At 40.1% G+C, this 144,179-nt stretch overlaps 1 protein-coding gene, 1 non-coding gene and 1 pseudogene across 2 annotated transcripts; all 3 read left to right on the forward strand.

Moving 5' to 3' along the window:
- The first annotated feature begins 19,381 nt into the window (after window positions 1–19,381).
- Window positions 19,382–76,969, forward strand: AKR1D1 (aldo-keto reductase family 1 member D1). Its single transcript, XM_032753551.2, has 10 exons — window positions 19,382–19,443; window positions 30,413–30,575; window positions 42,855–43,022; window positions 46,010–46,126; window positions 51,984–52,061; window positions 65,535–65,657; window positions 66,838–66,947; window positions 67,641–67,806; window positions 73,921–74,003; window positions 76,838–76,969. The coding sequence occupies exons 2-10, from the start codon at window positions 30,483–30,485 to the stop codon at window positions 76,878–76,880; spliced, it is 981 nt and encodes a 326-aa protein (XP_032609442.1). The 5' UTR covers window positions 19,382–19,443; window positions 30,413–30,482; the 3' UTR covers window positions 76,881–76,969.
- Window positions 76,970–81,624: 4,655 nt separating this feature from the next.
- Window positions 81,625–81,728, forward strand: LOC116809940 (small nucleolar RNA U13). Its single transcript, XR_004370100.1, has one exon. It is a non-coding gene; the product is annotated as a small nucleolar RNA U13 (small nucleolar RNA).
- Window positions 81,729–133,958: 52,230 nt separating this feature from the next.
- Window positions 133,959–134,087, forward strand: LOC116809988 (small nucleolar RNA U13; annotated as a pseudogene).
- The last annotated feature ends 10,092 nt before the right edge of the window (window positions 134,088–144,179 follow it).

Here is a 144,179-nt window from a genome sequence, read left to right on the forward strand (position 1 = left end):
TCTCTTGTTTTTCAGTTAAGAGAACTTTTTCTTCTTTTAAGCTATTTACAGCTCTTAACAATTGAGTAAAGTATACTCTTATGAGCAAAATTTAAAACATAATTCCTTTCTCTCACTGAATTTCTACAAATTTTGGAACTATTAAGTGAATATTCTTAATATGTGATAATATAGTTATTTGCATAATTTTAATAACAGTCTGTTTTCTTTTATAACAGGGCATAATTTGAGTCACTGATTATTTTACCAAGGCTTTGACTGGGATGACATTTTCAGATTGCCTTGAGAAAATGAGGCTGATCTATAGAGCCAATAAAACACCCTCGGAAAAATTGGCCTGATATTTTGTCCTTTACAGGGTCCTGACCTGTGGATATGCAAAGAATGTCACTTTCTTCCTTTTCTGAAGCCGATTAAAGAAAAAAAAGAATGACACTTTCTGACAGGCCCAGGAACCCTAAGTTTTCTTGGGACCTTAAAAAGAGGAATTCACCCAATTCACACGGCATTTGCAGGCACAGGTAAATCCTTGGCTAGGCTCCAGGCTTTTAAAAAGGTCTAATCTTAGATTCCTCATGAAAAAGGTTCTAGCAAAGCAAATTGTTTAAAAAGGATTAGGGACAAAAGTCTTTAAGGTTAAAAAAAGAAATGTAAAAAAGAAAGACAGAGGGCCTATATGGCAAATGATTATTCTTGCTGCACTTTATGCAAATAATTTGTTGTTGTTGTTGTTGTTGTTGTTTTGTTTTTTTGTTTTTTTTGAAACGGAGTCTCGCTCTTTCGCCCAGCCCGCGGAGTGCAGTGGCGTGATCTCGGCTCACTGCAAGCTCCGCCTCCCGGGTTCACGCCATTCTCCTGCCTCAGCCCCCCGAGTAGCTGGGACTACAGGCACCCGCCACTGCGCCTGGCTAATTTTTTGTATTTTTAGTAGAGACGGGGTTTCCCTGTGTTAACCAGGATGGTCTCGATCTCCTGACCTCGTGATCTGCCCGCCTCGGCCTCCCAAAGTGCAGAGATTACAGGCGTGAGCCACTGCGCCCGACCTACTTTATGCAAATAATTAAGCCAAATTTAACAGGACTAAAACTTACTTTACAAATAAGTTGGTCCTACTGAACTAATGCTTGGACTTCCGCTTCTGGCCAAGATATAATAACGGACTATTGTTAACCTTCTCCCTGTAACAATCTAACAAACCAGACAAAATATATAAAAACATTTTTTTAAGATGCTGAATATTAGACAATGAAAGACAGTGATCCCAGAGAGAATAGCATGAAATCCTGTATTTCTCTTTTGAATAAAAACTGATTTTTAAAAAATTAGAATTATATCAGTTTTCTTGTTGTTGACCTGAATTTATTTTTTTTTTAAGTAGATAGTTTCATTTCCAGGTGTGTTTTTCTCGTTTCAGTGATATTCTAGCAGAGTGCAAATCTTATTGCCCAATATACTTGAAAATAGACGTTTTCACAACGACTATGATATTTACCTTAATTTATCTATTGGTAATTGCAAAATGGTGATATCATAATTCTTACATTTATCAGTTGCATTCTTCAGAAAATAAGAGTCTTTCCTCACCAAGTGTAAATAAACTGTGTTACAAAACTCAGGATGAAGATGTAATCATTCGTACTTAACTATCAGTTTTTGGAATGGGAGTAGACGTAATAATCGCCTGCAGTGGTAGTCTGTGAAGGGTTTTTTTTTCTTTTTTCTTTCAGTTCTTAATTTTTAAAAAATAATTGTATTAGCTGGGCGTGGTGGGCATGCACCTACAGACCTAGCTACTCAAGAGGCTGAGGCAGGAGGATCACTTGAGCCTAGGAGTTCGAAGCTACAGTGAACTATGATCACACCACTGAACTCCAGCCTGGGCAACAGAATGAGAACCTGTCTATAAATAAATAAACAATAATTCTAGACTCATGAATTTTATTTACTCAAAGTTTTATAATCACTAGTTTTAAAATAATTAAATTGTCCCAAATTGGACTAGCAAGAGCTCCAGCAAACTGACCTCTGTGTCCTTTTGATGTCATTTCAGTAGTCTTTGAGCACTTTCTTCCCTTTGGTACATCCAGAAAGGCAAGTTCACCCTACCCTTTCTCTGCCCCAGTCCATATCCAGTGATATATCTAAAGAGCCTTAATTTCCTGGAATAGAGAAAAGAATTTAGACACTGAGATCTGAGCTCTAGGAGGGCTCACTACTAAGCTATCATTATTTTTAGGTGGCTTCAGTGTGAAGAATATATGAATATATTCTTAACTTGATTTTATATTGATATATCCAACTCAAATTTGATATGACATGGCATGATTTTATGTTTATAGCTCTTTGACACTTTAAATCTTGATTCCTAATAACTTTAAGGTATTTATTTATTTATTTATTTACTTGCTTTATCTTACAACAAAGATAAAACATTTTCAAAATTCTGCCCTGATGATCTTAGGTTGAGAAAAAAAAAAACTTTCAAAATTACAGTACCAATATCACTATAGGCACTCACCACCACACCAGGCTAATTGTTTTACTTTTTGTAAAGATGAGATCTTGCTATGTTACCCAGCCTGGCTGCAAGCAATCGTCCCAACTCAGCCTCTCAAACCTTTCAGTTCTAATGGCTTTGAACTTCAGAGAAAGGATATCTTACTATTTGTTCTTTTCTGGACTCCATTTTTTAAACTCTATATTGCATTCCTGTGATTTGTGCATGTTGTTCTGTGAAACTGTTGTTTACTCATTTTCACTGAGGTGTACTATTCCATTGTGTAAAATATACTATAAGTCACTTATCTTCCTCTGTCACCCAGGCTGGAGTGCAGTGTCATGATCATAGCCCACTGTAAACTCAAACTCCTGGTCTCAAGCAATCCTCCTACCTCAGTCTCCCAAGTAGCTGGGTTACAGGTATGCACTACCACACCCAGCTAATTACTTTACTTTTTGTACTGGCTGGTCTTGAACTCCTGAGTGGCCTCCCAAAAGTGCTGGGATTACAGGCGTGAGCCACCGTGCTTGGCCCTGTGCTAATTTTCTAAATTTTTTTCTAATGTGACTTTTGCATATGTTGTATGTGATTCACTTCCTTTTCATCTTGCCTTGTTTTCCTTTCAGCATCTTTATATGGGGCTTGATGTAATTCTTTTCTGTTGTTCATCTTTAAATGAGATGTGTCAAGTAGTTATTAATTTCAGACAAAGCCAACCTCAGAACAAGGAAAATGACCCAGAATAAAGAAGGACATTACAGAGTAATAGAGGAGTCAGTTCTTCAAGAAGACATAGTTTCTAACTTGTGTGCACCTAGCAACAAAGCGTCAAAATATACAAGGCAAAAACTGATAAACTGCAAAGAGAAACAGATGAATCCACTATTATATGTAAATACTTCCATGCCCCTCTGGAGTAACTAATGGATCCTGTGGGCTGAAAATCAGTAAGGACATAGTTGAGCTGAACAGCACCACCAAACAACGGGATCTAATTGACATCTATAGAATACGTCATCTAGCAACAGAGGAATCCATATTCTTCTCAAGTTCACACACAATATTCACTATGATTAAGACCACATTTTGGGCCACAAAACACACCTTAGCAATCAGAAATTATACAATCCTCTCAGATTACAATGGAATTAAACCAGAAATCAAATCAGAAAGATAGCTGGAAAACCCCCAAAACCCTCAAAATACTTGAGTTTAAACAATCCAATTTTAAATAAACATAGGTTAAAGAAATCTCTAGATAAATTTTAAAGTATTTTGAAATAAATTAAAATGAAAATACAACATCAAAATGCGTAGGATACAGTGAAAGCAATACTTTTACGGGAATGTATGGCATTGATAGCATTGAATGTGTACACCAGAAAAGAAGCAAGACTTCTGATTTTAAAATGGCAGTGTAGAAGCAAGCTGGCTTCACTGCCCTCCTACAGAAAACCAAAACATATATAGAGAGCATTGAGATTTTTACCAGCAACAATTCAGAACTCAAACATGAAGATGAGAGAGATACCAGATCCACAAAAAAGTAAAAAATTCCAAACTGATAGTAGGAGAATCAGACTTTCATATACCTGATGCAGCATCTCCTCATTCTGCCCAGCAACCTACATGTGAAAAATCTTTCCTCAACCGACAGTTTCTACACTAGAAAAAGTGAGATTGAGGTGGTCAACCAGCTTTCTCACAACAGTTACCAATATCAGAAATTAAAGAGGGGCCATCACTACTAATTCCACGGACATTAAAAAAAATTCAATGAATAATCTATGTCCACCTATTTGAAAACCTAGATAAAATAGACCAGTTCCTTGAATGGCACAACCTAGATCCTGCCAGTCAGCCATGCCTACACAACCGCCCAAGTTCTCACCACCACTGCTGTGGTGAGCAGCTGCAGTGCCACCTTCTCATTATCCTGGCTGGATATAACTGAGTCTTCAGGAAACTGGGGATTGAGCGTCGGGGATGCCCAGAGGCCCTGGTCACAGGGTTGGTGGGGGCATACGAAGATTACTCTGGGGTGGCCGGGTGCAGTGGCTCACGCCTGTAATCCCAGCACTTTGGGAGGCCAAGGTGGGTGGATCACCTGAGGTTGAGAGTTCGAGACCAGCCTGACCAACGTGGAGAAAACTCGTCTCTACTAAAAATACAAAATTAGCCGGGCACAGTGGTGCATACCTGTAATCCCAGCTACTCGGGAGGCTGAGGCAGGAGAATTGCTTGAACCTGGGAGGCAGAGGTTGCGGTGAGCCAAGATCATGCCATTGCACCCCGGCCTGAGCAACAAGAGTGAAACTCCATCTCAAAAATAAATAAAATAAATAAATAAATAAATTACTCTAGGGTTCGAGTTGGCATCAAGAATGCTTCTCCAGTGACCCGAGAAGGGAGTGCTGTTTCATGAGGGGTCAGCAGTTGGAAGTGATCACACCTTTTCAGTTATACTTCAATTCCTTAATTAATCTTTAAACACTTTCGAATATGGAGATTAATAACAAAGTTCTTATTTTGAGGGGCAGTTGGATTCCGTTTTTTATTTAACATAATTTTTCTATCGTTACTGTCAAATGCTAGAAGGCTGTTTCCAAGGTTGGACAGCAGACTGTCCTTTCTGGTGGATTCTTAATGACGGTATCCTTCAACAAATAGAACACATACAGGAAAATGTTAAAGAACACCCTGTCTCTTCCTAAAGCTGTTCATCTGTCTCCCACGATTCGCTAGATAGTCCGAACAGATAAAAGTAGACCTCCAGATTTTCACTTCAGGGCATTGTCATTTATTTTACAGCACATTTTCTGTGACAACTTTCCAAGCCTAGAGGTCAAACAGCATGAGCATGTCAGAGGAACTTTTAACCAGGCATTGCAATTGGATACATATATTTTTTCTTGGAAGATCTGTTTCCTGGTCAGTCTGGTGGATAAGAATTCTGAAAACACCATCTATTTTGAAAGTGATTTTTGATACACCAGATGAGGATCCAAATTACAATCCACACCTGAAGAACGGCCAGAAGGTTTCACCTGGGGTGAGGGCCCGCGCCTCAAAGGTTAAAGCAGCAGTGCCAATAATGAGACCCAGCTGAGAAGGACCCAGTGCTACCTATTGGGATTCTTTTATCCTTTGTTGCAAAAGTGTGGACACTTTTGACAGCCTGGCAGATTTTAATTCCAGGAGCACTTTATGAAATGATACACTGACAAATCCAAAAGACATTTCTAGCAGTTTGCCAGTGGTTTCTCACTACACTGGTACCGAAAGTGTAATGTCTTGAAGCCAAAAAACTGGAGCAACAAACATCCTGCCACCTCTAACAAGTATATGAGTACCTGCATTCTATGGTATAAGGCAGGGCTTTTTCTTCCTCTTCTTTGATAGATGAGGACATGGTATAAATGGAAGTTTCAGAGAGGACAAAATAAAACTGAATTCCACTTTTCTCTCACTGCAAAAAAAAAAAAAGAAAGAAAAAAAAGGACACAACCCAAACTAACATACATAAAGTAGATAATCTGAAAAGGCCTATATTTATTTTAAAAATTGAATCAGTAATTAACCTTCCAAAACAGGAAATACAGACCAAGATGATTTCACTGGTGGATTCTACCAAATATTAAAAAAAAAATTTATTGGTTATCTACAATTTCTTGCAGTAAATAGAACCAGAGAGAAAACTTCCTGATTCATTCTATGAGGTCACATTACCCTAATACCAGAGAGTGACACTACAAGTAAGAACTACAGACCAATATGTCTCATGAACATAAATGCAAATATCCTCAGTAAAACATTAGCAAATCAAATCCAACAATGTATTAAAAAAATACACCACAATTAAGAGAGATTTATTCCAGGTATGCAAGGCTGATTCAATATTTGAAAATCATTTAATGTAATCCATCACATCAACAGGCTAAAGAAGAAAAGGCATATGGTCAGTCACATGAATAGATGCAGAAAAAGCATTTGACAAACAAACTATGACACCTACTCATGGTAAGAACAACAAAAACAACTCTGCAAACTAGGAATAGGGAAAACTGTTACCGAAATGACCTGGAGGTTCGGTGTACTCCTGCTGCTTGCTGCACAGAAAGTCAATCACTGAAACAACAAGTATTGCCAGAGATGAAGCCTTTATTTGGGCTCTGCAGCCAAGGAGATGGAGGATCAGTCTCAAATCTATCTTCCTGACCAACGAAAATTAGGGGTTTATATAGTAGAAATATAACTACATGCAAGAAAACAAGAATTACGGAGGGGTGAGGAAGAGAAGTTAGTCATTGGGAAGCTGGTGGTTGGTTGGACAATCATGATGGATTAGGGGTCTGACAATTCATTGTCCAAATGCAGTGACCTGGTGAGTTTCAGTTCCTTGATATTATATGGGAGGCCTGATGATTAATTTCCTGAGAAGGGAGCTCAGATAAGACAAATGTAACTTTCTCAAGTTTCAAAACTGAGAGGTACAGTTTCTGCATTTATTCAAAAGAAAGCATGAACATCAGTTCTGTGGGACAATTGGGTCAGTTTCAAAATTTCCTAAACTCGATAAAGAAAAATTGAAGGAGATTTAAATAAATGGAGATATATTCCATGCACATGAATAGGAACTCAATAATGTCAAGATGTAAGTTCTTCCCAACTTTATATATTCAACACAATCTCAGTCAAAATCTCAACACATTTTGTGAAAATCGACAAACTAATCCTAAAGTTTATATAAAAAGCTGAAGACTTAGAATAGCCAACTGACATTACCTAACTTCAGGATTTACTATAAAGCTATTGTAATGAAGACGGTGTGGTATTGGTGAAAAAACAAATAGATCAATAGAACAGAATCAACAAACCAGGAACAGATCTATATAAATATAGTCAACTGATCTTTGATAAGGGAGCAAAGGTATTTCAATGGGGAAAAGATAGTCTTTTCGATTATTGGTGCTAGAACAACCAGACATCCAAAAACAAACAAACAAACCAAAAGTACTAATCCAAAAACAAACAAACAAAAAGTACTATAGCCCTAGTTACTCAAGAGCCTGAGGTGGAAGGATCACTTGAGCCCAGGAGTTGGAAGCTGCAGCGAACTATGTTCATGCCACTGAACTCTAGCCTGGGTAACAGGGTGAAACCTTATCTCTTAAAACAAAACAAACAAAACAAAACAAAACTGGATCTGCACATGGACTTTACACCTTTCATAAAAATTAACTCAAAATGGATCATAGAACTGTAAATGTAAAACACAAAATTATAAAACTTCTAGATTATAAAATAAGAGAAAATCTAGGTGACCTTGGGTTTGGCAGTGAATTTTTTGATACAACACCAAAAGCATGGCCCATGAAATGAAAAAATTAATAAGTAGAACTTCAGTAAAATTTAAAACTTCTGCTTCAAGAAAGATACTGTTAAGAGACTGAAAAAACACAAACTGGCATAAAATATTTGCAAAACATATCTGATAAAGGACTGGTATCTAAAATATATGAAGAACTCTTAAACTAAACAATGAGAAAACAACCCAATTTTAAAATGGGCAAAAGATCTGAACAGACACCTCACCAAAAAAGATACACAGATGGTAAATAAGCATATGAAAAGATGCTCAACATCGTATATCATTAAAGAATTTCAAATTAAAACATTGAGATACCAGTACATACCTACCAAAATCACTAATTCATGTGATATATGATATAAAATCTAACAATTTTTGTCTGATCTCTAAACTAACTGTACCTTAGAAAAATCAAAGGCAGAGGGTTAATTCAATCCTCTTTCATAAGGATTGTAGCAATCCTTTGGTAAGCCAAAACTGAAGAGATTGCTACATATCAAAAGTCCATGGAGGCTGGGCTTGGTGGCTCACGCCTGTACTCCCAGCACTTTGGGAGGCTGAGGTGGGTGGATCACTTGAGGTCAGGAGTCTGAGATCAGCCTGGCCAACATGGTGAAACCCCATCTCTACTAAAAAAATACAAAAATTAGGTGGGTGTGGTGGCACATGCTTGTAATCCCAGCTACTTGTGAGGCTGAGGCATGAGAATCACTTGAACCTCGGAGGTGGAGGTTGCAGTGAGCTGAGATTGCACCACTGCACTGCAGCCAGGGCAATAGAGCGAGACTCTGTCTCAAAAAAAAAAAAAAAAAAAAGTCCATAGGTAATCAGTACAGTGACAATGTGATATTGGTGAAAATAACAGGCAAATAGTTCAATAAAACAAAATGCATAGCCCAGAAATAGACCCAAAAATATAGTGATCTTTGTTGAAGGAGCAAGGCAGCCTGGGCAACAAAGTGAGACCTCGACTTTAAATAAATAAATAAATGGAATTTCAATTTATGTATGTTTTGTGCCTGTCTTTCTCACTCAGCCTAATGATTTTGAAATTCCTCCATGTTGTTGCACATACAAGTAGTTTATATTCCTTCTTACTCCCTGGTAGCATTTGCTTGTTTGTATATGCCACGGTTTGTTTCTCCATTGACCTGCTGATGGACTTTTGTGTTGCTTCCAGTTTGGGACTCACAAAGAAATCTGTTACAAACATCAGTGTACAAGTCTTTGTGTGGACATACTGTGTCTGGAATTGGTTCCTTCTGGTGGGTTCTTGGTCTCACTGACTTCAAGAATGAAGCCGCGGACCCTCGCGGTGAGTGTTACAGTTCTTAAAGATGATGTGTCCAGAGTTTGTTCCTTCAGATGTTCAGATGTGTCCAGAGTTTCTTCCTTCCAGTGGGTTCATGGTCTTGCTGACTTCAGGAATGAAGCCACAGACCGTCATGGTGAGTGTTACAGCTCATAAAGGTAGTGCAGACCCAAAGAGTAAGCAGCAGCAAGATTTATTGTGAGGAGCAAAAGAACAAAGCTTCCACAGCGTGGAAGGGGACCCAAGTAGATTGCTGCTGCTGGCTCGGGTGGCCAGCTTTTATTCCCTTATTTGGCCTTGCCCACGTCCTGCTGATTGGTCCATTTTAGAATGCCGATTGGTCCATTTTACAGAGTGCTGATTGGTGCATTTACAAGCCTTTAGCTAGACAAAGAGTGCTGACTGGTGCATTTTTTATAGAGTACTGATTGGTGTGTTTACAATCCTTTAGCTAGACACAGAGTGCTGATTGGTGCATTTTTACAGAGTACTGATTGGTGCATTTACAATCCTTCAGCTAGACACAGAGCACTGATTGGTGTGTTTTTACAGAGTGCTGATTGGTGCATTTACAACCCTCTAGCTAGACAGAAAAGTTCTCCAAGTCCCCACTTGACCCAAGAAGTCCAGCTGGCTTCACCTCTCAATACGTTTTGGTGAGCAGGTGGTTCACAGAGAAAAACTACAAATAATCAAACACAAGTTTTAAAAGACACAAAATTTGAAACACAATCTTTTAGTTCATTTATTCATTTATTTACTTAGAGACAGTTTCTCACTCTGTTGCCTAGGATGAGGGCAGTGTCACAATCACAGCTCACTGCAACCTCGACCTACTGGGCTCAAGAAATTCTCCCACCTCAGCCTCCCAAATAGCTGGAACTACAGGTGCCCATCACCACACCTGGCTAATTTCTATATCTTTTGTAGAGACCAAGTTTCACCATGTTGCCCAGGCTGGTCTTGAACCCCTGGGTCACCTCGCAAAAGTGCTGAGATTACAGGCGTGAGCCACCATGCTTGGCTCTGTGCTAATTTTCTAAATTTTTTTCTAGTGAGACTTTTCCATATGTTGTATGTGATTCACTTCCTTTTCATCTTGCCTTGTTTTCCTTTCAGCATATTTATATGGGACTTGAATGTAATTCTTTTCTGTTGTTCATCTTTAAATGAGATGTGTCTTCCTGTATTGTTAATCAGAGAAGTATTTTTGTATTTAGTATTTCTGCAAGGGATGGAAAAAAGCCAGAATAGCTGCCTTAACTCCGATGCTGGAGGCTCCTCCTCTGTTGTTACCACCAAGAATCCAAAAATGTGGGCTCCCCATAAAGCCATTTCCACAATTTTGAGATCTGCTTCCTCTGGACTCATTCCACCAGCAAATGAATGGTACTGCCTAGGTTTTCTTGTAGGATTTTAATGGTTTTAGGTCTAACATTTAAGTCTTTAATCCATCTTGAATTAATTTTTGTATAAGGTGTAAGGAAGGGATCCAGTTGCAGCTTTCTACATATGGCTAGCCAGTTTTCCCAGCACCATTTATTAAATAGGGAATCCTTTCCCCATTTCTTGTTTTTGTCAGGTTTGTCAAAGATCAAATAGTTGTAGATATGCGGCATCATTTCTGAGGGCTCTGTTCTGTTCCATTGATCTATATCTCTGTTGTGGTACCAGTACCATGCTGTTTTGGTTACTGTAGCCTTGTAGTATAGTTTGAAGTCAGGTAGCATGGTGCCTCCAGCTTTGTTCTTTTGGCTTAGGATTGACTTGGTGATGCGGGCTCTTTTTTGGTTCCATATGAACTTTAGAGTAGTTTTTTCCAATTCTGTGAAGAAAGTCATTGGTAGCTTGATGGGGATGGCATTGAATCTATAAATTACCATGGGCAGTATGGCCATTTTCACGATATTGATTCTTCCTATCCATGAGCACAGAATATTCTTCCATTTGTTTGTGTCCTCTTTTATTTTGTTGAGCAGTGGTTTGTACTTCTCCTTGAAGAGGTCCTTCACATCCCTTGTAAGTTGGGTTCCTAGGTATTTTATTCTCTTTGTAGCAATTGTGAATGGGAGTTCACTCATGATTTGGCTCTCTGTTTGTCTGTTATTGGTGTATAGGAATGCTTGTGATTTTTGCACGTTGATTTTGCTCACTGATACTTTCATTCACATCTGCTGTCCGAGGATTCCACTCAGACATATTTCTTCTCTTTGATGACTCAAGAGTTTGGGGTGGGGGGTAGGGGCAGGTACAATGGCACACACATGTAATCCCAGCTCACAGAGGCAGGCAAATCACATGAGGCCAGGAGTTCCAGACCAGCCTGGCCAGCATGGCCAAACCCCATCTCTCTCTCTCTCTCTCTTTCTCTCTCTCTCTCTCTCTCTCTATATATATATATGTATATATATATATATATATATATAAAACAACAACAACACAAAAATTATCTGGGCATCATGGCATGTACCTGTAATCCCAGCTACTTGGGAGGCTGAATCAGGAGAATCACTTGAACCCAGGAGGTGGAGGTTGCAGTGAGCGAAGATTGCGCCACTACACTCCAGCCTGGTCAACAGAGCTGGACTCTGTCTCAAAAGAGGAAGGAAGGAAGGAAGGAAGGAAGGAAGGAAGGAAGGAAGGAAGGAAGGAAGGAAGGAAGGAGGGAGGGAGGGAGGGAGGGAAGGAAGGAAGGAAGGAAGGAAGGAAGGAAGGAAGGAAGGAAGGTAGGTAGGTAAGTAAGTAAGTTTGGGGGGAATGTCTGTGTTCCAGGTTTCTCTGGAGATCAGAATTCCTCTGTCCCTTCCATCCACTACTTCTGCATAGATTTACATAGACTTTAAATCTAAATGAGTTCTATAGGATCCTGCTTTTTCTGAGGCCATTTAGCCCTACCTGTTGGTGTTTAGGGTTTCATGAAGGTTTCTTTGTTCCCAGTTGTATTGAAGATGTCTGCCGTCTTTTTTCTTCTGCCCTCCTAGTTCCCCTCTCTCTTATATAAAGACATTTGGGGAAATTCAGAAACTCTTCTGCCACCATAATCTTGGTGTTTCTAGAGATCTCTTATAAAATCTTAAGCAAAGTGGCTAAGGGAGTCCTTCCAATGTTCAGAGACCTGAGTTACATAATGAGTCATCACCTGGGCTGCATTGCTGACAATGAATTTATCCTCACTCTGAAAGTTTGGTACCTTATTTAAGGACAAGGCTACTCTCCACAATTGTCCTGTTGTTGGGGCTCACAAACCAGTAACCCAAGATATGGTTCTTTGACATGCTGAACTGGAGAAGCCTCAAGATCTCTCTGACCTGCCCCCCTACCCACTACGGCCCCTGCCGTCTCTCCCAAAGCCTTCATCTGTCTGACATCCACCACTTTTTCCTCTTCTCTGCATAAAACCAATAGGGTAACCCCACCTGAGCAGACACTTTCACAAGATAATGTACAAGTTAATCTCTGCTCCCTGATCCATTCATTCTCCCTAGTAATTTTATCAACAGAATTCCTCTTCTCTGCCCTCCCATAATTTGTTTTGCCAGGATGGTGTATAAGCTTCTGCACCCCATTGGGGGATGGGTAATCACTCTGATTCTGCCCATGTATGTGCATTAAATAAATTTGTGTGCCTTTTCTCCTATGAATATGCATATTGCCAGTGATTTTTTTCAGCAAACCTTCAGAGGACCAAGGGGAACTTACGCCTTGGCACCCCTCCTCTGTCAAACTATAATTTTCAAAGGATTGAAAATATGAATGGTCAAAGAGGCCAGGCCCAGTGGCTCACACCTTCAATCTAAGTACTTTGGGAAGCCAAGGCAGGAGGATCTCTTCAGCCCAGGAATTTGAGACCTGGGCAACATGATAAAACCTCATCTCTACCAGAAAAAAGAAAAAAAAAAAACAAAAATTAGCCAGATATAGTGGTGCACACCTATAGTCTCAGCTACTCAGAAGGTTGAGGTGGGACGATCACTTGAGCCCAGAAGGTCAAGGCTGCAGTGAGCCATGCTTGTGCCACTGCACACCAGCCTGGGCAACAGAGCAAGACCCTGTCTCCAAAAGTATATATATAATATGAAAAGATGCCAAAGGTCTATTTAACTTATTAATAAGGAGAGAAAAGAAGAGAGGGTAAAGCTAGTTCCAAGAGGATTCTAGTAACAAGGGTTTAAGTAATCCATCAGGAATGGCCTTTCAAAAATTTAGAGAAAAAATTGCTGGGTTGGATATAAAACTGATTATTGCCCCATAGGGTAATACAATATAATTTTGGGGTTATCTTTGCTACCAGACAAAATCTACAAGTTTACACGTAAATTCAAAAAGAAGATTTTTATCAACTAGTAAAGGATATTAAAGAATTAAATAATCCTGGGTCAGACACAGCAGCTTGTTCCTATAATCCTAGCAATTTGGGAGACTGAGGCAGGAGGATTGCTCAAGCCCAGGAGTTCAAGACCACCCTGGGCAACAAAGCAAGACCCTTTAAAATTTTATCCAGCATGGTGGTGTGCACCTGTGGTCCCAGCTACTCAGCAGGCTGAGGCAGGAGGATCACTTGAGCCCAGGAGTCCAAGGCTGTAGTGGGCTATGATTGCACCACTGCACTCTAGCCTGGGTGACACGGCGACACCCTATCTCTAAAAAAAAAAAAAAGAAAGAAAGAAACTATAGGCTGGGCACAGTGGCTCATGCCTGTAATCCCAGCACTTTGGGAGGCTGAGGTGGGTGGATCACAAGGTCAGGAGTTCAAGACCAGCCTGGCCAATATGGTGAAACCCCATCTCTACTAAAAATACAAAAATTAGCCAGATGTGGTGGTGGGGCCTGTAGTCCCAGCTACTTGGGAGGCTGAGGCAGGAGAATCGCTTGAACCTGGGAGGCAGAGGTTACAGTGAGCTGAGATGGTTCCACTGCATTCCAGCCTGGGCGACAAAGTGAGATTCCATTTCAAGACAAAAAAAAAAAAAAAAAAAAAAGTACATGAAATTAATCAAAGGCAAACTTGAACAGAGGCCAGATAAAGTAAAACTTTTATGGCAGGGGCTGCAGAACAAATCAAACATATCCTTGCTAATTTCAAAAACTACCAGTTCTTTATTGGTGACACATGATTCCAGATGACATGGTTGCTCTACTGGATTACCCTGAGGGTGGTATGACCCCTATATATGATTTTCTTTAGGGATGGTTTAGAAATGGAAAAATGTTAACTAATTTGGCAATTATTTTGGATCTATCACCTGTCATCATAATTGGTTGGTGCTTGTCATCCACACAACACCAGGACTTAAGACAAACGGAACTGAAGTCATCTTGAGCTTTTCATTTATTTTCATGTATTTGAAGTACAGGTATTGTTTTTAAGGAAATTACACGTTATGTAGGTTGTCTAAAAATAGAATGCATTTAAACTCATTTGAGAGAATACCTCTTAGTTTAACACATGTTAATATTTAAACTAAATCCATCCTGTAGCTGCTTCTTCCTGAAGACACCTGGCTGTAGGCCACTACAAGAAAGCATAATACTGTCATCAGATAACTTCTACAGTGGAAACTACTTCTGGGGCTAGAATATAAAAAACAAGAATCTTTTTTTATTTATTGTAGAGACAGGGGTCTCCCTATGTTGCCAAGGCTGGTCTTGAACTCTTGGACTCAAGTGATCCTCCTGCTTTGGCTTCCCAAAGTGTTGGGATTACAGGCATGAGCCACCATGCCTGGTCTAAAAAACAAGAATCAAAAGTTTTAATTCCTAGTTGCAGTAAAGAGAAAGACCATGCTCATAGCAGTGACAGCATTGGAAGTGGAGCCTTATCCATTTTATCGCCTAAAACAAAAGTAGTAACTCTGGAAGAGATTGCCAAGAAAATAAAAAGAGACTAATTCAGTTGGAAAAAAGAAAAAAAGAAACTAAGGCACTATGCAACTACACACACACACACACACATACACACACACACACACACACACACAATCAAAACATACCCCACACCTCGTATAAATGAGTTGCTGCTGCATCTCCACTGACAGTTTAAACCCCTTTCCATTCCTCTTGTTTCATCGATAAAAATTATGATACTAAATCATTGGATTGTCCCTACTTTCTGACAGTGCTCAATCCTGATCAAACCTCTGATTCCTGAACTCTCTCAAAAATAACCTTAGGCCAGGCCTGGTGGCTCATGCCTGTAATCCAGCACTTTGGGAAGCCGAGGCAGGAAGATCGCTTGAGCCCAGGAGTTTGAGACTAGCCCAGGCAACGTAGTGTGATCTCATCTCTACAAAAAAGACCTCAAATATTAGCCAGGCATGGCGGCATGTGCCTGTAGTACCGGCTACTTAGGAGGCTGAGGTGGGAGGATCACCAGAACCCAGAGAAGTCAAGGCTGCAGTGAGTACTCCAGCCTGGGTGACAGAGTGAGACCCTGTCTTAAGTTTTTAAAAAATATAAAATAAAAATAACATTAACGTAAAGACTAAATTTTACAAGGAGCATCTTTTCACTCCCTCTTGCCAAGACACTCCCTATGTCCTCAGAGTACGGTCTCCCTTGCTGCACCAAGCTCAACAAACGTAACCTTAACTACAAGATGTATTCATGGTAGTCTTTGATGGTGTGTGAGTATTAATAGATGTGGAAGACCTTATCAAGATAAACCTGAGACTCTCTCTGCTATAAACAAATCTTTAACCCAGTAAGAATGTACATGCATTATCTGAGATCCTTTTCGTCTTTATCTGCTAGTACCCCCCACCACCATCACCCGCCTGACACTGCAATGTGTGTGTTGAGTTGAATCTGAATCTGAACTCAGATTATTTGATTGAAGCCATTCAATGTAAGATTTTTCTTGTGTTCCTAGAAATAATATCTCCAGAACATTTTGGGTTGTCTGGTCATAAGTTTATTGTTCTTTGATATAAAGATGTCCAGTCTTCTAAAACTCGCTTCTGTTTTTCTGGGTGATTATCCAGTATCTTGAGTCTCATTTTTCTGTAACAAGAAAAGTCTATGGAGAGAGGATGAGCATAGGCCCAGTGAGTCCATCCTCCAGGTGGCCCAGGGCTGAAGAGTTCCAAGGGTCTCATTAGACTAGTGCCCTTTACATAAACTTTGCCTCAGATCTCTTTTCCAAAACTCTTCAAGGATTGTTTCCTCAATCTTGTCTTTGTATCTCTGAAAATGTCTTTATTTTGTTTCATTTCCCCAGAGGCTTCACTGGTGATGACTTGTCTTTGGCCAGGTTTGGGAGACATGTAGTTTCACCACCACCACTCTAATCAGTCTCAGAAGTCTCCTGACTCTAAAATTCTGCCTCCTCTAGGCCAACTACCTACCTTTCTTAACGCTGTCTTGCTTCAGAGTCAATTCATACAACTATCATTCCTTCTTTTTCTTTTCTTTCTTTTTTTTAGGGCAAGGGTAAAATGGATCTTTATTTATCGATTTTAAGTGACAAATAAAAATGGTATTATTTATAGTATACAGCATGATGTTCACACACCTATTCTTCCAACTGGCACAATTTACAAAGACAACCCGGGATTATAGTGGCCACTTTTAGAAATCTTTGGTATAAATAAGATTGTTCATTTGAGATGCCCTTTAGGAAAGCAAAACACAATTTTAACTGTCCAATGGTCTGCTTTCTTTTTTTCTTCTTTTTTGCTCCCAGCCCCAACTGGTCTGCTTTCTTTAATTAAGATGAGGAGGCTTCCAAGTGCAATTTGCCCTTTAAAACTACCTCTCTAAAACACGCTTTAAGTCCACTGAAAACTTTGAGAACTTAAAGCAGGTTCACGTGTGTCTCCATCTGAATCCTATTCCCCTCGTTCTTGTTTGTATCTTTCCTTTTTCTCTCCAGATTTTGTCCAGTGTGTGCATTTTAAACCTTGATCGTACTCATATCCCTATGCCATATATGAATATCAATAGAAGACTTCTCAAACCCCAGAATGGACAGGAAAAGGTATATTGAAGAATTCAGACCTGTTCATGACCACTGGCAATTATATTTTGATAAGATCAGAAGATACAAAAACTTGGTGAAAAAAATAATTAGCTTAATCATGAGAAGGATTTACAAATTAATGAATTTTTAAGGGAAATTTAATAATTTTTTTCAACAAAGAGACCTGTCAATATTTTAAACAAAGACGTTATGGGAAAATTAACAGTCCTATCCTAACTAAAAGGAAAAGCAAAAACATTAAACTTGTAAAATGTGTTGTCTTTTACAATTTCATCTTGCTAAAAGCTCGGAGTTTAAAGGAAATAATAAGAGATTTAATTGTGATTTAAGCTAATGTCATTGGTTAGGGTTACGAGATTTAACAAGTTGACTATACAGAACTTTTGGCATAATTTAAAGAGTCTTTCAACTTCAGTTATTAATGCAGATGTTTATAAATTATATTTTAAAGGTTTATGTAATATTCTTGGTTAAAAAGGTAAATCTCAGACTGAGTCAATATTAACTCCAACAAACTAGAGTTAATATTGGTTTAGAGACAAATAATATTGATTGGGAGATAACACTGTCTTTCCCCAAGTTTTGTCATATGAGAATTTCGTTAGCACAATATTTTAGTTTGCGCAAGACTGAAGTTTCTCAGGATTAAAATTTTTGAAGTTCCTTTCGTTGGTCAAGTAAATATAAGATGACAAAAATATAAAATTGTATTCAATTAATTGAAATGGTAATAGCAGATGTCTTTTTAAAGGGTTTAATATTGTGAAATTTTTATACTGCTTCAAATCATAAAGGCTTAATGTGCTGGCTAAAATTGTAATTTCCAGATCCTTAATTAGCTTTGATACCTTAGATAAAAGTTAAATTTAGCTCATTAATAAGTTATCATTGAATGCCCAAAAAGTATATTAGTAAGAAAAAGATACAGAAATTTAATCACTAAACATAGTTTTAATTTGCCATTACTTCTTAAAATGGCTAAATTAAAAGTTTGTGTAAATGCTTTTAGAATAATGTCATATATTTATTTTTGCCACTTTATATTTGAGTTAATAATCTAACATGTGTATTCACTGAAAAAAAAAGATAAGACAATTCTTGGCTTCATGTTCTTTAATTTTCTTTTCTATCTGAAGGCAATAGAATTATTTTTGTTAAATATGGCAATTAATGTAAATGGCATAATAGATACAAAAATATGTAAAATATATAAATACATAGATGATATAAAAATGATTTCTCTATTCAGGAAATTGTTGTAGAAGATTAAAATGGTAAATTCAATATCATAAGCATTATTTTATTTAATATATTTATAAAATTATATATTAAGACTAAAGTTAAGACCTTTATGTTTATCATCTATTTGTATATTTATGTATCTCTCTATGTCTAAATTCTTACACATAGAGCAATATTAGTAAATTATTTACTACAATTTGTTACGTGAATAGTGAACCAAAAGGAGAAAATTATAATTTGTGTTTTTCTGTAAAATTACTCAGTTTTTTTTGTCACAGATGTACCTTTTTTAGCACTATAATATTCTATTAGCCCTCATTCCTTTGGACATGCTTTTAAATTATTTTAACAAAACAAAACAAAAAAAACCTCACAGCTTAAAAGAATTAAAAGTTTCTACTAATTATTGTTTCTTGTTATGGTGTGTTTTCAAATATTGCCTGGAGAGAACAAACATTTGGGTAACTATTACCTGCCTCCAGAGACTGTCTTATGTTTTATATCTCTTCTCTGAAAACTCTTCATTTTGCATTCCCCAAATTTAGGCCCCAAATTCAGAAAAATAAGAGGATATGGACAATGGAGTTAATTTACAGCTGGACTTTCCACCTGTAAACTCTTTGTCTCTAGGTCTCCTGGATGACATTTTGACACTCAGACAAGATAAGGGCAGTTTTATGATATGCTGGTTAAAGGGTAAAGCTCCCCCTGGTGATCCCGCACCCCCAAGGTCAGTTTCTTTACTGATGATGTGCAACAGGTCAAACCAGCTGAGTTAGCTAGGCTTGATTATGTGGTTCAAGAGAGAAAAATTCCTGCTGGGAAGCTTGGTTTTGAGTTCTAGCCTAAGCTAATGTATTCCTCACACAGATCTTGGCGGTTCAACCTGGAAACTCGGTGTGCTGCATGTGAATACAGATGCTGGGAAGCTTAGCCTGGGATGCCATCTCTCTGACCCCTAATGCTTGGCTGAACTCTTCTGCTGTACTCTGTCTTTCCTCTGTAAATCACAGCATTGCATCACCATACGCTGGAGACTGGTGAGTACTCACAGATGTCTCAGCTTGGAAAATCTTTTCAGTCAAGATGTCTTTTTATGACCAAGCTATCATTAAATTTCTTGAAGGGTTCACTAGGTACCACAAAGATTTATTTTAAAAATAAGTAAAAATAATCAGATTTGTCATCCTCCAAATTTTCACCAATTTGAAACTATGGTGCAAAATTTAAGATGAAAGAGGGGTAGCTTGATAAATCACAGCAACAGTTTATCTTTCCAGATTAATTATGTATAAGTAAAATACATTAATACAAATATGTACCCATCAGTTTTGTACTTTTCAGGTTAAAAGAAATATACCTATGTTTAAATAGGTATATAATGGTTATATAATAATAGTTATTAATAATAGTTATATAATAATAACTGCCAAAATAACTATTAAAAGACTTTTTTCCCAGTATTTTAGATGTAAATATTCTTGTCACTTGTAAACAATTACAATGCACTTTATGGGATAAATTAAATGCCTTGGAGATAGATTATGGCATCATTGTTTGTCTCTCCTTCATATATAACTATCCACAGCTTTAATACCTTGGACCCAACAACTCTCCTTCCCTACTCAAGCAAGAAAAATGCCTTGATTATTTAACCTGTATTAGGAAATTATCAGTGTCCTATACAGACCTTTGTATATTCCCTTTGTATGGCATGAGTTAACCTCTATTGACCTTCTTATTTGGAGATAAGGACAAATGCTTATCTCCAGAACTGCCTAGAGAATGACTTCGACTCTTGTCAATACTAGGGAATGTATTAACTAAATATGTATTAATTAAAGGTAAATGATGTTATATAACCATGGATCTGTGAGTTGTTTTCAGGGTAGCATGTACCAGCCTGTCAGCAATATTTAGTATTAATAATTGCATTTATAATTTCCACTGGTTTTGGTGGAGCTTGAAGGACTAAGTCTGGTCACATATTGGAATATGTCTATGCAACTAGCTCACTGTAAGAGACACCCTCCTTGAGCAGGCTCTGGGCTTTCTGGTGCCAAGGTGCTCACACAGGTCACTGGTGTTTTAATACCTGAAGACAAAGCATAATCAGAACAACCATGTGGTGTGAAAGTAAGGAAGTCTTCACCTGAGATCTCTAGACACTCCCAATGCATTTTCTTCTCCTGCTATTGCTGTATTTGTTGCCTGTAATAAAGTACAAACTGGGTCCTATGGATCCCTTCAGGAATCAAACACTTGATCAAAATAATTAATGCACCTTTTGATAACCCTAATTGAATGATGTTCACTAGTAGTTCATACTTAAACATAAAAGCTGGAGATTGTCAAGCAAGCTATGCTATTACTGATTCGAATTCACTCTTGGCATATGAGCCTTTCTCAAAAGTCAGTTGATTCAGATAACTGAGTTAACTAACCTCAACTGGATCTGCCAGTTAGCATAAAATGAAGGAGCAATTATTGGTCCAATCAATATTTCCCAGTAAGCTTTGGTCATTCTTTACTTATTTTTAGGATGGATTGAGACTTTTTCTTGCCAGACCATCATTAAAGACTTTGAATGCTTTTCCTTTTACTCAAAAACTTTATTGTTCTTATACCCAGTCTTCAGGAAAATGTAGAGAAAATAAAGGATTACTAAAACTAAAAATTGTCAAAGTTCTAAGAGTCACTGGAACTTACATGTAAGTTCCTACAGTATTCCATTTACCTTCATGACATAGGCTCTCCCCTTAAGAGTTAATAACAGACCATGCCATGCATTTCAGAATTCTGCTCTGATCCTAGTCTTTGCCCCACTGCAAGTTGACATAACTAAATACTACATCTTATCATTAAACGGATACAAGCTGCCTTTTCAAAGTAACCATTTACACAATCTTTGAGCCTGAAACCTGGAGATTTTGTCTTCTGGAAGAGAAAGCAAAGGAAGATTTGCCTTGAGCTTCGACTAACAGGACTGTATCAGGTACTGTTACTAATTAACACTGTGGTGAAACTCTGAGATAGTAATCCCTGCATTCATATTTTCAGTTCAAAAGACATACGTCCTTTTTCCTAGATCTGGGGACTTCCATTTCACTGGTAGACCTCAAGCTGAGAATTCTTTGAACTCTACCAGAAGCAGACAATCCCTTAAAGTAACAGTTGATTCAAAACCCTCCACTGAAGCTAATGATTATGTAAACTAGATAGCTTTTACTAAAATCTCTGGAACAAGATTAATTTTAAGATAATTTAATGCACTTTTCCTTTTGATTTTTTTTTTACTATGGATCTTGCCTAATAGCTTATGTTGAAGCTCTCCAGTGACTGGGTCAAGAGTTCTCAGTCTGTTCTCCTATACATTTTTTTTAAAATTTCTAAGCCTCTATGGTCTTTTTTTTTGTGGCATTTCAAGAGAAAGAAAACATTCTTATACATTTTTCTCAGACCTTAGTTACTGCTGTAAATCTGATTGGTGGATCAATATCCATTTGACCCCACTGGGGGAAACATATGTCATAGATGTTTCTTTAAATATTGTCAAGATAGATGTTCTTATACAAATTTCTTCTAGTACTGAAATGTCTCTCACATTATGAGTCCCAACCTTCAACCTTGTAAAAATTGGACTTTACCTCCACATTACAAAATATGTCTTATTAGATCATTAACTAAACCCAGGAACTCCGCTCCGCTCTCTGCAATGGTCAGTTGCTCTCTTCAGAGTCACTGTATCCTGCAGGAATTATTTAACTTCACTCAGAAAATATGTCCAGCATTAGGGACCAATGATTAGTTCTGTTTTGAAGATATGTAATGTTTATACTGTCCTTTGAGTCCATGCCGTACCAAAATACCATTTCTTATGTGTACACTACCACTGGAAACCCATCAAACAGTTTAAATTCATTACGCAGGGTCTGAATGGATAATAACATATTTCATCTTGATTTCCTCTTCACTAACGAAGAGGAGGTTTATGCCAGAACAAACATACATATGTATATATGTATTTGCATATCTTGGTGCAAATACACATGTACAAGAATAGACTCTGCTGGATTTTTTAGCGCATTTTTCAGATCTGGGTTTGGTTATCTAGTCCACTGGATGAACAGTCTTTTACCAAAGTCATAATAATTTGTTTTTCTGGCAAGTGCCTGTATCACAGTTGTTCAACGCATCCTGTCTAGATTCTTAAGTGTTACTGTGTAACCACTTTTACATTACATGATGCAAACACTCATTCTATAATATTTGGTTGGTGCAAAAGTAGTTGTGGTTTTCCCCATATAAAAGTAATGGCAAAAACCACAGTTACTTTTGCACCAACCTTAGAAGGCTCAGAAGGAACTGACACTTGTCCAGTCTAGAGGCAACCTTTCCCAGATAATCTAATCAGCAGGATCCTGACAATGCGAAGGTCTTGAACATCAAAGATTATTGTCCCACAGTCTGACTTCGTCTTTCCTGATATCTGTCAGTGGACAGTGGCCTAATTTCTACCACTAGGCTACGATGTTCCTTCCCTGCTAAACATAAATAATTTCATAGAATATCAATATTACATGAGGACTCTTCATGACCATGATGGAATGAGAAAAAATTAAGTCCATTCTGTAATTATACCTGAGCAGAGATACTATGCAACCACAAGAATAACCAAATATCCCATCTTCAGCCAACATGGGTGACTGCTACTTTTTCTCCAATGGCAATGCTAGCTATGCTCTATTTATTCAACCTTCTAGAAATAAATTATTAAGATATCCAATCACTGTCATTGGCCCAGTGGTAAGAGGGCACACGTACACACACAAAATATACCTGTGTCCTGGAATCTTTCCCCAAATCACCTAAGATAAGCCCAGTTTCTACAATGAGCTCTTCCCATCTCCCTCTTAGTAAGACTCCATGCTTCTACGTAGAGTGCAGTCTTCCTTGCTGCAGGGAGTTTATAAAACTAACTTCACTGGTTACATGTATTTTTCTAATGGTCCTGGACTGATGGCTTCAACACGTGATTGACTAAATGGCGCTAAAATGTCATCTAAAGTATCTGACTTAAGATATACTCTAGACATTTTTATTATCCTTTTTATTAATGGTAATAATTAATTATGCTAATAGTAATAATAAATAATACTAATAATTTAGTAAAATTTATTATTGATAATAGCTCTCCAGTAAACATGTCAAATCAATTTTCCTCTCTGATACAGTAACGCAAACATTTTTCTACCATCAGATCTACAGAGATAAGAGTATTTAATACTGTGAGCATATTATATACGAAGGTTTCAATTTATTTTCATTTAATTATGACTAGTTTGGATTAGTCATTTTTGCAGTCCCTTTAAATATGTTGTCATTGATCAATGTATCTGCTCTGTTATCACTTTATTGGAGGGAGTAGAGTGTAGTGACTAAAAGCATGGGCTCTGGAGTCAGACAGCCTGGCAGTTGTTCCAGTTACTAAGCAATTTTTGACAAAAAATTTTGGATCTCAAGACTCTTCCTATAAAACAGGAATAATAATATTACCCACTGCATTCCTTTCTAAGGGCTGCCATAACAAATTACCACAAACTAGGTGGCTTAAAACAAACAAAAAATTATTCTAGCACATTTCTGGACGCTAGGAGTTTGAAATGAAGACATCAGCAAGGCCATGCTCCCTCTGAAGTTTCTAAGGAAGAATGCTTCTTTGCCTCTTCCTTTCTTCTAGTGGTTGCCAGTGATCATTGGCATTCTTCGGCTTGTACATGCATTACTTCAATTTCTGTCTCCATCATCACATGTCATTCTTCCCTAAGCCTCTATGTCTCTGTTTTCTCATCTTATGAGAACACCAGTCATTGGATTTGGGCTTACCGAAATCCAATAGTAACTTATCTAATTATATCTGCAAAGATCCTATTTCTAAATAAGGTCACATTCTGAGGTTTCAGGTAGACCTGAGTTTGGGGAGACACTAAATGACCCAGTATATTCACCGCATAAGATTGTTGTGAAAATTAAAGAAGCCATGTAAAGCACATAGTAAATACCAAACTTAATCTTATTATTTCTATCAATATAATTTTTATGGATTTATGGCCACAAAGAAAGTATAATTCACAAGCAATTTTTTTGTGAATGAAAATAGGAGTTGTTTTCGGTCAATTTATTTAGAAAATATTAATATATAAAGAGTAACTTGAAACATTTCTGATGAGAAAAGCAAATGTAATATTTAGATTCCCATCAATTTAGTAAGGATGTATAATACATTAAAAATAAAGAAACATGTGAGGATTCTAGTTCCAAATAAGATGGAGTCTCCCACTGAATACAACTCTAAACCTGCTTTCCACAATGAGAACATTAACATTCTATGCCATTTAAACAGCACCCAGGGAGATAGAGGCTGCAGTGAGCTGTGACTGCACTACTGCACTCCATCCTGGAAAACAGAGCAAGATCCTGTCTCAAAAGCAAACAAACAATAACAAGAAACAAACAAACAAAATCAGGACCCAGGATCTCATAACCTAACATTCAAAAAGTTCTCAAAAACCAAAAGACTCCAAAGCCAAGATGTCATAGATGTTGTACATACTTACATGGTGAAAACTTTAAGGCAGCTATTACAGAAGTTCCCCAGGAAACAATCAAGAACACTCTTGAAGCCAGTGCAAATGTAGAGAGTCTAAGGAAAGAAATAAAGCATACTTGAAATAACTAAATGGACATTTCACAAATGAAAAACATAATATGTGACATTTAAAACTCACCAGAGTGGAAAGATGACTAAGTCTAAGAGACCTGTAGGACACCATCAGTCATACAAACATATACATAATAGCAGTACAAGAAAGAGAGGAGAGAAAAAAAACAACACTATTTTTTGAAGAAATAATGGCCAAGAAACTTTCCAAATTAGGTGCAAATCATGACACTACACATCCAAGAAGCTCAGTGAACTTCAAGAAGGACACAGCCAGAGATCCACCGAAAGACACATTACTGTCAAATTGTCAAAACCTGAAGACAAAATCTATGTAACAATAATAACATAAAGGAGTAGGTTGATGGAGTTTTTAAAGGATCAAAATGTTTGAATACTATTAAAACTGGGTTAGTATTAATTCAAACTTGATTGTTACAAAGTTAAGATGCTAATCGTAATCCCCAGGGTAACTCCAGTGCTATGGACTGAATAGTGTCCCCCTAGATTTCATAGGCTGAAACTTGAATTCCCAGTGTGATGGTATCTTGAGATGGGGACTTTGAGAGGTAATTAGGTTTAGATCAGGTCATGAGGGTGGGTTCCTCATGATGGGCTTGGTGTCCTTTTAAAAAGAGACCACAGAGCTCGCTTCCTCTCTGTTTCTCCTCTTCCCCACCTCCCCAGCCCCCAACACACTGTGAGAACACAGCAAGACAGCCATCAACAAGCCAGGAAGAGAGCTCTTAACAGAAACTGAATTGGCTGGCACCTTGATCTTGGACTTCACAGCTTCCAGAACTGTGCGAAATAAATGGCTGTTGTTTAAACCACCCGGTCTATCATATTTTATTATGGCAGCCCAAACTAAGACACCCAGAAAACAATTTAAATATACAAAGTAATCCTGCAGGAATTTTAAACACACAAACTGATTCTAAAACATATATCGAAAGTAAAAGAAAAAGAATAGCTAAAATACTTTTGTCCAAGAAAAATAAAGTCTGAAAATTATACTATATGGTTTTAAGGTTTATTATAAAGCTACAAAAATCAAGACAGTGTGGTATCAAAGAAAGAAGAGACAAATAGATCAGTGAAACCTATTTCTATGCGGAGTTCACAGAAATAAAGCAAAAAAAAAAAAATCAATGAAACAAAGTAGAAAGTCATAGACCCACCAATATATGGCCTTTTATTTTTAACAATGGTGCAAAAGAAATTCAGTGAAGAAAGCATAGATATTTCAACAGATGTAATTGAAACAATAAGCCATCCTTACTCAAAACAAAACAACTAAATCTCTTCAATTATACAAAAATTTATTCACAATGAACCATAGGTCTAAACAGAAAATATTAAACTACATTCAGAAAAAAACACAGAATTAAATTTTTGTGACCTGGGGTTGGATACTTAAAGCACAATACAGAGAAAATGACAAATGAACATTACCAAAATTAAAATATTCTGTTCTATGAAAGATACAGTTAAGAGAATGAAAAGACAAGCTACAGACTGAAAAAAAAATATTTGCAAACCACATATCCAGTAAAAAAACACACGTCAGGAATTTACCAAGAAATCTAAAATTTCAACACTAAGAAGACAATTCAATTTTAAAAATGAGCAGGAGATTTAAATAGGCACTTCACCAAGAGGATACACAGATGGCAAATAAGCATAAGAAAAGGTGGGCCAGGTGTGGTGACTCATGCTTGTAATCCCAGCAATTTGGGAGGCTGAGATGGGAAGAGGATTGCTTGAGCCCAGGAGTTCAAGACCAGCCTGAGCAATATAGTAAGACCCCTGTCTCTACAAAAAAATTTTTAAAAACCAGCCATGAATGGTGGCACACACTGATAGTCCCAGCTGCTCAAGTGGGTAAAGCAGGAGGAATCACTTGAGCCTAGGAGGTAGAGGCTACAGTGAGCTAGCTATAATCATGTCACTGTACCCCAGCCTGGGGGATGGAGCGAAACCCTTTCTCTCTAAAAACCAAAAAAAAGGAAAAAAGAAAAATGTGTTCAACATCATCAGCCACATGGGAAATGCAAATTAAAATAACAATGAAATAACACAACAAATTTACTAGAAGGCTAAAATAAAAAATACTAAGTGCTGTCAGGATACAGAACAACTGCAACTCATGTGCATTGCTACTGGGGAGGCAAAATGGTAGTCATTCTGAATGGCCATTTGGTGGTTTCTTACAAAGCAAAACATACATTTGCCACATTACCCGATAATCTCACTCCTGGGTATTTACCGTACAGAAATGAACATTTAATGTTCATACAAAACCCTGTACATAAGTGTTTAGAGCAGCCCTATTCAAAATCACCAAAAACTGAAAATAAACTAAACATCCTTCAGTTGGAGAATAGAGAAACAAACTACAGTGCACATATGTAATAGATTACTACTCAGCACTAAAAAAAATAATAAACTGTTGACACCAGCAACAATCTGGATGAATTTCAAAGGCATTATGCTGAGTGAAAGAAGCCAATCTCAAAAAAGTTTATATTGTGTAATTCAATTTTTATGATAATTTCAAAAAATAAAACTATGGTGGTTGAAAACAGTAATTTCTATGGATTAAGGGTTAGGGGGTATGATAGGATAGAGTTCTTTGGGTTATAGCACTTTTCAGTATCCCAATTGTGGTGGTGGTTACAAAAATCTATATATGTGTTAAAATACATAGAACTAAATAGCAAAAAATCAGTAACAATAAAAATAACAAACACATGCTAATCAACATTTTAGCACACAAAGGTGCACAGTAAGCATTTGTTGTATCAATTTAAAAATGATATTGAAGACCATTATTGCCGTGTTCCACATTGCCACAGCCTAGTTTAAATTACTGTGTCTAGTTGAATACTGAACATGTTATATATATGTTATGTGTTAATGTGTACATAAGCAAGAATGACTGTTTGAGGGAGGGCAGGTCAATTATAGACAAACTTTATTGCTGAAATACCTGGAGTTCAGTCAAGATTGTGATGCTCCCTGCACACAATGCCAATCACTAAGTCAACAAGGATTGCCAGAGAAGAAGGCTTTAATCTAGTCCTGCAGCCAAGGAAAGTGGGAGTTCAGTCTCAAATCTGTCTCCCTGACTGACCAAAATTGGTCTGTTTACATAGCAGGAAAGGTGTGAAAAGAAATTAGGGAGAGATAAAGAAGCAATCCTGATGAATCAGGTATTTGGTATCTCAATATCTGGATGTGGTGATCTAGTGAGTTTCAGTCCCTTGCCTGAGGGTCAGTTTCCTGAGGAAAAAACTCAGTTAAGACATAAGTTTCAAGTTTTAAAACAGAGGGCCCATTTCTATGTTTATTCAAAAATCCATAAATATGGGACAATTTGGCCAGTTTCAACTTCAGGACATTTTAACCATTGTGGACTCAGTGACCTGTGAAGTGTACAGGCTGGGGAAACTTCCTCTTTGCCTTCTGTAGTTTCACTGAAAAATCAACTCACAAAAGGCAGATTAATTGGAGAAAAGGTATTCAATTTTATTTAACTATATGTTTACACAGGGAGAACCACAGAGTGATTACCCACCCACAACGGGGTTTAGAAGCTTATTTACTGGCAAATCAGGTTATGGGAGAGGGGAAAAGAGGAATTCTGTTGGGGGGATCACTAGGGAGAATGAATGGATCAGGGAGTAGACATTACCTTGTACATTACCTTGTGAAAGGGTTTGTTCAGGAGGGGTTACATTCTTAGTCTTACAGGGAGAGGAAGAAAAAAGAATTGTTCCTTTTGGTGGGTCTGGATCTTAGGCAGATAAAGGAACTTCACTTTGGGAGAGGTGGTAGGGAGTAGAGGTCAGAGAGACCTTGAGGCTTTTCCAGTTCAGTATGTCAAAGTGCCATATTTTGGGGTATCAGTTTCTGACTCCCAACACATTCTTGGTCTTCTTTTTTTGTAAAGGATCATGAGATAACAGGGAGGGGAAAAAGAACAATTGTCCTCCTTGGTGGGTCCATCCTATCCTTATGTAGACAGGGGAAAGTCTTTTCCAGAGCCTGTTGATCTCTAAGGGTCTTTATTCAAAATCTTCATTATACCAGGGAGCCATATGTTGGGGTGGAATTTCCTGCCTCCTTCAACCCCCAGCTCCAAATTTAGAAATGTCTTCTAATTTTTTTAAGGAAATGTCTTTTATTTCCTTTGGCCACTGTGATTGATTTCATGATGGATCCATGAACCAAGAAAGGCAATCAAGGCCAACAAGTTTCAATTTCAGGACTACTGTTTGAGCTATTGAAAAAGTAAAATCTCTTTTTTGTTGTTTGAGCTTGAAACCTTGTCACTCCAAGGACAGACAGTAAATACTTTTCAATGTTAAGGGAACTGAGAGAGAGAGAGTTTCCTGAGAGAACAAGAAGGCAGAGAGATGAATGAGAAGTGAGAAATTGGTCCTGGCCATGTTATTGTTCCTCTAGTCCAGTGTAACTGGTGATAAGCTTAACTTGTGATAAAGATCCTAGATCCCTTTCCAGTCCTGCTACATCCATATCTCCCGGGAAGTCCTAGAAAATGTCTAGTCTCCCCTGAAGCTAGCCCTACTGCCAGAATTTGAGGAATATGAACCAATAAATTTCCATTATAGTTTAAGAGAATTTAAGATAGATCTGTGTATTAGTTCATTCTCACACTGCTAATAAAGACAACCGAGACTGGGTAATTAATAAAGAAAAAGAGATTTAATGGACTCACAGTTCCACATGGCTGGGGAGGCCTCACAATCATGGCAGAAGGTGAAAGAGGAGCAAAGGCATGTCTTACATGGCAGGAGGTAAGAGAGCATGTGCAGGGGAACTATCCTTCATAAAACCATCAGATCTTGTGAGACTTATTCACTATCACAAGAGCAGCATGGGAAAAAAAAACACCCCCATGATTCAATTACCTCACACTAAGTCCCTCCCATGATGTTGGGGATTATGGGAGCTACAATTCAATATAAGATTTGGTTGGGGACGCAGCCAAACTGTGTCAGTCTCTTATTTGCCAACAAAAGCATCCTAACTGATAGAGGTCAGATAAATTTGTTTCTTTTTGTTTTTTCAATCTTTTGTTGCGAAGAAGTAAGCATAAAGCTCTCAATAGGTTATGTTTTACAAGCCTCTGATGAAGTTCAAAGGACAACCATGCTTAGGATTTCCAGGACAACCTGGAAAAAAAACAGGTTGAGAAATAGGTGTGTTAATCTCCCTTCCCTCTGCTCCTCCCTCTGGCCTTCCTTTCTTTGATTGAATAGGCCCTAGGACACCTTTTTGAAAAGACTCCCTGTGGTGTTCAGAATCATTCCTACAATCAGATTCTCCACAATGGATCTCAGTGCTGCAAGTCACCGCATACCTCTAAGTGATGGAAACAGCATTCCCATCATCGGACTTGGTACCTACTCAGAACCTAAATTGGTAAGCTTATCTTTTCTCTCTTTGCTTGCTTGTTTCTTTTAACATTTGCCTATAGCATAATCTGCAATTTATTTTAAGCAGATCTCATTGACTTACTTTTTGTAGTAATGGAAGCAACCTCAATTTGTAATAATGAAAGGACTACTATTTACTGAATAGGTATTGAGTCAAAGGTTAAACTAAATCAATTCATGATTAAAAATTAGTTTGGATTAGAGAAGGAGAGCTTTCTGCTGCCTTTACTGAAATTTAGCTAAATGTTGATTCCTAGAGTGAACTGAGCCACATGAAATTCATATGTTTATGACTTGTTTTTTTTATATTAGATAATTTTTAGTTCAGTCTAAAAAACACATAGTGAATACTTGCCATGCACTAAGCACTAGGCGATAGAAGTGTCATATATGAGGAAAACAATGTCTCTGTTATCTAGGGATTAAAAATCAAATAGAGGGGGCAGATTCTTGACAACTAATTGTAGAATGACAAAGATAAGGATCAATGCTATTCTAGAACTCTCTGTAAATAGTCTCTGAAAACATATGTATTGGTCCATTCTCATGCTGCTATTAAAGACATACCCTAGAGACTGGTTAATTTATAAAGGAAAGAGGTTTGACTCAGAGTTCACATGGCTGGGGATGCCTCAAGAAACTTACAATCATGGCAGAAGGGAAAGAAAACACGTCCTTCTTCATAAGATGGCAGCAAGGAGAAATGCTGAGCCAAAGGGGAAAAGCCCCTTATAAAACCATCAAATGTCATGAGAACTCACTCACTATCCTGAGAACAGCATGGAAGTAACCTCTCCCATGATTCAATTACCTCTCCCTGGGTCCCTCCCACAACATGTGGGGATAATGGGAACTACAATTCAAGATGAGATTTGGGAGGCGACACAGCCAAACCATATCAGCATAGAAATGGAAATAATTAAATTTGACCATGAAGATTGAAATGGGCTTCCTTTAAAACATAGTAAAGTTTCAGCTTATGAGAATATCTGTTCCTTGTTGCAGTTCAACATTTAATGCTGATTACGAGAACAAACAGTGACATGTGTAGAAATGCTACTGAAATTTGAGTGGTCATGTATGAATGAACTATTTGAAGCTGAGCATGAATGTACCAGACAGAGAAGCACAGCTAAAGCAGGACATTTTGGCAATAAGAAGTATAGAGACATTTTAGTTAGACAGAGAAAGATATATGATATATCCAGTGAATGCCAAGCCCATAGTGCCTGGCACAGGGAGTTAATGGTGATGGCAGCTGAATCTGAAAATGCAGATTAAGACAGGGATTACCAAGGACCTTGAACACCATGCTAAGGAGTTGGAACTTTGCTTGTTTGTTTGAGGCAGGGTCTTACTCTGTCACCCAGGCTGGAGTGCAATGATGCAATCTTGGCTCACTGCAACCTCTGCTCCCAGACTCAAGCAATCATCCTGACTCAACCTCCTGAGTAGCTGGGACCACAGGCAGGCGCCACCATGCCCAGCTAATTTTTGTATTTTTTGTAGAGAAGGGGTTTCATCATATTGCCCAGGCTGGTCTTGAACTCCTGGGTTCAAGCGATCCGCCCGCCTCAGCCTCCCAAAGTGCTGAAACTATAGGCATGAGCCACTATGCTCAGCCAGGAGTTGGAACTTCATTCTATAGTAATGAGACATCATCTAAAGTTTAGAAGCAAAGAAAGAGCATCACTGGATCTGTATTTTTGAAAGATAAAACTCAGGTTGTAGCATGGAGAATGGAAGGCGGATGAGGAGAAATAAACTACCCATAGCAAGAGTAGTTAAGACTTGGATCACAATCCCACATTCCACTTCAATTGCCCACCTCCCTTGTTTTTGGTAATGCAATTGAAAATTACTCTTGGACCAATTATATGAGTTTGATCCTTGGCCCTTTTCTCTTCTTTCTTTGCACAATGTTTCTTTATGATCTCATTCATAATCTTGGCTCCAACCACATATATGAAGAGATTCTCGAAGCTATATTCTCTATTGTTTGTTATATCTCCCCCATGTAAGTCCCTTACAGGAGATAACTATTGTTCAAAGATAAAAGAAATGATGAGCAAGTCTAATTATGGGGTACAAGCTATGGAGAAGGCATGGCCTAGAAAGTTAGATGGGGGAATATTCCTTCCTGAGTGGCTCTGGTTGAGACTGCTGTAGTTGCAGCAAGTTTTCAGAATCTGAATGACCCATGGGGCAAAGGAGAAGTGCAGTCCAAGCTCTTAGTGAGTACCCAGGAGGAGCCTAAAACACCCACTACATTTTGCTCCTGAGCAGAGGGAGGTGGGGGTGCAGGGCTCAGAACCCATTTCTCAGGAATGTGCCATCCTTTAAACATTCCTTTTATTTTATTTATTTTATTTTTATTAGAGGCAGGTTTTTGCCGTGTTGCCCAGGCTGGTCTCGAACTCCTGGGCTCAAGAGATCCACCTGCTCCAGCCTCCCAAAATGCTCAGATTACACGCATGAGCCATGACACCCGGCCCTAAACATTCCTTACTTTCTCTCCAATGCCCATTTAATTCCCCTTTTCTGATCACCCAGGGAACTTTCTCTCACCTGGGGAAAGCAAAGCCTTGCTCTTATACCAAGTAATTTTTTCAGATCTGGTTTTAAGCTGAGGACAGGGTGAAGGTCTCATAAGCTCTACCTAAGGGGACCAGGGGCTAGGCAGAAAACATAAATGAGTGGTTTCAGAGAGTTAAGTCTATTTCTTCATTTTGTCCTACTTCCCCATTCTGATACTAGACATGAGTGCAAGCAATGCCTTATTTTCCTCTTTATTTCCACAAGAAAAAAGAAAAAACACAAGCAACTAACACTTGGGGGACTATTATTGAGGATATAATAGACATCACACTACAAGAGGGTGGCAGCTTGTCCTCCAGTACAGCCAATCATCATGAATAATAATCCAGTTGTTGGCCAGTCTTCTAACACTTTTTGGAGAATGCTGTAATTATTAATTTGTAAGCAACAGCAACTCATTCAGATTTTGGATGACATCTGGATAGCATGCTGTCTTGTCCAACTTGTGTCCAATCACAAATGTGCCAATTACATCTTACAATGGATTTCCACTGACCCACCCAAACTTATGTTGTAGTGGATTTTATATAAGCCAGCTCATAATGGGCAGCTCTGGCCACACAGTCACATCATGTCCCATGGTCAGAGATACTATCTCTACAGGACTCAGCAGCAATGTCAACAATGTAGATGGCGTGACTTGCTCCAGAACCCTACAGGCTTACCTTGTAATTCTCCAACTGGGGCTTGCCATAAACTCCATGCCACATGTAAACAATAGGGCCTGCTGGGTCATATGGCCCAAGTGGCAGGGATGCTTGTGGTAAAGTCTGGAGTTCTGCTGAGCCCCTCCCCATTCTGGGCCTACTGAAACCTGGTGTACTCATGTCACACAGTAAATGGGTAGGAATAGTACTGCAAGTATGGAATATGCTGCCTCTGGAGCCTCAGGGTGCCTTTTGGGTAGTGTGCTTTCTTCTTAATGCTTTTCCTAGTATACAGCCATACCTATGACTTTATCTTGAAAGAACTTCCATCAGCCTTCCAATAATCCATTTTTTTTTATTCTTAATAGAGACGAGGTATCTCTATGTTGTCCAGGATGGTCTGAAACTCCTGGACTCAAGCAACTCTACCACCTTGGCCTTCAAAATTGCTGGGATTATAAGCATGAGCCACCATGCCCAGCCCAATAATCCATGCTGACTGCTTTGGTTTCTTTAAATTACGCAATGCACTTGTTGGCTGCCTATCTAACTTGCCTTTAGGGTAGGGTTGCCAGATTTAGCAAGTAAAAATACAAGATGTCCAGGTAAATTTGAACTTCAGATGAACAATGAATAATTTTTAAATATAAGTATGTTCTATCCCATTTAATATTTGGAATATGCATATACAAAAAGTCTTGCCCATTTGAAGTTCAAATGTAACCGAGCATCCTGTATGTTGCCTGAAAACTCCAGGGATTTCATGTCTAATTAACCATCTCTGCAAAGCATCTCTGCGGGTCATGCTCTTTGGATACCACTCATTTTGATAACGGTGCTCACTTCACTTCTGAAGTTAGTACTACCATGTAGCCTCTATTATTTTAAAATTCCATCATTCCTAGTTTTTAAAATAAGGACAGGATCTCACTATGTTGCCCAGGCTGGTCTTGAACTCCTAGGCTCAAGCAATCCTCCTGTCTTGGTCTCCTGAAATGCTGATGTTAGAGGTCTGAGCCACCACACCTGGCCCGTGATTTTTTAGTAAACCTAGTTTTTCAACATCTCCCACAGTCTACAGAGGACAGCTGTAATTGAGCTCACCAACTCTGGCGTTTTTGTTGCTAAAGCATTGCTGTCTCTTTGATAAAAGGAGTGTTCTCTGGGCCCTGCTGTAAAACATAGATCATTCGTGGGTTTCCGGCCTTACGTAGTGTATCTACTATAGTGGGCTCCCTTCTCTGAGCTTCCTGAGCCCTCTTTTGACCGTCTGCCATGGTATTTCTGGAATGTCTACTTCATGTATGTGGATCTCACTTTTTCCAAGATTTCAAGAGTTATGCTGGCAGTGTGTTAGCACTGTTTCCTGAGGTGTTAAGTCACGTATCAGAAGATGGTGTTTCCATACCAATAAACTCTCCTTTATCCAACTTGAAATTCCACCTTCCTCTTGATGCTGCACCCCAAGATCCACTCTCACACACGCTCTGCACCTCCATTGCATGGTGTCGCAGTGTGCAGCTCGCTCAGTGTATCAGTCTCTTTCTTCTTTTATCCAGCCAGGAGATCTCATAAGGGATAATATCCAAAATATAAAAGGAACTCCTACCTTTTTTTTTTGAGACAGACTTTCGCTCTTGTTGCCCAGGCTGGAGTGCAATGGCATGATCGATCTCCGCTCACCAGAACCTCCACCTCCCGGGTTCAAGCAATTCTCCTGCCTTAGCCTCCTGAGTAGCTGGGACTACAGGTGTACACCACAACACCCAGCTAATTTTTGTATTTTTAGTAGAGATGGGGTTTCACCAAGATGGCCATGCGCAGCTAATTCTGTATTTTTAGTAGAGACGGGGTTTCTCCCTGTTGATCAGGCTGGTCTCGAACTGCCAACGTCAGGTAATTCACCTGCCTCAGCCTCCCAAAGTGCTGGGATTACAGGCATGAGCCAACAAGCCCAGCCAAGAACTCCTACCTTTTATATTTAGAAGCATATATTCTAACGTGACTCCATGGCTGTGAAATTAGTCTCCCTACCAAGTGATATTCACTGGAAGCCCCCTCTTGGAACAACTAATTATTGGTCTGGTGACTAGGAGGCAATATGCAGGTAGATCCTGCCTGGAGCACGTGTTTCAAGGCAGCAGCTTCTGAGTCGTTTTCAAAGGACACAGGGAATGCTGGACATTAACATGGAGGAGCAGTGCTGGATCATTTCTGCTGATTTACCTTCTTCCTTCTACCTAATTCCTTCTTGCTATGTCCAATATGCTACTGATGCGTCCATTTAATTTCAGATGTCTTATCAGATTTTTGTTTGTTTGTTTGTTTTGTTTACAGAATTGCTGTGTTTGGTTCTTTCCTAAATCTTCTAGGGCATTTTTCATAGTTTCCTGTCCTCTATAGAGATTTTCAAGTTTATTTCTTTGTTTTTAAATTTAATTTTCTTTTCTTTTTTTTTTTAATAAAGATGGGAGTCTTCTTCTGTCACCCAGGCTGGACTGCAGTGGTGCAATCGTAGCTCACTGAAGATCTCAACTCCTGGGCTCAAGCAATCCTCCTGCCTCTGCCTCTCAAGTAGCCAGGACTACAGACAGGTGTACATCACCATGCCTGGATAATTTTTTAATTTTTGTTTTTATTTTATTTTATGATTTTATTGTAAGACAGGGTCTTACTGTGTTGCCCAGGCCAGTCTCAAACCCCTAGCATCAAGCAATTCTGCATCAGCCTTCCAAAGTGCTGAGATTATAGGCATGAGCCACCATGCCCAGCCTCCAGCTTATTTCTTTAATCAAAACAATCATAGTTATTTTAAATTTTGACTAATAATTCCAATTTTTTATTGTGGTATTACTCTGTGACTGAATTATTTCACTTAGTATAATGTCCTCCAGGTTCATCCATATCGTTGTGTACTGCAGAATTTCCTTCTTTTTTGAGGCTGAATAATATTACATTGTTTATGTACCACATTTTCTTTACCTGCTCATCTGTCAGTGAATATTTAGGTTGTTTTCATATGTTAGCTATTGTGAATAATGCTACAGTGAACATGGAAGTGCAAATATTTCCTCAAGATAGTGATTTTATTTCCTTTGGATATATACCCTGAAGTAGGATTTCTGGATCATATGGTAGTTCTATTTTTAATTGTTTTTCTTGACCAACATGTTCTAATATATCTTTAATTATTTTAGGAACCTCCATACTGTTTTCCACAGTAGTTGCACCATTTTACATTTTCACCAGCAGTGTACAAGAGTTCTAATTTCTCTACATCCTCACCAATAATTGTTACCTTTCAGTTTTTTGATAATAGTCATCCTAATGGGTGTGAGGTGTTATTTCATTGTAGTTTTGATCTGCATTTCCCAGATGGATAGCGATACTGATATTTATATACCTATTGGCCATTTGTATGTCTTCTTTGGAGAAATGTCTACTCAAGTCCTTTGCCACTTTTTAATCAGGTTAGGTTTTTCTTTGGGGTTTTTTGTTTTGTTTTGTTTTTTGTTTTTGTTTCTTTGCTATTGAGTTGTAGAAGTTCTTTTTAATTATATCTTGGATATTAACCCCTTGTGAGATATACGGTTTGCAAATATTTTCTCCTATTCCATAGGTTGCCTTTTAACTCTGTTGAGTGTTTCCTTTTCTGTGCAGAGGCTTTTTACCTTGATGTAGTACCAACAACCTATTTTTGCTTTTGTTTCTTGTGCTTTTGGTGTCACATACAAGAAATCATCGCCTACCCCAATGTCGTGATGCTTTTTCCCTTATGTTTTCTTCTAGGAGCTTTACAGTTTCTGGTCTTAAAAATCTTTGATCCATTTTGAGTTGACTTTTTGTGTATGGTGTAAGATACAGGTCCAATTTCACTCTGATGATAGTTCCAATATTAGGATCTATGGTTCTGTTTAGGCTGTCGGTTGTTTCTGCCAGTCTTCCTTTATGGAACTTTGTTTTCTGGGGTACCTGAATTCTTCAACTGTGTGCAGGCTAATACTACTTTTAAAAAAGTATTTGTGAGCGAGCATCAAGGGTGAGAAACAAGTATTTTTTTTCAGACAGCATTTGTGTGTGTTTGCTCCAGGTTCCCTGGAGGCACTGCTACCCAGTGACCACATTAAACTGGTCAGCAGACTCCGGCTACAGAGGTTATGAATTCTCCCAGGGACTGGAGGTGGCCACAGCCTTTTAGGGAGTGTTTTTACTTTCCTTTTTCATCTCCTACACCTCTCATTTCTGCATTCAGACTTTCCCATAAAATTTAGTTTGAATTAATAAATGCCTACTGTCTTTTCAGCACTTTTATGGTAATCTTTTTAAAAGTTTTAATCTAGCTTCGTTTTGTTTTTTTTTTGAGACTGGGTCTTGCTCCATCACCCCGGCTGAGGCTCAGTGGCGTGATCACAGCTCCCTGCAAATTCTGCCTCCCAGGGTCAAGCGAGTCACAAGACCCAGCTAATTTCTGTATTTTTTATAGAGATGGTGTTTTTCCATGTTGACCAGGCTGTTCTCAAACTCCTGGGCTCAAGCGATCCTCCCACCTCAGCCTCCCAAAGCACTGGGATTACAGACATGTGCCACCATGCCAGCATAATCCAGCATTTTTAATTTTCTTAAGTAGAAGGAGATGCTGTCAGCCACTTTAGGAAACCAGATTTTTTGTTTTACTGTTCAGTGAGATTGTCCTTAATTGTGGAATCAAATTTTTATATTTTAGATTCTCCTATCATATCATTTATGTGGTATCCTATTTGATCTTTCTGATTTTTTTCAAAACTGGTTTTCCTAAAAAATGTGTCAGAATTTATGTAGAATTTCTTTGTGCCACATTTAAGAATTACAAAGTGTGGGCCGGGTGCAGTGGCTCATGCCTGTAATCCCAGCACTTTGGGAGGCCGAGGCGGGCAGATCACAAGGTCAAGAGATTGAGACCATCCTGCCCAACATGGTGAAACCCCGTCTCTACTGAAAATACAAAAATTAGCTGGGCGTGGTGGCGCACACCTGTAGTCCCAGCTGCTCAGGAGGCTGAGGCAGGAGAATCGCTTGAACCCGGGAGGCAGAGGTTGCAGCGAGCCAAGATCACACCACTGCACTCCAGCCTGGCGACAAAGTGAGACTTCGTCTCAAAAGAAAAAAAAAAAAAAAAAAAGAATTTCAAAGTGTGGTCCTCATGTCCACAGTCCCAACTAGTTCTTCCATATTGATGAGAATTAAGTACAAAACAGTAAGACATCTCACTGCTGCTTCTGCCTTCTGAGGGACAATATTTTTCAGCAAGTATATAAATATAAACATATAAATAAATAAGTAAATAGTAAAATATCCAGTAAGTAAATACCCAGCTTTTAGAAGACACTCCCTGGTGATAGCTGAATAATTGAAGATTTTCACTACTATAACTTGCTTCTGTGCCATAATCCTTGTTAAATGAGTCATCATCCAAATATGCAGCAGTGGACTACACTCCTACCTTAGCCCTTGCCTTTACCACTTTCTTTTTCTTTTCTTTTCTTTCTTTTTTTTTTTTTTGAGACAGAGTCTCACTCTGTCAGTCACCCAGGCTGGAGTGCAGTGGCATGCTCTCAGCTCACTGCAACCTCTGCCTCCCAGGTTCAAGAGATTCCCCTGCCTTAGCCTCCCAAGTAGCTGGGATTACAGGTGCCTGCCACCACGCCTGGCTACATTTTGTATTTTTTAGTAGAAACAGGGTTTCACCATGTTGGCCAGGCTGGTCTTGAACTCCTGACCTCAGGTGATCTGCCCGCCTGGGCCTCTCAAAGTGCTGGGATTATAGGCGTGAGCCACCATCCCTGGCCGTACTTTCTTTATCCTAAATGCTCTCCTCTGTACTTCATTTTTTGGGTTAATCTTTGAAAATACAAGCACCTACTTCAATATGCATTTGTCTGGGGCTCCCTTCATTGTGTACTTTAGCTCTTCATTTAAATGATCAGTTCCAGCCCATAAAATCTCAGTAATGTTTCTGAGATTCTATTTACCATCTAGTATTAAGCTTCATATATTAATAATATGTAGAGGGAGGTCAAGGCAGGAGGATCACTTGAGCCCAAGAGTTTGAGACCAGCAAGGGCAACATGGCAAAACCCCATCTCTACAAAAATGTTTGCCAGGCATGGTGTGGCACACGCCTGTAGTCCCACTTACTCGGGATGCTGAGGTGGAAGAATCGCTTGAACCTAGGAGGCCGAGGCTACAGTGAGCCATAATCGTGCCATTGCACTCCAGCCTGGGTGACGGAGACCCTGTCTCTAATAATAATAATAATAATAATAATAATAATGATCATAATGTAGATACTTGAGAATGAAAGTAGATGTTTATTTTCTTCCCTGTAAATTTCTGGACACCACGCCTCACCTCCCCTTCCCATTGTACTTTGGTTGTCACACTTGTCATTCATAACATCTCATTTTACAGGCTTTTTCTGGCCTTTTGACTCAATTACTGTCCAAGTCCTATTAATCATGTTGTTAATTAATTAACCAAACAAATATTTCTAATGTTGCTGAAATGTGTGTCTCCTTTTCCCAGCTATTTGATATTTGTGACTATGAATCTTATAATATCATCTATGTAGCCAGTTTGTTCATTTTTTGTATCCTCTTATCTTCTCTATAGTGATGACTTTCAACTGTAGCAGGGGGAAAAAAATACAATATATGTCCCCAAGGCTTTCTATTTCCTGCCCAGGACTATAAAATCACTAGAAATACATTTCAGATTTATTCTCTCGCTCAGCCTACAAAAATCAATAGGTGTGGACCAGAGTTCACATGTCTGATGTGATTTGTCCAGCATTTGGTTAGAACACTAAAGAAAGCAAAAGTAGTTAACCAACATTTGTTGAGCAAGATCAGAACAATCACCCTTCGATATGAAGTCAGCACAAATCAGAAAATAGAATTAACCCTCTCACACACACACTCTCTAAAAGATGCTTTGAAAATTATATTTGATGAGACTAGATGTTTGTCTTCAGGGAAATCTCATTGCTGTTTCTCATTAAGAAAAAATGTAACTAAAATGAAACACATTCGTATATTTAAATGCCATCATAATTGAGGCATAGAGATTTATGTGGAATCTGAAAAATGGTGTCTTACTCTATTTTGTGCTGCTGTAACAGAATGCCTGAGACTGGGTAACTGATAAAGAACAGAAGTTTATTCTCTTACAGTTCTGGAGGCTGGAAAGTCCAAGATCAAGATACCAGCAGGTTAGGGCCCAGTCTCTCGCTTCCAAGGGTGTACCTTGAATGCTGCATTCTCTGGAGAGGAGAAACACTATTACTCACATGACAGAAGTGGGAGAACCCACTCTCACAGCCCTTTTTATGGTGGCATTAATCCTAAACACCTCCCATTAGGCCCTACCTCCCAACACTGTTTGTTACATTGGAGATTAAGTTTCAACATGAGTTTTGGAGGGGACAAAAATAATCAAACCATAGCAAATGAAAAATCAGGTTCAGGGGACAGGATATGCTCATTCTTCTGTTTAATGTGAGTTAATAAAATGAACAAAGATGTAGCTACCAAATTTTTTAAAAATATATCCTAAAACATAAAATGTTCCTCAACAATATTTTTTCCTCAGTTGTATTGAGATATAACTGACATATAATAAACTGCCCAGGCCGGGCACGGTGGCTCACGCCTGTAATCCCAGCACTTTGGGAGGCCGACAAGGGCGGATCACGAGGTCAGGAGATGGAGACCATCCTGGCTAACACGGTGAAACCCCGTCTCTACTAAAAATACAAAAAAAATTAGCCAGGCGAGGTGGCGGGCGTCTGTAGTCCCAGCTACTCGGGAGGCTGAGGCAGGAGAATGGTGTGAACCCCGGGGTGTGGAGCCTGCAGTGAGCCGAGATTGCACCACTGCACTCCAGCCTGGGCGACAGCAAGACTCCGTCTCAAAACAAAAAATAAATAAATAAATAAATAAACTGCCCATATTTAAAGTATACAATCTGAAGAGTTTGACATACATACATCTGTGAGGCCATCACTACAATCAAAATAATGAACATATCTATCAACTCTATAAGCTTCCTCATACCACTTTGTAATCCCTCCTTCCACCCATACTTCCTTCCACTCCCGACCCCAGGCAATCACTCATCTATGTCTGTCACACCAGACTATGATTCCATTTATATAAAATGCTAGAAGAGAAAAACTAAAGTATTTATTCTTTTTGGTCTGTCTTCTTTCACTCAGTATAATTATTTTGAGATTCATCCATACTATGTGTTGTCATCAATGCTACATATCTTTTTCTTTTTTTTTTTTTTTTTTGAGACAGGGTCTGTCTCTGTTGCCCAGGCTGGAGTGCAGTGGCATGATTATGGCTCACTGCAGCCTTGAACTCCCAGGCTCAAGCAATCCCCCTACCTTACCCTCCTGAGTAACTGGGACCACAGGTGCATGCCACCACACCCAGCTAATTACTTTACTTTTTGTATAGATGGGGTCTCCCTATGTTGCCCAGGCTGGTCTCAAACTCCTGGCCTCAAGCAATCCTCCTGCCTCAGCCTCCCAAAGTCCTGGGATTACAGGTGTGAGACACCGCACCAGGCCCACTTCATTCCTTTTTATTACTGAGTATTCCATTCTGTGGATACATCTCAATTTGCTTACCCAACCTTTTGATTTATACTTTAGCCTTCTTCAATCAGCTTGTGCCCTACTATAAAAAGGCTTCCATGAATTCTCTTGTCACAGGAAATATTGATCAAATCACATTTTTGATGCCACAAAGCTGAGGGCAGACCTGGGACAGATGGTGTCTCCCACTGAGGGAGGGGAGAGGCCCCTGGGAGGTCAGTGTCTTCTGCTGCTGAACACCATTTTCCAATCACAATAGCGAGGAATTGGGAATGTGTCATTTTATCTGTAAAGGAATGTACATGCAAAATGTCCTGATTAATGATGATGAAAGGAAAGACCATTTCTCTTTTCCCCAAACCCAACCTCTTTGTCACTTCAGACCCCTAAGGGAGCCTGTGCAACATCAGTGAAGGTTGCTATTGACACAGGGTACCGACATATTGATGGGGCCTACATCTACCAGAACGAACACGAAGTTGGGGAGGCCATCAGGGAGAAGATAGCAGAAGGAAAGGTGCGGAGGGAAGATATCTTCTACTGTGGAAAGGTGAGATCTTGCCTTCAGCCTCCATTGGGGGCAGTGAGAAGGTTTCAGGTGTTCATTTTATTATTCATCTTTCGTGTGTGTGTGTGTAATTGCACTCATGAGTATGCAGTACTTAATAACAGTTTGGGTTCGTTTGTTTAAAAGATAAGTGTTCAAATGAGACCAAAATCATGCAAAATAGGATTTTCAACATTCTTGTATCATATTAACGAATTATTTATTAGTTTGGGAGAAGTAAGCAGAGTAGCATTTGGGGGAGAGAAAGAAGGTTTTAAAAAAGTATTTGGCTGGGTGTGGTGTCATGTCTCTAATCCGCACTCTGGGAGGCTGAGGCAGGTGTTTTGCTTGAGCTTAGGTGTTCAAGACCAACCTGGGTAACATGGCAAAACCTTGTCTCTACAAAAAAAAATACAAAAATTAGCCAGGCATGGTAGCTTGCATCTGTAGTCCCAGCTACTTGGGAGGCTGAGGCAGGAGGATGGCTTGAGCCAAGGAGGTTGAAGCTGCAATGAGTCATGTTCACATCACTGCACTCCAACCTGAGTGACAGAGCGAGACCCTCTCTCAAAAAAAAAAAAAAAGCATTTGAGCAAATGTAATTAACTCAGCAATGGTATTCAGATTTTGTTTAATAAAAGCAAACAAACGTAAATTAAAAAAAAAAAAAAAACAAGCTCATAAGGTCACCAGTCCAAAAGCCAGCTATGTGAGCTTCCTGGGCAGGCACATTATGCAAGCCTTTTGCTTAATGACTCATATTATAGGAGTCATTTCTTACTATGATAGGGGCTAAAGTTAGCATACAAGGAAAAGGTGGTCAAAACATGCTTTAAATTGTCCTTTAACTTTAATCCTTTAAATTGTCCAAAAAGTACAGTTGTGAATAGAAAGCAATATTCATACATATACAATGTCAATACAGGCTGTATGTAATAAAGCATACTTGGGCAAAATATTGGTGTTTACTTAAGTAAACAGAAACAGTGTGTGCAGCTGAGTTCATGTAATGTGCCATTGCTATTGCCTCATCAGGACTGCCTTCACTGCAGCTCAGCAGCACCTGAGAGGCAATGTGGGGGTGATTAAGTGCCTAGACTGGGGCAAGGTTGCCCAGGTCAGAGGCCCAGATCTGTCACTATTGGCTGAGTTGCCTACCATTTCTGGACCTCAGTTTTTTTTCTCTGTAAAATGGGGATAATAATGTCAACTATTTCATAAAGTTGTTATGAGTTCACATTTACAAAGCACTCACACCGAACCTGGCACAAAGCTAATACTATGTATGTTTGTTGAATAAAAGTAAATTAAAATATCATCAGCCTATGCCCAGGAATGAAAAAGAAAATAAAATAAATATCGAACAGAATTTCCACTTAGATGGGATTGCAATAGTAACACCAAAGGGACCCAGAGTAGCAATCAAAACACACGTAACACATTTTTCCACTACTCTCTTCATGTTAAATTTTCTCTGTGTTTTTAAGGCAAGAAAAAAAATCATTGTCCAACAGAGGAAAAAATCAGATTTTACCAATTTTGCTTGCCCTTTCTTGTAACCAAAAAAAGTATGATTCAGGCTGGGTGCAGTGGCTCAAGCCTGTAATCCCAGCACTTTGGCAGGCAGAGGAGGAAGGATCACTTGAGGTCAGAAGTTTGAGATCAGACTGGCCAACATGGTGAAACCCCGTCTCTACTAAAAATACAAAAATTAGCCAGGCCTGGTAGCAGGTGCCTGTAATCCCAGCTACTTGGGAGGCTGAGGCAGGAGACATGCTTGAACCCAGGAGGCAGAGGTTGCAGTAAGCCAAGATCAAGCCACTGCACTCCAGCCTCAGCAACACATCAAGACCCCGTCTCAAAAAAAAAAAGAAAGAAAAAAGGAAAGTATGATTATAAACTTATATCCCCCCAAAAAATCTGTGAGCAAAACTGATATTCCAAAAGATATACTAATTTGTTCTGTGGATATAGCAACCTTGGCACTGTATGTCTCAGACACCTAAGGGTACATATGCTCCAGTAGGATCAACCAAACCTTGATCCTTCATTATGAAATGCCTTAGTGAAAGAGTAATTTAATTGCTCTGGGGTCTAAGTAGGGCCAAACAAGAACAAAACATCAGTGAAAGCAAATCTAAATCTATGCACTAATTTAAAATTTCACCAGGCTTTCACACCACCTGTCACAATGTGAAGGACCCAGTGAAGCCACACACATAACCATATTCCTTGCTCATTTTATCAGAGTGGCATGACAATAAAGTATCAGGCTAGGTCGGGACATCTAGAACATTGTGTAACCCTAGTTATACAATGAGGAAAAATGCAAGAACTAAGCATCAGGAAATTGGCCCGGAAATGGGGAAGACTGCCATCAAATTAGATACTCTGTGGTCAAGGAGGGTCTGTAAGTCTCTTGTGGTAGATTCACATAAAATGATGTCTGGAGATGTGAGGGTGATCTGGCTGCAACATATGTCACCCCATTGGTCACCAGGGCTAATTCAGCTGATCTGGCTGTCTAGGCAATTGTACCTCTTGAAGCTGCACTTTCAGTGGAAGAGGACGGCTTTCCCTGATGAAGGAGGAGGGTTTTTAGGTCAAGGGTATATGAGTAGCTGCACTCCCCTACTAGAACCTCCAAACAAGCTCTCAAGCTAGGCTCTGAGTGTCAAGAGTTTTATCAGCTCATCCTATACTCAGATGACACTGCATCATAAACATATTTTTGTGAAATGAAATGTGTGAATAAAATGTGTACAAGGGGCCAGGCACAGTGGCTGATGCTTATAATCCCAGCACTTTGGGAGGCTGAAGTGGGCAGATCGTTTGAGCCCAGGAGTTAAAGACCAGCCTGGGCAACATAGTGAGACCCCCATCTCAAAAAAAAAAAAAAGTGTGTATGAGTGCTTTACAAAGAAAAGGGGGGTGCATTATCGTAAATAGTGTGTGGACGTTAATTAATTATCCCTCTTTGATTCTTTCAGCTGTGGGCTACAAATCATGTCCCAGATATGGTCCGCCCAACCCTGGAGAGGACACTCAGGGTCCTCCAGCTAGATTACGTGGATCTTTACATCATTGAAGTACCCATGGCCTTTAAGGTGAGTTCAGATGCCTAAAGGTCAGGTCTCTGCACCCTGGCAACCATGAGCCAATAGCTATGTGCATGAAGCTAGCTTATTACTTAGCACCACAGAATATTGTGGTGTTTTGTTACCACAGATCAGAGAGTACTGACCTAGTCTGACAAATACCCAAGAAGATTATGTTAGCAGACTCAGGCTTGGTTTCCAAGTTTCTTGATTTTTTAATTCAATGCAATTTCTATTATACCATGTTTTTACAACTATAGTTTAAGCTCTCTGCATCAAACCAACACGTAGTCCCCTAACTGTAGCCCAGCATTGAGACGCACACCCTTCTTCCTACTCACACAGTCACAATCTCCGCCCTCATCCTCACTTTGTTAATGTTGACTCTTGTCAGATTTCTAACCTAAGTCTTAAAAATTTGGAAAGACCCAGTGTACAATTATGTGTTGCTTAGCAATGGGGTACATTCTGAGAAATGTGTCAGGAGGCGACTTTGTTGTTCTGCAAACATCATATAGAGTGTACTTACACAAACCGAGGTGGTAAGGTTTTACTTACCATGGTAGACGGCATTACTTTTGTAATAACATGAATAAAACACAAACACGTTGTGCCTAGATGGTATAGCCTATTACAGACTTAGGCTAGATAGCCCAGCTGATTGCTCCTAGGCTATAAACCTGCACAGCATGTTACTATTCTGAATACTGTAGACAATGGTAACACAATGGTAAATATTTGTGTATATAAACATAACATAGAAAAGGTACAGTAAAAGTATGGCATAAAAGATAAGATACACCTATACCTGGCACTTACCGTGAATGGAGCTTGCAGGATAAAAATTGGGTGAGTCAGGGGGTGAGTAGTGAGTGAATGTGAAGGCCTAGGTCATTACTGCACATGACTGGAGACTTTATAAACATTGCACACTTAGGGTACACCATGAATCAAATAATATTTTTCTTCAATAATAAATTAACATTAGCTTATTGTAACTGTTTTTAATCTTATAAATGTTTTAATTTTTAAGCTTTTTGATTCTTTGTAATAATACTTAGTAATAACACTAGTACTAACTACTTTTTTTTTTTTTTTTTTTTTTTTTGAGACAGAGTCTCGCTCTGTTGCCAGGCTGGAGTGCAGTGGTGTGATCTCGGCTCACTGCAACCTCCGCCTCCTGGGTTCAAGCAATTCTCCTGCCTCAGCCTCCCGAGTAGCTGGGACTACAGGCACGTGCCACCACGCCCAGCCAAGTTTTGTATTTTTAGTAGAGACAGGGTTTCACCATGTTGGCCAGGATGGTCTCCATCTCCTGACCTCGTGATCCACCCACCTTGGCCTCCCAAAGTATTGGGATTAATTACTTTTTTAATAACATGAATAAAACACAAACATGCTGTACAGCTGTATAAAAATATTCTTTCTTTGTATTCTTATTGTATAAGCTCTTGTCTATTAAATATTTTTTTAACTTTTTTGTTAAAAACTAAGACACAAGCACACACATTAGTCTAGGCCTACACAGGGTCAGCATCATCAATATCAGTGTCTTCCACGTCCACATCTTGTCCCACTGGAGGTTCTTCCGGAGCAATAACGCGCATGGAGCTGCCATCTCCTGTGACAACAGTGTCTTCTTCTGGAACCCCTCCTGAAAGAACTGCCTGGGGCTTTTTTACAGTTAACATTTTTTAAAAGTAGAAGGAGAACATTTTAAATTATGATAAAGTATAGTAGAGCAAATACGGAAGTTGTAGCCATAGTAAAAACAGAAATTGTTTACTATCATTATCAAGCATGATTATGTGTGTTCTGCTTTTATATACCTGGCAGTACAGTTGGTTTGTTTACACCAGCAACACCACAAACATGATGTCACTAGGTGATAGGAATTTTAAACTCTATTATAATCTTATGGGCCACCATCATACATGCAGTCCACCATTGACCAAAATGTGATTATGCAGCACATGACTCTATTTAAAAGTGAGAAAATAAAATGTACTTCTCTGTGACTAACTAATGACATTTACATCTTTTTGGAGATGATAGATAATTTCTATTCTTACTTTTGATGGGTTCAAGGGCACAAAAGGTAAAATTTTAACAGTGAGAAATGACACAATATAGTGACATTACCTCCCAACTGAACCTATAATTGGGAAATCAATATTTAAAGCTTAAGTATGACATGCTTTTTGGTGTTTGTTTGTTTATTTGCTTAAGGTAGGGTCAGCCGGGCACAGTGGCTCACACCCGTAGTCCCAGTAATTTGGGAGGCTAAGGCTGGCAGATCACTTGAGTCCGGGAGTTTGAGACAAGCCTGGGCAACATGACAAAACCCCATCTCTACAAAAAAATACAAAAATTAGCCAGGCTTGGTGGCATGTGCCTGTGGTCTCAGCTACTTGGGAGACTAAGGTGGGAGGATCACTTGAGCTGGGGAGGTGGAGGGTGCAGTGAGCCGAGATTGCACCACTGCACTCCAGCCTGGGTGACAGAGCAAGACCCTGTCTTGGAAAAAAAAGAAAAAAGAGACAGAGAAAGAGAGAGAGGGTCTTGCTCTGTCACCCAGGCTGGACTGCAGTGGTGTGTGGCTCACTGTAGCCTTGAGCTCCTAGGCTCAAGCAATCCTCCTGCCTTAGCCTCCCAAGTAGCTGAGACTACAGGTGTGTGCCACCACACTCACCTAATTTTTCAATTTTTCTTTTGTAGAGACAGGGTCTCGCTATGTTGACCATGCTGGTCTGGAACTCCTGGCCTCAAGCCATCCTCCCACTTCAGCCTCCCAAAGTGCTGGGATTACAGGCATGAGCCACCATACCTGACTTCACATGCTTTTTGAATCTTAAGTTTTTTTAAACAAAAAACCTTTCTTGCTAAAATATTTTTAGCACTTTATTAAAGTGTCAAGCAGACAGAATTTTAGCCAACAAAATATTAAAAATCATGACATGTTTAAAAGATAAATGAACAAGAATGAGAGTCAATAGCATAGATTTTTAGAGGGTTGGGTTATTCTTCCAATAATACCTGACTGTGAGGAAGAGGAATGAAGGAAAGAGACAAAGAGGCTTATCAGGATGAAAGGACGAGTAAAATAGGCACAATGGAAGGTCAAGGGAAGCACCTAGAGGTATCTAATGTGGGTTCAGGCTTGATAACAACTTGATTAGAATCTGAGAAAGTAAAAATCGTGTAACAGAATTCATGATGGAGGCATAAGGCCATTCAGAAGGTAAGTAAAATTAGGAAACACAAGGCAAGAAATATGGAGCAGAAATGTGAGTCATAAGTGTTGAGAAAGTCAAAGTGCTTAGAAACCAGAGACAGAATGGATAATTAACATGAGTAATAATGTGGCATCAAGGAGAAAAGGGACTGTTCTCTGCTCTCAGGGAGATGGGAGGAAGTTGAAAAGACATTGTCTTTCCCTAAAGCAGACAATGGGGAAAATGTTTTCACTAAAGGAAAGCTGAGTTTCACAAAGGTGAAATGCTAGAGGGAAAAATAATTTTTTTTTTTTTTTTTTTGAGATGGAGTCTTGCTCTTGTTGCCCAGACTGGAGTGCAGTGGCATGATCTTGGCTTACTGCCACCTCCACCTCCCAGGTTCAAGTGATTCTCTTGCCTCAGCCTGCTGAGTAGCTGGGATTACAGGCACCCGCCACCACGCCTGACTAATTTTTGTATTTTTAGTAGAGACAGGGTTTTGCCATGTTGGCCAGGCTGGTCTCGAACTCCTGACCTCAGCTGATCGGCCCACCTCGGCCTCCCAAAATACTGGGATTATAGGTGTGAGCCACTGCGCCTGGCCAAATTAGGGACAAATTTAAGAGCATAATGGGTTTTGTCCAGTTGCTTGATTCCCTTCTCAGTCTGTTTTGTGCTGCTATAAAAGCATACCTGAGGCTGGGTGCGGTGGCTCATACCTGTATTCCCAGCAATTTGGGAGGCCGAGGCAGGTGGATCACTTGAGCCTAGGAGTTCGAGACCAGCCTGGACAGCATGGTGAAACCCCGTCTCTACAAAAAAATATACAAAAGAATTAGCTAGGCATGGTGGTGCACACCTATAGTCCCAGCTGCTCAGGAGGTTGAGATGGGAGGATCACCTGAGCCTGGGGACACTGAGGCTGCAGTGAGCCATAATCATGCCACCGCACTCCAGCCTGGGCAGCAGAGTAAGACCTTGTCTCAAAAACAAACAAACAAAAAACAACGGAAAAAGAATGTTATGATTCAGAAACATTTCCTTTAAAAGAAAAAAAAAAAGAATGCCTGACACTGGCTAATAGATAATAAACAGAAATGTATTGGCTCAGAGTTATAGAAGGTGGAGAGTTCAAGACCAAAGTACCAGCACCTCACTAGAGCCTTCTTGCTATGTCATCACATGCTGGAACGAGGAAGGGCAAAGAGCACAAGAAAGCACCCTTCCTCGTCTGAGCCCTTTTTACAATGGCATTAATCCACGACTGAACAACTCCCATTAGGCCCCACCTCCCAACACAGTTGCATTGGGGATTAAGTTTCCAACACATGAATTCGGGGGGACACATTTAAACCACAGCAATTCCCAATAAGAAAATCCCTATTACCAAAGTCAACAAAGACTTTCATCCTGCCAAATTCAATAGACATTTTGTCCTCCTATTATTTGATCTCTTTCAATACAGTTGACTACCACCTCCTTCTGTAAACATTTTCTTCTCATGGTGTTCATGACATCTCATGACCCTCTCATGGTCTTTGGCAGCTTCTTCTCTGCCAGCTTCCAAATGTTGTTATGCCCAGTTCTCTACCCTCGATATTCTTGTCTTACTAGCTACACTCTCTCCATAGGTGACTTAATCCAATCATATGGATTTAATACCATTTTACATGCTAATGACTCCAAATTTTATCTGTAGCCATGACCTCTCTCTAAGCTCCTGACTTCTCTGTTCAACCGCGTCCCTCAATATCCACTTGAATATCTAGTGACCATTTCAAAGTCAAAATACCCAAAATGATATTCCGGATTCCTAGCCCCAACCTCAAGAAATGGTTACCACCAACCACCCAAGGCATCTGGGAATCATCTTTGATTTCTCCCTCTCCCTCATTCCCACCACCCCACCTCATTTCCAAGTCAACATTAAGGCGTGTTGGCTCTACTACTCGTTCATGTGCTAATCTGTTCCCTTCTTTTCCTCTCTACTGCAGTTGCCCCAGTCCCAGGCACCATCAGCTCTCCCCTATTGCATATAGCCCGTTAGGTTGAGTTCCCCAGAAGCAGACCCTGAGACGAAGAGAATGCATACAAGAGTGATTTATTTTGAAGTACTGTTAAGGGAGTGGGGAAATGTGGCTGAAAAATAAGAGGTTAAGCAGATGTGAGGTTGAAAGCAGAGTCCTACAGAGAGCAACTTAGGCTAAATGTCACAGAAAGCTCTGGAGACAAAGTTGTTCACATTTCAGAATTACACAGTCACAGGGCAAAGAAACAAATATTGATACTTGTAACTTTAGTTCAAAGGCTGTCCCAGCAGGGGGAGCAGGGTGTAAATTCCTGGGCACATCTAACTGAGTACAAAGATACACAAGTCCTAGTAGCCTGAGGTCTGTCCTCTAACAGACGCAGGTGTCAGCTGTACAGAGTGAAAGGACAGTGCACACAAGACGGGTACTGGCATCCCAGGGAGCATGGGCAGGTGTCTTAATCCAGCTGGGCCACTACGACAAAATACTTTAGACTGGGTGATTTAGAAACAATAGACATTGATATTGCTCACTATTATGAAGACTGGGAAGTCTAAATTCTATTATTTTAATTCCCAGATATAAATAAAATGAATTACATTTATTCTTTTTTTTTTTCAGCCAGGAGATGAAATATACCCTAGAGATGAGAATGGCAAATGGTTATATCACAAGTCAAATCTGTGTGCCACTTGGGAGGTAAGTTCAAATATGCTTCTTATTTTAAAAGACAATATTTTTAAAACTGTGATCTGATTATTCCTGTCATATTTATGGAGAGAGATGCACCCTTTACTTCCAATGAAAAGTAACAGTCAGAACAGGCATTCCTAACTGTAAGTACAGGTATATGAAATCTCCACTTCTGGGTACTAAATAATTCTTACTTTTGTTTTGCTGGAATGCCAAAGAAAAGAGAGAGGGGTGGAAGGAAAAACAGTGTAAACAAAATATATTCTAATATAAAAGTAATTAAAATATATGAATAAGATAAATTCACAAATTAAAAAAATATATATTAAGTTGTTAATATGATGCCTACAAGAAACAAACTTAAAATGATACATAAAAACACTGAAAAACAGGCCAGTCGCAGTGGATCACACTTGTAATCCCAGCACTTTGGAAGGCCAAGGTGGGCGGATCATCTGAGGTTAGGAGTTCGAAACCAGCCTGGCCAACATGGTGAAACTCTTGCCTCTATTAAAAATACAAAAATTAGCCAGGCGTGGTGGTGGGTGCCTATAATCCTGGCTACTCAGGAGGCTGAGGCAGGAGAATTGCTTGAACCTGGGAGGCAGAGGTTGCAGTGAGCCAAGATCATGCCACTGCACTCCAGCCTGGGCGACAGAGCAAGATGCCGTCTCAAAAACAACAACAACAACAAAAACCTGAAAAGCAATTCTGTTTTTTATTTCTGGGCAAGCTGCTGGCTCTTTTCCCAAGATCACAAGAGTAGACAACTATAGGAAAATAATAAATAAACCCTTATGGATTCATGGTGGGGAGGGATATTTTGAACTTGTTTGCTTAGAGGTGGTGTGGCAGCTCCAACCTAGAGTAGAAGTCAACCCAACAAGCAGGAAGAAGATAATACAGGAGAGGAACGGTTGGTCCTTTTGCACTTCCTTCACCCCTGCCATAGCCTGGAAACAAATATTGCCACACAGGCGGAAACTCAGGACTCAGTTGTAGAGCAGCCTTGAAATTCTAAACTTGTGAAAAACTGAAGAAAAACGTAAGTTGCCCATTGACCTCTGGCATTTTTTTTTCCCACCGATGTGATTCCAAACTCCAAAAGTTTGGAAATTACACTCTGGTAAGTACCTCTTTCTATGTACTTGCCTCTGAGGCAACAGCTGAAGGTCTGAGCTGTGAAGTTGTTTAGAAGGGCGAGGAGGAATGATTTATTTCCCAGTGCCCGGGGCTCTGTCCAAAAGAACACACAGTCACTCCCGACCTCGTTGGAGTGAATCAGGTTTGGACAGTTGGACATTTTGAACATTCTCTTCTAAGGGACTGCCTAACAGGACAGCCAGCATCCCCAGGAAAAAATGATTTCACAGCCCAAAGTAATAAGGCTTTTATTTCACAAGAAGACAATACATCTCAATTACTGATCCCAATGTAAACAGAACAGAGAACCAGGAACCTCTAAATTAACCAATTAATATATTAGAGAACATAAGAAAAGATATTAGCAATATGAAATGTGAACAAACAACATTTTAAAAAACAAGCTAAAATAAAAATTAAAAAATAAAAACTGCAATAGGTTTCGATAAATAGAAGAAAATGGTCAAATTGAGATAATCAGAATGAGGAAATCTCTCAATATGAAGATGAAAAGGACAAGAATTTTTTTAAAATATGAAACAAAAGCTAAGAAATTCAAAGAATAAAATTAGAAATTCCAATATCCACACAACTGGACTCTAAGAAAAAAGAAAGAAGAAAAAATAAAAGGAAACAAGAAGGTGGGCATAGTGGCTCATGCCTGTAATCCCAATGCTTTGGGAGGCTGAGGCTGGAGGATCACTTGAGCACAGGAGTTCAAGACCATCCTGGGAAACATAGTGAGACCCCCCATCTCTACAAAAAAGAAAAAAAAAGGGGGGGTAATAGTTAAAGAAAAAAAAAATGAAGATCTTAAAGGGACCATGGAGCACAAAAGAGGAAAGATGAGGAACATCATGGGTGAAGTGACATACACCTGTAATCCCAGCTACTTGGAATTCTGAGGTGGGAGGACCACTTAAGGCCAAGAGTTCAAGACCACAGTGTGCTATAGTCATGCCTTTGAATAGCCACTGAACTCTAACCTGGGCAGTATAGCGAGATTTCATCTCAAAAAAAAAAAAAAAAATCAAACATAAAGAGAAAATGTTAAAACTTCCAGAGCATAATAAATAATCCAATAAAGACGGCAAAATGGAATAATAAAAATAACCAATCCAAGACAAAGCAGAGAAGGAAAGAAGAGGGGCAATAAACAGATGAGAAAAATAGCAAACAAAGGGCAAGATGGGAGATTTAAACTCAGTAATATCAATAATTGCAGTATATATAAATGGTCTAAGTACCCCAATTAAAAGGCATAGATTATCAGAATGGATATAAACCAAATCCCGCTATATATTATACACAAGAAATCCATCCTAAGTAAAAAGTCACCAACAGGTTAAAAGCAAAAGTCTTTCAAAAAGCAAAAGGATAGAAAAAGATATATTAGGCTAACACTAGTAAAAATAAAGCTGCAGTTGCTATTTTAATATCAACAAATACTTCAGAGCAACGAGTATTACATGGGATTAAGAAGATTATTATAAAATGATAAAAAGAGTCAATCCTAAACATCTATGCCCCTAATAACAGAGCTTCAAAATACATGAAGCATAATCTAAGAGAACCGAACAGAGAAAGAGAATAATCCACATTTATAGTCAGATTTTTTTTTTTTTTTTGACATGGAGTCTCGCTCTGTCGCCCAGGCTGGAGTGCAGTGGCGTGATCTCGGCTCACTGCAAGCTCCACCGCCCAGGTTCATGCCATTCTCTTGCCTCAGCCTCCCAAGTAGCTGGGACTACAGGCGCCCACTACCACGCCTGGCTAATTTTTTGTATTTTTAGTAGAGACGGGGTTTCACTGTGTTAGCCAGGATGGTCTCGATCTCCAGACTTCATGATCCACCTTCCTCAGCCTCTCAAAGTGCTGGGATTACAGGAGTGAGCCACCGCGCCTGGCCTATAGTCAGAGATTCTATTAAAATGATATCATACTAAAATGATAAGTATACAGAAAGATCTATAGGATATAGGAGATTAACCTGAAATTTATAGAACACTTCGCCAAAATATAACAGAGTGTTTTCTTTCTTTCCCTCCCTCCCTCCCTCCCTTCCTTCCTTCCTTCCTTCCTCGAGTCTTGCTCTGTCGCCCAGGCTGGAATGCAGTGGCACGATCTCGGCTCACTGCAACCTCCACCTCTCGGGTTCAAGCGATTCTCCTGCCTCAGCCTCCTAAGTAGCTGCGATTACAGGCTCGTGCCACCATGCCCAGATAATTTTTGTATTTTTAGTAGAGATGCGGTTTCACCATGTTGGTCAGGCTTGTCTCGAACTCCTGACCTCGTGATCCACACGCCTTGGCCTTTCAAAGTGCTGGGATTACAGATGTGAGCCACCGCGCCTGGCAACATAGGCCATTCTTTGAGCCATAACATAAATCTCAGTAATTCTTCAAGTATTTTAATTATGCAAGATATGCTGTCTGATCAAACAGGAGGCACACATGTAAATAACCCATAAGACCTAAAAAAATTAAAATCTTTATCTAGATGTAATTTATATATTAGCAACACACGATTGGAAATTATTTTTAAAAACAATACTAAACATTAAATATTTAGAGATCTAAAAAAATCTGTGCAAGAGCTATACAGTAAAAACAACTTATTACTGAAAGAAATAAAAGATGATCCAAAATTCAATGGAGACATAAACCATGTTCCTTGATCTGAATATCAAGATGTTAATTCTCCCCAAATTCATCTGTAGATTCAATGTAATACCAGTCAAAATCTCAATACAAATGGAAAACCTACTTCTAAAATTTATATGGGGCCCAGAGCAGTGGCTTATGCCTATAAATTCCAGCACCTTGGGAGGCCAAGGCAGGTGGATCACATGAGGCCAGGAGTTCGAGACCAGCCTGGACAACATGGCAAAACCTTGTCTCTACTAAAAACACAAAAATTAGCCAGGCATGGTGGTGCCCATCTATAATCCCAGCTACTTGGAAGGCTGAGGCATGAGAATTGCTCGAACCTAAGAGGCGGAGGTTGCAGTGAGCCGAGATCCCACCACTGCACTCCAGCCTGGATGACAGAGTGAGATTCTGTCTCAAAAAAAATAAACAAAATAAAATGTATATGGAAGTACATATAACCTATAATAGCCACAACAACTTTTTGAAAAAGAGCAATAGCCAAGCACAGTGGCTCATACCCATAATCCCAGCACTCTGAGAGGCTGAGCGGGGAGAATTACTTGAGCCTAGGAGTTCGAGACCAGCATGGGGAAGAGTGAGACCCTGTCTCTACAAAAACATAAAACAATTAGCCGTGCACGGGGGTTGCATGTGCCTGTGGTCCCAGCTACTCAGGAGGCTGAGGTAGGAGGATCACTTGACCTGGTAGGTTGAGGCTTCAGTGAGCTATACCACTGCAACCCAGCCTCAGTGACAGAGCAAGACTCCATCTCAAAAATAAAAAGCAGGGGGTGGAGCCAAGATGGCCGAATAGGAACAGCTCTGGTCTACAGCTCCCAGCCTGAGCGACACAGAAGACGGGTGATTTCTGCATTTCTGTTTGAGGCACCGGTTTCTTCTCACTAGGGAGTGCCAAACAGTGGGTGCAGGACAGTTGGTGAAGCGCACTGTGCGCGAGCCAAAGCAGGGCGAGGCATTGCCTCACTCGGGAAGCGCAAGGGGTCAGGGAGTTCCCTTTCCTAGTCAAAGAAAGGGGTAATAGACGGCACCTGGAAAATCGGGTCAGTCCCACCCTAATACTGCGCTTTTCCAACGGGCCTGGAAAACGGCACACTAGGAGATTGTGTCCCACACCTGGCTCGGAGGGTCCTATGCCCACAGAGTCTCGCTGATTGCTAGCACAGCAGTCTGAGATCAAACTGCAAGGCCACAGCGAGGCTGGGGGAGGGGCGCCCGCCATTGCCCAGGCTTGCTTAGGTAAACGAAGCAGCCAGGAAGCTCAAACTGGGTGGAGCCCACCACAGCTCAAGGAGGCCTGCCTGCCTCTGTAGGCTCCACCTCTGGGGGCAGGACACAGACAAACAAAAATTCAGCAGGAATCTCTGCAGACTTAAATGTCCCTGTCTGACTGACAGCTTTGAAGAGAGTAGTGGTTCTCCCAGCATGCAGCTGGAGATCTGAGAACGGACAGACTGCCTCCTAAAGTGGGTCCCTCACCCCCGAGCAGCCTAACTGGGAGGCACCCCCCAGTAGGGACAGACTGACACCTCACTTGGCCGGGTACTCCTCTGAGACAAAACTTCCAGACGAACAATCAGACAGCTGAATTTGTGGTCTCACGAAAATCTGCTGTTCTGCAGCCACCGCTGCTGACACCCAGCCAAACAGGGTCTGGAGTGGACCTCTAGTAAACTCCAACAGACCTGCAGCTGAGGGTCCTGTCGGGTAGAAGGAAAACTAACAAACAGAAAGGACATCCACACCAAAAACCCATCTGTACATCACCATCATCAAAGACCAAAAGTAGATAAAACCACAAAGATGGGGAAAAAACAGAGCAGAAAAACTGGAAACTCTAAAAAGCAGAGCACCTCTCCTCCTCCAAAGGAATGCAGTTCCTCACCAGCAACGGAAAAAAGCTGGATGGAGGATGACTTTGACGAGTTGAGAGAAGAAGGCTTCAGACGATCGAACTACTCCGAGCTACGGGAGGAAATTCAAAACAATAGCAAAGAAGTTTAAAACTTTGAAAAAAAACGAGACGAATGGATAACTAGAATAACCAATGCAGAGAAGGGCTTAAAGGAGCTGATGGAGCTGAAAGCCAAGTATCGAGAACTCCGCAAAGAGTGCAGAAGCCTCAGTAGCAGATGCGACCAACTGGAAGAAAGGGTATCACTGATGGAAGATGAAATGAATGAAATGAAGCGAGAAGGGAAGTTTAGAGCAAAAAGAATAAAAAGAAATGAACAAAGCATCCAAGAAATTTGGGACTATGTGAAAAGACCAAACCTACGTCTCATTGGGGTACCTGAAAATGACGGAGAAAATGGAACCAAGTTGGAAAACACTCTGCAAGATATTATCCAAGAGAACTTCCCCAATCTAGCAAGGCAGGCCAACATTCAGATTCAGGAAATACAGAGAATGCCACAAAGATACTCCTCGAGAAGGGCAACTCCAAGACACATAATTGTCAGATTCACCAAAGTTGAAATGAAGGAAAAAATGTTAAGGGCAGCCAGAGAGAAAGGTCGGGTTACCCACAAAGGGAAGCCCATCAGACTAACAGCTGATCTCTCAGCAGAAACTCTACAAGCCAGAAGAGAGTGGGGGCCGATATTCAACATTCTTAAAGAAAAGAATTTTCAACCCAGAATTTCATATCCAGCCAAACTAAGCTTCATAAGTGAAGGAGAAATAAAATACTTTACAGACAAGCAAACGCTGAGTGATTTTGTCACCATCAGGCCTGCCCTAAAAGAGCTCCTCAAGGAAGCACTAAACATGGAGAGGAACAACCGGTACCAGCCGCTGCAAAAACATGCCAAATTGTAAAGACCATCGAAGCTAGGAAGAAACTGCATCAACTAACGAGCAAAATAACGAACTAACATCATAATGACAGGATCAGATTCACACATAACAATATTAACTTTAAATGTAAATGGGCTAAATGCTCCAATTAAAAGACACAGACTGGCAAACTGGATAAGGATCAGGACCCATCAGTGTGCTGTATTCAGGAAACCCATCTCACGTGCAGAGACACACATAGACTCCAAATAAAGGGATGGAGGAAGATCTATCAAGCAACTGGAAAACAAAAAAAGGCAGGGGTTGCAATCCTAGTCTCTGATAAAATAGACTTTAAACCAGCAAAGATCAAAAGAGACAAAGAAGGCCATTACATAATGGTAAAGGGATCAATTCAACAAGAAGAGCTAACTATCCTAAATATATATGCACCCAACACAGGAGCACCCAGATTCATAAAGCAAGTCCTCAGTGACCTACAAAGGGACTTAAACTCCCACACAATAATAATGGGAGATTTTAACACCCCACTGTCAGCATGAGACAGAAAGTTAACAAGGATATCCAGGATTTGAACTCAGCTCTGCACCAAGCAGACCTAATAGACATCTACAGAAATCTCCACCCCAAATCAACTGATTATACATTTTTTTCAGCACCACACCACACCTATTCCAAAATTGACCACATAGTTGGAAGTAAAGCTCTCCTCAGCAAATGTAAAAGAACAGAAATTATAACAAACTGTCTCTCAGACCACAGTGCAATCAAACTAGAACTCAGGATTAAGAAACTCACTCAAAACCGCTCAACTACATGGAAACTGAACAACCTGCTCCTGAATGACTATTGGGTACATAATGAAATAAAGGCAGAAATAAAGATGTTCTTTGAAACCAACGAGAACAAAGACACAACATACCAGAATCTCTGGGACACATTCAAAGCAGTGTGTAGAGGGAAATTTATAGCACTAAATGCCCACAAGAGAAAGCAGGAAAGATCCAAAATTGACACCCTAACATCACAATTAAAAGAACTAGAAAAGCAAGAGCAAACACATTCAAAAGCTAGCAGAAGGCTGGAAATAACTAAAATCAGAGCAGAACTGAAGGAAATAGAGACACAAAAAACCCTTCAAAAAATTAATGAATCCAGGAGCTGGTTTTTTGAAAAGATCAACAAAATTGATAGACCACTAGCAAGACTAATGAAGAAAAGAGGGAAGAATCAAATAGATGCAATAAAAAATGAAAAAGGGGATATCACCACTGATCCCACAGAAATACAATCTACCATCAGAGAATACTACAAACACCTCTATGCAAATAAACTAGAAAATCTAGAAGAAATGGATAAATTCCTCGACAAATACACCCTCCCAAGACTAAACCAGGAAGAAGTTGAATCTCTGAATAGACCAATAATGGGTTCTGAAATTGTGGCAATAATCAAGAGCTTACCAACAAAAAGAGTCCAGGACCTGATGGATTCACAGCCAAATTCTACCAGAGGTACAAGGAGGAACTGGTACCATTCCTTCTGAAACTATTCCAATCAATAGAAAAAGAGGGAATCCTCTCTAAAACATTTTATGAAGCCAGCATCGTCCTGATACCAAAGCCTGGCAGAGACATAACCGAAAAAGAGAATTTCAGACCAATATCCTTGATGAACATTGATGCAAAAATCCTCAATAAAATACTGGCAAACCGAATCCAGCAGCACATCAAAAAGCTTATCCACCATGATCAAGTGGGCTTCATCCCTGGGATGCAAGGCTGGTTCAACATATGCAAATCAATAAATGTAATCCAGCATATAAACAGAACCAAAGACAAAAACCACATGATTATCTCAATAGATGCAGAAAAGGCCTTTGACAAAATTCAACAACCCTTCATGCTAAAAACTCTCAATAAATTAGGTATTGATGGGACGTATCTCAAAATAATAAGAGCTATCTATGACAAACCCACAGCCAATATCATACTGAATGGGCAAAAACTGGAAGCATTCCCTTTGAAAACTGGCACAAGACAGGGATGCCCTCTCTCACCACTCCTATTCAACATAGTATTGGAAGTTCTGGCCAGAGCAATCAGGCAGGAGAAGGAAATAAATGGTATTCAATTAGGAAAAGAGGAAGTCAAATTGTCCCTGTTTGCAGATGACATGATTGTATATCTAGAAAACCCCATCGTCTCAGCCCAAAATCTCCTTAAGCTGATTAGCAACTTCAGCAAAGTCTCAGGATACAAAATCAATGTACAAAAATCACAAGCATTCTTGTACACCAATCACAGACAAACAGAGAGCCAAATCATGAGTGAACTCCCATTCACAATTGCTTCAAAGAGAATAAAATACCTAAGAATCCAACTTACGAGGGATGTGAAGGACCTCTTCAAGGAGAACTACAAACCACTGCTCAATGAAATAAAAGAGGATACAAACAAATGGAAGAACATTCCATGCTCATGGGTTGGAAGAATCAATATTGTGAAAATGGCCATACTGCCCAAGGTAATTTATAGATTCAATGCCATCCCCATCAAGCTACCAATGACTTTCTTCACAGAATTGGAAAACACTACTTTAAAGTTCATATGGAACCAAAAAAGAGCCTGCATCACCAAGTCAATCCTAAGCCAAAAGAACAAAGCTGGAGGCATCATGCTACCTGACTTCAAACTATACTACAAGGCTACAGTAACCAAAACAGAATGGTACTGGTACCACAACAGAGACATAGATCAATGGAACAGAACAGAGTCCTCAGAAATAATGCCGCATATCTACAACTATCTGATCTTTGACAAACCTGACAAAAACAAGAAATGGGGAAAGGATTCCCTATTTAATAAATGGTGCTGGGAAAACTGGCTAGCCATATGTAGAAAGCTGCAACTGGATCCCTTCCTTACACCTTATACAAAAATTAATTCAAGATGGATTAAAGACTTAAATGTTAGACCTAAAACCATTAAAATCCTACAAGAAAACCTAGGCAATACCATTCAGGACATAGGCATGTGCAAGGACTTCATATCTAAAACACCAAAAGCAATGGCAACAAAAGCCAAAATTGACAAATGGGATCTAATTAAACTAAAGAGCTTCTGCACAGCAAAAGAAACTACCATCAGAGTGAACAGGCAACCTACAGAATGGGAGAAAATTTTTGCAACCTACTCATCTGACAAAGGGCTAATATCCAGAATCTACAATGAACTCAAACAAATTTACAAGAAAAAAACAAACAACCCCATCAAAAAGTGGGTGAAGGACATAAACAGACACTTCTCAAAAGATGACATTTATGCAGCCAAAAAACACATGAAAAAATGCTCATCATCACTGGCCATCAGAGAAATGCAAATCAAAACCACAGTGAGATACCATCTCACACCAGTTAGAATGGCCATCATTAAAAAGTCAGGAAACAACAGGTGCTGGAGAGGATGTGGAGAAATAGGAACACTTTTACACTGTTGGTGGGACTGTAAACTAGTTCAACCATTGTGGAAGTCAGTGTGGCGATTCCTCAGGGATCTCGAACTAGAAATACCATTTGACCCAGCCATCCCATTACTGGGTATATACCCAAAGGACTATAAATCATGCTGCTATAAAGACACATGCACACGTATGTTTATTGTGGCACTATTCACAATAGCAAAGAATTGGAACCAACCCAAATGTCCATCAGTGATAGACTGTATTAAGAAAATGTGGCACATATACACCATGGAATACTATGCAGCCATAAAAAATGATGAGTTCATATCCCTTGTAGGGACATGGATGAAACTGGAAAACATCATTCTTAGTAAACTATTGCAAGGACAAAAAACCAAACACCGCATGTTCTCACTCATAGGTGGGAATTGAACAATGAGAACTCATGGACACAGGAAGGGGAACATCACACTCCGGGGACTGTTGTGGGGTGGGGGGAGGGGGAGGGACAGCATTAGGAGATATACCTAATGCTAAATGACGAGTTAGTGGGTGCAGCACACCAACATGGCACATGGATACATATGTAACAAACCTGCACATTGTGCACATGTACCCTAAAACCTAAAGTATAATAATAATAATAATAAAATAAAAATAAAAAGCAATAAGTTTGGAGGGCTTATACTAATTTCAAGAATTATTATACAACTATTATAATCATGACAGTGCCATATTAGCATAAAGAGGAACATATAGATCAATAAAACATAATAGAGAATGTTAAAATAGACCCATACACATATATGGTCAGTTGATTTTCAACAGAAATGCCAATGCAATTCAATGGGGAAGGGTAATCTTGTACTAAAACTGGCCCCTACCAGCTTGCAAGAACCTGTTGTGCAAACCTCTTCCTAACTCCACATTCAGTGATGTCGGGTGGTTAGCTTGAATAGCCCGGTGTGAATAGTCACATCACAGACATTGTCAAATACTACAAACTGGAGAGCTTTTTTCTTCCTGGATAGCTGGTTGTTAAACATTTATCAGTATTCCACTGGAGGTGTGCATGATCTTGATTGTGATGATGATTTTACAGGTGTATGCATACATTAAAATTCCTCAAAATGTACACTTCAAAAATGTGTAGTTTATTGTACATCAGTTATAACTCACCAAACTATAAGGCAAAAATGATGCATGATAAAAAGTTCCACATCTACACATGCTCAGAAATTTTGCCAGGTAAAGACCCACACTGGTAATCATTAGGTCTGATTGATGTACTAAGTAAAAGGAACAAAAATCTAACAGATGCTCCAAAAAAAAAATGCATAAAGCAAAAGTGATCAAATTAAACGTAAAGTGTGTATTATCTATAAAAATATTAAGATCAAATAATAAAAGGAAAATGAACCCATAATATGCTACAATTAAAGTTGATATACATACTATTAGCATCACAGATGTTGAGGGTAGATAAATACCGTGTAAACATGCTAAGTTATTGTCTTTATTAGAAAACTTCTTAAAAGTAATAAAGAGTTAAGAAGAAACAGGATAAGTGGGATAAACTGAAATAAATCAAGATGGTAGAAACAGTTCAAATATATGTATGGTTGCAATAAATGTAGATAAAATAAACTCACCTAGACAGATTGACAATTTAAAAGGAGACACCTAAGCAAAAAGAAATGTGAAAGTTAAAACTTTACAGTTAAAAAAAAAACACATACATGCACCAGTCAAATACCAGAAAAAGTTGGTATTACTATATTAATATCATATAAGACAGACTTAAAAATTAAAAGCATTATTAGGGATAAAAAGAGTTGTACATAAAGATGAAAGATTGAATTTACCAAAAAGATATACTAATTTTAAGCACATATATACCAAATAAAGTATCTTCAAAATATATAAAACAAAAAATTGACAGAATACAGGAGGACATTGGCTCATGCCTATAATCCCAGCACTTTGGGAGGCCAAGGTAGGAGGATCACTTGAGGCCAGGAGTTTGAAATCAACCTGGGCAACATAGTGAGACCCCCTCATCTCCAAAAAATATTTTAAAAACAAAATTTAGCCAGTGTGGTTGCACATGCTTGTAGTCCAGCTACTCAAGAGGCTAAAGAGGGAGGATCTCTTGAGCCCAGAAGTCAAGGCTGCAGTGAGCAAAGATCCCAACACAGCACTCCAGCCTAGGTGACAGAGCAAGATACTGTTTCAAAAAAAAAAAAATACAAAAGAACATTAATAAATCACCAGTATAGTAAGAGATTTTTGACATTTTCCTTTCAGTTTTTTGACGTATTCCTTCTGTTAATTTTGACATATTAATTTCAGTTACTGAGAGCCAAGAAGAGCTAGACCTAATTTTATATATAACATGTGTGTATGTATATTTAAATACGTATATGTTTGAGAGAGAGAGGAGAGACAGAGTGTCACATCCAAAAGTGGGAGAACGTATCTATTTCATACATACCAGAATGTTTATAAAAATTGCCAGCCGGGCGCAGTGCCTCATGCCTATAATCCCAGCACTTTGGGAGACTGAGGCAGGTGGATCACCTGAGGTCAGCAGTTCAAGACCAGCCTGACCAACATGGTGAAACCCCATCTCTACAAAAAATACAAAATTAGCTGGGCATGGTGGTGCATGCCTGTAATCCCAGCTACTCGGGCTGCTTGAAGCCGCAAGGAGGAGTTTGCAGTGAGCCGAGATCACGCCATTGCACTCTAGCCTGGGCAACAAGAGCAAAACTCCATCTAGGAAAAAAAAAAAAAAAAGTGCCCAGGTACTATGCCATAAAGAAAGTATCCAAAAATTTCAAGAAGTAGGATCATTTAAAAAACATGTTTTTAATTGAGATAGGGTCTCACTCTGTTGCTCAGGCTGGAGTGTGGTGTCACAGTTGTAACTCACAGCAGCCTCAATTTCCCCAGCTCAAGTGGATCCTTCTACTGCAGCCTCCTAAGTAACTGGGACTACAGGCATGCGCCACCATGCCTAGTTAATGCTTGATTTTTATTAGAGATGAAGTCTCACTCTGTTGCCGAGGCTGGTCTTGAACTCCTGACCTCAAGTGATCCTCCTGCCTTGGCCTCCCAAAATGCTGGGATTACAGGTGTGAGCCATCGCACCCTACCTGGGATCACTAAAGTGTGGTAAATACCCTGAGAAAATACAAGGGGAAGATATGGCATACACATATTTTCCAAATTCAATCATAGAATTACTGCCTTTTCCCACCATCCTTCTTTTATTTTTTTTCGCAAGATGCTTATTAACATACCCAGGAACTTGCTTTATAAAGAATTCACAGTCACCCTTATAAACATTCATTCTTGCTTCTTGTGAGGCTTGTTTGTTGACCTGTTGACATTTACTCTATAGGCGATGGAAGCTTGCAAAGATGCTGGCTTGGTGAAATCCCTGGGAGTGTCCAATTTTAACCGCAGGCAGCTGGAGCTCATCCTGAACAAGCCAGGACTCAAACACAAGCCGGTCAGCAACCAGGTACAGCCTAATAGCTTCCACTGGGGTGTGGGGAATGGGGGCAGGATTTACATGACACGAAGAAGCCTCAGCTGGGAGTTGGGAAGGCTCATGATTGCTCCACCTAAATCTCATCATGGAACCCTGTGCAAGTCTTTAGACTTCTTTCTATTAGTGTCACTTAAAAAAACGGACTTGGGGCCGGGCGCGGTGGCTCACGCCTGTAATCCCAGCACTTTGGGAGGCCAAGGTGGGTGATCACGAGGTCGGGAGTTTGAGACCAGCCTGACCAACATGGTGAAACCCCGTCTCTACTAAAAATACAAAAATTAGCTGGGCATGGTGGCATATGCCTGTAATCCTAGCTACTCAAAGGCTGAGGCAGGAGAATTGCTTGAACCCGGGAGGCGGAGGTTGCAGTGAGCCGAGATTGCACCACTGCACTCCAGCCTGGGCGACAGAGCGAGACTCCATCTCAAAAAAAAAAAAAAAAAAAAGAATCTAATGAAAATCATTAAAAAAAAAATGAGAAAAAACACTAAGGCTCAACAGAAAAAGGAGTAAAATAAATGAACAGAAATTCACAAAAGACAAATTGCAAGACTGGTACATATGAAAAATGTTAAACTCACTATTAATTAGAGAAACTTAAATTGAAGTGTGATTTTTCTATTGCACATCAAATTAGCAAAGTTTTTGTCTTATTAATATTTTTAAATATAATGCCCCCATGTAGGCAAGTGATTAAATGCTAGTGAGTGCAAATTGGTTCAGCCTTACTAAAAAAACAATTTGTCAATATGTATCAAGGGCCTTAAAAAATGTTCACAGTCTTTTATTTCTAGTAATCTATGCTAATAAAAAAAATCAGAATGCCTAAATAGACTGATGTGTGTTTACTACAACATTGTTCATAATGGAAAAAAATGGAAGCGACATAGTACAAAAAATTAAGGGGATGATTAAATAAGTTACAAGACATTCATATTATGTGAAATCTTAACAAAAGGTGTTCTTGAATCCATTTTAAGGAAGCAAAATGAACAAGATATGAAGGGACGGACTAGGACACAAAATATATACAGTATGAAGGAGATTCTATTAATGAAATGGATTTTATTGAAGAATTTTTTTAACTGTAAAATTGTATTCAACAACGTAGTCTTGATTTTGTGCTCTGCTCTCCAATGCAACCACATAGGTTGAATGCCATCCGTATTTCACCCAGCCAAAACTCTTGAAATTTTGCCAACAACATGACATTGTCATTATTGCATATAGCCCTTTGGGGACCAGTAGGAATCCAACCTGGTAAGTAAAACTTCAGGAAGTATTTCCTTTGGTGTGTAGCGTGAGGCTCATGTGAACTACTGTATTTGATTGATACGCCTTTTGGTTTGCCTGTGCAGCCTCTTCAAGTCATTATCTGTATATATGAATTAGAACTTTTCATACTTTCCTGACTGAGCTGTTGTAAAATTGATTACATTATAGGTATGAAATTGCCTATCAGTGCCGATATATAGGAATGCTCAGTAAAAGTTAGTTTAATGATTATTTGACAAAGGAGTTTCTATGGCCATGTTTTGCAAATTTTGAATTTTTTGATCTCTGTATTCAATAGTGATACTTCTACTATGATGTGTTCAATAAACTTTAGAAATTTTTCTACTTTAAGATGATTCCAGAAGTTGTGTCTCTATTTCTTCCACTTCAGTCCTCCTGCCTTTCCCTACATGCCAGCTCTCTCTATAAGACTCATCAAAAAATATTATTTACCCTCTGAAGGAGGCAGCTCCATAAAACTTGCCTTGCTTTATCTTCCCATACTAAGAGTAACTCTCCACTCAGTGCATACTCTGCACTCAGAGAAACTGGTTACAGGTGACCTGCAGTGTCCTGGTAGGTGACTGGGTGAATGGGAAGACAGAGGAGGAGGATGGTTTATTAACCTTGGTTCCCATTATGCAAACTAATTATGATGCATGTTTTGATATTTTTAAGGGTGAATATTTCTTCTCCACCTTTGTTAAAGGATGCACTTCTAAACTCATTGGGGAAAAGGTACAATAAGACAGCAGCTCAAATTGTTTTGCGTTTCAACATCCAGCGAGGGGTGGTTGTCATTCCTAAAAGCTTTAATCTTGAAAGGATCAAAGAAAATTTTCAGGTAAGAGAACTGCTTTTGGAAATGTGAAAAGATGGGCATGTTTGCTGTTTTAGCTTTTATAGAATGTGTTCAGCTTAATAGGAAACCTGTAATGCTCTCATATTTTATTTTATACCAGCTCCTTGACCCGTAGCCCATATCTAGGTTTAATTTTCACTCAATTTGAGACAATTGCTAGTACTTCAGACATTGCTTTGCTACTTGTACACTATCCAGATCCCTTACATTTTCTCTTTCCTTATCTATTTTTTATTTCTTTTTTTAATTTTTTTTTTATAGAGACAGGGTCTTGCTATATTGCCCAGGCTAGTCTGGAACTCCTGTCTTCAAGCGATCTTTCCACCTTGACCTCCCAAAGTTCTGGGATTACAGGCGTGAGCCACTGTACCCAGCCTCTTCCCTTATCTATTGACTCTTGACACTACCTACTCACTTCTCTACCAGCACAAGAAAAATTGAGTGAACAAAATTTGGAATTCATAACAGTCAACTTTCCACCTTCCTAATGGCTCTGGTAAAAGTTGAGGACAAATGTGAAAATTATTGAAGAGGACCATTTAGACTTCATGAATGCTAATTGCCTTTATTTCCCTCTATAAGTAATCTATGACTTACATTGTAAATTCCAGGTGAAAAAAGAACTAGTCCAAGGGGTAATTCATTTATTCCACTACTACTAAAGACTAAACTGTTAGGTAAATACAACCATAGAAAAGTGCCATATAAAATTAATTAATTACCCATTAGTTAATTTACATTTCAAAAGTAAATTGCCTGTTTAGCCCTACTCATAATTAAAGATAAATAAAAAGATATTAGTTGTCCCTTCATATCAGAAAATAATCAAAATACTTGGTAATATTTGGGGAAACAGGCACTTTGACACACTATTGTTAGAAACATTAATTTGTATGAGATATGGAAGAGTAGGTTAAATTATTTCATGTCCATCAAAATTCAAATGCACATATTACATGATTTATTTATATGTGGAACCTAAAAAAGTTAATCACATAAAAGTAGGGAGTAGAATAGTGGTTACCGGAGGCTGAGATTATTGAAGGGAGGGTGCTATGAGGAGATGTTGGTCAAAAAATGCATGATTACAGTTAGGAGGAATAAATGTCAAGAGATCTACTGTACAAAAAGGTGTCTATAGTTGATGATGATATAGTGTATTCTTGAAAAACATAAAGAGAATGCATCTTATGTGCTCTTACCACAAAAATGATAACTATATGAGGTAATGCATTTGTTAATTAGCTAGATTTAACCACTCCACAATTTATATGTATGTCAAAACATCATGTTGTATATGATAAAAACATACAATGTTATCTGTCAAATTGAATAAATTCAAATACACATATCCATTGACTCAGCAATCTTATCCTATAGATGTATTTGCACATATATACATGGATGCACACACAGACAGATGTTTATTATAGAATTCTTTGTAATTTTTTAAAAACTCAAAACAATCTTCAACAGGATTTTATAAAACAAGCTATGACATCTTTGTACATTGAAATATCATATAGCCATTTAAAAAATACAAGTACTGACATAGGAAGATATCCACAATATTAGACAATTACATCTTCAGAGTTTTTTGCTACATGATAGAATGCAACTCAAACTTTAGCAAAAAATAAAAGATAATTTATTGGCTTGCATAACTGGAAAGTCCATGAGTAGATCAGAAATGGCTAAACATAGGTACTCAAATGATTTATAAAGAGATTTAGTTCTCTCTCTCTCTCTCTTCCTCCTTTCTCTCCACCCACATGGTGGCACAGACAATTCCTAACAGCTCCAGGATAATCAATTACTCATACTCACTGAAGAGTGAAGATGATCAGAAACAAAGTCTTCTATCAGGGTCTCTGTCAATCCCTCATTAGCTCTTGTAGGTCACCCTCATATTACCCACTGTGGCCACTGAGTAGGATACCCTGATTGGCCCCCAGGGCTATATCCCTATTCCTGTGCTGAAGAAGTTAACAGGCAGCTCCACTAGAAGGGGGAAGGAAAGTTCATAAAAAGAAAAAAGGCGCAAAGATGCTAAATAGTTAAATCAGCTCCTGACAATAACATTTGCCAAAATGCCTCATGCTAAAAAGTGGTTGACACTCTTTTCCACAATCTTAGAAAGAGATCAACTGCATGACTAATGTGTAGGTTCGTTGAAGATTAAAACACATTTTGATGGACTTTTTGAGGACTGAAAATTTTGCTGTTCAAAAATTATGAGAGTGTTACAAGTGACCTTTGCAATGGAAAGCATTTGGACTTTATAGCATCTAGCAAATCGCAATCTTTTACCAGAGAAAATGCCACTCTCCTTGAAATTTTCATTGTAACTAATTGTGTTACATTCCATATGTTTCCATAGCCTTGATAATAAAAGAATGGAACTCAGAGGTCACATACTCCAAGAAAATATGAAACGGATATAGATTTAGAAGGAAAATGAGAATGAAAATCACAGCCAATTCTCACTCTTTAGGGAACAGACTCACCCAATAACCATGAATTTTGCTGGGTATGAAAGCAAGAAGCAACAAAATAAAAAATTATGCTCTCTTAGAATGAAGGTAAAATAAACTGTTAGAAATATTTTAAAAGACTGGCAAAGATCAATAAAACATACAGAATAAAGGGAAAAATAAATATTTTGATGAAAAAAGAAGAGCAAAAGAAAATAAAAATTATGTAATAAAAAGTTAAGACTGGGCACAGTGGTTCACGCCTGTAATCCCAGGACTTGGGGAGGCCGAGGCAGGAAGATTGCTTGAGGCCAGGAGTTTGAGAGCAGCCTGGGCAACAAAGCAAGATCCCATTGCTTTAAAATAAAAAAAGTTAAGTTAAACGATCAGTTTAAACTGGGCGCGGTGGCTCACTCCTCTAATCCCAGCACCTTGGGAGGCTGAGGTAGGTGGATCACCTGAGGTCTGGAGTTTGAGACCAGCTTGGCCAACATGGCAAAACCCCATCTCTACTAAAAATATAAAAATTAGCCGGGCATGGTCATGGGCGCCTGTAATCCCAGCTACTCAAGAGGCTGAGGCAGGAGAATCGCTTGAACCAGGGAGGCGGAAGTTGCAGTAAGCTGAGATCGCACCATAGCACTCCAGCCTGGATGACAAGGGCGAAACTTTGTCTCAGAACAAACAAACAAAAAACCATGAGTTTAAAAACTAGATAAAATTAAAGGTAAAAATGAAGAAAGCTAATATGGAGCCAGGATATTTTAAAAGTTAAAATAAAATTAAAAAATGAAATTATACCAGGTGTGGTCCAGCTTTGTTGCCATCATCCATTGGCCTCCATTCATTGAAGATGTTACCTCTGGGCTCACTTTCACTTTCTCCAACACTCTTCCTCTCATAATTCTTAGTGAATTCAACATTCACACCAGTCGTTCTCCGCCCTTACCTGACAGCTCTTTGACTTCCTCTCCCATAAGAATCTTGTCCTATATATTTCAGCCACTAATTCCCATGGCTATCCCTTGCAAATTGTAATAACAACTTCCTAATAAATCCTCCACAGCCTCAATTTCAAACATCCCCCTCTCTTTCCTACACTAGCAACTGTTCCTCTCTACTAACTCCCACCAACAATCACATATGTAGTAACCTCCTATCTTAAAAAATAAAATCCAATCTAGACTCACTTTCCGCTCCAAGTATTATCCACTTCTCTCTTTCTGTTTCAAACATCTTGAAAGAGAAGTTGTTCTTGCTGCTTCCCATTCCCTTCCCCCACTATCTCGTGAAGCCATTCAAACCAAACTTTTACCCTGACCATCCCACTGGAACAGCCCTTGTCAAAGTTACCGGTGACCTCCACACTGCTAGATCCAGTAATTCTCAATCCTTGTCCCAGTTGGTCTTTCAACCACATCTGATACAGTTAACAATATCTCCTTCTTCAAACATTTACTGAAAGGGAAAACTGTAAGGGAAGCAGTTTGAGAGGAACTATCAGGAGCTCAGTTTTATAATATGAGATCCTCATTCACTTAGGATAATTTGTGCCATGGGAGAAAAAAAAGACCACCGAAAGTCAATCTGCATACAACAAGAAAAAACATGACATAGAAATAATGTAGAGAGGGTGAATTTGAAAGCTTATATTAAGATAGAAACCAAAGTTTATGAAAGTAAGTTTACTTTTATTCTCAACACAATGTAGGTTACAATTGCATGTTTATTAACTCAGAAGAAACAGTGAATCAGTGTTGATTTTTTTAAAATATGCTTGACAAAATTACATAACACAACATGACATCTTCTATTTCACAAAAGTTTTGCAGAATGTTCATAAAGAGAATAATTCTCATAAAAATTTTGGAGGGCTTTATCTGAAGGAGACTTTTAATTCTTTAATTTTTTTTTCAAGTCACACTCTTTTGACCTATCTATGAAAGTAGATTTTTAACTGTGCAGGATTCTTCTTTGAAAAAGATCATACCTATAATTAGAACAAATCTCCAAGATCACTTTCTTCGATTTCATAAAATCCTGCAGCTTTGCAAGATTTGCAGCCTCACTTCGCCATTAGATTATGCCATATATTTACTGGATAAGAGGCTGACCCACCAAGACTTAAAGGACAGGACTAGTGTTTAGCAAAAAAGAAATGTGGGTAAGGATTCATTTTATAGGCAATTCATTCATTTCTATATTGTGCAAATTTTTGATTCCTCATGTAATCTCATAAAGGCCAATAATTGGATAATAAATCACAAAAGAAAATGGTCCCCTGAAAAGAGTACTTGGAAAGAATCCATGGAGGGATAATTAAGTAAATCGTGTTCCATCTACACAATGAATACCATGGCTAAATGAATAAAGTCGGGTTGCGTATTCTGATAGAACTATCACTGGGGTCACTAAGATATTATGTGAATAAAGGAAAGTTGTAGAATCATAAAGATATGGTCCAATTACTGCATTTTCCTCTTAATGTGCGTAATATTTGGGAGGAATATCTGGGAAGGGAAATAAGAATGGGGTGATGAGTGACAAGATTTTCATTATTTATTCTGTATAGGTCTATGTACTTCTACAGTGTTTCATTTCTTTGCAAAGAGCATATATTTATGTACTACTTATATAATTAAAATCTATTAATCATTAAATATATTAAAATGAAAGTTAAAGGATAGAAAGATAAAACAATAAAGAGAAGATAGGTTATATACAGATAACCCAAATGTTAAAAATAAAAGGAAGTGAAAATAAAATATATAAATGTTAATAAGGGACAATTATAAAACCAGAATATAAAGAAAGTATAAAATCTAAGAAAAATAAAACACTGAAAATGTAATTAGAATAAAAAGGTAGAAGAGACATCAAAAATGATGAGAGAAAGGATTTCAACATAGCAAATTAAAAGTTAAAAACAAAGCAAATTAAAAGTTTTTTAAAAAAGCAAATTTAGGCCGGGCGTGGTGAGGCTCATGCCTGTAATTGCAGCACTTTGGGAGGCCAAGGTGGGAGGATCGCTTGAGTTCAGGAGTTTGAGACCAGCCTGGGCAGCATGGTGAAACCCCATCTCTACAAAAAAATGCAAAAATTAGCCAGGCATGGTGAAACGTGTCTGTAATCCCAGCTGCTTGGGAAACTGAGGCATGAGAATAGCTTGAACCCAGGAGGTAGAGGTTGCAGTGAGCCAAGATGATGCCACAGCACTCCAGCCTGGGTGACAGAGTAAGACCCTGTCTCAAAAAAAAAAAAAATCATATTTAGAGACTCAGAATTTTTTAAGTGTAAGACAGTAGTTCAGAATCAAAAGCCCAGCATTTCATACAGAAATAAGAATTCTTCACATTTGAAATTTTAGGGGATTTTATTAACATTTGTGGTTTCAGAGCATTTGGAATTTCTTGTAAGATATCCCCAGAAAGACTGTCTCAAAAACAAAGGGCAGAACAGAGTATCCAGCTCCACCTCAGTGGGTAGCCCCCCAACACCAGCCTGACTCCTCTTAGACATTTGCAGAGATATTCATGTATCTTTGAAAGGCTCCCACTGGTGGCCCCACTTTCTGATCCCAAGCTTGACCTTCAAAAATGTTCTATTATTTCCGTTATTTCAGATCTTTGACTTTTCTCTCACTGAAGAAGAAATGAAGGACATTGAAGCCTTGAATAAAAATGTCCGCTTTGTACAATTGCTCATGTAAGTTCTGGGGATCATTAATGGGTACTGGCCAGTGGTATTGAATGGTCATGTGTCAAGCAACAAGGCTCATATGAACCCTGACCTATGTCCATAGCACCAGGGCAAAGCATGGTGGGCCGCATATTCTGAATGTTAACATGCCTGAGGGAAATACATCCACTACATGGCATTCCACAACCCTACACTCTCGCTGAAAAGAAGAGTCCTGACATCTGTGACATTCCGTGACTCAGGTGAAGGCATGCAGGCTAAGGAACCTGAGGAGAATTAATTCACCATGTACATATGCTAAAACAACAGCAGCACAAATGTTGAAACAACTTATTTATTTATTCCTAAAAATCAAAGTGATGCACAAATTAAAGCAAAGTTATAAAAAAAAATTTCTGAGAGAGAGGCATGATAATGTTGAAGAAAGAGCACTAGATTGAAAACCAAGAACTTAGACTTTTAGATACTTTCTTGCCAATAAGATTTTAGTTTCTACCTCTACCTATTAGCTGACTTCCTACAAGCAAAATTCCATATACTCCTTCAAAATGTCAAGTCCAGCTAACCAACTGAAGTAGCTCTTTATTCTCTAAATATTACAGGCCCTTTAAAAAAGAATATAGTTTTGGCCAGGCGTGGTGGCTCATGCCTGTAATCCCAACACTTTGGGAGGCTGAGGTGGGTGGATCACCTGAGGTTGGGAGTTTGGAGACCAGCCTGGCCAACATGGAGAAAATCCGTCTCTACTAAAAATACAAAAATTAGCTGGGTGTGGTGGCACACGCCTGTAATCCCAGCTACTCAGGAGGCTACCAGGAGGCAGAGGTTCATACCGAGATCACACCACTGCACTCACCTGGCAAAAAACAAATCACTCAAAAAAAAAAAAAAAAAAAAGAATATAGTTTCTATATATGTGTGTATAAATATACACACACATATACACATATATACTCATATACACACACATGCATTTTTTTCTTCTTAATCATTCTCTATTAATCTTTCCAGTTCTTCAAATCACCTGAATAGTCATCTTTGTCTTGAATCTTTAAGTGAACATTCAGAAAATGCTAAGATGATTCATATAGTTTGGACGCTTACTTTATTGATCCCACTGTTTTTCATGGGTCAGAAAGTACACTGACTGGATTAATATTGAATTTCTGAATTAATAAAACAGCTTCCTAATGGAAATTTGTCAGGGGGAAAATTGTTTGACATCAAAAGGCACCACCACCCAGCCTCAAGAACAAAAGAGTAACAAAAGAGTAAACATAAACACATAAATAACACTTTCCCAGAACTAACAGTTATAGGTTAATTAATAGCTCTTGAAGATAAATGACTTCTATTGAATCGAGAGTGTATCATTAAGTTAAGAAGAGAAGCCAGGTGCAGTGTCTCACACTTGTAATTCCAGCACTCTGGGAGGCTAAGATAGGAGAATCACTTGAGGCCAGGAGTTCGACACCAGCCTGGACAACATAGCAAGACCTCATCTCTACAAAAAACTTAAAAATAAGCCATTGTGGTGGCACGCACCTGTAGTACTAACTACTCAGGAGGCTGAGGTGGGAGGATCACTTGAACTTTGAGTGAGCTATGACTACACTCCAGCCTGGTAGACAGAGTGAGGCCCTGTCTGAAAACAAAACAAAAAACAAACAAACAAAAACAGTATAATCAATCCACCCATGTGCTAATTGTTTTACAGATAGTTGGTGACATTATTCAGTTTGACATCTGACATATTTAAAAGCAATTCTAGCAACTTAGGGGAAAAAAATAACTCTTACCAGAAATAACTAGACAAATCAGCAAGGTGAAACAAGAATTAGGCCCCATTAATCACAAATACTGTATCATTTAGAGATACTGGACCATGATTTTTTTCAGCTTTTATCAAGTTGAGTTTTCACAGTTGAAAATCTTAATATTTTCCATTTCAATTTACAGTACCTGCAGAAAACTAAATCAGGAACACACACATTCCAGACATTCTACAGACCATTTCATCATTGTTATTTAAGAGCTAAATTCACTGCCATCATCATCCTCATAACCATCCAGGAAACTTATTTTGCTACTCATCACCTTTCTAGATCTCAAACTGTCAACACGCAGGAGGTGTAGTGAGAGGGACAAGTAAAAATGCTAATGAGACTGGGTGTGGTGGCTCACACCTGTAGTCCCAGCACTTTGGGAGGCCGAGACAGGGGGACTGCTTCAGCCCAGGAATTCAGCTTGGGCAACCATGGTGGCACATACCTATAATCCCAGCTACTTGGGAGGCTGAGGCAGGAGGCTTGCTTGGGAGCCCAGGAGTTTGAGGCTGCAGTGAGCTATGATCATGCCACTGCACTCCAACCTGAGTGACAGAGCGAGATTCCATCTGTAAAAAAAAAGAAGAAAAAAATGCTGATCAGCAGAGGGTGACACTGGTAATAAGAGTTTTGAAGAGAAATGCCCATGTAGTGGATTGGAGAAGGAGGCAGCCAGCATCAAGGGAACAGAAAGGGGGAAGGAGTAGGGAAGAGGCATGCGCCCATGACATGCCTAAGACATGATTCATCTCTGGGGGATTCTGTTCTGAGTAAAATGTTGATAAGGTGGCCACCAACCTTCCCTCAACACACTCACATTCAGGAGGCTGTCCAGAGCTTCAGGAACAGGTGCTGGCTTGAGGGAAAACAGAAGAGGAGAGTAGGTAAGAAACAGCAGAGGAATGAATAGGAGAGAGGGGTAGTGGTCAGTGAAATTCTCAAAGGATGCTATTGAAACATACAGCTGTGCAATTTTTGAGTAAACTTTTCTCTGTGGGGGAATTGTTTTGGCAGGTGGCGCGATCATCCTGAATACCCATTTCATGATGAATACTGACTGCAGGGAGTTCCCGAACAGATTTTTCACTCCCATGAGTGCCAAGACAGTGCGATGGGTAGTCCCCTGGATGTGAAAATGAAGAGGGTTTTACCATCCTGAGAAGAAATAATGATGGAAATGTGTTTAATGTTTGTATAGTGTAAGTGACTTTGACTCAGTCACATGGAAGTAAAACTATTAAAATCTGTTGAAATAACTCTTACAAAATTATCAACTAATTTTTTCATATCAGTATCTTCTAGGTTCCAAGCAGAAAAAAATTAGACTTTGGAAAAGACATCAAAGGCAACATATGACAACAAGTAATTCATGAATCTGGGTAGTAGCATTGGTAATCTGAGTTCTTTAAGTGTTAACAGGACAACAAAGTGCGTATGGCAGTGTGCTGGCAGTGGCCTTGAGGCTTTGGACCATTGGTTATGAAACAGACATAGCCAAGATAAGATCCACACACGCATTATTAACAAGGAAGTGATTTGCTGCACCTTGAGTTGAGAGGGCTACATGTAGAAAAGTCTTAAAATAGAGCTAAACACCACAGTAGTCAACAAAGCCATCACGATGTTGGTGTTTGTTTCCATCCAATGTATGTTTGTTTAGTTTTTATCCAACTTGAAGAATGAAAAGTTAACTGGATCTCTCTTGCATCCTTAAAGGGCCTGAGTCTCAACATGGCTGCTGATCCATACTTACACATCTTACCATCAATCTTGCCTACATTGATTATAGAACCACTATTATGTAAAAAGGCTTGAAACAACCAACATACACAAATAAAAACCCTGCCTTGTAAAATAGTAAAAGAGAAGCCATATATTGGCTTCTCTTCTTAACTTGGGAGATATATTGAAATAAGGTGCTTTGTAAGATTATTGTACTTAAGACTTTAATAGTGTTACTTGGATAGCTTATATGAATTTTGAGAATTTTGTATGAATTTTGAGAAAGCAAGTTCAAAAGAACTCTGGTAATTTTCCCGTACGTACAATTTAAAGAGTGAATAAGATTATTAGAATTCAGCAACAGAGATATATCTATTTTCAATTCAACTACAGAAATATATTTTATTGGCCGGGTGCGGTGGCTCACGCCTGTAATCCTAGCACTTTGGGAGGCCGGGGCGGGCGGATCAGGAGGTCAGGAGATCGAGACCATCTTGGCTAACACGGTGAAACCCTGTCTCTACTAAAAATACAAAAAATTAGCCGGGCGCGGTGGCGGGTGCCTGTAATCCCAGCTACTCAGGAGGCTGAGGCAGGAGAATGGCATGAACCCGGGAGGCAGAGCTTGCAGTGAGCCGAGATAGCGCCACTGCAGTCCGGCCTGGGAGAAAGAGCGAGACTCCATCTCAAAAAAAAAAAAGAAATATATTTTATTCATTCACATTAGGTCACTGTCATAGGATAAGAGAGTTCTTCAAAAATTATGTTTTCCCAAGATCAGTTGCTTATAGATAATGTTCAATGACCTCAAGACATATATTTTTGAGAAATTATCATTTTAAAAAATTTGAAGGCCAGGCACGGTGGCTCATGTCTGTAATCCCAGCACTTTGGGAGGCCGAGGCGGGTGGATCACATGAGGTCGGGAGTTTGAGACCAGCCTGACCAATATGGAGAAACCCCAGCTCTACTAAAAATACAAAATTAGCCGGGCATGATGGCACATGCCTGTAATCCCAGCTACTAGGGAGGCTGAGGCAGGAGAATCGCTTGAACCTGGGAGTCAGAGGTTGCAGTGAGCCGAGATCTCGCCATTGCACTCTAGCCTGGACAACAAGAGTGAAACTCCATCTCAAAAAAAAAAAAATTTTTTTGGTCTATACTGATTGTTTTCACTGATTCCAATGTTATTACTTACAACACTGACCTCTGGAAAATATTTTATTCACAAGAAATAATAAAGTATAATGACTTGTTGCATCACATGAATCTCCATTCTGTTTTCTAAGGTTGGGGCAGGGGAAGAATCATCTGAAGCCAGTTAAATTAAAAGGCCTTTGATTTAATTCTTGCTGTACATTTAGCACAGGGAAGAGAGGAAAGAAAAGGGGGTGTGGTGGCTCATGCCTATAATCCTAGCAATTTGAGAGGCCAAAGCAGGTGGATGGAGTGAGCCCAGGAGTTCAAGACCAGCCTGGAACAACATCACGAAACCCCATCTCTACCAAAAAAAAAATACAAAAATTAGCCAGGAATGGTGGCACACACCTGTAGTCCCAGCTACTCAGGAGGCTGCCGGGGGAGGATCACTTGGGTTGGGGAGGCAGAGGTTGCAGTAAGCCAAGATTGTGCCACTGCACTGAAGCCTGGGTGACAGAGTGAGATTCTGTCTCAAAAAAAAAGGAAAGAAGGAAGGAAGGAACGGGAAAAGGAAGGAAGGAAGGAAGGAAGGAAGAAGAGGGAGGGAGGGAGGGAGGGAAGGAAAAGAAAAAGGGAAGGAAGGAAGGAAGGAGGGAAGGAAGGAAGGAAGGGAGGAAGGAAGGAAGGGAGGGAGGGAGGGAAAAGAAAAAGGGAAGGAAGGAAGGGAGGGAGGGAGGAAGGAAGGAAGGAAGGAAGGAGGGAGGGAGGGAGGGAAGAAAGGAAGGAAAGAAGGGGAAAGAAAAAGAAGGAGCCGGGCACGGTGGCTCACGCCTGTAATCTCAGCACTTTGGGAGGCTGAGGCGGGTAGATCACGAGGTCAGGAGATCGAGGCCATCCTGGCTAACACGGTGAAACCCCGTCTCTACTAAAAATACAAAAAATTAGCCGGGCGTGGTAGCAGGCGCCTATAGTCCCAGCTACTCGGGAAGCTGAGGCAGGAGAATGGCGCGAACCCAGGAGGCGGAGATTGCAGTGAGCCGAGATCGTGCCACTGCACTCCATCCTGGGTGACAGAGCGAGACTCTGTCTCAACAAAAAAGAAAAAGAAGGAGGGAAAGAAAGAAGGAAGGAAGGAAGAAGAAAAAGGGGGTACCATTATGAAAGAGCAGAAACTTGAGTCCTGGTCCCTGTTGTCAAAGTCCTTCAAAATACTTTGAGGGTATTAGTGTAGAGGTGAGAATGGAAACAACACCTATCAAAGCATTTTTAAAAGACAGGCATTGGAAAAGAGTCCCATCATTTGTCAGTGAAAAGGTATTTCTAAAAATTGGGGGAGAGAAATCCTCTCTTAGTCATAACAGAGATGGAGGAAAAAGATCTGGAGACAGAAAGTAGGAAGGTCAGGAAAGAAGAACAGTCTGAATGAAGCTTCTGCATGTTCCTTCTCCCTCCACTGTCACCACTCTCAAGCTTCCCATCTGTTATGGGTTGAACTGTATCCTCTCAAAATTCATACGTTAAAGCCCAGATCCCAGTACCTCAGAATGTGATCTTATAAAAATAGGGCCAGGTGTGGTGGCTCATGCCTGTAATGTCAGCTATTTGAGAGGCTAAGGTGGAAGGATCACTTGAGGCCAGGAGTTCGAGACAACCCTGGTCAACAGGGTGAGACCTTATCTCTACAAAAATTTTAAAATTAGCTGGATATAGTTGTGTACACATGGCTGGTTGTGCACACACATAGCACCCAGCTACTTGGGTGGCTGAGGCAGGAGGACTGCATGAGCCCAGAAGTTTGAGGCTGAAGTGAGCTATGATCATGCTACTGCACTCTAGCGTGGGTGACAAAGCAAGACCTCATCTCTTAAAAATAAATAAAATAGGGTCACTGCATACGTAATTAATTAAGATGAGATCATACTGGGGTAGGGTGGAGTAAGGTGAACCCTAAACCAATGAGACTGTGTCTTCATAAAAAAGGGAAATTTGGACACAGACAACACACAGGGTAAATGTCATGTGAAGACGAAAACAGAGTTCAGGGTGATGCTTCTACAAGGTAAGAAATGACAAAGATTGCCAACAGCTATAAGAAACTAGGCAAAAGGCATGGAACAGTTTCACCTCAGCCCTCAGAGAGAATCAACATTGCCAACACCTCTATCTCAGAGTCTAGCCTTCAGGACTGTGAAACACTACAGTTCTGTTCTTTAAGCCACCCAGTTTGTGGTACTTAGTTATAGCAGTTTTACAAACGAACACACCATCCCTCAGTAAAGATTTCCTGTCTCTCCAGTTAACGTCGGCTATAAAAATGGCCTTGCCAAATCAATGCTTTGCTGAGCCCAAGTATTGACAACCAATAATCTTGATCTTTTAGGGACTTAAGCAACCCCAAAGAGATGTTTGTTAACCCAAATCAATTTTTCTTATCAATGGCCTCTGATCAGCTATGTAGAAAGATCCATCAATAGTGATGCAACCTGCCTGAAAAACGAGAGGAGACCCATGGCATGCCATGCTCACTGGTCCACAGAAACATACCGGGCTGGAGTGGCAAGGACATCCTGCCCCAGTGCACAGAATGTTTCTGGATCTGCAGTGTTTCTTGACAACAATGTTTCTTGGCCAGGTGCGATGGCTCACGCCTTTAATCCCAGCACTTTGGGAGGCCGAAGCTGTGGATCATGTGAGGTCAGGAGTTTGAGACCAGCCTGACCAACATGGTGAAACCCTGTCTCTACTAAGTATAAAAAAAAAAAAAATTAGCCAGGCATGGTGGCACATCCCTGTAATCCTAGCTACTTGGGAGGCTGAGGCAGAAGAATCGTTTGAACCTGGGAGGTGGAGGTTGCAGTGAGCCGAGATTGTGCCATTGCACTCCAGCCTGGGCAACACAGTGAAACTCCACCTCAAAAAAAAAAAAGGAATGTTTCTTGATCTTTTTGTAGTTCATGAGCGTGATGACTGAGTGTTCATGTGCATGTGTGAGATGTGCCACCCTTAAACCTTGTTATAACATCAGCACATTACCCATATGACATGAAAAAAATGTTTCTTATCCCTGACAGTTCTCCAAGAGGGCCTCCTTCAGGCACTGTCATTCTGTCCACAGTAATGACACAGCACCAGGAGAGGCCATTAGAGAGGCATAGGCAATGATCTCCTGTCTTCAGCCTTCAACACTTTGAGGTGTGTGCACTCTGAGGCCACAGTCATAGGGACTGACAAAGATGAACAAACTCATATTTCTAAGACTTGATATTTCTCAGAACTCTCAAAATTTCAGGCTTCTGCTAACTTCAATGCCTTCTTCTTGAATCAGAATCCTCCCTGAACCCGAATAGTAGCCTTAATGTTTCTGTCTCTACACACGAAATCCCCAAATTCTCACTTTAGCTTCTTCCACCCTAGTCTCTGCCTCCCATTCATGAGAAACACGATGAGAGAGTGATGCCCAACTAATAGGCTTACTCTCTCATCTAAGGGGCATTTTGGAAAAAGGCTTTTTCTGGTGGGTCATATCTCCTCTGGCAGGAGCTGTCCCCCTGGCTTCCCTGTTTGGATTCTTCAGGATCTCAGCTTGAGCTCCGGCTGCCCTCCCTGGATGTACTAATTGCCTAGCTTGAGGCAAAATTCTCCTTTTGCACAGCACGTGCTTGCCTGATTCAGCTCAAAGCAGATCAGACTTTCTTAATAAGGCCACATTCTCTTCCTTAGTTGCCTTCTGCACTCCAGGCTTGAACCAAAACTTGGTTCTTCATGAAGGACTCCATCGAAGGCCACAGGAAGCATCCAGCACAATCTTCTAAACCAGCACCAAAGCCTGAGCCTTGGCAGACACATGGTCCAAGTTCCAAAATATAAGTTACACTTTAAGTGAATCTGGTGAATGGGCTGGAGCCTTGGTCTGGTGGGGAATGCTGGGGGGTGCATCTCAGGTTCTTGGTCTATTTCTATTTACTAAGGGTCAAGAACCCATCAGCCAGTAACAGTTGTGTAAGACGTGGCCTGTGATGCTAACCACACATTGATTCTGGACTCCAAGAAATGAGTCTTCTCCTGGGGCTTTGGTGGCTATCGTTGGCTGGGCCACTCGGAGCAGAACGATGAGATGGTCCCTGCTTGGTGAAGTTGGAGTCTGACTTCCTTGGGTGTGGGGCATCCCAGATCCATGTTGGTTACACCTGCTCCTTTGCCGTCTGTGAAGTTGGTAGTCTCTTTTTCTGGGGAGCCCAATATCTCCCGTGAATCTTCCATGTACCTGAAAGCAGTGCAGGACCTCTGCAGCTTCAGAATCCGGAGCCTGGCTTGTGGGAAGAGCAGCATCATTGTGGCCGCCAATGAGAGCACCATCAGCTAGGGGCCATAACCAACCTTTAGGTAATTGGGATACAGGGACCATGAGCCCAAGTCTTCCACTGCAGCCCAAGAGGTGAAGACTCTGGATGGCATCTTTTCAAAGCAGGTCTCCATAAGCTACTCACACTCCTTGGTGATAGCGCAAGATGAAAGTGAGACCAGGAAAGAGAAGATCAAGAAACTGCTAGAGCCGGGTGCGGTGGCTCACCTGTAATCCCAACACTTTGGGAGGCCGAGGTAGGTGGATCATCTGAGGTCAGGAGTTCGAGACCAGCCTGGCTAACATGGTGAAACCCCATTTCTACTAAAAATACAAACAAATAGCTGGGCGTGGTGGCACATGCCTGTTATCCCAGCTAATCGGGAGGCTGAGGCAGGAGAATCACTTGAACCCGGGAGGTGGAGGTTGCAGTGAGCTGAGATCATGCCATTGCACTCCAGTTTGGGCAACAAGAGTGAAACTCCAACCCAAAAAAAAAAAAAGAAAAAAGAAAAGAAAGAAACTGCTAGAATACAACCCCTGAACCCTTTGATGCTCCTGGGGACTCCTGCAACTCCATGCATCTCCCAGAAGCTGTCATTTCCTGTGCACTGGGAGGTGAAGTCAAACAAGGAATTTTAAAAAGCAAAAGTTAGCCAAAGGTGCATTTTTGTTAGACTCCCTGAGGTTCCATTTTTACAAGGGATCCAATGTTAATTATTCTTTTCTGCATACTTTTAAAAGTCTGTTTTTTTTCTCTTCATGTTTAATTAAAATATTTGCTCATATTTGGAAAAAAATGAGTTGAACCTCATATTTAAAAAATATGAGTTCTTATAAAACAGTGGAAAAGATATCCAGACTCCCAGTGAGGACTGTGTTTCCCATTATGCTTCACCCAAATTAACTCAGTCGATTCTAGCTTTCAGGAGTATTCACTTGTTATGCCCCACTTCCATATAGCGATTTTTCCATCAGGATGTTATTAGTTCCTAGTAACAGAAATGCAGTTCACACTAGTTTAAGCAAAAATAGTGAATTCACTTTGTCACAGAACTGGAAACAAAGAAATGCAGGGGTAAAGTGGCTGTAAGCAGCTAGAACTAGGGCTCAAACAGTGTGTTTACAACTTGTGACTGTTTTTCCCCCTCGCTTGGACTAGCTGTCTCCAGACAACAGACATGATAGCTCTCAGCAACACTCTCCTTCAACCAGATTAGGAACCCAAAAGACACTGCGAGTCTTTGGTGATAGCTCTGTCAAGGAAGTAATCTTGGGAAGAACTCTGATTGGCCAACATGCATCATGCTGGAACCAATGGTGATGGCCTGGGGCAGACTGAATGGAAGGGCCTGAGACATAAACTCATCCCTGTGCAGAGAAGAAGAAAGAGAGGAATGAGAGAGACAGCGGAAGGGGGAAGGAAAGGCAAGAGAGTAGGAGCAAGTGGAACAAGAGGAGCACTAAGGAGAAAGGAATCATAAGGAACTACAATCCTGCCTGAATCACCAGGAATAGGTTGCCCCAGGAAGCAGACAAAATAAGAGATGTCTGCAACAGGGACTTTCAGGGCGTGGAGATAAATAAAATTTAAAAGCTATTGGAACCCCCCAGAACACATTAAGCCCTGAGTGAGATGTGACTATGATCTGAGTCACACATGGTTACAACTTCTGTTCTCAGATAGATTAACTTACTTTCTTATTTTTCTTGTTCTGCACAATGACTAGAGAGAATTCAACTACACCACAGATAAATGCCTCCTGCCTTCTTCATTAATGGCCCTGGTCATAGATTCACTTCCCCTTTGCTGCCTCACTTTGCTTAAACCAGATGACAAAAAACGCATGACTATTACACCCTCTGTAAAAAGTGTTAAATGTCCCCTTCCCAAAAGGAAACACTGCCTATAACCAATCAAATTGCTGTAACTATGCACCAACCTTGTGTAAATAGTGTTGTAATCCCACTAAAATCTGTCTCTGTCTAAATAAATGAAATCTTAATTCCCTACTTCAAACTGCTGACTCCATTCCTTTGGAACTGGTGTTTCTGGGTGGTCCATCCTCACTCTTTGAGCTTGAATAAACTCTCTTTAAATTAGATTCTGAACCTTTTGATTATTTTAGATTGATAGTTTTGGAGTACTAGGTTTTAGCTTCCTGCTTCCCTCACTTCAGATTCCAAAAAAAATGATATAGTAGAAATCTCCATCAGCACTGAAAATTAAGAAGTTTGCTGCCAATCAGAGGGTGTAAATGAGAAGAAACTGTCAAAGCATAATTTTTTAAAAATCAGGCCGGGCACGGTGGCTCACGCCTGTAATCCCAGCACTTTGGGAGGCCAAGGCGGGCAGATCACCTGAGGTTGGGAGTTTGAGACCAGCCTGACCAACATGGAGAAACCTCGTTTCTACTAAAAATACAAAATTATCCAGGTGTGGTGGCGCATGCCTATAATCCCAGCTACTCAGGAAGGCTGAGGCAGGAGAATTACTTCAACCTGGGAGGTGGAGGTTGTGGTGAGCCGAGATTGTGCCATTGCACTCTAGCCTGGGCAACAAGCACGAAGCTCCATCTCAAAAAAAAAAAAACAGAAAAACAAAAATATGATTCTTATGTAAATACAAAATGAGTACATACCAGTGTTTTAATTATCTCATTAATGATGGAAACAGAAAAATGGTAAGAGAACTACCAAGATAATTGGAGAAAGTAAAATATTTCAGCAGCTGAAAGAAAGGATGCTTGGATCAAATTGCTCATTTAGCTCCAAACCAGTTTAGCCTTCTGAAAGGCAATACAACTATATAACTTTTGAGTTTATCTTTCCTACCGGATTTAATAATTTACATCTCTACAATAAAAGATCCATTTGCATTGTTATTGGACAAGAATCATTTTCATCACTACCAGGTTTCTATTAGTTAACAACTACTCTTACAAAATTGTAAATTACCCTATTAAACCATTCACTCAGCTGATCTGGGAAATCCAAACCCTGCACCTTCCAAGGAAAGGTCTGGCCATTAACCACTTATTGGGAGATAACCTCTAAGCCCTTGGAATGTCATTCCTGAGAAGAATGTCTTTGCTTATCTGGGGCTTTGGGCCACACTAGACAGTTTATGCTAACAATGTGATTTATTAAGGGGGGTGGGGAGGGAGGTGGCTACATGATGTCAGTTTGACTCCAAAGGGCTGGAGACTGAGTTACTAAGGTCAGCTATGTGGGCACTCCAAGCCTATATGACCGACCCCCAATAAAAACCCTGGATCTAGGGCCGGGCACCGTGGCTCCCACCAGTAATCCCAGCACTTTGGGAGGCTGAGGTGGGCGGATCATGAGGTCAGGAGATCGAGACCATCCTGGCTAACACGGTGAAACCCTGTCTCTACTAAAAATACAAAAAATTAGCCAGGTGTGGTGGCAGGCACCTGTAGTCCCAGCTACTCAGGAGTCTGAAGCAGGAGAATGGTGTGAACCTGGGAGGCAGAGCTTTCAGTGAGCCGAGATCGTGCCACTGCACTCCAGTCTGGGCGACACAGCGAGACTCCGTCTCAAAAAAAACAACAACAACAACAACAACAAAAATCCCTGGATCTCAAAGTTTAGATAAGTTTCCCTGGTTGACAATACTACTTATGTGTTGTCACACATCACTGCTGGAAAAGTTAAGCACTATCCATACAACTCCACTGAGAGAGAACAAGTAGAAATTTGTGCCTGGTCTCTCTCCTGGACTCTGCCATATTCTCCTTTTACCTTGGATAATAAATCTAAATTCTTTTTCTCTAATAAACCATAACTATGAGTAGAACAGCTTTTCTGAGTTCTGTGGTTCCTTCTAACAAATTATTGAACCTGAGGGTGGTCTTAGGAACCTCATACCACAAATAATTAACAGCAAATCAAAAAAAGTTACAAAGCTTCCCCTGGGGGAAATCAGTCCTTGAGGAAGCCTGCTAGACAATCCCCACAACAACACTGAAAGTCGACACTCATTTTTTTCATCCACTTTCAAATTTTAGATAATTTTTCTTAATGTATGTTAGAGAAAATACAAAGTTTGATACTTTAATGAGTTGTGGCAGGAATACAATAATACCTTTAATGTCATGGTAGGCCCTTACCTACTCTACAAATTTGTGGTAACAAAGTATATTGAAAACTGTATGAATCACCCTGATGCCCACAGAAAACAGATGACTGTGCACACTGAGCAATACTGAATTCACATCCCTTGATAAAGAATTTTGCCTTCATATTAAACTATTTGTAATTTATTTATGTTGTTATACATATATATGAGTATATATAAATACACACACAGCCAAACCACATCTTGAATACTTTGCTGCTTAGAAATTTCTTCCAGCAGATACCCTAAATCATCACTCTCAAGTTCAAAGTTCCAAAGATCCCTAGAGCAGGGACACAATGCAGCCAGACTTTTTGCTTAGCAAAAGTGACCATTACCCCAGTTCCCAGTACATTCTTCAGTTCCATATGAGACCTCCTCAGCCTGGACTTCACTGTTCATACCACTATCGGCCTTTTGGTCACAAGAATTTAACAAGTCTCTAGGAAGTGCCAAATTTTTCCTCATCTTCCTGTCTTCTTCTGAGCCCTCCACACTCTTCCAGCCTCTGCCCACTACCCAGTTCCAAAGTCACTTCCACATTTTCAGGTATCTTTATAGCAATGCCCCACTCTTCAGTACCAATTTTTGTATTAGTTCATTCCTGCACTGTTATAAATAAACACCTGAGACTGTTAATTTTTAAAGAAAAGAGGTTTAATTGGCTCATGGTTCCAGATGCTGTACAGGAAACATGATGCAGGCTATCTGCTCGGCTTCTAGGGAGGCCTCAGGAGACTTACAATCATGGCAAAACGCAAAGGAGAAACAGGCTCATCTTATACAGCCAGAGCAGGAACAAGAGAGGGCAGGAGAGAGGTGCTACATACTTTTAAACAACAAGATTTCATGAGAACTCTATCACTAAAACAGCACCATGGGGGTGGTACTAAGCCATTCATGAAGGATCCACCCCTTCATGATCCAATCACCTCTTACCAGGTCTCCCCTTTAACATTGGGGATTACAATTAGACATGAGATTTGCAGGGGGACACAGATCCAAACTGTACCAACACCCATGCCACTGACACCCATATCAACAGATAAAATATTTCCAGCACTCCAGGAGGTTCTCAACTGCTTCTCAATTCATATCCTCCTTCCAGAGAAACCAGTATTATGACTTCTCTTATTTGTGGCATTTACTAACTTTCTTAGCAAAGAAACTTCAGCTTTGTTTAGTTCCCAGTGATTGCAAAGTTGCATACACTGAAGATTATTGGAAAACAACATGAGGGCTAGATTCTGTTATTTGTAGACTTCTTTATGCAAAAATAATTTGAGCTTAGTCATGCTTTTATACAAGTAATGTATTTTTGTTTTATTTTTATAATATATATCAGAAGAAAAGGGCCAGACATAATGTTCATGCCTGTAATCCCAACACTTTGGGAGGCCGAGGCAGGAGCACCACGTGAGGCCAGGAGTTCAAGGCCAGCACAACATTGTAAGATCTCACCTACACAAAAGAAGAAGAATCTGAGACTTTGTTTGGATGTTTTGTTTCTTTGTTGCCTTTTGTCTAAAAACTTATTTACTAAAGATTTAGACCAAAATTCATAATTACTATGTTTATAAATAATAAATGAAAACTGGAAACTACAGACATACAATTCCCTAGGTACAGTTATGTAATCTTTTTGTTCATCTAACCTTGATTTCATCACTAAACTTGGCTATATCTCAAATAATTTTTTAAATATTTTCTTTTTTTTTCTTCAGTTGTTCTTATTGGAGATTTTCTCTGTTTCAGAAATCTCTGCCTAGCATTATTCATGTGTGGCTTAGAATCCATAGGTGGCTTTTTTCCCTATATTTTTAGCTTTCTTCAGGTATAACTGACATATAAAAATTGTATATGCTCAAGGTATATAATGTGATATTTTGATATACCTATACATTGTGAAATGATTTACACAATTAAGCTAATTAACATATCCATCATCTCACATAGTTATCTTTTCCTTTGATTTTTCTTGTGTGTGTGTGTGTGTGTGTGTGTGTGTGTGTGTGTGTGTGTGGTGAGAATACTCAAGATCTATCTTAGCAAATTTCAAGTATGCAATACAGTATTACTGACCATAGTCACCATGCCATACATTAGGTCTCCAGAACTTATTCATCTTCTAACTGCAAGGTTGTGTCCTTTGACCAACATCTCCTCATTTCTCCCCTACCTCAACCCTGTTACTACCCTTCTATTCTTTGATTCTATGGGTTCAACTATTTTAGATTCCACATGGAAGTATTCATTTTCTTATATCTGACATTTAATTAGCAAATCTCCTCTGGATTCATCCATGTTGTTGCAAAAGGTAGGATTTCTTTCTTTGTTCAGGCTGAATGATAGTTTGTTATAATATGTGTGTATGTATACTTGATATATGTATCAAGTATAAATATATATTTGGTCTCTGTCCCTGGTTCCTGTCACACAGCTGCTAAAATGCTTGGAATCTACAAAGTGATATGTGTTTTTATATGCTAATGAGATGGCTGATCACTGAGTACTCCTGGATAACCACAGGATAGTTGCCAGGGGTGCCAACTATGTGATTGGAGAGTTGAAACTTTCAGCCCCACCCCCACCTCTAGGAAGGGGAGAGGGGTTGAAGTTTGATTTGGTCATCAAAGACCAATCATACCTACCTAATGAAGTATGTGTGTATTATACATATATATGTATAATTTCCTTGTCCATTCACCCACTGACAGACACTTAGATTGTTTCTGTATCTTGGCTAGTGTGAATAATGCTGCTGCAATGAACATGGGAGTCCAGATATCCACCTTTTCAAGATCCTGATTTCGGTTCTTTTGGATATACCCAAAAGTGGGATTGCTGCATCATGTGGTAGTTTTATTTTTAATTTTTTGAGCACCCTTTATACAGTTTCCCATAGTGGCTGCACCATTTCACATTCCCACCAATAGTGTACAAGAGTTCCAGTTTCTCCACATTCTTGCCAATACTTGACATCTTTCATGGTTTTGATAATTGCCATTTATTGCCTTTTTCTGTTGAGTATTTGTATGTCTTCCTTGGAAAAATGTCTGTTCAGGTTCTTTGCTCATTTTAAAACCAGGCTGTTTTTCTACTACTGAGTTGTAAGAGTTCCTTATATATTTTGGATATAAACTCCTTATAGGATCTATGGTTTGTGCATATTATCTCTCATTCTGTGGGCTGACTTTTCGTTTTGCTGATTGCTTCCTTTGCTTTGCAGAAACTTTTTACTTTGATATAATCCTGCCTGCTTATTTTTGCTTTTGTTGCTTGTGCTTTTGGTGTCATTGACAAGACCTCTGTGATACAGCTTTTCTCCTATATTTTCTTTAAGGAATTTTACGGTTTCAGATCTTACATTTAAATCTTTAATCAAGTTTGAGTTGATTTTTGTGCATGGTGTAAGATAAGAATCCAATTTCATTTTTTTGTTTGCTTTTGAACGTGGATATCCAATTTTCCCAACATCATTCACTGAAGAGACTATTCTCTCTGCATTGTATATTCTTGGCATCTTTGTTGAAGATCACTTGATCATATATGTATTAGTTTATTTATTGGTTTCTTATTACATCCCATTGGTTTATGTGTATTTGTTTTTATGCTGGTATCATATTGCTTTGGTTACTATCACTTTGTAATGAAATTTGAAATCAGAACACAAAGCCTCCAGCTTTGTTCTTCTTGATCAAGACTGCTTTATCTATTCAGGGTCTCTTGAGGTGCCATATAAATGTTATGTTTTTTTTCTATTTCCATGAAAAATGACATTGGCATTTTCATAGGAATTGCATTAAATATATTGATCACTTTCAGTAATATAGACAAGTTTCCAATATTGATTCTTCTGATCCATAAACATGAAATATCTATTTGTGTCTTCTTCAATTTTATTCATTAATTCATTAATGTTTCATAGTTTTCAGTATACAGATATTTCACCTTTTTGGTTACATTTATTCCTAATTATTTTATTCCCATTGATGCTATTATAAATGTGACTTTTTAAAAAATTTCTTGTTCAGATAGTTTATTGCTAAAATATAGAAACACAAGTGATTTTTATATGTAGATGCTGCATCCTAAAACTCAACTGAATTCATTTATTAATTCTAACACTTTTGGGTAGAATCTTTAGGTTGTTCTTTTTTTTTTTGAGACGGAGTCTCACTCTTTCGACCAGGCCAGAGTGCAGTGGCACTATCTGGGCTCACCGCAAGCTCCACTTCCCGGGTTCACACCATTCTCCTGTCTCAGCCTCCCAAGTAGCTGGGACTACAGGCGCCCGCCACCATGCCTGGCTAATTTTTTGTATTTTTAGTAGAGACGGGGTTTCACCGTTTTAGCCAGGATGGTCTCGATCTCCTGACCTCATGATCTGCCCGCCTCGGCCTCCCAAAGTGCTGGGATTACAGGCATGAGCCACCATGCCTGGTAGGTTGTTCTATATATAAAATCATGTAATCAGCAAAGAGAGACATTTTAACTTCTTTTCTGATTTGGATTACTTTTATTTCTTTATCTTGCCCAATTCCTTTGGCTAGGACTTCAGTACTATGTTGAAAAAACAAAGTGGTGAGAGTCAGTGTAATACTGTGATATAATAAAAAATATATACTTGGTCTCTGTCCCTGGTTCCAGGCACAAAGCTGCTAAAATCCTTGAAATCTGTAAAGTGATATGTCTTTTTGTATGCTAATGAGATGGCTGATCACTGAGTACTCCTACATAACCACAGGATAGTTGCCAGGGATGCCAATCATGTGATTTGAGGGTTGAAATTTTCAGCCCCACCCCCGACCTCTAGGGAGGGGAGAGGGGTTGAAGGTTGATTTGGTCATCAAAGGCCAATCATACCTACCTAATGAAGTCTCCATTAAAAACCTAAAGATGGCTGGGTGCAGTGGTTCATGCCTGTAATCCCAGCACTTTGGGAGGCTGAGGCGGGCAGATCACCTAAGGTCAGGAGTTTAAGACCAGCCTGGCCAATATGGTGAAACCCCATCTCTACTAAAAATACAAAAATTAGCTGGACGTTGTGGTGCATGCCTGTAGTCCCAGCTACTTGGGAGGCTGAGGCAGGAGAATTGCTTGAACCCAAGAGGCGGAGGTTGCAGTGAGCTGAGATCACACCACTGCACACCAGCCTGGGCAACAGAGAAAGAACTCTGTCTAAAACAACAACAACAACAACAACAAAAAAAAAAAAACCCTATAGAGACAGGTTTTGGAGAGCTTTCTGGTTGGTGAACACATTTACATACTGGAAGGGTAGTGTACTCCAACTCCATAGGGATGAAAGCTCCTATGCTCAGGACCCTTCCAGACTCCACCCTATGTATCTCTTCATCTGGCTGTTCATTTGTATTCTTTAAAATATCCTTTGTAATAAATAAGTAGATGTAAGTAAAGTATTTCCCTGAGTTTTGTGAGCCACTCTAGCAAATTAATAGAACCCAAGGAGGGGGTCTTGAGAACCCCAATTTAGAGCTGACTGGTCAGAAGCACAGGTCACAACCTGAGGCTTACCATTGACATTTGAAAAGGGGGACAGTCTCAAGGGGATGAGTCCTTAACCTGTGGGATCTGACTCTATCTCTAGGTAGATGGTATCAGAATTGAGTTAAGTTGTAGGACACCCAATTGGTGCCTGCTGGAGAATGGCTTGGAAGTCTGGTGAAGAGCCCCTACACATTTTGCATTAGAAGTGTTATGCTGAGGGGTATGTGGGATTAGGAAAAACATTTGGTGTTTCCCATCTCTTAATAGTGGACATCCTTCTCTTGTTCCCAATCTTAGAGAAAAGGTTTTCATCTTTTCACCGTTGTGTATGATGTTAGCTGTGGGCTGGTAATATATGGCCTTTATTGTGCTGAGGAACATTCCTTTTATACCTAATTTGTTCAGTTTTAATCATTAAAGGATGCTGAATTTTGTCAAATGCTTTTTATGCATCTATTGAGATGAGATGATTTTTGTCCTTCACTTTGTTAATACAATGTATAATATTTATTGATTTGCATATGTTGAGCCATCCTTGCATCTCAGGCATAAATCCAAGCTGATCATGGTGAGTGATCCTTTTAATACACAATTGAATTTGGTTTGCGAGTCTATTGTTGAAGATTTTTGTGTCTATGTTCCTCAGGAATATTGGGCTGTAATTTTTTTTTTTTTTTTTTTGTAGTGTTCTTGCCTGGCTTTCATGTCAGGATAATGTTGGCCTCACAAATTGAGGTGGAAAGTGTTCCTTCCTCTTTAATTTTTTGAGGAGTTTGAGAAGTACTAGTACTAATGCTTCCTTAAATGTTGGTAGAATTCAGCAATGAAACCATCAGGTCTTAGGCTTTTTTTCCTTTTTCTTTTTGAGATGGGGTTTCACTCTTTCACCCAGGCTGGAGTGCAGTGATGCAAGCTCGGCTCACTCCAACCTCTGCCTTCCAGTTTCAAGCAATTCTCCTGCCTCAGCATACCAAGTAGCTAGGATTACAGGTGCCCACCACCACACTCGGCTAATTTTTGTATTTTTAGTAGACGCGGGGTTTCACCATGTTAGTCAGGCTGCTGTCAAACTCCTGACCTCACAATCGGCCCCCCTCGGCTTCCCAAGTGCTGGGATTACAGGTGTGAGCCACCACATTGGCTTATTAGTGATTTAATATTTAATCTCCTTACTGATCTGTCCGAATTTTCTATTTCTTCATGATTCAGTCTTGTTAGGTTGTATATTTCTAGGAATTTATCTGTTTATTCTAGGATATCCAATTTGTTGTTATATAATTATTCATAGTAGTCTCCTATGATCCTTGTATTTCTTTCTTTCTTTTTTTTTTTTTTTTTTTTTTGACAGAGTCTTACCCTGTTGCCCAGGCTGGAATGCAGTGGTGCGATCTCAGCTCACTGCACCCTCCGCCTCTTAAGTTCAGATGATTCTCGTGCCTTAGCCTCCTGAGTAGCTGGGACAACAGGCGCACACCACTATGCCCAGATAATTTTTGTATTTTTAGCAGAGACGGAGTTTTGCCATGTTGGCCAGGCTGATCTCGAACTCCTGACCTTAAGTGATCCATCCACCTCGGCCTGGGCCACTGTGCTCAGCCAATCCTTTGTATTTCTGTGTTATCTGCTGTAATGGCTCCTCTTTGGTTTCTAATTTTATTTGAGTCATCTCTCTTTTGTTCTTAGTCTAGCTAAAGTTTTGTCAATTTTGTTTATGTCTTCAAGAAAGTTTTGTTGATCTTTTCTATTCTTTTCCTAGTCTCTTTTTTTTTCCTGCTCTGATCCGTATTATTTCATTTCTTCTACTAACATTGGGTTTAGTTTGTTCTTCTTTTTTGAGTTCCTTAAGGAATAATGTTAGATTACTTGTTTGAGATACTTCTTCTTTTTTAATGTAGGTATTTATTGCTTTAAACTTCCTTGTTGGAACTGTTTTTACTGCATTCCATACATTTTGTTATGTATGGTTTCCATTTTTGTTCCTCTCAGTGTTTTTTTTAAATTTCTCCTTCAATTTCTTGTTTGACCCCACTGGTTGTTCAGGAGCATGATGTTTAATTTCCATATATTTGTGAGTTTCCAGTTTTCCTTCTATTATTTATTTCTAGTTTCATACCATTGTTGTTGGAAAAGATAGTTGACATAGTTTCAATTTTTTTAATTTTTATAAAATATACAAAAATATACATAGATACATATAATAGATTTTTATAATAAATATATTAAAATATACATAAATAGAGTCTTGATACGTTGACCAGGCTGGTCTCAAACTCCTGGCTTCATGCGATCCTCCCATCTCAGCCTCCCAAAGCGCTAGAATTACAGATAAGAGCCACCACTCCTGACCACATTGTTTCAATTTTTGAAATTTGTTAAGACTTGTTTTGTGGCCTAATATAATCTTAGAGAATGTTTTATGTGTGCTCCAGAAGAATGTGTATCCTGCTGCTGTTGGAAGGAATGTTCTGTATGTATGTGTCTGTTAGGTCCATTTAGTCTAAAGTATAGTTCAAGTCCAATGTTTTCTTATTGATTTTCTGTCTGGAAAATCTATCCATTGTTGAAAGTGCAATGTTGAAGTCTCCTACTATTATTGTCTTGCTGTCTACTTCTCCCTTCAAATCTATTAATATTTTCTTAATTTATGTTCTCCAATGTTGGGTACAGAATAGTGTGTGTGTGTGTGTGTGTGTATTATATATTGTTCCATATTACATATTGTTCTATCATCTTGATGAATTGACCTCTTTATCACTATATAATGGCACCGTATGTCTCTTTTCACAGTTTTTGACTTAAAGTCTATTTGTCTGACATAAGTATGCCTGCTCCTCCTCTCTTTTGGTTTCCTTTTGTATGGGATGTCTTTTTACATCTCTTTACTTTCAATTCATGTTTATTCTTGAAGCTGGTGAGTCTTTTGTAAGCAGCATAGAGTTAAGTCTTTTTTCCATCCTTTCAGCCATTCCATGTCTTTTGATCAGTGAGTTTAATTTATTTAATGTAAAATAATTACTGAAAGTAAGGACTGATTATTTCCATTTTGTTCATTGTTTTCTGGCTGTTTGGTAGATCCTTTGTTTCTTTCTTCCTCTCTTGCTGTCTTTCTTTGTGATATGATGATTTTCTGTAATGGTATTGTCCTATTCTGTTTTGTATTGCTATGAAGGGATATCCGAGGCTGAGTAATTTTTAAAGAAAAAAGGTTTCTTTGGCTACAATTCTGATGTTTGGAAAAGTTCAAAATTGGGCATCTGGTGAAGGCTTCCATTTATGGTAGGAGATGAAGGGGAGCTGGAATATGCAGAGATCTCATGGCAAGAGAAGAAGCCAGAGGGGGAGGTGCCAGTCTCTGTTTAACAATTACCCCTCATGGGAACTAACAGAGTGAGAACCCAGTCACCCCCAATGGAGGGCATTAACTTACTCATGAGAGATCTGCCCCCATAATCCAAACATCTCACATTACGCCCCCCCCTCCAACACTGAAAATCAAATTTCCACATGAGTCCAAATACCACATGTTCTCATTTATAAGTGGTAGCTAAGCTATGGGCACACAAAGGCATACAGAATAGTATAATGGGCACTGGAGACTCAGAAGAGAAGAGGGTGAGAGGGGGCTGAGGGATGAAAAACTACCAATTGGGTACAATGTGCACTACTCAGGTGACAGATGCACTAAAATCCTAGACTTCACCACCATCTAATTCATCCATGTAACCAAAAAACACTAGTGCCTCTGAAGCTACTGAAGTTTAAAATTTTTTAAAAATTCAACATGAGGTTTAATGTAGACAAACCATATTTAAACTATAACTAGATATGCTTTCATTCATTTCTCTTTATCTTTTATGTGTCTATGATAGGTCTTTTCTTTGTGATTACCATGAGGCTTACATATAACACCTTATAGTTATGCTATTTTAAGCTTACAGTAATTTAAATTTGATCCCCTCCCCAATATTCTCTATATATATTTTAATTATGACATTTGAAGAAACTTGAAAAAAATAAATATATTATATATATATAAATATATTTTAATATATATAAATATATTTATATATATATAAATATATATACACACACACACATACACACAAAGTCTTACTCTGTTACCCAGGCTGGAGTGCAATGGCGTGATCTTGACTCACTACAATGTCCACCTCCTGGGTTCAAGCAGCTCTCCAACCTCAGCCTCTTGAGTAGCTGGGATTACAGGTGCATGGAACCACACCCTGGTAATTTTTGTATTTTTAGTAGAGATGGGGTTTCACCATGTTGGCCAGGCTGGTCTCGAACTCCTGGCCTCGAGTGATCTGACTGCGTTGGCCTCCCAGTGTGCTGGGATTACAGGTGTGAACCACTCTGTCTGGCCACATTCTGTAGTTTTGATGTCACAATTTGCATATTCATCTATGCTAAGAACTGACTCAGACAAGTGATGGTTTGAGATAAGCCTAGATAGGTAAATAGGACATGACAGAACTTTAGTCTTGTTTTTCCTAGAAGGATATAGAAAGTCATTGAAGCAATTTAGACAAGGGAATAATACTAAAACAGGCAATACAACATCTCAAACTCATTTTGAGTTCTAACTCTAAGGAATACATTTTGCACAGGTTTATATATATTAAATGCATTTTTCTTGGTGCAAAGTCATCAAAAGTACATACTAACAGAGCTTTCTTCTGTTACATAAACACCTGCCATTTACAATAAACAAGGGAAGTATTAAAATAAGAGACAGAAGATGGATTTCTTCAATTTATGTAATCTGTGTCTAGATATCAAGACACTAATAATCTACCTTAATCATTCTAATAAATTCAAGATATGGAACACAGAGGTGGAGATACACACATAATTTGCAACACTTTTCATCTTCTCAACTAAAAGGATCCATATAAAATTTTGGTTATTTATTTATTTTACAGAAGGGGTCTCACAGTGTCACCCAGGCTGGAGTGCAGTGGCATGATTACAGCTCACTGCAGCCTTGAATTCCTGGGCTTACACAATCCTCCTGCCTCAGCAGCCCAAATAGCAGGACTTCAGTTACACACCACAATATCTGGCTAATTTTTTTTTTGAGGGCGGAGGGGCGGGAACGAAGTCTCGCTCTTATTGCCCAGGCTGGAGTGCAATGGCATGATCTCGGCTCGCTGCAATCTCCGCCACCCGGGTTCAAGTGATTCTCCTGCCTCAGCCTCCCAAATAGCTGGGATTACAGGTGCCTCCTACCATGCCCTGCTAATTTTTGTATTTTTTAGTAGAGACAGGGTTTCACCATGTTGGCCAGGCTGGTCTCGAACTCCTGACCTCAGGCGATCTGCCCGCCTCGGCCTCCCAAAGTGCTGGGATTATAAGTCTGAGCCACCGTGCCCCGCCAATATCTGGCAAATTTTTAAATTTTTTGTAGATATAGGGTCTCACTCTATTGACCAGGGTGGTCTCAAACTCCTGGTCTCAAGGGATCTTCCTGTTTTGGCCTCTCAAGGGCTGACATTACAGGGATGAGCCACCATACCCAGAACATACCTATTTATCCATTCAAAAAATCCACATTATGTTTGGCCATGTTTTACAGAGCACTTTTAATCACATTACACAATACGAAGGGCAAGTAATATACCAATTTTTCACTTGTAAAAATGGAGATTCTGTGTTTTTTTTCAGCAACACTTATGTAAACAGAGTAGAAATGTAATACTTGGTTGTGGAATGCCTGAACAAATGAAAAATAAGTACATATGTCTGTCATTTTTTTAATTTATTTTTAATTGTCAAATAAAAATTATATATATTTATAGTGCATGACATGATGTTTTGATACTTCTTTTTTTTATTTTTTTTGAGACAGGATCTGGCTCTGTCGCCCAGTCTGCAGTGCAGTGGTGCGACCTCGGCTCACTACAACCTTTGCCTCCTGAGCTTAATCCATCCTCCTACCTCAGTCTCCTGAGTAGCTGGGACTACTGGCACCCACCACCATGCCCAGCTAATTTTTGTATTTTTTGTAGAGACGGGGTTTCGCCATGTTTCCCAGGCTGGTCTCGAACTCCTGAGCTCAAGCAATCTGCCCACCTCGGCCTCCCAAAGTGCTGAGATTACAGGCGTGAGCCCCTGCACCCAGCCTTGATACATCTTTTTATATTGTGAATCTATTAACAAATTATTGTAGTTACAGTTTTTTTGTTTTCTTTATTTTTTATTTTTTTAGAGACAGGGTCTTGCTGTCATTCAGGCTGGACTGCAGTGGTTCAATCATAGCTCACTGTAACCTTGAACTCCTGGCCTCAAGAGATCCTCCTGCCCCAGTCTCCCAAAGCTCTGGGATCACAGGTGTGAGCCACCATGCTCAGCATTGTAGTTATTTTTAATGTTCTTTTCTTTTAACCTTTGTGTTGAAGATATAAGTGACAGATGAGTGATATACGTATTTATGGTTTTGTTCCTTTTTCTACTAATCAATTAGTGGTGTATCAAGTTAGTTTTGCTTCTTTTCTGGATTTTACTTAGAGCAAATTTCCCAAAGGAAAAGAAAATGTATTGATGCCTTTGTTCTACTGTTTTTTTGTTTGTTTGTTTTCTGTCTTCTTTTACTGATATCTTTTGTTGGTTTTTCTTAGCTTGTCGATAAATTTCTAACTTCTTAGGTTGAATACCTATTTCATTCATTTTTTTTGGTTTTTCTTCTCGTTTAGTAATATAAACTTGAATACAATAAATGTTTCTCTACGTACTGTTTTGGTTAAGATCTTATAAATGTAATGTTTTCAATTTTGTTATTTTCTAGATATTCTGAAATTTGATTTTGGTTTCTTCTTTGATTAACAGTTGTTCACGAGAGTTCTTATTTAATTTCTGATGTAGAGCTTTATCTTCTATCTTGTACATTTTATTTTTAATCATGCTGAGCTCAGATAATATCATCAATGTTTTTAATATTTCATGAGATTGTGACAAGATTATTCTAAAGTACTGGGTTAGATGTAATGGACATACAGTCATGTGTTATAGATTTTTATCATCTAATATTGGAAAAGCTGTTTTGAGTGAGTGGTTTCTTTCCTTTACCATAGTGATTTTTTTTGTTTTATTATTATTATTATTATTATTTTTTGAGACAGAATCTTGCTCCGTCACCCAGGCTGGAGTGCAGTGGTACGATCTTAGCCCACTGCAACCTCCACCTCCCTGGTTCAAGAGATTCTCCTGCCTCAGCCTCCCGAGTAGCTGGGATTACAGGCATGCACCACCACACCCGGCTAATTTTTGTATTTCTAGTAGAGATGGAGTTTCACTATGTTGGCCAGGCTGGTCTCAAACTCCTGACCTCAGGTGATCCGCCCGCCTCAGCCTCCCAAAGTGCTGGGATTACAGGTGTGAGCCACTGCGCCTGGCCACATTTTTAACTGTGGTTAATTTTGTCCCACGATCCCACAGGGGACGTTTGGCAATGTCTACACATATTTTTGGTTGTCACAACTAGGGTGGGGGACACAGAGGTGGCATTAGTATCTAATAGGTAGAGGACAGGGATACTGTTAAACATCCTACAATGCACAGGATAACTTCCCATAGCAAAGAATTATCTGGCCTCAAATGTCAACAGAACTGGGGCTGAGGAAGCCTGTTAACACAAGAGTCTTTCTTGATAGATGCTAAAGGGTACTGGTTCCTAATGCCATGCTTTCAGCCCATTGCACACAACTGAAAACTAATCCTTTTAGGTTCATTTCTATAGCACTTAAAGTAAACAGCCCATCCATTATAATTCACCTATTTTTATGCATTTTATCTGTTCTCAGATTATTAAACTGATAATGGATTTCATGCTTTCAATGTTTGCATTTGAAACATGGACAAATGAGTCCCAATGAAAATGAGTTCATGCAGGAAACAGAAATTACAAATTATAAATTACGTCTTCAGTATAAGCCAAGAGAAAATTGCTCTGATAAATAACAGACTGCTATTAAGATGGAAGCAATAAGACATCAGATTAAGCTGGTTATCTACTTTCCTTCCTGTTCCCAATTTTTAAAAATAACTAGGCAGAAAGTCAATTTAAAAGACCAAATTCATACCACCTTTAGAATAAAGAAAGCATACTATCGGTGAACTTAAAACTCTCAAAAACAGAAAGCACAAGAGATTGGATTGACAACAAAATAAGAGTAAACTGCAATCCAAAGCACTTGCAGTAAACAGCTTCTGCAAAGACAAGAGCAATTTTAGACATGTTCCAACCTTGGAGTCAATTAAAAATTTAAAAAGCAGAAGCTCTTAGGGAATCAGCAGATAATTCATTAAAGACCTGCACTTCAAAAAGTTACACCAATTGACCTCACATTCCACCAGCGCTATTCCTTGCTATACACACAGAGTTCCAAGGGTCTACTAATAGCCACATTTGTTCTTCTGGTTGGAATCCACTTCTTTCTAATCAAAGTGAATATTGTACCTGAAAAGGGCAGGTAACACAAGTATTGAGACTAGAGAGAGAAGCAAAACACTGCCTGGGGTGACTTCAAAGAACCACACAAGCCAGGCTCAATGGCGCACACCTATAATCCCAGTGCTTTGGAAGGCCGAGGCAGGAGGATCACTTGAGCAGAGGAGTTTGAAGCTGCAGGGAGCTATGATCGTGCCACTGCACTTCCAGCCTGGGTGACAGAGTCAGACTCTGTCTCCAATCAATCAATCAATCAATGTCACACAAAAGGCAGGAGGTAAAAAGGAAAGAGTGAAGCTGCTTCTGGCATTTACTTCCAGGATGAAGCTGGGGATGGGGGAGAGATGCAACAATGGAAGGAGGAAACAGGAAGGCATATCAGCATTAAAAGGATCTCTTGGGTTATGTAAGGTCAGATACATTATGATTGTGTTACGTATAAATATTACCTCCTAACATCTCCCTGAGTAAGGCAAAGAAGCCAATGACATGAACAGCCTAACAATTGTCCTGGAAACTCTAAAACTAGTTATCTCCTCTTGCTAAATCCACCTGCCTTCTGGGCAAGGAGGCTCTGAAAGGAAATGTTAAACACCAGAGTCAACTGTGGAAAGCTGAGAAACAATTGCAGCACATAGGTTACACCAGCCAACTGCAAAGAAGATCACAACAGAGTTTTGCCCAAAATGGCCTTGGGCGACTAAGAGTCCAAAAGGCAGAACAGAAAATAACAAGGCTCCAAATCCACTGATCATGGCCAGGAGTAGTGGCTCATGCCTGTAATCCCAGCACTCTGGGAGGTCGAGGGGGGTGTGGATCACCTGAGGTCAGGAGTTCCAGACCAGCCTGGCCAACATGGTGAAACCCCGTCTCTACTAAAAATACAAAAATTAGCCAGGTGTGGTGGTGCATGCCTGTAATCCTAGCTACTTGGGAGGCTGAGGCAGGAGAATCACTTGAACCTGGGAGGCAGCGGTTGCAGTGAGCCAAGATCACACCACTGCACTCTAGCCTGGGCAACAGAGCAAGACTCCATTTAAAAAAAAAAAAAAATCACTGATCACAACCAAAAAATTCTAGGATCATTCTTCACAGATGTGTGGCATGAAAGGATGACCCTTATGCACAGGTGTCATCAGTCAAAGCTGTACCTGATAATTAGCACCATCAATTTCCACCTCTATTTCTATGCTCTTTGAACTGGAGACTGGTGTTAGACACTTTTGGAATGCCTCACACATATATCCTTTGGAGTAACCTCCTGAAGACAGACTTTTACGTAATGTAAAATAATGGCTCCTTGTTGGCTCGTGGTGACCTAACATATATCCATAGACCACATGAGCCAAGCTTGAACTGGAGCTAATCTGAGCCTCGGCCAAACATTCTGCATCCTTCTGAACCTTGAGCACATGGGAGGCTTTTGAGGAGATGCCTGGGGCCATTCTCACTCACTTTTCTATTTGCCAAGGAGGCTGTAATGAGGCAATTTCTCATCTCCCAGTTTCTCATGAGGTTTGTTTGAGTCTTTCTGTTACCTAATGGGGTAACAGCTGCGGAGCTGTAACATAGCTAAGCAGTAGCATAGCAGTAGCTCCCCAGCAACAGAGCATACCATTATTCACGTTGCAATCATCTGGGCCATTTTCTTTTAGTGTTGCCCTACCCAAGGGAGTAAACACAGGAGACTGTCTTATTATAAGAGGCATGGAAACAGAAAAAGAGAGAGAAACAGAGATTATGCTGCTATATTTGGAAGGAAATAATAAATTACTTAGATGTTAATAATGATTCCCCCAAGGGTCCTAGTGGTTCATAATTATGTCTTTTTTTCTTTTTTTTTTTTTTTGGAGATAGAGTCTCACTCTGTCTCCCAGGCTGGAGTGCAGTGGCGAGATCTCAGCTCCTTGCAACCTCTGCCTTCCGGGTTCAAGCAATTGTCCTGCCTCAGCCTCCCGAGTAGCTGGAATTATAGGCGCCCACCACCATGCCCAGCTAATTTTTGTATTTATAGTAGAGACGAGGTTTCGCCATGTTGGCCAGGCTGGTCTTGAACTCAAGGGATCCGCCCGCGTCAGTCTCCCAAAGTGCTGGGATTACAGGTGTGAGCCACCGCGCCGGCCATCTTTGTTTCTTTAATTCAGTGGCCCGCAACTTTTTTGGCACCAGGGACTGGTTTCTTAGAAGACAATGTTTCCATGGACGGGGGTGAAGCTGGGGCTGGTGGAGGGGGGCGTGGAGGCTGGTTTCGGGATGATTCAAGCACATTACATGGATTGTGCACTTTATCTCTATTATTACATTGTACTATATAATGAAATAATTACACAACTCACCATAATGTAGAATCAGTGGAGCCCTGAGCTTGTGTTCCTGCAACTAGACAGTTTCATCCGGCAGGTGATGGTGAGAGGAGAGGTGACAGCATGCTGGCAGTCCTCACAGCCCTCCCTCACTCTAGGCGCCTCTTCTGCCTGGGCTCCCACTTTGGTGGCACTTGAAGAGCCCTTCAGCCCGCCGTTGCACTGGGGGAGCCCCTTTCTGGGCTGGCCAAGGCCGGAGCCGTCTCCCTCAGCTTGCTGGTAGGTGTGGAGGGAGAGGCGCAGGCGGGAACCGGGGCTGCGCACCGCGCTTGCGGGCCAGCGTGAGTTCCGGGTGGGCGTGGGCTTGGCGGATCCTACACTCGGAGCAGCCGGCTGGCCGGCACCACCAGCCCGGGGCAGTGAGGGGCTTAGCACCTGGGCCAGCAGCTGCTGTGCTCAATTTCTCGCGGGCCTTAGCTGCCTTCCCGCGGGGCGGGGCTCGGGACCTGCAGCCCGCCCTACCTGAGCCTCCCCCGGCCTCCGTGGGCTCCTGTGCAGCTCAAGCCTCCCCGACGAGCGTCGCCCCCTGCTCCACGGTGCCCAGTCCCATCGACCACCCAAGGGCTGAAGAGTGTGGGCACATGGCGTGGGACTGGCAGGCAGCTCCACCTGCAGCCCCAGTGCAAGATCCACTGGGTGAAGCCAGCTGGGCTCCTGAGTCTAGTGGGAACTTGGAGAACCTTTATGTCTAGCTAAGGGATTGTAAACACACCAATCAGCACCCTGTGTCTAGCTCAAGGTTTGTAAACACACCAGTCAGCACCCTGTGTCTAGCTCAGGGTTTGTGAGTGCACCATGCTACACTCTGTATCTAGCTACTCTGGTGGGGACTTGGAGAACCTTTGTGTCCACACTCTGTATCTAGCTAATCTGGTGGGAACCTGGAGAACCTTTGTGTCTAGCTCAGGGATTGTAAACACACCAATCAGTGCCCTGCCAAAACAGACCACTGGGCTCTACCAATCAGCAGGATGTGGATGGGGCCAGATAAGAGAATAAAAGCAGGCTGCCCGAGCCAGGAGTGGCAACCCGCTCGGGTCCCCTTCCACACCGTGGAAGCTTTGTTCTTTCGCTCATTGCAGTAAATCTTGCTGCTGCTCACTCTTTGGGTCCACACTGCCTTTATGAGCTGTAACACTCACCGCGAAGATCTGCAGTTTCACTCCTGAAGCCAGCGGAGACCACAAACCCACTGGGAGGAACGAACAACTCCAGACGCGCCACCTTAAGAGCTGTTACACTCACCGCGAAGGTCCACAGCTTCACTCCTGAGCCAGCGAGACCACGAACCCACCAGAAGGAATAAACTCCGAACACATCTGAACATCAGAAGGAACAAACTCCGGACCCGCTGCCTTTAAGAACTGTAACACTCGCCGCGAGGGTCCGCAGCTTCATTCTTAAGTCAGTGAGACCAAGAACCCACCAATTCCGGACACGATGGGAGGCAGTGACAGATCCTCAGGCATTAGATTCTCATAAGGAGCATGCAACAGAGATCTCTTGAATGTGCAGTTCACAACAGGGTTCGTGCTCCTATGAGAATCTAATGCTACTGCTGATCTGACAAGAGGCGGAGTTCAGGCGGTAGTGAGAGCGATAGGGAACAACTAAATACAGATGACGCTTCACTCCTGTGCAGCCCAGCTCCTAACCAATACCGGTCCGTGGCCCCGGGGCTGGGGACCCCTTACTTTAACTGATCCATATTCCTCATAGATCCTGACATCTCTGCTGCCACGTTAGTCTCTGCTTCAGGGCCATTGCAATTCCAGTTTGCACAAGAGTTGGTAAAATGTTCCATTTTATAGTTTTTTAAGCAAACATATATACCTTATCTACCTCTACGAAAATTAATAAACCAGATTGTAAGATTTTTTTTAATTTAATGAAGCAAGTTCTTATTCCAATTATCCAATAGACATGGTGTTAATACATCAAATGTTAATATAAATATGAAGAGGAACTCAAAGATTTCTAGAGTTTTTTTCTTTCTTTTTGTACTTTAAAGGTATCTCTAAGAAAAAAAAAAATCTTACTAAGGTGGTAACAGAAAAAAGTGTTTTTAAAAAGTTAGCTGTAAGTTTAACCAATGGTGTTGGTTACTAGGAAATGTGATAACAGCAACAATTTTTTTTTTAATAGAGATGTCACTATGTTGCCCAGGCTGGCCTCAAACTCCTGGCCTCAAGAAATTCTCCTGCCTCAGCCTCCCAAAATGCTGGGACTACAGGCATGAGCCAAATTGTCTAAACAACTTAAAAATTGTAATAACTAATATATAGTTATAATGGGAAAAGTTTTATATAATAATCCTAATCAAGAGGATTCCTTAGTAAATTAAACTGGCTTAATACTTTTAGCTTAGAAATAGCTGTCTTTTCTCAGATTTTACCAGTATAAAATTATTTACCATAATTTCTTATTTTAACAAGTCTTGGGTTTATTTTCTAATATAAAGGCTAATTAATTTGAGTTTTATGAATTTCCTCTACTGATTTTGCTTGTCAAATAAGCTAATTCAGATGAGATTATAAAATATTAAAATTATGTGTCAAACTAAATTAAATTATAATACATAATTCTTTATCAAAGAGATTATTACAAGGCTTTAAATCATACAGATTTAATGTGTCAGCATAGATTGTAATTTCCAAGTCCTTAGTTTTTAGACCTTAAACTGATATTAAATTGAGTTAACTGTGAATTATCTTCATATACCTGAATTTTTTTTCATACAGAATCTCACTGTTGCCCAGACTGGAGTGCAGTGGCATGATCTCAGCTCACTGCAACCTCTGCCTCCTGGGTTCAAGCGATTCTCCTGCCTCAGCCTCCCGAGTAGCCAGGACTATAGACCCGCACCACCACACCCAGCTAATTTTTGTATTTTAGTAGAAATGGGTTTTTGCCATGTTGGCCAGGCTGGTCTTGAACCCTTGGCCTCAAGTGATCCATCCCCCTTGGCCTCCCAAAGTGCTGGGATTACAGGCATGAGCCACTGTGGTCACTGAACATCATTTTAATTTATATTTGTCTCATATTTTTACAAAAATTACAGAATAGGCCAGGTGCAGTGTCTAATACTTCATAAGGCTCTTGAGAGGACTGAGACGATGCATGTAAGCACTCAATATGTATTAACTGTTGGTGTTTTTTGTTGTTGTTGTTTCTTTTAGACAGACTCTCACTCTGTCGCCCAGGCTAGAGTGCAATAGCACTGTCTCGGCTCACTGCAACCTCCACCTCCCAGGTTCAAGCGATTCTCCTGCCTCAGCCTTCCAAGTAGCTGGGACTACAGGTGTGTGCTCCTACGCCTGGCTAATTTTTGTATTTTTAGTAGAGATGGGGTTTTGCCATGTTGGCCAGGCTAGTTTCAAACTCCTGTCCTCAAGAGATCCTCCCACCTCCGTCTCCTAAAGTGCTGGGATTACAGGCATGAGTCACCACTCCCAGCCTTAATAATTATTTATTTTAAAAAATAGTCTGGGCCGGGCGCGGTGGCTCACGCTTGTAATCCCAGCACTTTGGGAGGCCGAGGCGGGCGGATCACGAGGTCAGGAGATCGAGACCACGGTGAAACCCCGTCTCTACTAAAAAAAAAAAAAATACAAACAATTAGCCGGGTGTGGTAGTGGGCGCCTGTAGTCCCAGCTACTCGGAGAGCCTGAGGCAGGAGAATGGCGTGAACCCTTAAGGCGGAGCTTGCAGTGAGCCGAGATTGCGCCACTGCACTCCAGCCTGGGCGACAGAGCGAGACTCCGTCTCAAAAAAAAAAAAATTGTCTGGCCAAATTGAAACAACCCCTTGCGAAAGACTAACAGGCTGATACAAAAACATACAGATTTTATTTTCCTGTCTGGAAATATCTTCAATCATCAATAATAACGAAAGCTCACTTTACCAGCAAAATTTTTTTTAATGTATGCAAAGTATTCACATTAATTGGAAACATTTTGTCCACATTATCCTTAAAGCTCTACGAAAAAGGTAAGCTAATGATATTTTACAGTCAATACTGCCAGCTTCTAAAGGAGCTTACTTTTCCTTGGCTTAAAGTGTTTACCACGAGCCTGAATGATAAGGAGATCTTTACCCTATCTCTGTAAACCCTCCCTATATGAAATTGTTACTAAAATTCCCTGAAGATTTGGCTTAAGACTTGTAGTGAAAGATTCTGCCTTGTACATTCTGACCTCATTGGTTATCATATTATTTAACTCATATATACTTAATTATATGTGAGAAGACTTCAGTCTGGATGAAACTTGAAGACAATAAGTGAAATGAACCAGTCCCCAAAAGGCAAACACTATAGGATTCTACTGCTTGGAGGTTCCTAGGGCAGTCAAATTCATAGAAACAGGAAGTAGAATGTTGGTTGCCAAGGACTGGAGGGAAGAAGGAATGAGTTTTTGTTCAATGGGTATGATGTTTCAGTTAGGGAAGATGAAAATGTTCTAGAAATGAATGGTGATATGCTTGCACAACAATGTGAATGTACTTAATGCCACTGAACTTATGCTGAAAAAAGGTTAAAACAATACATTTCGGCCAGGTGTGGTGGCTCACGCCTGTAATCCCAGCACTTTGGGAGGCTGAGGCGGGCAGATCACAAGGTGAAGAGATCAAGACCATCCTGGCCAACATGGTGAAACCCGTCTCTACTAAAAATACAAAAAGTAGCTGGGCATGGTGGCGCGTGTCTATAGTCCCAGCTACTCAGGAGGCTGAGGCAGGAAAATCGCTTGAATCTGGGAGGTGGAGGTAGCGGTGAGCTGAGATCACATCACTGCACTCCAGCCTGGCGACAGAGCAAGACTTCGCCTCAAAACAAAACAAAACAAACAATAAATTTCATGTTGTATATATTTTATAAGAAGAAGAGAAGGAGGAGGAAGAGGCAGGCGGGGAGGAGGAAGAGGAGAAGAACTTAAGATTCTACAACCTTGTATCTACCAAGAGGTAAGTCTGGAAGAAAAATAATAAAAAGAAAAAAGTTCTGTAACTTTCACATACAAACTTGCTGGAAATCTGACCCTGGAACCCACTTAAAAGCCCCAGAAACAGACCACTGCCAATGCAGACAACCTCCTGTGAATTCTGTGATTTAAGATCGTGTGACTCAAGATGACATCCAGTGTAGACAAAGTCCTGCCAAGGTCTTTGAATCAAGATTTATGATCAGGATAAGGGATTTACACTTGAACTCAGGTCTTACTATTTATTGCATCTTCTTTTTTTTTTTCCATTTTTCCTTTCATCTGAACCACTTCTGGCATCTGAACCACTATCCATTCCCAACTGTTGAATTTGTTTTCTAGACTTTTGAAGTATTTAAAATAAAGCCTGATGTCAAAGGTTGTCAAAAGGGAGCTAAGATGCTAGATTTCACTGGTTTCTAAGAAAGATTCTACTCTGGCGAGATGTTTCAAAACCAGAATGTATGACCCATAATTTACCTCTGATCAACCAAATAACAGTTAAAATACTCAATTAAGACACACACACACACACACACACACACACACACACACACGGCAGCTTACTGAACTAAACTTGGGGAAACTACTCTCTTTGTTAAGCCATAAGTTCCCAATGTTTCTCATAATATTTGCTCCCTCCTCCATTGCCTAAGAGCCAGGTGCTAACATGTTGCTACACACACCATTGACGATTGATAAAATTGGCAATTGATAAAACTGTGTCAAGGCTGTGTCAAGAAGAGACTAGGCCGGGTGCAGTGGCTCACACCTGTAATCTCAGCACTTTGGGAGGCCAAGGCGGGCAGATCACTTGAGGTCAGGAGTTTGAGACCAGCCTGGCCAACATGGCAAAACTCAGTCTCTACTAAGAATACAAAAATTAGCCGGGCATGGTGGCAGGGGCCTGTAGTCCCAGTTACCCAGGAGGCTGAGGTAGGAGAATCCCTTGAACCTGGGAGATGGAGCTTGCTGTGAGCCAAGATCATGCCACTGCACTCCAGCCTGGGAGACAGAGCGAGATTCCATCTCAAAAAAAAAAAAAAAAAAAAAGGAAGAGGCTGACTCCTCATGGCCAAACCTGTTCCATTTGGAGCTTGTTTGACCAAAATGCAGGAGTTGAGAAATTCCTATGAGGAAAGTGGCACAGCCCTGGCCCAGCTGAGGAAGAGGTGCTCACAGAAGGACCTGACAGACGTTATACTAGAGACCACGTGGCATGCACACCACAAGTAAAATTCCCAAAGCCATGTGGAAAAGCCACAAACTAATGAAATTCTGACTACAGGTCAGCCTTCTCAAGGACAGAATGTCCAGGCTGACCCCTCTACTAGCTGCCAACTAGCTTTCCAAATGGAGAAATAGAAGTATATTGTAATAAGATTTTTAACATTGAATGTGAAGTTATTTGATGATAGCCTGTTTTAAGTTAAATATGCACAGGGGAAACTCTTGGACAATCTTTTAGTGCAGTGGAATGATCACAACTCACTGCAGCCTTGACCTCTGAGCTCAAACAATCCTCCCACCTCATCTCCTGAGTTTCTGGGACTAGAGGTACGTTCTACCTACCACACCTAACTAATTTTTTTTTTTGGTAGACAAGAGGTCTCACTATGTTTCCCAGGCTGCTCTCAAACTCCTGGGGCTCAAACAATCTTCCTGCTTTGGCTCCCAAAGAGCTGAGATTACAGGCGTGAGCCATTGTACCTAACCACAGTCATTTTTTTCAAAAAACAAGTATAGCTAATAAGTCAATGGTGGAGATACATGGGATCACAAAAATATTTACTTAACCCAAAAGTAATCCCACTTGTAATCCCAGCACTTTTGGGAGGCTGAGGCAGGAGGATCACTTGAGGCCAGGAACTCAAGACCAGCTAGGAAAATATAGTGAAACCTCAACAACAAAAATTTTTTTTAAGTTAGCTGGGTGTAGTCACACGCCTGTAGTCCCAGCTACTCAGGAGGCTGAGACAGGAGGATTCCTTGAGCCCAAGTGTTCAAGGCTGCAGTGAGATATGATCGCACCACTGCATTCCAGCCTGGGTAACGGGGTGAGACACTGTCTCTAAAAATAAAATTAAAATGCCAAAAGTACCAAAATAACGATAATAATGTGACATAAACTAAAGCATATGATTAACTCAGCCCTCTGTACATGAAGTCCAACCAAGAAATATATATACATAATAGAATATTATCTAGTCAGATCTGTTAGAGGCTTTTTTTAGACATTCTGGCTTTTCTGTGCTATTCTAAAATTATATATATGGCCTCTATTTTTTCTGATTAGTTCTAATTGTTTGGTTTTTTGTTTTTAAATTTAGACCCTTAATTCATCTGAAAATATTTTTGCATCTGCTATGCAATATAGTCATAACTATATTTTTTAAATAGAGATCCAGCTGTCCCAATGCCATTTTTTTTCTTTTAAGACAGAATTTCGCTCTTGTTGCCCAGGCTGGAGTGCAGTGGCGTGATCTTGGCTCACTGCAACCTCCACCTCCCGGGTTCAAGCGATTCTCCTGTCTCAGCCTCCCGAGTAGCTGGGATTACAGGCACGCGCCACCATGCCCAGCTAATTTTTGTATTTTTAGTAGAGACAGGGTTTCACCATGTTGGCCAGGCTGGTCTCAAACTCCTGACCTCAGGTGATCCGCCCAACTCGCCCTCCCGAAGTGCTGGGATCACAGGCGTGAGCCACGTGCCCGGCCCCAATACCGTTTTTCCTCAAGGGGCCATCCTTTCCTCACTAATTGTAAATGGCCCATTTATCATACATTTCACTCCCATTTGCACATAGGTCTATTTCTGGGTTATTTCGATTCCTCTGATAAATTTGACACATTCCCCTGCCAAAAATACTAATTAGTGTTGCTTTAGAATATAGTTTAGTATCTGTTAGGTCCTCCCTCCCTACTATTCTTTTTCAAAACATTGTTGGTATAATTACCACTTTTTTTTTCCCTTCAGATGAAAACGGAAACTTTTCAAGATCCCCTCCCAAATGCTGCATGGGAATTCTCTTTGGAATTGCATAAAATTAATACATTATTTTGAGAAACGTTAACAGCTTTTTTATAGTAAATCTTTCCATCTAGAAACATGGTATGTATCTGTGTTCAGCTCTTGTTTTATGTCCTTCAGTAAAATTGCAAAGTTTTCTTCACGTAAGTGTTCTGCCTTTCTTGCTTAATTTAGCTTTGGGTAATTTATAGATTTGTTGCTGCTGTAAATTTTTTAAATTTCTACATCTAACGGGGATGCTATTATAAAGAAAAGCTGTTGATCTTTTACTATTCACCTTGTAACTAGAGATCATTCTAAATTGCTTTTTTATATGTAATAGTTTTTTTTTAAATCTGAGTATCCTCAATTTTCAATTATCAGACAGTGATAGGTGATTCGTCATTGTTTTCCTTCCAGAGTTGGAAATAGACCCATGCACAAATGGGAGAGAAATGTATGATAATTGGGGCACTTACAGTCAGTGAGGGAAGGATGGCCCCTTGAATGAAAATGGCATTGGGACAACTGGATCTCCATTTTAAAAAAATATAAAGTAGGCTGGGCACAGTGGCTCCCGCCTGCAATCCCAGCACTTTAGGAGGCCATGGCGGGTGGATCACCTGGGGTCAGGAGTTTGAGAACAGCCTTGGCAACATGGTGAAACCCTGTCTCTACTAAAAACACACACAAAAAAAGCCCGGCGTGGTGGTGCGCACCTGTATCCCAGCTACTCAGGAGGCTTAGGCATGGATGGCTTGAACCTGGGAGGCACAGGTTGCAGTGAGCCGAGATCATGCCACTGCATTCCAGCCTGGGTGACAGAGCAAGACTCTGTCATAAAATAAAATAAAAATAAAATAAAAATAAAATAAAATAAAATAAAATAGTTATGACTACATTGTATGGCAGATGCAAAAATATTTTCAGATGAATTAAAGGTCTAAATTTAAAAACAAAAGGCCAAACAATTAGAACTAATCAAGGAAATGTCTGCCTCTGGCCAGCCACATAGTCAGCCCTTGTCGTGAGGTCAGCCCATGTTTGCTCATCCTGCCTGTCTGCAACATTTCATAAACCCCTGACTCCGTGACTGTGTGCAGCCCTCCAGAAGAATACCTTGGAGACAATAAGCAGGACAGAGCACAGGTTCTCACGTTTCTTGCCTGAATCACTGCATTTTTAGAAAAGTTCAATAATCCTAGCACTAGCCTGTTCATAAGATAACATCTGACAGGATTAATGATTATGCCTCTGTCATCTATAACCAGATGTACTCTTGCACCCAAACTTTGCTGAGATGTTGCCGTAATGTAACTTCTAAGCACATTTGACTTCACTTGTGAGCACATGCAGAACCTCTACCACTTGATATATAAGCTGCGGACTGAAATACAGCTTTGAGCAGTCTAACAGAAAGTCTGAAAGACTCTCCCAGGTTGCAATGCTCAGTAACTCTAAATACAACTGTAACTTTAATTCTTTAAAAGTCTGATTTTTCTTTAGTTGACAAGACTATCAGAGAAGAAAAGGAAATTTAGATTCAAACTATTCTTATTTTATTTTACACACACACACAGTGAGCAGAATGTTTACAGTATTGTTTAAAAATTGGAAAAATGTTAAAAATTTACTTTACTGATGTATAAGGTCAAGGCTGTATCCAGAAGCAAATGTAAACAAATATAAACATAATGAAAGGAGGTATTCAGGGAAAAAATTTTATATATATATATATATAAATTAAGCAGGTTCTATGGACCAGGCACAACATAGGAGCTTAAAATTTGATAAGAAAGGCCGGGCACGGTGGCTGCTGCCTGTAATCCCAGCACTTTGGGAGGCTGAGATGGGCGGATCACGAGGTCAGGAGATCGAGACTATCTTGGCTAACACAGTGAAACCCCGTCTCTACTAAAAATACAAAAAATTAGCCAGGCGTGGTGGCGGGCGCCTGTAGTCCCAGCTACTCAGGAGGCTGAGGCAGGAGAATGGCGTGAACCCAGGAGGTGGAGCTTGCAGTGAGCCAAGATTGCGCCACTGCACTCCAGCCTGGGTGACAGCAAGACTCTGTCTCAAAAAAAAAAAAAAAAAAAATTGATAAGAAAAGGGTTAATAATTTTAAATTGACTAGGCACAGTGGCTCATGTTTGTAATCCCAGCACTTTGGGAGGCCAAGGCAGGAGGATCTCTTGAGGTCGAGAGTTTGAGACCAGCTCTGGTAACATAGTGAGACCCCACCTCTACACACACACACACACAAATTAAAAAATTAAATTATGTTAAATAAGATAAATGTACATAAATTTATATCAATAAGCAACATTATATCAACTACAGGCAATCATCCCTTTGCATGATAGTGTGGGACTGCAAAAAGACCGCAAGTTAAAACCATGCAAAACAGTCATAATAATCAATGAGGAAAGTTACAACTGTCTGTGATGTTTAAATTTTTGTTGAAACATTAAAAACTTTCTTACTCTTGATTATAAATGTATAGTGAAATGGGAAAAAAGTACAACTAATATTTAATCCACATACTATAAAATTTTAGAAACATTGAAAATCAAACTGCTTTATTTCCTTGTAAAAAATATATCAAGAGTAGTCTGAAAAGTTTTTGCCTTTTTCTCATATAATTTATGATACAATACAAACATCTTTTCTATGCTTTGGAGAACTGTCATACTCTTTTCTAAGTTTGAATCAGATACCAACATTTTATCCTTCATGCTGTCAATGTCATAAAATATCTCTGAGAACCGGCCGGGTGCGGTGGCTCACGCTTGTAATCCCAGCACTTTGGGAGGCCGAGGCGGGCGGATCACGAGGTCAGGAGATCGAGACCACGGTGAAACCCCGTCTCTACTAAAAATACAAAAAATTAGCCAGGCGTGGTGGCGGGCGCCTGTAGTCCCAGCTACTCGGAGAGGCTGAGGCAGGAGAATGGCGTGAACCCAGGAGGCGGAGCTTGCAGTGAGCCGAGATTGCGCCACTGCACACCAGCCTGGGCGACAGAGCGAGACTCCATCTCAAAAAAAAAAAAAAAAATCTCTCTGAGAATTCCTTTAATGCAAAGTTTTTTTGCTGCTGTCACTTCCTCTGGAAGATCTTCATCCCTTTTCTCACAAATATTTTTCTTCAACATGTCAATAAAGTCCCCTTCACCAAATGCCCCTGACTGCCTGTGTAGTAAGGCATTCAACATTCTGTCAACGATTTCATCTGTAATATTCCATTTATGTTGGACTCAAATTTCACATCTAGCATTATCATTCATTTGGTTTTTTTTTTCTGCATTCATCTTGACTGACCAAGTCCCTATTTCAATTGTTCACTTTTGTGGAATATTGTGTGGGTTTATCACCAGGAGACAAAGAAGCAACACAACTACATGCTTTGCTGCCTGTGTGTGAATGGAAGAACAGGTGCACGGTGACCATAACACAACCCAAGTGTCCCTAGATGGATAAATGGATAAACAAAATTGGTATAGTCATACAATAAAATATTAATTAGCCATAAAACGGAATGAAGTTGGATACATACTACGATATAGATGAAACTTGAAAACATTATGCTAAGACACCAGTCACAAAGACTACACATTGTATGATTCCATTAACATGAAATATTCAGAACAGGCAAATCCATAAAGACAGAAAGTAGATTAGTGGTAGTCTAGTGTGGAGAGATTCAGGGAAATAGGGAGTGACTGCTAATTAGTATGAGTTTGAGAAGTGATTAAAATGTTCTAAAATGTATAATGATGATGGCCACACAGTTCTGTGCAACTAAAAATCATTGAATTGTACACCTTAAATGGGTGATTTATATAGCATATTAATTGTATCTTGATAAAGTTGGCATTTAAAAAATCTTATTGCCCATTTAGTTTAAATGTTCATGGGAGGGAAGGCAGATAACATCTTAGGAAGCTATTCAATGCTGAAGAAAAAAATAATTAATTACGATAAATCATCTCAGTGAAACACAGAAATTATATGATTACAATTAGAAATTATAACTATAAAGATTAAGGCCAGGCACAGTGGTTCATGACTGTAATCCCAGCACTTTGGGAGACTGAGGTGGCTGGATGACTTGAGGCCAGGAGTTGGAGATCAACTTGGACAACATGGCAAAACCCCATCTCTACTAAAAATTTGCCAGATGTGGTAGTGCTCACCTATAGTCCCAGCTACTTGGGAGGCTGGGGTGGGAGGATTGTTTGAGCCCAGGAGGTGGAGGCTGCCATGAGCTGAGATTGTGCCACTGCACTCCAGCCTGGGCAACAGAGTTAGACCCTATCTCAAAAAACAAACAAACAAAAAAAACCCCAAAACTATAAAAATTAAAACATGGAAAAGATGCATATAGTATAATGTTAAGTGAAAAAAGTTGATTGCAACATTGTACCTATACAACAAATTCTAAAGTGTTCCCTGGAATGCAGTTTAATATTGTTGTGTTTGCTCTGTAATCACAGGACCTGCAGTTCCTAAATATACTAGGCACTTACTCTTTCTTTCTCAGCTCCCCAAATGAAATGATTTGAAACCATGCTAAAAAAAGTTATCCTACACATATTGAAATTCCACTTGACATTGATTATACATACATATAAACATACATACACACACACACACACACACAGAGAGAGAGAGAGACAGAGCCATTCTATTTAAAAGCTGTAAATACAAATTTTATATCAGGGTCTCTGGTTATTTTCAGGCTAAAAACACTCCATCTTAAAACAGGATGGCATTCAGAGCTTGGGTAGATTCTGGAAGCAACCTATGCCAGAATGTAGCTGGCACCTATGCAGACCAAGTCCGGCAGGCAGAAAGAGAAAACAAAATTCTGCTTGCAGGAACTAACTTGAAAGAAAAAGAAAAAGAATTTGGAGTCCTTTACACAGGCCAACTTGGATTTGAATCTGTTCTAAAATTCATCAACCATGTGACCTTTTGCACTACTTAATTTACCTCTCTGTCTCTGAGCTTCAGCTTTCCCCCTGGTAAAATGGGAATAATACCTACCTCAAAGAGTTTCCGTAAAAATCGGGAAAATTAGAGCAAAGCAGCTGGCATAGTACCTGCCTCATAATAGAGGCTCAATAAATGGTAGAGATGTGAGAAGAGGAGCAGCTATGGTTCAGGTGGTAGGAATAATCGTATTTTTGGCAATCATGGGTGAGTTAATCATTAAAGAGCCAAGGGCCAAATGTCAAGTGGTTAGGTCAGGGGGACAAAACTAGGAGTGTATTCAGGAGATCACCAAGCAAACAAAACAAATATAAAAAATAAGACAGAGGAGGTCACAGTCCCTAGGATGCATTCAGGAATGAAGAAACAGATAAAATAGGCAAGTGTGCAGGAAGCAAAGCAGATCTTTCTCCAGGAGAACGAAGCTGCACCTGAGGCTGCTTCCGCCAGCACACGTGATTTCTCTTGCCAGTCAGCATCCTCATCTCAAGGCCTAAAGGGATCCTGGCCTATCACAGGATTTTGTTCTTGAAGGATGAAGTTTCTTTATATGTGCCAGCTCATTCTATCTCATGCATATTCTGTGAATTCTGTATGTGTGTAGTGGCAGCTAATGGTATTTCCACCTCGACAGAGGGAGGCCAGAGTCCCTGACATTCCCTGCACTGATTTGTCTACTGAGACTGGGTCAATTATCTTCAAAAAGGTATTTGAGGCCAGGTGCAGTGACTCATGCCTATAATCCCAGCACTTTGGGAGGCCAGGGCAGGAGGATGCCCTGAGCACAGGACTTTGAGACCACCCTGGGCAACATAGAGAGACCTCGTCTTGACAAAAGATAATAAAAAAGTTATTTGACTACGTCCCTGACATGATCAAGTCTAGTGATTTTCAGACTTTATAGCAACAGAACCCATTTTGAAAGAAAAAGAATTGTATTTGGGACCCCAATAATAAAGAAAAAAAAAACCTATTCTCAATTGACATAATGTATATTTTAAATTCAAATTTATATATTTACAACTTATCATAAAGTCAGTTAATTAGAATAATGAGGCTGTTTTGATGAATGCCAAAATTAAAAATGATACTGAATGTTATAGCAACCTCTAGAGCAAATTTATTTATTTATTTTTATTTATTTTTTTTTTTTTAAATTTTTTTTGAGATGGAGTTTTGTTCTTGTCACCCAGGCTGGAGTGCAATGGCGTGATCTTGGCTCACTGCAACCTCCACCTCTCAGGTTCAAGCGAGTCTCCTGCCTCAGCCTCCCGAGTAGCTGGGATTACAGGCACCCACCACCACGCCCGGCTAAGTTTTGTATTATTAGTAGAGATGGGGTTTCACCATGTTGGCCAGGCTGGTCTCAAACTTCTGACCTCAGGTGATCAGCCCACGTTGGCCTCTCAAAGTGCTGGGATTACTGGTGTAAGTCACCACACCCAGCCATTTTTTTTTTTAACCTTTTATTTTTTAGAGACAGAGTCTTGTTCTGTCACCCAGGCTGGAGTACAGTGGCACGATCTCAGCTTACTGCAGCCTTGACTTCCTGGGCTCGAGTAACCCTCTCACTTCAGGCCCCAAGTAGCTGGGACTACAAGTGCATGCCACCATGCCCGGCAAATTTTTTCTTTTTTTCTTTTTTTAATTGCACACTACTAAAAATTCTGACGATATTCAGGAACAATTGTAAAGAGTAAAAGCTATTTTTTTCTTATATTTAAAACCATTTTGCTTATTTATTATGTTGGTAATTGTTTCCCCAGCAGTGGTAAAAATGACATCAAAATAACAATTTTGCAAGCTCAGATCATTAATATAAAACCAGTAATCAGGCCGGGCACAGTGGTTCACGCCTGTAATCCCAGCACTTTGGGAAGCTGAGATGGGCAGAACACCAGGTGAGAGATCGAGACCATCCTGGCCAACACGGTGAAACCCTGTCTCTACTAAAAATACAAAAATTAGTTGGGTGTGGTGGCATGCGCCTGTAGTCCCAGCTACTCGGGAGGCTCAAGCAGGAGAATCGCTTCAACCTGGGAGGTGGAGGTTGCAGTGAGCTGAGATCATGCCACTGCACTCTAGCCTGGCAACAAAGCAAGGCTCCATCTCAAAAAAAAAAAAAAAAATCAGTAATCAGCTTTTTAATAGCTGTAGGAATTGGAGAAAAGGATAACCTGAAATGTTTATCTCAAAGTTGAATCACCAGCAATATCCAACACTAGTTGATATTTTTGTCATAAATATAAAAATCAAACATGAAGTTCACAAAACATACAATAAGGGCCAAAATTCTTATATTATCATAACATAGCATATTGTATATTTAGTCACTACTGTGTAACAACTACCCATTCGCTGTGGAATACTCTCAAAGAGTCTCAAATGGCTGTTCAATCTCTGCCTTATTATTACAAATTTATAACAGTTTTTCCATTTAGCAATTTTATAGAATGTCATATATACATATTTAAATATATATAAATTTACATATTATTTATCTATAAGCAAAAAAATTGGACACAATTCAACATTAAAATAAGGTCATACCACTGTTATTTGCCATACAGCACTTTTAGAAGAAGACAAAATGTTCTAAAGATCATAGATGGCTGAAAATTGATATATCATGTTCTGCAATCATCATGCCCAGCATTTTGAGTTAGTTGCTGTTGCAATATTGTATGACCTATCAGATTGGGATAACAAATTTGTCCTGAAAAGAGAACAAAAGATGGATCTTTGAAAATGAAAATCCATATAGCAGTGTTTCCATGGAAGAATTAGAATGATTGTTTTAAAAGTGTTTCTCTTTCCTTTCCCCAGATGAACCTCTACCTTAGGTCATGAGGGTGTAAGCCCCAAAATCTTCTATAGATGAATAAAACAACGCAAACATTGCGGCACATTCAAACCCAGTACTGATTCGAAAGAGCTATGGCCATAGTTCTATCGCCAATCTAGGACACCCAGACCTGCTTTTTCAGGCTGAGAACACCAGGTGGCATATGGTGGCTGAATCAGAGCCTCGGTAACCATGGCAACCAGCTACCCTTCCAGCTCTGCAGCTGCCATCTTTTATCCAAAGCAGTGTTCTGTGCACGCTGGGGGTTTTGCTTTGAAATGGTGGTGCTGTGTGCTGTTCATTCTTCATACAGTCAGGGTTCCTACTTCTGGGCAGGGAATTCAGGTGCCAGAGATAGATAAATACTTCAGGTCAGTAGCATTCATTTTATTTTCTGTGCATTATTTATTGTGTCTACATAAAGTCATCTGCAAACTGATACTTGAGAGGCCACACCTTTCACAGCAGGCTTTCTCTAGGGAGGCTATACTTCACTGAAGGGAAATGAATGATGGAGTGAATGAGTCCTCTCCTGACCAAGATTAAGAACAAATATGAGTGCCCAGCTCAGTGCTTGAATTGGTTGTAGGTACAATGACCCTGAGATGTGCCTGTACCCTAAGGGAGGTCTGCTAGAAATATCACTGATCTATATACGAAGACATCTGTTCACCAACCCAATGGGAGGATGTAGTTGACATAAATAGTATCTTCTCACAAAATCTGTTTTGTGTCTGCCATGCAATAATAAACCAAATATTTATAAATTGGAAACTAGCCATTTCCATTTTTATCAGTCAAAAGTAATGAGATTTTCTAAGTTAATCGTCAGGCATTGCCCCTGGTGATTGGCATTATATCACACACCCAGCTGCCAAAAGCCATTTTCTTTGCTACTGGGAAGAAAGCTAAAATGAGTAATGTTATCCAAACTTCCCTAAATTCCAAAAAGTCTTTGGACTTGAAGCGGGACTCATTTATAAACACATCTATTTAAGCCTGGTGTTTTTGCTCACTGTTACAGGGACTATATCATAAATGTGCATTCTTTAGATGAAAGATCCTTCTCATAGAATAACAATTCTGTTAAAAACCCATTATATTATGTCACATGAAAAATGAAAAATTCACATTGTATATGTAACATAATAATAATGAAAGATGAAAGAGAAGAACTTCTGCTTGGAAAAATGACTGAAAACAAATACAATGAATATTAAAAACTGTGAGGCTTTGAATGGATTTTTTTTCCTCTTTCCACATTTAAGGGCTTTCTAATTCTTAATCAGAACTTATTACTAGGTCATAAACTATGAAAACATTAAAATATTGTATTTTAGACTGTGTTTTAATTTTCCTATAGCAATTTCATTGCTTTTCACTTATCATGTTACAAATGTAAAACATTTAGCATTTTATTTGAAAGAATCATTGAAATCACGAACTTCTCAAACAAAATATTTTAATTCATTTAATTGTTAAATAAATTGCAATATGCTTGCTCTAATAGGAAGAAAACTTTTTCAAAATCTATAAATAAGAAACTACTATTAAAACAGTTTTTATTTGATATTCCCTGTGAATTAAAGTATTATTTAAAGGTATCAGAAAGGAAGTATTACACTTAACTTCCAGTCAAACCCAGTTTCCAGTTATTTTATAAAAATATCTATTAACACGAGGGATTTTATATCTTTATATATAGATATAGATACTGATAGATATATATTCATTGAGAAAGCTGCTTATAATTTGAGAAAATTAGTCATGGAGTTTTCACACATTTACTGGTTTCGTACTACCACATGTTTTCCTCCCGCCTCTCTTTTCCATCTTTAGCTTTAAAAAGGGAAAGAAGAGGAGGAGGAGGAGGAAGGGGAAAAGGAGGAGGAGGAAGCAGAGAAGGAGGAGGAGGAGGAGAAAAGGATTTGCGGAAATTGAATCAGTTCTGGAACAGCAGACACAGGTAACCCATGCAAGCTAATCATTTGGGACACTTTATAAATGATTATCCATTGTTGATTGACAAGAGCCTGTGTCACAGACTGGAAAGGATGGAGGAAGGTCACTGATGAAAGCACCCTACTCACTCTCCTCCAGGGCAGCTCCACTGTGGTGACGCCAGCATTCAACACCACACTCAGCATAGTGGATTTCTGTGGGGCTATTAAGAATTATGTTCTAGAAACATACTTAATAATATGAAAACATGTTCAAATTATGTCATTATGTGTGAGAAAAATTATGATACTGAGATAGATGACAAACCCTCAATGAGGTTCTCAATGATTAAGAACCATCATCTCTGTCATCAATTAATTAGCTCAAGTGTAAGTATTTTCTGATTTTTTCTTACACACTGCAAATATTTTCTGCCAAGTTGTTGTTTGTGTGCATTGGGAAGTGGGATGGGGGGGTTGTAGAGATAGGGGTCTCACTGTGTTGCCCAGGCTGGTCTTGAGCTCCTGGACTCAAGAGATCCTCCCGCCTTGGCTTCTCAAAGCACTGGGATTACAGGTGCAAGCCACTGCACCCAGCCAGATTGTGACTTTTTAACAACATTTTGTTTGTTTTCTTTTTTTCCTCTTTTTTTTTCCTTTTTAACAACATTTTTAATGATATCTTTTGTCATTGCTTAATATTTTGCTTTTATCCTATTAAGTTGCTCAATCTTTTCTTTTTCTAACTCTGAGTTTTGTGTTGAAGGAATTCAGGACATGCTACCCCAAAATGTGAAACCTTGGCATTTGAGAAGACAGCAGAAGCAGGAAAGTCACGCTCACTACCTCCCCTACAATGCTCTACTCCCCTGAAACAGATCATAAAACCTAGGAAGGATTTCCTGACCGTCCCCTCAAGTAGGTCTTATGACCCTCATGTGAGAGGTGCCCTCCCTATATCCAGAAGATAGGAACATCCTCGTTTCTGAAGATACAGGGACAAAGAGAAGAGTTTGAACAAACAGGGCTTCCTTAGTTCTCCCCAGTTTATTACCATTATGTTACAGTCTCACCAATGCACCACAATGTAGCAGTCTCTCATTGTTTGAAGTATCACCCTGAGTTCTCTGTCTCACAACCATGACAATTAAGGAACATGATCACCAAGGGTGAGTGAGGTTGGAATGGAAGTTTAATAAGCAAAATAAGAAAGTTCTCCACCACAGAAAGGGGCCCAAAAGAGGGTTGCCATTTTTACAGTTGAATGCAAAGGCTTTTATAAGAAACCAGTTAGAGCTGGGTATCTCATTTGCATGAGATGCGAATTTCTGGTAGCTCCACCCCATCCTCCTAATGCACATGTAGGCCCTTAGTTTGAGTTACTCCATATTGCTTTGTTGCCCTTACTGCGCATGTGTCAGGGGATGAAATTTTCCATTACAGGCATGTCTGGGCAAGTCACCTGTGTAGCCGTTCTTATCTGTGTGGCTGTGGGCATGTCTTAGGCAAGCCCCACTGTGCAAGTTCCCTTATCTGTGCCTGCAGCTTGATTTTTCTGGCTGTTCTTTTGTTTGAAAGGATTCAACCGAGGACCCACCATAACTGCCTGCCTGACTGGTTTCTTCCTCCCTCCTCTGTCAAAGACATCATTCTCCCTTTGTTCAATCATATTTCTTCATCAAACCTAGCATAAAGAATATACAAATTTATGCATTTGGGGGAGATCTTCCTTTCCTTATGAAGGCTTCCATACCACGTATAAATAATATGTGTATGATTTTCTCTTCTGAATCTGTATTTTGTTATAGGGGCCTCAGCCATGAACCTAGAGATTAGTGAGCAAAAAGTATTTTTTTCTCAAGCGTTTCTTGCTTGAGATGATTTTCTTATCCCCAAGATTAAAATATTATCTGTTTCTTCCATGATTTTTATGGTGTATGTATTTCTTTAATCTTTTCCAGAATGTACTTTTGTACATGCTAAAAGGAAGAATTAATTTTGCAAAAAGGAAAAAGCTACTTGCTATTTGTACTATAATTATAATTATTATTAAGTTAAGGTTTTTTCTTTTTCCTTTCTTTTTTTTTTTTTTTTTTTTTTTTCCTTTTTTGAGATAGGGTCTCACTCTGTCGGCCAGGCTAGAGTGTAGTGGTGCAATCTGGGCTCACTGCAACCTCTGCCTCCCAGGTTCAAGTAATCCTCCAAACTCAGCTTCCCAAGTAGCTGGGACTACAGGCATGTGCCACAACAATTATTATTTTATTAGACCCTCTCTGGATCTTGTTCCATCTCTAATATCTCTGCCAAATGCTCTGAATGAGGTAGATATATTTAAATTCTAGCTGATGCAAAGAAGGAATAATTTGAAAAAGAAGAAATAATTTTAATACACATGCAAATAATATACGTATTCCTCTAGTTGCATGCATGCATTTGTGGCCAAAAGCCATGAATCATATAAAGAAGTAGCTGCAGCCAGGCATGGTAGCTCATGCCTGTAATCCTAGCACTTTGGGAGGCCAAGGTGGGGGTGGATTACCTGAGGTCAGGAGTTCAAGACCAGCTTGGCCAACATGGTGAAACCCTGTCTTTACTAAAAATGCAAACATTAGCTGGGCATGGTGGTGGGTGCCTATAATCCCAGCTACTTGGGAGGCTGAGGAGAATTGCTGGGGGATGGAGGTTGCAGTGAGCTGAGATCGTGCCACTTCACTCTAGCCTGGGTGAAACAGCAAAACTCCATTTCAAAAAAAACAAAAAGGCCGGGCGCGGTGGCTCACGCTTGTAATCCCAGCACTTTGGGAGGCCGAGGCGGGCGGATCACGAGGTCAGGAGATCGAGACCACGGTGAAACCCCGTCTCTACTAAAAATACAAAAAATTAGCCGGGCGTGGTGGCGGGCGCCTGTAGTCCCAGCTACTCGGAGAGGCTGAGGCAGGAGAATGGCGTGAACCCGGGAGGTAGAGCTTGCAGTGAGCCGAGACTGCGCCACTGCACTCCAGCCTGGGCGACAGAGCGAGACTCCGTCTCAAAAAAAAAAAAAAAAAAAAAGTAGCTTCAATGCTGTTTTCAAGATACTTAAGCCAATTTGGTCATACACACTTATTAGTTGCTTTATGATTAGATATCCAAAGCTTCCAATAGTTAGAAGTTGGTGACAACCATAGAGACTTCAATTCCAGATGGTATGTTATAATGAAAGCAAATTTCAGACCTCATTCAGCCACGGGTATAAATATGTATTAGCGATCAGGCCCTCCAAATAGTCATACAACCCGTTTTGTAAGCTTGATGAAGTCTTAGCTCTCTGACCTTTCAGTGTTCCCACAGAACCTTATGAGCATCAGAGACAGGAGGACCATGTTCCAGCTTTGGGGCAGGATTAACTAACTCTCAAATGAGAGTCAGGTGAAAAATCATCTCACTACAGTCTAGAATTTCAAGCCTGGAGAGATAATTCAAACAGTCTAGAATTTCAAGCCTGGAGACATAGTTCAAAATGAATAGACAGGCTAGCTGGACTTTTACACCTCATTTATGCAAAGGCAAGAGTATCTATAAGACATTTTTATCCAATCCACATAAAATTGAATTCATTTTACCAGTAAAAAATCATTTCTAACATCCCTTATGCTAATTAACAAAGCCCCTGGGATTGATATGAGATAAAGACGACTGGAGCCATAATCTAATCCTTCTGGAATGTGGCTTCTGAATTGAGAATTTCTTTTTGTGTGTGTGAGATGAAGCCTCACTTTGTTGCTGAGGCTGGAGTGCAGTGGCACGATCCCGGCTCACTGCAACCTTTGCCTCCCAGTTTCAAGCGATTCTCCTGCTTCAGCCCCTCAAGTAGCTGAAATTACAGACATGAACCCAATGCCTAGCTAATTTTTTTTTTGAAGTTTTAGTAGAGACGAGGTTTTGCCATGTTGGCCAGGCTGGTCTCGAACTCCTGACTTCAAGTGATCCACACCCGCCTTGGCCTCGCAAAGTTCTGGGATTACCTGCGTGAGCCACCAAGCCCAGCCTGAATTGACAATTTCAAATATTAACCTACCATCCAGGAGTATATTTTTCCTGAGGGAGTTCAGAAATATCACCCCAAAATATGCAGCATTGGTATGCTGATTACTTCAAACTGAAGTCATTTGGGAAATGCCAAATGCACAGAGGGAGTTTTCCTGAATTTCCCTTATCTGACTAAGTGCAGATTCTCCAGAAGAAAGCCAATTGTCATGAAATGCTTCCTGGGGATTTTTATCTGTCCATGAAGATTAACACACAACAGAAGTCAAACCTAGAAAAAGCTGGAGGTTAGCACCTCCTACAGACAGGATATAACCTATTCTTCTGAAGGCTGATTCGTATTTTTCATAATCATTTACTCTCCCTAGGTTGCCTACATACTCCCCTTCCCTCTCTCCTGTGAAGGGAATATAAAAGCTTTTAGGTCTCATTGAGTTATTGGGTAGTTTCTTATCTTCCATGTGATGCCTTTCTGCTTGTTAATAAAATGTATATATATATTTTTTTCTCCTTTTAATCTGTCTATTGCCAGCTTATTTCACCAGACTTTCAGCCTCAAATCTTCAGAATGGAGGAGAGGACTTCCTTCACCCATATATCCCAATTATGTAACTCCTTGATGGGTTCTCCTTGCCTGCTGCACACACAAAATCAACTCGCTGAGACCATGCCATTGCAGTAAAGAAAAGAGTTTGATTGTCACAAGGCTGGCCACACCACACAGGAGACTGTTATCACTCAACTCTATCTCCCCAAAGGCTCAAAGGTTAGGGTTTTGCCCAAGATCTTTTGATGAGCAGGGGCCTAGGTTAGGGGCATACTGATTGGTTGGGTCAGAGATGAAATCATAGGGAATCAAAGCTGCCCTCTTATGCTGGGTCAGTTCCTGGGTTGGGGCCACAGGACTCATTGGCAGGTCCAGGTGGGGCCATCCATTGTTAGAAATGCAAAAACCTGAAAAGACATCTCAAAAGGCCAGTCTTAGTTTCTACAATAGCGATGTTATCTGCAAGAGTAATTGCAGAAGTTGCAAATCTTACGACCTCCATAATAATGGCTGGTAATTATTTAGAATTTAAGCTCCTCTCGTCCTCCTAACTTCATGGCCTTTCATTAGTTTTACAAGAATCGTTTAGTTTTGGGGGAAGGTTATTATCATTTAAACTATAAACTAAGTTTCTCCCAAAGTTATCTTGGCCCACACTCACGAATGAGCAAAGACAGCCAGCCTGTGAGGCTAGAAGCAAGATGCAGTCAGCCACGTCCGATTTCTCTGTCATACTTTTGCAAAGCCAGTTTCAGTCAGGGCTCTTCAAATGTCTGACTTGTGGCAACATCTATATTTCTGTAATTATAAAAGGTAAGACTCACTACTTGACTTTAAGAGGAACATTTCAGGCTGGGCACGGTGGCTCACGCCTATAATCCCAAAGCTTTGGGAGGCCAAGGCGGGTGGATCGCCTGAGGTCAGGAGTTCAAGAACAGCCTGGCCAACATTGTGACACCCCGTCTCTACTAAAAATATAACAATTAGGCGGGTGTGGTGGTGCATGTCTGTAATCCCAGCTACTCTGGAGGCTGAGGCAGGAGAATCTCTTGAATCTGGGAGGTGGAGGTTGCAGTGAGCCAAGATCGTGCCACTGCACTCCAGCCTGGGTGACAGAGCGAGACTCCGTCTCAAAAAAAAAAAAAAAAAAAATTTGATTAAGGCCTGGGGATTGCTACGGGAGCACAAATCCACTTTTGTCTTAGCCTCTGCCATTGTGAATAACAAACACCCTCATCTCAACAGTCTGTGATTCCCATGGGGAGGCTGGATGTTGAGAAAGCTGCCTCTCTCAGTTTGGCTTATTTGTTGGCTTATCAGAATCTTCTAAAGGGAAAGACCTCTCCTGTTCTTTCTCCTAGGAGGAAAAATTACTAGTCATCTTCCCAAATGTAGCATTCTTAGATTGCATTCCCATAAGGATTTCTTCTGTATTTTCTCACCCTGTTGACCTTAATCAGTAACAAAGGCTTTTATAATACTACTACTGCATTGCCCCCCTACCTCAAGTTTAGAAACTCCTTAGCTCCCTTGCCTCTGGGCAGGTCTGTCTATTGCATTGCACAAAAGAAGAAGAAAGAAAGAGTAGAGAAAGGAATGTCTAGCCCTAAGCTTTCTTTTGCATCTGTATGCTTGGTGGCCTCCGAATCCCCCGAAGCAGTCAAAGGTAAATAAGCCTTTGGTCTATTCTTCCTTTGTTCGCTGAACTGAGACTTTACTCCCGAGGAGATTTTCTTCTCAGATTAGACTTGGAGAGGTCTTTTTTTCTCTCCTTTGCTTAGATGATTTGAACCGATAATTTGCATCTACAAAGGGAACTAAGAAATATTGAATGACTAACACTCCCACAGAAGACTGTGGAGGCGCTCCATTCTGTAATCTCTCCTCTACTCCAGGAGACCTCCAAAGTAAATGGAAACCAAAAAGCAACATTTTCAGGGCCAAGTTTATTTTAATATTGTCTCTGGATAGTTCTCTTTACAATCAATCAGGTTTTAAGTCACCAATCTTAAAACCAGCACTCTTCTCCTCTAGTTTAAAAAACAAAAATCAGATAATTTTAACAAAAATAAACAAACAAGACATAGGATTTTACAAAATTAACTCCCTATTACAAACAAAAGAAGGGCAATGTAGTAAAGGCTCAAGCGAAAATCTCAGCCCACCCCACCCCTAATAAGAGTTTCTCCATAAAGCATAGATTTTTTCTGTAGCAAAATATATATGTGCTTTATTCTCAGTGAGGTAAAGGAAAGCATTACTTTTCTTTGTTAAACCAGAATAGACTTTCCTAAGAGAAATAATATGACAAAACTCACTGTAACTGAAATAAAACAGATAAAATGAAGAGATGACAAAGATGAAAGGAAAGCAAGCATTACCAAGGAAATCAGAACAAATGGAACAGAAGCAAAATCAAAGTTATCATACCCCCGCCAAAAAGAAATCCTATCAAAAGAAAACAGATAATGGATTGTGAAAGATCACCATACTGTGGGGGAGGGGGACATGAACAAAGAACAGTGCTCACACATACCTTGGGAATAGTTTTAAATTCCAAACACAAAGGCAGCAGGGACCCTGCAGATGTGAATAAGCCAGCAGCTTTCTATTGAAGAATTTATGAGGTTCTCTTAGCCCCTTCATCTAGCACCTAATAACAGTGCCACCTTTGCCTGAAAACTATCCTACCTCCCTCAAGCACAGCCATCAAACACATTATAAAAGGAGAGCTTCAGGCTTCAGGAAACACCAGATAACGACAGAATTCTGTGAAAATCAGAAAGTATTAGCTTTGATTTCATCAGGCTGACAATACCGATAGACATGTAAGTTACACTTGTATTTAATAAGAAGCTTGATGAAATTCAAAATACTGGGCTGGCCATTCTCTTTCTCAGTGCAATTGAGAGTTGGCTAGAGAACATTTGCCTTCTGGTGATAATCATGTCGTTAAAAAAGAACCAGGCACGACAAAAATGTTTCCAATTGAATATATATGTTTGCCACTGCTTATCTACAAATTTCGCTAAGAATAATAGTAAAGTAGTAAGACCCATAAGCCCAAAAGGCCAAAGAGAATAGGAGCGCGGAGGACAAAAGGCATCAACCCAAAATTGGGAGCTGGAATGAAGAGGAAAGATTGGCAACTGGTGTAACAGACCAGAGAGCACTGTTAAAATAATTTAATAGGGGGCAGTTAGACAGGGGTGGCTCTGAAGTCCTAGGTTCCTACATGAGCAAACCAAAACCCAACCCAAATACATCTGTTTGTGTGTTTGTTTGTCTGTGTGTTTGTTTGTTTAGAGACAGAGTCTCAGTATGTTCCCCAAGCTGGTCTTGAACTCCTGGACTCAAGTGATCCTCCCAATTCAGCCTCCCAAGTAGCCAGGACTACCGGCATAAGCCACTGCACTGGGCTCTCTTTTGTAAGTGACTAGCTTAAAGGAAAATGAAACTGAAGCTTAACCACTCTGAAACTGCCATCTAACCTCAAACTCGAACTACTTTCCACTGGAATGATCCAAATATGGCTACTGCTCCACTTTCACCTACCAAATATTTTCTTGCCCTGGTTCCACATTTACCTTATAAAAGCCTTTCACTCCTGCGTCTTCTGTCCAGCGCTGTGGTCTGGAGCTGTCCAACCCACGCACTGCTGTTTGTTCAAGTAAACTCTTCAAAATTTTAATGTGACAGCTGAGCACAGTGGCTCATGCCTGTAATCCCAGCACTTTGGGAGGCAAAGGCGGGTGGATCGCCTGAAGTCAGGAGTTCGAAACCAGCCTGGCCAACATGGTGAAACCTCGTCTCTACTAAAAATACAAAAATTGGCCAGGAATGGTGGTGCAAGCCTGTAATCTCAGCTATTCAGGAGGCTGAGGCAGGAGAATCACTTGAACCCAGGAGGTTGCAGTGAGCCGAGATGGCACCACTGCACTCCAGCCTGGGTGACAGAGTGAGACTCTGTCTAAAATAAAATAAAATAAAATAAAATAAAATAAAATAAAATAAAATAAAATTTTAATCTGCCTCAGTTTATCTTTTAACATTTCTGAAATCAAAGTGCCTAAAAGGAGTCCAGGTGGGTATGTGGAAGCAAGAGGGAGTTAATGACAATGGATTCACAATGCTGAAGCTCAGAAATTCTGGGAATTTGAGGCCCCAGGACACCCCATAAATGGGGTGCAGGTGGGTCAAAAAAATAGGAGAATTGCTACAGTCTATTTATAAAGTAGTGGGATGAAGCAGGAAGCCCAGAGCCAAAACAACGATGACTACTGTGTACAGAGCTGGCCTGCATGGGAGCCGCTGCATAGCCATGGCTCAGAGCTACCTGGCAGAGAGTGACTCAGAGATGGAAAGAGCCCCAAACTCCTATTCTGAGTCACCTGAAGATGGCGGAACTTGGAAAGTCACCCTTAGACCTCGGCCGAGCCTGAGTCCTGCATAGGGTGACCCCAAAATGAAATCAATAGGAAGATATTATGACCAGAAACATGCAGGCCTGTCAGATTTTCATTCTGATAGTGTGATATTAGGTTTCTGCCTATAGGTCCTGGCTCATAACTCCCAGAACCCTTGTTTCAGTAAACAGAATCTTGCTCTCTGGCCGGGCGCAGTGGCTCACGCCTGTAATCCCAGCACTTTGGGAGGCCAAGGTGGGCGGATTACCTGAGGTCAGGAGTTTGAGATCAACCTGGGTAACACGGTGAAACCCTGTCTCTACTAAAAATACAAAATTAGCCGGGCGTAGTGGCACATGCCTGTAATCCCAGCTACTCGGGAGGCTGAGGCAGGAGAATTGCTTGAACCTGGGAGGCGGAGGATGCGGTGAGCCGAGATCGCACCATTGCACTCCAGCCTGGGCAACAAGAGTAAACCTGTGTCTCACCAAAGAAAAAAAAAAAGCCAGAATCTTGCTCTCTGACCTTCTCCTGACCTCTTTGCACCTGCCCAAGGCAGAACTCTCATGTGACTATGGGTCATGAGACCCTCATTTCAGAAGGGGTTCTGCCCTGTACTCTGGAAGAAGGAATACTGCCCATAGAGGTCAAGAAGAATCTGAATAGACAGGCCTTATTGGGTTTGGATCATACCCTGTTATTCAATCACATCTCTACATGGCTGTCAATCATGCGTATCCAATGAAGTCTTCATAAAAGGCCCAAGAGGACTGGGTTCGGAGAACCTCCAGATACCTGAAAATATGGAGGTTCCTAGAGGGTGATGAACCCAGGAAGCCTGGAAGTTCTGCACCCCTTCTCACATGCCTTTCCCTATTCATCTCTCCATCTGTACCCTTTGTAAGAACCTCCATAATACACCAGTACCTGTAAATGTTTCCCTGAGTTCTATGAACTGCTCTAGCAAATTAAATGAACCAGAAGAGGGGGCTGCAGAAACCCCAACTTGAAGCTGATGGGTCAGAATTTTCTGGAGGCCTGAACTTGCAACTGATGTCTGAAGAAAGTCAGGGTGGGGGCACACAGTCTTGTGGGACTGAGCCCTCAACGTGTGGGATCTGAAGCCATCTCCAGGAAGATAGCACCAAAAGCGACTTGAATTAAAAGATACTCAGCTGGTGTCTGTTTCTTAGGGTATGGGGGAAAACCCACGCACATTTAGTCACAGAAGTCTTCTCTGTTGTGGTGGTGGTGGTGTGAGGAAAAATGATTTGAGTTTTTCAAACAAATAAGTAAAGAGTTTGGAAGTCATCACTCCCATCCTTAAAAAAAGAAAAGATGCTGTACAGACTAAAATTCAGCAATTCTTCTCAGAACCATCAGAGAACTTAGGTCACAGAGCAAACTCCCACATCAAAAGCTGGAGAGACAGGTGAATCACAGCTTACTAGGAGCAGAAGCTGACAGAGATGAAGCCTGTGGGAACATTTAAACTGTAACTAAGTGCTGGAGGTTGAGTGTAGACCAGTCTGCGAGTTAAAAACTATAATGGGCTCAATCTCAGGCGCACTGCCCCCCCCACCCCCCCCCCCCCCCCCGCCGCCCTCCCGCCCGGATACTTTCATGAGTTTTCCTCCAGCAGTCCCATTAGGTTCTTATAATGAAGAAAACAGAAAAATCTCCTCATGTGTAGGGCAGGCAGAGAGAAGAAGTAACCACTTTTAAATAAGCCCAGAAACTTCTGTTCTCCATAACAAAAGCCTTCTCTCAAAAGAAACTACTTTGTTTAAGCCTTATCTGATCTTCTGGAACAATAAGCAATTAAGCCACTTTTAGCTTCCTATCTCATATAAAGGGAGGGAAAAAGCTAAAACTCTTCCCAAAGTCACAAGCCAGGGACAAAGAGAGAGAAAAAGAAAGAAAGAGAGAAAGAAAAGAAAGGAGGAAAGAAAGAAAGAAAAGGAAGGAAGGAAGGAAGGAAGGAAGGAAGGAAGGAAGGAAGGAAGGAAGAAAGAAAAGAAAGAAGGGAGGGAGGAAGGAAGGAAGGAAGGACGGACGGATGGAAGGAAGGAAAGAAAGAGAAGGAAGGAAGGAAGGAAGGAAGGAAGGAAAGAAGGAAGGCAGGCAGGCAGGCTGAATCATGATTATAGGATGCTTCTTCTCCATAATACCTTACCACCACATCAGTAGGGTTCCAGTATAGTAACAGTAGATTATAACAGAGAGATAAAAGACACAAGCTCTATTTAAGAAGGAGATTCTAGGGAAACCCAAAGGCAACAGGAAAGACAAAAACAAGAACACCCGAGAAAACCGAAGTCTCTGACACTTATAACTACAGCAAACATTAAACACAGCCTAGCCAGATAAACATAAAGCCTCAAACTAAAGGCCCACTTACCTCAGCTCCTATTACCCAATACGTTATGTTCAGCATTCAACAAAAAAATTACAAAGCAGAAAAAAAGGCAAGAAAGTTTACAGTTTGAATAGGCAAAGCAAGCATTAGAACCAGACGCAGACATGGCACATTTGGGAATTCTCAGGCAGATATTTTAAATAATTATGATTAATATGCTAAGTGCTCTAAAGGAAAACGTGAACTACATGCAAAAACAGATAGGTAACTAATTGATCGCAGCCAGTGACAGATTTCTTTGTTCCTTCTCCACTCCTACTGCTTTATTCGACTACCATTTAAAAAATAATTAAAAAAAAAAAAGATGGATGAGAAGAAAAGAAAGGAAGCTGGGTGTGGTAGCTCACACCTGTAATCCAAGCACTTTGGAGGTTGAGGCAGGAGGATCACTTGAGGCCAGAAGTTTGAGAACTAGCCTGAGCAATAGAGTGAGACTGTCTCTACAAACAATTAAAACAAAAATTTTTCAAGTAAAAAAGAAAAAAGGAAGGAAGAAAGAGATGGAGGAAAGGAGAAAGGAAGGAAGAAGAGAGAGAGAAAGGGAGAAAGAAAATAAAGAAAATTCAAGGCTAGGCAAGATGGCTCATACCTGTAATCATAACGCTTTGGGAGACGGAGGCAGGTGGATGGCTTGAGCTCAGGAGTTTGAGGTCAGCCTGGGAAACATGGTGAAACCCCGTCTCTACCAAAAATTTAAAAAAAAATTGCCAGGCGTAGTGGTGCACGCCTGTAGTCCCAGCTACTTGGGGGAGGCTGAGGCAGGAGTATTGCTTCAACTTGGGAGGTCAAGGCTATAGTGATCTGAGATGGCACTACTGCACTCCAGCCTGGGTGACAAAGTGAGACCTGTCTCAATAAATAAATAAATAAGAAAATTCAAGCTGAGCACGGTGGCTCACGCCTATAATCCCAGCACTTTTGGAGGCTGAGGTGGGTGGATCACCTGAGGTCGGGAGTTCACCATCAGCCTGACCAACATGCAGAAACCCTGACTCTACCAAAAAATACAAAATTAGCTGGGCGTGGTGACACATGCCTGTAATCCCAACTACTCGGGAGGCTAAGGCAGAAGAATCACTTGAACCCAAGAGGGGGAGGTTGCAGTGAGCCGAGATAGCACCATTGTGCTCCAGCCCGGGCAACAAGAGTGAAACTCCACCTAAAAAAAAAAGAAAAAGAAAATTCAATTTGGGGAAAACAAACAAAAACAGATGGATAAAGTAGGCAGAAAGATGAAACCCTTAAGAAAGAATCAAAAGGAAATGTTAGAAATAAAAAAACACGGTAATCTTTTTGTAATTCCTAAGCATGATGGTTGATTTGGCTCTCACACTTGATGATTGGGCTTTCACTTGGATCTGTGAGATGTGCCTCCCTCAACCCTCGCTGCAAAGTCAGCACATTAACTGACAGAAATGAAAAGGGAAAAATATAAAACATTGTAACAAACGTGAAGAATGCTTTTGATGGGTTCATTGTTGGACTGGACACAGCCGAAGAATCAATGAGGTTGAAGATACTGATACAACCTTCCAAAACTGAAATGCAAAGAGTAAAATAAATAAATAGATAAAACCCCAAATATTCAAGAACAGTGGGACAATTACAAAAGGTGTAACACGCAAAATGGGAACACTAGAAGGAGAAGAGAAAGAAGCAAAATATGTACAGAGGCCTTTTTTTTTTCTTTTTTGACACAGGATCTCACTCTGTTGCCCAAGCTGGAGTTCAGTGGCATGATCATGGCTCACTGCAGCCTCCACCTCCCAGGCTTTAGCAATCCTCCCACCTCAGTCCCCAAGTAGCTGGACAGGCGTGTGCCACCACGCCCTGACAATTTATGTATTTTTTGTAGAGATGGGGTTTTGCCACATTGTCTAGGCTAGTCTCAAACTCCTGGACTCAAGCAATCTGCCTGCCTCAGCCTCCCAGAGTGCAAGGATTACAGGCGTGAGCCACCACACCTAGCCTAAAAGAAATATTTAAAGTACTAATGGCTGAGAAATGTCTGGAATTAATGATAGACACCAAGCCACAGAGAATACCAAGTAAGATAAATAGCAAAAATCTGTACCTGCAGGAAACAAGACAACTAAAAAAGCCAAAGGAAAACAATTCCTTACCTATAGAGGAACAAAGATAAAGAGTATGTTAGACTTTTTTTCAGAAACCACAAAAGCAAGGCTGGGTATGGTGGCACACGCCTGTAGTTCCATCTACTCTGGAGGCTGAGGCAGGAGGATTGTTTGGATCACTTAAGTCCAAGAGTTCAAGGCTGTAGTGAGCTATGACTGCATCACTGCACTCCAGTCTGGGCAACAGAATGAAACCTTGTCTCCAAATTGAAAAAGAGAGAGACAAGAAGAGAGAGAAGAGAAGAAGAGAAGAGGAGAGGAGAGGAGAGGAAAGGAAAGGAGAGGAGAAGAGTAGCAAAGAGAAACCACATGGCTGGGTGTGGCGGCTCATGCCTGTAATCCCAGCACTTTGGGAGGCCAAGGCGGGCAGATCACCTGAGGTCAGGAGTTTGAGACCAGCCTGGCCAACATGGCGAAAGCCCGTCTCTACTAAAAACACAAAAAGTAGCTGGGCGTGGTGGCACACATCTGTAATCCCAGCTACTCAAGAGGGTGAGGCAGGAGAATTGGTTGAACCTGGGAGGCGGAAGTTGCTGTCAGCCGAGATCATGCCACTGCACTCCATCCTGGGTGACAGAGCCAGACTCTGAGAAAAGAAGGAAGGAAGGAAGGAGGGAGGGAGGGAGGGAGGGAGGGAGGAAGGAAGGAAGGAAGGAAGGAAGGAAGGAAGGAAGGAAGGAAGGAAGGAAGGAAGGAAGGAAGGAAGGAAGGAAGGAAGGAAGGAAGGAGTGGAGTGAAATATTTAAAGTGTTGATACAACTATAATTTGTCCATTTACAATTTTAAAAACATGGATGGGTGTGGTGGCTCACGGCTGTAATCCCAGCACTTTGGGGGGCCAAGGTGGGTGGATCACCTGAGGTCTCTACTAAAAATACAAAAATTAGCCGGGCATGGGGCATGGTGGTGGACACCTGTAGCCCACCTACTCGAGAGGCTGAGACAGGAGAATCACTTGAACCCGGGAGGTGGAGGTTGTAGTGAGCCAAGATCGTGCCACTGTACTCCAGCCTGGGCAACAGAGCGAGACTCCATCTCAAAAAAAAAAGTATGTATATATATATATATATATATAAACTTAAAAATAAATAAAATGGTGAAAGCACAAAACCAATAATCTAAAATTCTGTATCCAGTAATATTATCCTTCAAAAATGGAAAGAGAAATAAACACTGTCTCAGCTAAACAATAAAAGAATTTGATGTCTGTAGATCTATCTTATATGAAATATCTTTTTAAAGTTTTTCAGAGACAAGGGAAATTATTTAGGACAGAAACCCAGGTTCACATAAAGAATGGAAAAGCCATCAGAGAAGGAATAAATGAAAGATAAAATCTTTAAGTTTTCATACTCTTATTGATCTAATAATTATTGTTCAAAATAATAATAGCAATTTGATAATAATTTGATTATAGTGTATGGATAAGTGAAATGAGTGATAGCAATGTTTTAAGGGAAGGAAGAAAGGAACTAGGAATACTTTATTATAATGCATCTGCACTACCTGTGAAGTGGCATAGTATTAATTAACAGTGGACTTAGATTAGTTGTAAATGTACAGTGTAAATTCTAGGGCAACCAGTAAAAAAATGTAAAAGTGTAATATTATGCAAAGAGAGAATAGAAAATGGAATCATATAAAATATTCCATTAAAACCAAGCAGGTAGTAAAAGAGGGAAGATAAAGAAAAAGACAAAGTGCAACAAGTATAAAACAGTTATAAATATGGTAGATATTAATCCAACTATTTCAATAATCACTTTAAATGTGAATGGTCTAAATATACCAATGAAAAGACAGACAGAGTGGATCAAAAAACAAGATCCAATTATATGTTGTGTGCAAGAAACTCACTTTAAAAATAAAGACATAGATTAAGAGTAAAAAGAGAAAGATATACCATGCTAACATTAACCAAAAGAAAAGTAGAGTAACTATATTAATTTCAGATAAAAGACTTCAGAATAAGAAAATTTATCAAGAATAAACAGGAGTATTACCTAACAATGGAAGACTCAATTCTTTAAGAAGACATAATAATCCTCGATGTGTATGCACCAAACAACAGAATCAATATCCTTGAAGCAAAATCTGATAGCACTGCAAGGAGAAATAGACAAATCCACCTCTATTATAATTGGAGACTTCAACACCCCCTTATCAGTAACTGACAAATCCAGCAGGCAGAAAATTAGTAAAGATATACCTGAAGTGAACAGCACCACGAATCAACTGGATCTAATTGACATGTATGAAATATGTCATCCAACAACAACAGAAAACACATTTTCTCAAGGTCACATGGAACATTCACAAATATAGACCACATTCTGGGCTATAAAACAGATCTCAACAAACTTAAAAGGATAGAAAACAGAGAGAGTATGCTGTGAGACTACAATGGAATTAAACTAGAAATCAATAATGGAAAGATAAAGCTAGGTATGGTGATATGCACCTGTAGTACCAGCTATTCTAGAGGCTGAGGTGGGAGTATTGCTCAAGCCCAAGGATTCAAGCCCAGCCTGGGCAATATAGCAAGACTCCCTCTCTTAAAAAAATAACAGAAAGGTAGCTGAAAAATCCTGAAATATTTGGATATTAAGGCACACACTTCTAAATAACAAATGAGTCAAAGAAAGTCTTAAGAGAAATTTTGAAGTATTTTGAATTAAATGAAAATGAAACAGCATTAAATGTCCTCCCATCCTGAGAAAGTTAGGACAGTACTCTGCCCCTACCCTTGAAGAAGACTGAAAATTAACTCTCTGAAGACATTGCTTTGCACTCTGAACTCAGACACCAGGCAGAGTTGAGGATGCTAGCTGAATAAGGGGAACTAAGTAATATTCCACATACCACATATTTGGTACTATCTCCCAGCCTCCCTCTCCTACTTGTCTTTCAGAATAATAGTAACCAGGAATATACCCCTTCAGTAGACAGAATAATGGCCCCACAAGGATGTCCACATCCTAATCCACAGGACCTGTGAACGTGTTATGTTACATGGTAAGGTGAAATGAAGGTTGCTAATAAACCCTGGATGATCTGAATGCATCCAGTGTGATCACAAAGGTCCTAATAAGTGACAGAAGGAGGGAAGGAGTATAGAACATGAGAAAGACTCCACTGGCCATTGCTGTCTTTGAAGATGGAAGGGGACCGCAGCCAAGAAATGTGGAGCAACCTTTAGCTGGAAGAGTCAAGAAAACAGATGCGTCCTAGAGCCTCCAGGGAGGAACACAGTCCTGCAACCCCTTGATTTTAGCCCAGTGACATTTGCATCCAACCTCTCACCTCAGGACTGTAGGATAATACATTTTTACTGTGTTAAGCGATACACTTATGGTCATTTGTTACAGTAGCAACAGAGAACTTACACAGCCCCCAATCCAGAAAGTATAGGCTTCCTCACCTTCAACACCGACCAGTCCACAGGAAATTCATACAGATCAATATTGGCACCTGGAGTCTCCTGAAAAATAGCCAACGGCCCTCCCTGATCATCCTATAGTGAAATCTCCTTTTTAAAAACTACACTCAGCCACACAGTGTCAAAATCTGAAATATAAATGAACACCTAAGGATCAGTCGACACTTGGAAAAAGCTTTTGACATCAAAGAGATCTCAGCGAACACAGGGAAGGAATTGGATGGAAAAAGAGACAATGCCGGTGAAAAATGCCTTTAAAAACATAATTGAGGGTAGCTGTAGTGGCTTATGCCTGTTATCCCAACTAATCAGCAAGCTGAGATGGGAGGATGGCCTGAGGCTGAGAGTTTGAAGCTACAGTGAGTTATGATCATGTCACTGGACTCCAACCTGGACAACAGAGTAAGGCTCATCTCTAAAACAATAAAAATTAAATAAAGAATAAAAACCATAATTGATCTCCTCAAAGAGAAAAGAGAAGATATTGAATCTATGAAATGGGATGCTGAGGTAACCCCAAGGACGAGATTATCAAATCGAACTCATAAGAATCAGAATCTTAGCCAGTATCAAAATTTACTAATTGGGCCAGGTGCAGTGGCTTATGCCTGTAATCCCAGGACTTTAGGAGGCCCAGGCAGGAGGATCACTTGAGCCCAGGAGTTCAAGACCAGTCTGGGCAATATAGTGAAATTTCATCTCTACAAAAAATAAAAATAAATTAGGCAGGTGTGGTGGCATGTGCCTATGGTCCCAGCTACTCAGGAGGCTGAGATGGGAGGGTCACTTGAGCCAGGGAGGTGGAGGCTGTAATGGGCCACGTTTGTGCCACACACTCAAGCCTGGGCAACAGATCTAGGCTCTGTCTCAAAACAAACAAATAAACCAACAAAAAACCTAATTATTCAAAGGATACAGGTGATCATGACATGCAGGCAAAACCTGGAAAAGTCTGAAATGACCAGTGCGGATCCCCAGTCCTTCCTTGCCATTTTATAACATTCTCTAGTCCAGAGTTAACATGTAAGGTTCTAAGTAGCATATATAAGGCATCTATTACACAAATAGAGTTATTTTATTGACAAAAATCTTCTTTTTATACTGTTAAAGTTACATAGCAGACACTGACATTTTCAAGTGGGCCATGCCTCCATGTATGCTGGATTCCAGAATTGCACAACAAGAGCAACCTGGCCAGACCAGGTACATCCTGGTAAAAGCATTCCAGAAATGAGACCTCTTTCTGCTTGTAGATGCTATCCCATTAGCTAGTTTGCAAGAAGATTTGACTTATTGCTTTCTTTTTTTTTTTTCCTGGCATTTCCAAGTCAAGTAGAGTAAGTTACAAACCGGTTGCTAATCCTTTTCTTCCCAGAAGGTATAAAAAGAAACATTCAGAAAGCTCTTAGAATTAAAAATATGGGCCGGGCACGGTGGCTCACGCCTGTAATCTCAGCACTTTGGGAGGCCGAGGCGGGCGGATCACGAGGTCAAGAGATCGAGACCCGGTGAAACCCCGTCTCTACTAAAAATACAAAAAATTAGCCGGGCGTGGTGGCGGGCGCCTGTAGTCCCAGCTACTCCGGAGGCTGAGGCAGGAGAATGGCGTGAACCCGGGAGGTGGAGCTTGCAGTGAGCCGAGATTGCGCCACTGCACTCCAGCCTGGGCGACAGAGCAAGACTCCATCTCAAAAAAAAAAAGAAGAAAAAGAAATTAAAAATATGGAAGTGGAAGTAAATACTTCAATAGAAAGGCTGAAACATAATGCCATGGAAATCTCCCATACTGTAGAGCAAAAGGCAAAGATATGAACACAGAACAAATAACAAATATTAAAAGATCAATTTAGGATTTAAGCCAAGTAATAGGAATTCCAGAGAAAGGAAACGAAGTTTTAACATGAGAAAGTGATGCTAGATGTAACAGCAACAATTGTTTCCAACTAAGGAAAGCCAATTTCCAGATCAAAAGGAGTCCCCCAGAAACAAGCACTACAAATAAGAGGGAAACTACACCAAGGCTCATTGCAATGACGTTTCAGAATACCAGGGACAAAAAGAAGACCCTTAGAACTTGCAGAGAAGGGTAAAAAAAACACAGCAAGTACAAAGAAGCAGGAATCAGGCTGGCATCAAATTTCAATGGCAACACTGAAATCTAGAAAACGATGAAGCAATGACTTCAGAATTCATAGCAGAAATCATTTGCAGCCTACAGACAAAAATACATATATATATATTAATCCAATGTGAGGACAGAATACAAACTTTTTTCTTTACATGCCAAATCTCTATAAGCACTGGAACACAGCCCCTACCCAAACAAGGGAGAATACTAAGGAAAATAAGACATAGGATTTAATAAACAGAGAGTCTAGCACAGAGGAGAGACAATGGAAATTCTGAAAATGATGGTTAGGAGAACTTTCTCCGTCACCCAGGCTGGAGTCTGGAATGCAATGGTGTGATCATAGCTCACTGCAGCCTCAAACTCCTGGGACCAAGCAATCTTCCCACCTCAGCCTCCTGAGGAGCTAGGATTACAGGCACACACCACAACAGCTAATTTTTATATATTTTTTGTAGAGACAGGGACTCAGTATGTTGTTCAGACTATACTTGAACTCCTGGCCTCAAGCGATCCTCTTGCCTTGGACTCCCAAAGCACTAGGATTACAGGTATGAGACACTGTACCTGGACAGACTCTTTAAAACAACAACTATAAAACAAGACTAGAAGACAAGTCATCCAGAACGGAGAGGGAGGAAGGAGGACATGAAATCCAGAACAAATATCAGCAGTGTCTCAAACTGGATGGAGGGATGGATGGATGGATGGATGGGTATGGAGAGAGAGAGAGAAGACTAATTGATATTTATCAACTTTTATTTTAACAGATAAGCTCTTCATTTGCATACAAATGCATTATGTATGAATTACAATAGGCAGTACATTCATATAGTTTTTAAAAACATAAAATATCTATTTTCATCCATGTCTCCATCCATCCTGACCACCATCTTCCACACACACACATCATTATTTACTATTTTCTTTGTTGTTTGTTTGTTTGTTTGTTTTTTGAGACGGAGTCTCACTCTGTCACCCAGACTGGAGTGCAGTGGTGCGATCTTGGCTCACTGCAAGCTCCGCCTCCGTGGTTCACGCCATTCTCCTGCCTCAGCCTCCTGAGTAGCTGGGACTACAGGCACCAGCACCACGCCTGGCTAATTTTTTGTATTTTTAGTAGAGACAGGGTTTCACCGTGTTAGCCAGGATGGTCTCGATCTCCTGACCTCGTGATACACCCGCCTCAGCCTCCCAAAGTGCTGGGATTACAGGCGTGAGCCACCGCGCCCGGCCTACTATTTTCTTTTTATGTTCCTTAATGTGACAAATAATTTGATATACTCCTGACGTTATATATGTATATCTCTAGGATAAATGCTCATCAGTAGGAGTTTCAGGTCACAGAATAAATGCATTTGTAATTTGGGGGATATTGCCAAATTGCCCTACATAGAGATTCTATTATAACATGTGCAATCACAACAGCAGTGTATGAAAGAGCCTGTTTCCCTACAGCTTTGCCAAGAATGCATTGTAAAACTTTTAGATTTTGCTAATCTGAGAAGTGAAAAATGGTATATTCAGTTTAATTTGCATTCATCTAATTATGAATTGGATTTAACGTCTTTTCATAAATGTTTTAACATTCGTATTTCTTTTTTGTGAAATGTCTTTTCATGTCTTCCACTCTTATTCTATCAGGTCACTTTTTCTCACCAATTTCTGTGTGTGTGTATGTGTGTGTGCGCAAATGTACTGAGAAAAGATCTATACTTCTGACTATGAGTTTGGAAACTAAGTAATAGTATCGAGAATAGAGAAAGAAGACAAAGGTATTATGGTTAAAAGAGCCAAAGCCTCTTTTTCCACAATAGGGGGATGACAATAAATAATAGCTAAAACTGAAGTCAAGAAATAGCATTAGACAAACTCAGTGGCTCATGCCTGTAATCCCAGCACTTTAGGAGACTGAGGCAGAAGGATCACTTGGGGTCTGAAGTTCAAGCCTAGCTTGGGGAACATAGTGAGATTCCATCTCTACAAAAAATTTAAAAATTTTAAATAGCTGAGTGGTGACACATGCCTGTAGTCCCAGCTACTTGGGAGGCTGAGACAAGAAGGTCACTTGAACTTAGGAGTTTAAGGCTGCAGTGAGCCATGATCATGCCACTGCACTCTAGCATGGGCAACAGAGTGAGACCTTGTCTCAGAAATATGTATTTTTAAAAAAATTAGGCTGGGCATGGTGGGGGGACCTCACACCTGTAATACCAGCACTTTGGGAGGCTAAGACAGGCGGATCACAAGGTCAGGATATCAAGACCATCCTGGCTAACATGGTGAAACCCTGTCTCTACTAAAAATACAAAAAATTAGCCGGCATGGTGGCGGACACCTGTAATCCCAGCTACTCGGGAGGCTGAGGCAGGAGAATGGCGTGAACCCAGGAGGCAGAGCTTGCAGTGAGCCAAGATTGCACCACTGCACACTCCAGCCTGGGCAACAGAGCAAGACTCTGTCTCAAAAAAAAAAAAAAATTAATGTTTGCATATTCCATTTTCTTAGATACAAGATTCTCTTCCTATGTTTGCTGATAGTTACTGAGAAAGAAGATTTCCCTGCTATCAAAAAACCTCAGAACCCTAATCTAGGTGTTTTCTTCCTGTAGCATTGCAAAATGCAAGTCAATAAAGAAATGAATCTGAGAGATCTAAGTATAAAAACAGCAAGATTCTTTCATAGTTTTGAGTCACTTCATTCAACCGATTCCATGGATTTTTTTCAACTTGCATTTCTAGTTCTCTGTATTAATTTCCTAGAGCTACTGTAACTAAGTACCATAAACTAGGTAGCCTAAAACAACAGAAACTCATTGTCTTACAGTTCTGGAAACTACAAGTTTTAAAGTGTCAGCAAGCCATGCTCTCCCTGAAGGCTCTAAGCGAGGATCCTGTGATCCTTCCATCCTTCCTTACCTGTTGCTAGCTGTTGATAGTTTATTGCTTGGTTTTGCTTTTGTTGTTGTTGTTGTTTGAGACAGGGTCATGCTCTGTCACTCAGGCTGGAGAGCAGTGGTGCAGTCACGGCTCACTGCAGCCTCAACCTGGGCTCAAGCGATCCTCCCACCTCAGCCTCTCAAGTAGCTAGGACTGCAGACGTGTGCCACCTCGTCCAGTTAGTTTATTTTTATTTTTTATACAGACATGGTCTCACTGTGTTGTCCTGGCTGTTCTCCAACTCTTGACCTGAAGTTAACCTCTTACCTTGGCCTCCTAAAGTGCTGTGATTACAGGCATGAGCCACTGCACCCAGCCTGGGTAGTTCCTTGTTTGTTGTTCCTTAACTTGTAGACACATCACCCCAAGCCTCCATCATCACATGACGGTTTCTCCATGTCTAAATTTCCTTCTTTTTATAAGAACACCAGTCATTGGAATAGAGTCCACCCTTCTCCAGTACAACCTCATTTTATCTTGATCACATCTGCAAAGATCCTATTTCCAAACAAGATCACATTCATAGGTACCAGAGGTTAGGACTTCAACATACCTCTTTCAGGGACATTCAAATCACACACCTTCCCAGCTAGTCATTTTGTTTATTCTAATATATTTTTTTCTTCTCTTTCCCTCCAGACTTCACCTTTGCCTTCCTTCTGTGAAGCCAAAATAGGCTTTTCTGAGTAATACAACTGATTCAGGGAATACCTATTCTGAATATACCCCAACCCAGACCCACCTGTCCCAGGAAAATTGTATATCCTGTTATCCTAATCTACTTTCTCCAAGTAGGAAACCCCACAATATTTAGTAGTTGCCTATTAAATTTGATATCCAGTAATCTAGGATTACAGATGGATGGAG

This window comes from Hylobates moloch, unplaced genomic scaffold, assembly GCF_009828535.3.
Source record: "Hylobates moloch isolate HMO894 unplaced genomic scaffold, HMol_V3 SCAFFOLD_1, whole genome shotgun sequence".
Classification (NCBI taxonomy): domain Eukaryota; kingdom Metazoa; phylum Chordata; class Mammalia; order Primates; family Hylobatidae; genus Hylobates; species Hylobates moloch.

What these genes read in the sequence shown, in the direction of transcription:
- AKR1D1 (XM_032753551.2), top strand. Translation starts at nt 30,483, where the DNA reads ATGGATCTCAGTGCTGCAAGTCACCGCATACCTCTAAGTGATGGAAAC. An exon ending in AAGTACCCATGGCCTTTAAG is followed by an intron (nt 46,127 to 51,983) that starts GTGAGTTCAGAT and finishes TTTTTTTTTCAG; the next exon opens with CCAGGAGATGAAATATACCC. An exon ending in ATCTGTGTGCCACTTGGGAG is followed by an intron (nt 52,062 to 65,534) that starts GTAAGTTCAAAT and finishes TTTACTCTATAG; the next exon opens with GCGATGGAAGCTTGCAAAGA.